Genomic DNA, 144179 nt, shown 5'->3' with positions numbered 1-144179 from the left:
TCAATTAAAATATGACTTGTGTCTCAATTGTATACGCTATATTATTTTTTCTTTATTTGCTATTTTTTTCTCCACAAAGGTAGAGTTACCCTTTAAAGTTACCGGCTCCCAATGTTTTTTCAATCCTCCATTTTTAGCAAAGGACTCAATCTTGAGGTGAATTGTTAGCCCAGCTTGTCCCTGGGGGTATCATTAGCCTTTGGGGCTCAAGGGGCACTACATTTGTATGGGAAAAAGTTGTCAAGGCTTTCCTAAAGTATATCTAAACCAAAAAAAAAAATGTTTTTATTTTGGATAGAGAAGGGTGGGGTTAAAGCTGCTCTCAAGTTCATTGGTCTAAAGCATTGCAGACTTGAAGGATACTTCTGATGACTTGCTTGAAAAAAAAATATTTAACACAGTCCTGCACTAATTACAGTGTATGCTTGTTGACGTTGATGTAAGGGGAATGGTAATAAGAACAGTGGGTTGCATACAAGGGGACTGCAGCTGACTGGTCGCAGTGCTCAGAAGATCATGGTACCATGTATTAAGAACAGGGGTACATATTAATGATCTTTTTGCCTTGTCCGGATAGTTTAAAATTGAAAAAGTTTAACACTGTGGCTAAAAGCCTAATGATGTGGATTTTCTAAAATTATTAGAGCAGCAAAACAATGTATAATCATCAGGAAGGAAAAAAATAGCCATAATGTAACATATGTATCTATGGGTCTGCATAGTAAACATGATATTTCTGCCCAGTTCGATTTTGCCAGATTTTTCACAGGAAACAATGATTTTTAAACAGAGGAGACAAAAACTTTCAGGATAATGCAACTTTTCCTTTTTTTAATTTATGGTCTGGGGATTTCATGTAAGTGAGTGGTGATGATGAATCAAACATATCTGGGTTTGATTTGAGACAGGTTCGTCAAATAATGGACTCTGCTTGCTGCCAGCCCTGGCCACTGCAAGCATGGTGGCCACCCATCCACTAATTCTGCTCACTCCTGCATACTACACCTACCTGGACCCATTCTCCATCTTGAAGTCATCTGAAACAGTAGGAGAACTCACTCTCCCTGGGTTTGCTGGGGACTTTCTGTCATTTACAAGCACATTTTTAATGTCACTATTGCTGGAGTACATCGTACAGATGCATCTCTTCACATGCAGGTTTAAGGCATCCGCCAAGCATGTTATTTAAAGGAATTGTGAATTTTTAATGTTGCTCTTTAAGCAATTGCCTATCCCAGTGTTTCCCAACCTTTTTTCAAACAAGGCACCCTTTAACCACTTCAATACAGGGCACTTTCACCCCCTTCCTGCCCAGGCCAATTTTCAGCTTTTAGCGCTGTTACGTTTTGAATGACAATTGCGCGGTCATGCAACACTGTACCTAAACCAAATTTTTGTCATTTTTTTCCAACAAATAGAGCTTTCTTTTGGTGTTTGATCACTGCAAGGTTTTTTCTTTTTTGCTACACAAATAAAAAAAAGTTTTTTTTGTTTTTTATAAAATTTTGTAAATAGACAAGTTTTTTTCCTGCACTGAGGAGGCACTGATGAGGAGGCACTGATGGGGTGGCACTAATATGCAGCACTGATGGGCGGCACTAATATGCAGCACTGATGGGCACTGATGGGTAGCACTGATATGAAACATTGGTGGGCACTGATAGGTGCCACTCATGGGCACTTATAGGCAGCACTGATGGGCACAGATGGGCATTGTGAATGGTAGACTCCGAGCTTATGGTAATGTATTTGGATAGAAATAATTAGTAGGCTGCTGCCCCACTAGACTATAGTCAAAGACTATATAAAGATGAAGGGAAATGAGAGAATGGTGCTGCCTAGTAGCAGTGTAGTGGATAAGGATATAGAATGGAATAGGATTTGATATAAGGTATATAAAATGTTGTGTCGAATGGTCAATAAAAAACCTCCAGGTGTTTTTTATTGACCATTCGACACAACATTTTATATACCATATATCAAATCCTACTCCATTCTATATCCTTATCCACTACACTGCTACTAGGCAGCGCCATTCCCTCATTTTCCTTCACAGATGGGCATTGATAGGTGGCACTGATGGGCACTAGTGAGCAATGATAGGTGGCACTGATGGGCGGCACTGAAGGGCACTGATAGGTGGCACTGGTGGGCATTAATGGGCACTGGTGGACGGCACTGATAGATGGTAATGATGGGCACTGGTGGGCAGCACTGCTAGATGGCAATGGTGGGCAGCACTGATGGGGCTGCAGGCTCCCTGAGCCCTGATTGCCATCCCTGGTGGCTATAGTGGGCATCCCTGGTGATCATGGGTGGGCACCCCTGTTGGCCATGGGTGGGCATCCCTGGTGGCTCTAGTGGCCCCCCCCCCTCAAGGGTCTGCGCTGGTAATCAATGCTCTGATTACCAGCAAAGACCCCCTCTGTCAGGAGAGCTGCAGATCGGCTCTCCTCTACTCGTGCCTGTCAGGCACGAACTGGGGAAAGCCGATCAATGGCTCTTCCTATTTACTATGTGACCAGCTGTGATTGGTCACAGCTGGTCACATGGTAAAGAGCCTACGTCACGACACACCGCAGCACCGATCGCCGCTCTGCGCGCCCCCTGGAAGCGCGCAGAGCGCATTATCCTGCCCGATGTCATATGATGGTGGGTCAGGATAATGCAACCACCTTCCCGCTGTCAATTGCCTATAGGGTGGGTGGGAAGTGGTTAAAAATTATGGACAGTCTCGAGGCACCCAATCCTAAAATGTAAAAGCTGTTTTAATAGTTTTACCTAAGGAAGCAACATCCACAAGTCCAAAAAGGACACCCAACATTAGAGGTGATTTATTCTTACAAAGCAAATAGACGTTTGCAAATTGGTTATGACTAGTATTCCAGTGTTTCCCTTCTCCCTCTGTTTTTCTCCATCACTCAGCTAATGTGACTCCAACGCTGATGGAGAGGGGCAGGGGAGGGTGAAACAAATATGCTATGCAGGCGACCAAAATCCTTTTTATCAACTGATGTTAGGACACCGGTAGCTACTTGCTAGAAGGTTGTAATGGTGCACAATGAACACCGGTGACTTAGTGTAACTAAAAAGGCAGGCTTCATCCACAAACCAGCTTGTATACAATTTTTTTGCCAATTTTTAGGCATTTTGCTAAGGTACTCCTGAAGAAACCTCAAGGCACACCAGGGTGCCTGCTGCTTGAAAAAAGTCTGGCCTATCCTGTTTTGTATTATATTAGAACAAAAGTGACAACCCCATGTGCTATGTGTCCTGCTGTTGTCCCCACCCTCTATTCCACTTCTTTCCAAAACAAAGGTGGCATCCCTAGGACAATTATAAAGGGTACATCTCCCTAACTGCAACACAAAACAATTATAAAAGCCTTCTGCGTTAAATCTGAAACTAGAAAGAAAAGGTTTTAGCTTCAGTTGCAGTAAAACACAACAATATGGTGTATATACCCTTGTTTCCCTTGTATACATTCTATACTGTTAATGGAGGGCTGCTGTGATAGGGTAGTGAGATGTACACATATCCAGAGTCATACCACGTAGGCATGTTACGTACACATATCCAGAGTCATACCATGTAGCATGTTATGTACATATATCCAGAGTCATACCACATAGGCATGTTATGTACACATATCCAGAGTCATACCACGTAGGCATGTTATGTACACATTTGCAGGCACTCCAGAGAATTCTTTCTGTTCTTATTGTACTGTGGCAATAACAGACTAATATTTCTGCCTTGTGACATTATGCTTCAGTGCCAAGCCTTGTGCAAATATTGAAAGCAATCTCTCTTGTGCAAAGGATGGAATCAATTGAGGCGTAGACATTAAATGACTCCTGAGCAAACATATCTGCAAGTTTGAGTGACAGATCTGGTGACACAAGTATGAAACAGACTGTGACTCAGGGACAAAACATGGCAAATACAAAGACGTAATATTGTTCCTTCTGATTGTCTTTTAATAGCAACCTCTGGCAGATTTATAGCACTTTTAGTTGCTGTACACCTAATAGTCTAGTGCTATTTGACTAAATCATTATATTATTTAGTGTTGGATTTGTTAATGTAAACTTTGCCTAAAGAAAAAAGAGTGGTTAGAGAGACCCCGTCACCATCTTGAAAAATTTCAGGTAAAACACAGGGCTTGTTCTTACCAGATGTGGTTGAGCTGCACTGGCAGCTATTCCCAGGGCAGCCCTAATGCATAGATAAGGCAAAATGCCTTGTTTTCTATGGTGTCAGTTCACACCACAGTATTGTTGCTGTGTGTGCTGAAAAAGTATGGCATGTTAAAAAGAATTGGTAATAGAACTCACATGTAACATTTCAACAAAGTAATGTGGAGAAAAAGTAAACTGCGATGCACCAGGATCAGCGCTTTAGAAGTGTGTCTCACAGAGCACACCAACGACCATGCGTTTAGTGCTACTCACTGGTGCTTTTTCCTTTGCATCATTTATTTGTATACTTGCAATGTGCCTCTTAGCTTGGACTTCTTCAGATAGAGCAAATTCCCTAACACAGCAGCCTCCATCTTTGTACATTATAGTCATGTCTTCTTCAGGAAATGTCTACTATCTGTGCTGGCCCAGCCCCTCTGGCCCTCCCTTCTCCTCCCCACATAATTTTTTATACTCCAAAAGAAATTTGTGATGCTTGGCACCTTGCTCCTGCGCTCAGAACCTGGTTCTCAAACAACCTCTGTCGCGGGACTCACACTTAGCATCCAAAAATGGCTAGACCTTGCAGCCCTCTATGACCGGGGTGGTCGACATGATACTATAAACATAAACACAAAAAAAGAGGGCACACCAGCCTATCGCATTATCCTCAGTTGGCTTTTATTGATAGATAATTAAAAAAATGTCTACTCACAAACAAGTGATGTAAACCAACATATCAAATCCGACTGACAACGTCCATAGTGTTGGAGTCCACTGTGTTAGTCAAGGAAATCGTCTGACGCATTTCGAGGCGTTACCTTTTCCTCAGAGCCTTTTTATGCAGCTGCCCAGAGAGGAGCGGAAGGAATATTATACAGTGTAAAAAGTGCTTTGGATGACTACACAAAGTAAGCTAAGGCTGGCAACAAATATATTCTCCCATCCCCACAAGATGGATGGAGGAATTTTCTTCACTGTGCCATTGTATGCTGACAGCAGGACTCATCAACTGTCTTGATACACTAATCAGTGGCTGCAGCTGATTGATGATAGTTTTCCAACATTCCCGTTCAAACAAAATTTGATTGTTAGAGGGAATGGTCATACATGGATCCAAATGATAACTTTTTAGGTTTTATATGTCTGTAACCCCACTGGGGAGAGTTTCCATTACTTTCTGTTCCTATGACACAAGAAAAGAAATGTGTGAAGGACAGAGATCCGTAGACCATAAAATAAAAATTATCAGAAGATCTAACCCTTCATAATAAAACACAGATTTTGTTTTGTGTGTGTGTGTCTCAGTAGGGGAGATTTCTCAACAAGTGAGGTAAAATCTCCCTAATAGGGACAATCTCTGGATTACAACATAAGTGACGGATCAAACAGCAACAGTTAGACCTCCTTAAAGTCATCACAGTGTAACGCTCCTGCGTTTTTAGTATAGGCTGGATTTGCAGCTGCAAAATCTCCACTCAGTAGTCATGTAGAGATGTGTTGAATACCAGATCCAACTCTCCAGGACTCATCACCGTGGGCCTGTCAGCTTCAATATACAGATATATACACACTCAATGAGATGTTCCTGGAGTGATAGGATGTATATGATAGTATGAAGGTGATGTGCTGAAGGGACAGGTGTGAACAGTGACAAGGATGGTAATCACTTGATAGGTTTGTATAGGGGAGTTCAAGATGGTATTTAGGAATGCAGATAGGTTAGTATCGAGTATGCTAACAGGTGGTGAGGACAGCAGATGACAAATACAGGATAGACTAACCCAGTGCAAGGATAGATAGTAGTAGACAGGAGAGCTAGCAATCTATGCAGCAGTGCAGATGATAGATGGTAGTAGGCTCAAGAGCTAGCAATCTATGTAACAGTGCAGATGATAGGATAGTATGGATAGGTAGTAACAGTCCTTAATTTGCATAGGTAGATAGTGCAATAAGGCTATGGAGGGTTCCCCTGCGGGGTACTTATCACTTGTAATGTTAGTAGTTTAGAGAGGTCCAGTAGATAAGGAATGATCCGGTAGCGAGATACAGGGATCAGTAGCGAGGTTCCGGTCTGCTCCAGGTAAAGGGAATAGCTGGAGGTTCCGATCGAGAGACAGGCTTGAAAGCATGTGAATAACAAGGCAGGAAAGCAGGGTGAGATAGCCATAAGTAGAAGCAGTATTCCAAGAGTGATCGGGTAGCGAGATACAAGATCAGTGAGTGAAACAAGTCCAGGTAGCGAGATACATGAGCAAGTAACATCAGGTATGGCTGCTTCAGGCATGGCTTGATCGAACCAACCATGCGGTTGAACGGACAATGTGAGTGAGACCGCCGGCGGTTGAAATAGCCGCTCTGCGGGGCTCAGCAGTGACATCATCGTTCTTAAAGGTATATGCGTACCACCTGAAGAGAAAGGTGGGACGCATTACAGAGAAAGTGGTGATTAACGGTACCGGAGGTACCAGAATCTTACAGTACCCCCCCCTTAAGGCCGGCTCCGGAAGGCCTATAGGACAGGTTTCTCTGGGTGTTTCGAGTGAAAGTTCCGTATAAGTCTAGGCGCATGAATATCAGAGGTATCTAGCCAGGTGTCGTCTTGGGGTCCATAGTTCTTCCATCTTATGAGATACTGGAGTCTTCCTCTATGGATGCGAGAATCCAAAATTTCCTTGATCTCATACTCTTCTCCGCCTTCAACTTGTATTGGAGGTGGAGGCAAGATGGTAGGCCTTATTCCTTGGTTAGGAACATGGGGCTTCAGTAGCGACACATGGAAGATGGGATGGATCTTGAGATCTACTGGTAGGGTGAGCTGTACTGCAGCTTTTCCGATAAGTTTTTTAATTGGGAAGGGTCCCAAAAATAAAGGTCCAAGCTTCTTGCTAGGGATTTTTAATCTTAAGTTCTTTGTCGATAGCCAAACAAGGTCCCCAATAGCATACTGAGGAGAAGGTCTTCTACGAAGGTCGTAGTACTTTTTTTGTTGACTGTGAGCGTGTGATATAGTGGTATTGAGTAAACCCAAAGAGTCTTTTATTTGGGTAAGGTAATCCGAGGCTACTGGGTTACTCGATGGCAGGATGCGTGGTGGAAGAAGAGTGGGATGAAACCCATAGTTCAAGTAGAACGGACTTTGCTTCGTAGTACTGTGGGTTGCGTTGTTGTAAGCAAATTCTGCTAGAGGAAGGAGATCCACCCAATCATCCTGCAAGTATGATGTGTAGCAACGTAGATCTTGCTCAATGCACTGGTTGACTCTTTCAGTCTGTCCGTTGGTCTGAGGATGGTAGGGAGAAGTGAGCTTTCGCTCAATGCGTAAAATTTGACAAAGTGCTTGCCAAAATTTAGAGATGAATTGTGAACCACGGTCGGACAAAAGAGTTTTTGGAATTCCATGCAACTTAAACACATGTTTCATCAGTAGTTCTGCTGTTTGTTTAGATGAAGGTAGTCTACGGATAGCAATGAAATGTGCCATCTTTGTCAAGTGGTCCACTGACACTAGGATGGTATTAAATCCTTTAGAGGGTGGTAGTTCTACTATGAAATCTAAGGACACAACTTCCCATGGAACCTGGGGTATTGGTAGACTACAAAGTAGTCCAGATGGTTTTGTAGTGTCAATTTTGGACCTTGCACAGATGTCACATGAAGAAACAAATTTTTGTACAGACGTCTTCATATCAGGCCACCAAAACTGCCTGGTGAGCAAATTAAAGGTTTTCGTTATACCCATATGTCCTGCCATGGGCACATCATGCGATAACTCCAAGATCTTGGTGCGCATAGTAGGGGGTATGTAGAGTTCGTCATTGTAATAGAGGAAGCCTTCTGCATCAGTACTTAGTTGTGGTGGAGGTGAATCCATTCTTATACTGTGCAAAATCTCTTCCTTCAAGGAACGGACAACACCAATAATGCGTTCATAGGGTATTATGGGAATGGAAGGGATTTCGGCGCAGTTATCTTCGGTTAATCGTGATAGCGCATCCGCTTTTTTATTTTTGTCTGCAGGCGTGTAAGTCACTAGGAAATTAAATCTTAAAAAGAATAATGACCATCGTACCTGCCGCTGGGAGAGAGTTTTGTTAGTCTGGAGGTATTGAAGGTTTTTATGATCTGTATATATGAGTATTGGTAACTGGGTACCTTCGAGCAGATGTCGCCAATTCTCCAGTGCCAGTTTTATGGCAAGCAACTCCTTTTCACCCACTGGGTAATTCACCTCTGGGCTGCTTAGTGATTTTGAAAAGAAAGCAACTGGGTGGAGTGATGAAGTGTTTGTTGGTCGTTGGGAGAGAACTGCTCCTACTACCATATTTGACGCATCTACCTCTAGAATATATTGGAGGGATGGGTCTGGATGGCGTAGTATGGGAGCAGAAGTAAAGCTTGATTTTAACAAGCAGAAAGCTTGATTTGCTTCTTCTGACCATTTGAATGTTTTTTTTATACTTGTCAGTTGTGTGAGAGGTCTCGCAAAAGCGGAAAAGTTCTTGATGAACTTCCTATAGATGTTCGAGAATCCAAGGAATCGCTGTAGGGCCTTACGAGTTGTTGGTATAGGCCAGTCTAGAATACAGGATATCTTACTCATATCCATCTTAATTCCAGTTTTGGATATGAAGTATCCTAGAAATAATATTTCTTCTTTATGAAATAGACATTTTTTTAATTTCACATATAGTCTGTGTGAGAGCAGTCTGGACAACACAAGTCTTACATGTTTTATGTGTTCAGGCATAGATCGAGAATAAATAAGTATATCGTCTAGGTATACTACAACACAGACATCAAGTAAGTCTCTAAAGATGTCGTTTATGAATCTTTGGAAAGCTGCGGGAGCATTACATAGCCCGAATGGCATCACAAGGTATTCGAATAGCCCCGTATCTGGTTCTGAATGCTGTTTTCCACTCATCCCCGTCACGGATTCGGATTAGGTTGTATGCCCCTTTCAGGTCTAATTTGGTGAAATAAGTAGCCCCACGCACCTGTTAAATAAGTTCAGGGATGAGCTGCAAAGGATAGCGATCCTTTATCGTAATCGTGTTTAATTGCCTATAATCGATAATAGGCCTGAGACTGGAATCCTTATTGCGGACAAAGAAAAGTCCTGCAGCAGTGGAAGAAGTAGAGGGTCTAATGAACCCTTTTGTCAAATTCTCATCCAAGTATTCCTTGAGATGAGAAAGTTCATCCTGTGAAAGGGGATAAACATGACCGAAAGGCAATTTGCTGTTAGGGAGTAGATCGATAGTGCAATCGTAATCCCTATGGGGAGGCAACACTTGAGCATTTTTCTCAAGGAACACTCCGGACAGATCCTGATAGCATAGTGGTGCAATTTCATCTGACACCACAGACAGAATCTTCCCATAAGATGGGAGGTTACACGTATTCTCACAATATTGAGAAGGGAAAACCAAAGTCAGTTTTTTCCAATCTATGATTGGTTGGTGTGTGTGTAACCAGGGAAGTCCCAAAATAATAGGAAAATGGGGTGAGGATAGTATGTCAAAGGTGATGGTCTCCACATGTGATTCGTTGGTAGTGGCAAGGAGTGCCTGTGTCTGATTGGTGATTGGACCAGAAGACAGTGGAATACCATTAATGAAACTAACAGAAACAGGCTTAGATTTTGAAATAATAGGTATTTTATTTAAGGTAACAAAGCGTGTATCAATATAGTTTCCACAAGATCCAGTGTCGACCATAGCCTTGGTGGTGATCCTAGTTTGGTCCCACTGTAATATTAAATGAACAAAAAGATAGGGGTTAGAAAAGGAAGTCGTTAATCCTCCCAGCAAGACATGTGAACACTCACCCTCTTTTTTGCGGACAAGGGGACAGGTGCTTATCAAATGATCCGAGGATGCGCAGTACATGCAGAGATTTCTGGATGTTCTTCTAGCTCGTTCAGTAGTCGTTAAAGGTGGGTTCCTACATCCATGGGAGTAGGGTCAACGGCCGAAATCTGAGAAGGACTAGACAATGGCATTCCCATCTTTTCAGCCCTTCTTTCTCGCAGTCGTCTGTCGATGTTGATGCTAAGTTGTATCAAGGCCTCCAAGGTGCCAGGTAAATCCGCTCGGGCGAGCTCGTCTTTAACAGCTTCCGATAACCCGAGTCTGAATTGAGTTCGCAAAGATGTGTCATTCCACCCTGAATCAAGGGTCCATCTTTTGAACTCAGATACAAAGTCTTCTACAGGTCTCCTTCCTTGTTTTAAGGCCCTCAACTGAATATCAGCAGTACTCTGCCTATTGGGGTCATCGTATAAACTAGCGAGTTCCACTAGGAATAAGGAATAGGTGTTGAGAATCTGATCATTATTCTCAAAGAGAGAGTCTGCCCAGGCCCGTGGATCACCCGTCAAGTATGAAATAACGGTACAGACTTTTATTTGATCAGTGGGGTATGTACGAGGTTTTAACAAAAAAAGCAATTGACATGCGTTTTTGAATTCACGAAATTTTTTCCGATCACCTGTAAACACTAGAGGAGGGTTTATTTTAGGTTCAGGAGGCTGAACAGTTGTAAGCCGTGAGAGCTGGGTTACCTGCTGTGTCAGAGTCTGATTCTTTTCTTGTACGTCAGTCAGAGCAAGTATTAACGCTTTTACTTGTTGTGTTAATTGTGTCACTTGAGTGGGTAATTCTGCTGAATCCATTTTTAAGGTTCGTTCAATCTGTAATGCTCCTGCGTTTTTAGTATAGGCTGGATTTGCAGCTGCAAAATCTCCACTCAGTAGTCATGTAGAGATGTGTTGAATACCAGATCCAACTCTCCAGGACTCATCACCGTGGGCCTGTCAGCTTCAACATACAGATATATCCACACTCAATGAGATGTTCCTGGAGTGATAGGATGTATATGATAGTATGAAGGTGATGTGCTGAAGGGACAGGTGTGAACAGTGACAAGGATGGTAATCACTTGATAGGTTTGTATAGGAGAGTTCAAGATGGTATTTAGGAATGCAGATAGGTTAGTATCGAGTATGCTAACAGGTGGTGAGGACAGCAGATGACAAATACAGGATAGACTAACCCAGTGCAAGGATAGATAGTAGTAGACAGGAGAGCTAGCAATCTATGCAGCAGTGCAGATGATAGATGGTAGTTGGCTCAAGAGCTAGCAATCTATGTAACAGTGCAGATGATAGGATAGTATGGATAGGTAGTAACAGTCCTTAATGTGCATAGGTAGATAGTGCAATAAGGTTATGGAGGGTTCCCCTGCGGGGTACTTATAACTTGTAATGTTAGTAGTTTAGAGAGGTCCAGTAGATAAGGAATGATCCGGTAGCGAGATACAGGGATCAGTAGCGAGGTTCCGGTCTGCTCCAGGTAAAGGGAATAGCTGGAGGTTCCGATCGAGAGACAGGCTTGAAAGCATGTGGATAACAAGGCAGGAAAGCAGGGTGAGATAGCCATAAGTAGAAGCAGTATTCCAAGAGTGATCGGGTAGCGAGATACAAGATCAGTGAGTGAAACAAGTCCAGGTAGCGAGATACATGAGCGAGTAACATCAGGTATGGCTGCTTCAGGCATGGCTTGATCGAACCAACCATGCGGTTGAACGAACAATGTGAGTGAGACCGCCAGCGGTTGAAATAGCCGCTCTGCGGCGCTCAGCAGTGACATCATCGTTCTTAAAGGTATATGCGTACCACCTGAAGAGAAAGGTGGGACGCATTACAGAGAAAGTGGTGATTAAGGGTACCGGAGGTACCAGAATCTTACACACAGCCAGTATGAAGATCGAAAAAACCCAAGTTCAAAAATTTCATTAAAGCAGTGTTGCAGTGTATCGCTCCGTGAGGACGTCAGGTGACAAAACTAATAGGGCAGGGCCAGGACGCCGACCAACACCGCAACTTAGTCATACTTCGCACACGCGGTTCAGAGACACAGCCGGAGTGTAGGAGTTATAGGTGAACGATCCCAGTGTCAGGTTGACACACTAACATGTGAGTGCAATATATTTATGTTTTAATTAACTACTGAAGTTGTTAAATGGAATTACACTATTTGGCATCCTTCCTTCTCTCATTTTTTCATCCTTCCCTTGTAATACCCTACAGGTAAGACTGATTTTACTTCCGCTTTAACATAGCTGCCACTTCAAAAAGTACAACACATGATATAGTGCTACTGTGCTCACATTTCAAAAGATAGACAATTCATACATCAACTAAGTTTCCTGTGTATACATAAACAGAATGAGAATTTTTGCCAACAATTCATACCATGATAAAGGACTGGGAAAGTTGCCAATCAAAAGAACTGAATGCAAAAAAAAAAAAAAAAAGGAAACAAGAAAACACAAGAATGAATAAAGGCTAGAGAATAGTAGGTTTAATCTGATGACCAGATACAACCCTAGTGTTCACCCTGTGGCCCTCTGGTTACTTACTGTGGGGCTCTTGGCCTGCAATCAGAGTTTTCCTTAAGGAGGCTGTAGCTGACTTGTGAGGGCATTGTAATGGCATGTCCGCACTCTCTGACAGTCTGCGCTGTATGCCCCCAGTCTCCAACCAACCTTTAGCAGGTCTGCAGTCTTTGACCATTTACTGTAGTATATCTATTCAATGACCAGTTTCTGTAGCATTAGTCACACTGAATAATATGTTCAGCCCTTTGGTAAGATCAGGATCTGCACCTGAGGCTCCCTATTTCTCTATTAAGTTGAACACCACTTATGCCAGCTCTGTACAGATGACTCTGCTGGACATCTTCCAATATCGAAAGGAAGTAAGCATGATGTGTCTTTCTTCTGCTGTATTATGTTTCCTTGGCTGGCCACTGCACCTACGGTCCTGGCCAAGGGGCTGAGGGGACAAACAATGGTGCCGTGTGTTGTCAAATCTTGAATGAGAACCTTCTTCCCTCAGCCAGAACATTGAAGATGGGTCATGAATGGGTTTTTCAGCATGACAATGACCCAAAAGATACCTCCAAGGCAACAAAAGAGTGGCTTAAGAAGAAGCACATTAAGGTCATGGAGTTGCTTAGCCAGTCTCCAGACCTTAATCCTCTAGAAAATGTATGGAGGGAGCTGAAACTTTGAGTTACCATGCGACAGCCAAGAAACCTTAAGTATTTAAAGCGGAGTTCCACCCTAAAATTATACTTACCTCCATCTTCTTGCTCTGGGTCACCTGAAAAACAAATGGATAATCACAATTTTCTATTTTTTTTTACTTACCTCGTTTAGAAGAAAATATACTTACTTCCTCTTCCTCCCCTCGGCGGCCACGGCGATTCGTCACTTCCTTGCAATGATTCCTGGGAGCTGAACGTAATCGCTCCTAGGAATCAATGCGCCTGCACCGGCCCCGACGTCAGTTCCGGTGGAGGCACCGTCATACCTTGCTAAACAGCTTCTGGGCATGCCCAGAAGCTGTGCAGGGATGACGCTGCGGCACTGGAAGTGACGGCGGGGCCGGTGCAGTGCATCGTGGGACCGAAGAAGACGGAAGAGGACACAGAAAAGGATCGCGCTGGCTTCAAGCTGCCCACACCTGAGATGGCAGCGCTGGACAATACTTTTTTTAAGGTAAGTATGTCTTCTAAAAGGTAAGTGCAACCCGGGACAGATCAGAGGCTAGCCATTGTGGAATGCACTAGCCCTGACTGTCCCGGGGGTATTTTTATTAAAAAAAAACTTTCCCAGGGTGGAACTCCGCTTTAAAGAAGATCTGTAAAGAAGAGTGGACCAAAACCCCTCCTGAGATGTGTGAAAACCTGGTAAACAACTACAAGAAAAGCTTAACAGTGCTTGCTAACAAGGATTTCACCACCAAGTACTAAGTCATGTTTTGCTTGGGGATCAAATATTTATTTTACTCACTGTACTGCAGAGTAATTTATAGCATTTGTTTTATGTGTTTTTTCTAGATTTTTGGTTGATATTCTGTCTCTATCATTTAAAATACATGTCTGATAAAAAATTATAGACCCTTCTTTCTTTGTAAGTGGGCAAACTACTTACTTTTATATATATATATATATATATATATATATATATATATATGTATCTCACAAAAGTGAGTACACTCCTCACATTTTTGTTTATTATTTTAATATATCTGCATGTGATAACACTGAAGAAATTACTCTTTTCTACAATGTAAAGTAGTGAGTGTACAGCTTGTATAACAGTGTACATTTGCTGTCCCCTCAAAATAACTCAACACACAGCCATTAATGTCAAACTGCTGAAAACAAAAGTGAGTACACCCCTAAGTTAAAATGTCCAAATTGGGCCCAAAGTGTCAATATTTTGAGTGCCCACCATTATTTCCCAGCACTGCCTTACCCTCTTGGGCATGGAGTTCACCAGTGCTTCACAGGTTACCACTTGAGTTTCCACTCCTCCATGACGACATCACGGAGCTGGTGGATGTTAGAGACCTTGCACTCCTCCACATTGTGTTCGAACATGCCCCACAGATACTCAATAGGGTTTAGGTCTGGAGACATGCTTGGCCAGTCTATCATCTTTACCCTCAGCTTCTTTAGCAAGGCAGTGGTCGTCTTGGAGGTGTGTTTGGGGTTGTTATCATGTTGGAATACTTCCCTGCGACTCAGTCTCCGAAGGGAGGGGATCATGCTTTGCTTCAGTATGTCACAGTACATGTTGGCATTCATGGTTCCCTCGATGACCCGTAGCTCCTCAGTACCAGCAGCACTCATACAGCCCCAAACCATGACATTCCCACCACCATGCTTAAATGTAGGCAGGACACACTTGTCTTTGCACCCCTCACCTGGTTGCCGCCACACACGCTTTACATAATCTGAACCAAATAAGTTTATCTTGGTCTCATCAGACCACAGGACGTGGTTCCAGTAATCCATGTCCTTAGTCTGCTTGTCCTCAGCAAACTGTTCGTGGGCTTTCTTGTGCTTCATCTTTAGAAGAGGCTTCCTTCTGGGATGACAGCCATGCAGACCAATTTGATGCAGTGTGTGGCTTATGGTCTGAGCACTGACAGGCTGACCCCCCCCCCCCCCACCCCTTCAACCTTTGCAGCAATGCTTGCAGCACTAATATTTTCTAAAGGCAACCTCTGGATATGATGCTGAGCACATGCACTCAACTTCTTTGGGTCAACCATGGCGAGACCTGTTCTGAGTGGAACCTGTCCTGTTAAACCACTGTATGGTCTTGGCCACCGTGCTGCAACTCATTTTTAGGGTCTTGGCAATCTTCTTAGAGTCTAGGCCATTTTTATGCAAAGCAACAATTTTTTTTTTCAGATTCTTAGAGAGTTCTTTGCCATGAGGTGCCATGTTGAACTTCCAGTAACCAGTATGAGAGAGTGAGAGTGATAACACCAAATTTAACACACCTGCTCCCCATTCACACCTGAGACCTTGTAAAACTAACAAGTCACATGACATCGGGGAGGGAAAATGGCTAATTTGGCCCACTTTGGACATTTTAATTTAGGGGTGTACTCACTTTTGTTGTCAGCAGTTAAGACATTAATGGATATGTGTTGAGTTTTTTGAGGGGATAGCAAATGTACACTGTTATACAAGCTGTACACTCACTACTTTACGTTGTAGCAAAGTGTAATTTCTTCAGTGTTGTCACATAAAAATATTCTATAAAATATTTACAAAAATGTGAGAAGTGTACTCACATCCGATCCTCTAGACGGATGGAAAATAGGATTTCACAGACAGGATCGGATAGCAGCGGGTGTCAGCGGACGTGTCTCCACTGACATCCGCTGCTGCAGAGGGCTGCATGGAGCATCCGATCCGGTCCACCTGAAAAACTTACAGGTGGATCAGATCGGAAAGCCCATGTGAAAGGGGCCAAAGGGGCCTAAAAGACATATTAACCACTTTACGACTGCTATATATATATATATATATATATATATATATATATATATATATATATAATGTATTTGTTTTTTTAACATACTGTAGCTCTAAGTGTCAGCAGCAATTTAAAAGCTAAAATTTTCAATGAGTTGTGTAACAGATGTATCTTGCATAACGAGGTTGCAAAACCAACAATGTTTGCGTGTGAAGCAATGCCAGCTAGACATTACAGGAAATAAAACTGTATTCTTATAGCAAAGTGGCCTCCAGGCGTATCTTTTTTTTGGCAGGTGGACAAAGAATTTGAAAAAGAAAGTATTTCCTTTTTTTGTGATGTAGCCAAATGCTGGCAGTGTTATTATCTTCACTCAGGTACACTCCTTCATGTGCTATATATACATTCATACAAGCAATTCACTGATAGCAAATGATTGTGGGGCATGTAGTCCGGTCACTTGAATGTACTCTTGACTTAATACTGTTTGAAACTACAAGTTGGCTTTGGCTGTTGCTGTCACAGCATCCACTGCATTGCAGATTGGGTTCTTATCCTCTGCACACCCACGCACTCGTCGCAGGATTTCTGGGACTACAGGTTGTCAGTCAGACACCACACAACTAGCAGCAGGTATTCAAGAGTCTGCATAAGGTAATCCTGCCTCAGAGGACCCATGTATCAGCCGCAGAGGTGAGCGTTTAGAAGATTATCTTATCGCTGACACTTTACCTAAAAGACACTGCATGCAGACACCTTTACACCTGACCAGCTGGGGAGCCTCTGCTGGGGAAAATAGAACATCTATTACATTCAGCCTCATTGGTTTGCTACTACACAGTAACATCCACCATAGGTATCTGAATATTAAGAACACCCAAACTTCAAGGACCTCCTTTCATCAAAAAGACTCTGCTCATGAACCTGCAACTTCATATTTCTTGTAGCATTAGGGCCTAGACAGAGTGGACTAACTTAGGCCAGGTTCACACATGTCCGGCCGCGGGTTCATGCCTGGGGTCCAGTGCATTCCTGTTCACCAGTTCAGGTCTGAATCAGGTCTGAATTTTATCCTGAATTTGCACCTGAATCGGACCAGAACACACACCGGACTCTTTTTTAATCCAGACCGTGGTCATTGAGAGCCGGTCACACTTGCCTGCCATGCGAAAAGGATGCGGGGAAGCCCGCATTCCAATTCGAATATGTGTGAACCCAGCCTTAAAGTCTTCTCTTCCCCATTTTGTTTCTGGGGTCATACATCTGTTACAGCCTGTTTACTTTTTTACATTGTGTGTTCTTATGATCTAAATTTACTGCAATGTCAGTCAAGCCAGGTTATACCTGTAACTTTTATAGTCCTGTTGACCTAACCTCCCAGTAAAGTGTTGACTTGCAAATCTTACTAATTATTGGTGTCTCTGCATTTTATGTTTGCTTGAAGTATGTCAGAACCTAGAGTGTCAGAGGTGTCGGGGGACTTGCAAGATCAAGGCAACCAATAGGGACAGGCAATATCCAATGGCCCTTGCTGGGGTAGCACTACACCAGGCATGTCCAACCTGCGGCCCGGAACCCCAGGCAATGCGGCCCAGTGCCCCCTGACAATTTTTTTTTTTTTTACTGGGGAGGAAGGAAGTCGAGTCGGGGGCACGGCCACAGAGGCAGCCTTGGAGGGGATCATCCACTAGTTGTGTTAAATTAGTGCTGGGGGGGGGGGGGTGGGCGTGGCAGCACGGGAAGGGCACAGCAGCGTTTTATTACTTATATACCTTAACTATAGTATATATTTTATATGCGGCCCGAGACAATTTCTCTATAATCAATGTGGCCCAGAGAAGCCAAAAGGTTGGACACCCATTCACTACACTATAAAACATCCTTTACGTCTGCTCGCGGTAATACTACTGCGGCAGAGTGGTTCGTTATCGTCTGACGACGTAGTATTAACGTCATCAGACACTCCCCCTTCTGGGCGGCGCTTGCGCGCCGCCGGAGACTCGCTCCCGCTGTTTTCATTCACAGCGGGAGTCGGGCCAGGGGAGGAGCAGCGGCGATCGCCGCTGCTCTGCCCCGATCGCCGGGGATCTAGTGTGGAGATCCGCCCGCCTGTGTAAACACAAGCGGACGGATCTCCATAGTGACAGGGAGTGACAGATCGGACTGTTCAGCATAGCTGGACATCCGATCTGTCCATGACTCACTCAGTCACCTCCCCCCCTACACGTCAGTAAGCACCAGGCATACATTAACCCCTCCCTCTCCAATAAAATTAACCCCTTCCCTGCCAGTGTCATTTTTACAGTAACAGTGCATATATATAGCACTGATTACTGCAGTAATGTCACTGGTACCCCCAAAAGTGTCAAAAATGTCAGTCAAGGGTCCGATCTGTCCGCCGCAATGTCGCAGTCCCACAAAAAAAATCGCAGATCGCCGCCATTACGCGTTAAAAAAAAAACACCAAAAATGACAGAAATCTTTCCCTTTGTTAGTAAACGCAATAACTTTTGCGCAAACCAATCAAAATACGCTTATTGCGATTTTTTTTACCAAACATAGGTAGCAGAAAACAAATTGGCCAAACATTTTTTAAAAAATTGGTTTTTACATCTTTTTTGGGGGGAATTTCATATAAAAAAATGTTAAAAATATTGTTATTTTTTCAAAATAAATGCTCTTTTTTTGTTTATAGCACAAAAAGTAAAAATCGCACAGGTGATCAAATACCACCAAAAGAAAGCTCTGTTTGTGGGAAAAAAAGGACGTAAATTTCGTTTGGGTACGGCGTCGCACGACCGCGCAATTGTCAGTTGAATTCGCACAGCGCCGAATCGCAAAAAGTGGCCTGGACGGAAGACAGCAAAATCCTCCGGTGGTAAAGTGGTTAATTAGAAAACTTTCCTGGTTGTAAACCTTTGACAAACAAAAAAGTATAAAATATACCTTATGTCACACTCCTCTAATGAATATTGTACAAACACACACACATGCTAAAACCAGATCAAGCTACATCACTGCATTATCATTTACTATTTAATTAAACAGGCTATAATAATTGTATACCCCATTATGTATTTGCTGTGTCAAATACCAATGTCCACATAACATTTGTCATCCAGCTCATTGGTACATTCCACCACCATGATAGGACCATCTTTCAACATAACAGTCCTCTCACCAAGAAGGCCTGCATAGGTATTTAGCATTACAATGGTGAACTAAATTCATGGAGCACCTGAGTCCTTGACCCAGACACTCTTATGACACATGGGGTTAGTTTACAGATTGAGTACATGTTTTAGTTGGGTGAAGCTGCACTCACTTCAATCATCCAATAAAGTTCAAAATTGTCTTTTAATTTCTTTGCTTTAGATTTGGTGTTCACTATGAATTTAGAATTCCTTGGTTAAGTTAAAACAGTACTGCTTTAGTAAATTACCCCCTAGAAGTGGCCTACAGCTCTATAAGGGTTTATTTATGCCTGTGTATTTCAATGTACAGCTATGCATGAACATGGAATAGGCATTGTTTTAAATGGTGCTAGTTCCCATCTGTGAGATGCATCAACACGTGGTGTCCATTTTTTTGATGCTTTGATAAGTCAGATTGGTTCTTTTGCCGACAGTGCATGATTGTTGATAATATTGTAAAACTACAATAAGAAACACATAGAAAGGTCCTAATTCAACTTGAAAGTTATGAGAAAAATACCGGTACTGCCAATGCAAAATTCCTTATGGAAATGTTATTTTATAGGAAATTTAAATTTTGCCTGAATAAACTATATTTTGACCTCTTGTCTAAATAGCAGGGCACTTGACTTTGCCAACAGCCATTTGTTGTATATCTGCTATGTGAGATTGCCTAAGTAACTGCTACCTGTAATTGCTATTCTCATCAAATTTGAATTAATATATTGTACTGTAACTACAGTTCTTGCTGGAGAGGAAGCTGTACCCGGGGTCCTGTAGTAAAAGGACTTCCCTGCTTCTGCGTCATCTGGTTCATGGATCTATCCTTTCTACACCTTTCTGGTGCTTCTGGGTAATTACCCTAGTCATCAAGATGCTTGCCTTTTTTTGGGGCCCAGCTTCCACAGTTCAGGTCCTCTTTAAGGCTCCGTTCACATGTAGGCGTTTTGGGGCGTTTTTGGGGCGTTTTTCTGCTCTAGGATCAGCTCTCAAAACGCCCAACAAGACAAATCCTATTCATTTCAATGGCCCCTGTTCACATCTGAGCGTTTTGAAGCTGTATACAAAACGCCCAACGCTCAAAAAAGTACATGAGCTTCTTTTTGGGCAGATTACAGGCGTTTTCCATTGATCTCTATTCAATCTAAAAACGCCTGCTCAAAAATCGCGGTAAAAATCGCGGTAAAATCGCGGTAAAAATCGCCGCAAAAATCGCGGTAAAAACGCGCGAAAAACGCTACGCTCAGGTGTGAATGTAGCCTAAAACTATGGCAGTCACCATGTTTCACTTGTGACAGGTATTGTTTAAAAAGAAAGATGTATGAAAAGAAGGAATAAAACAGATATACAGATACTGTACAGATACTCATACATAACTTCATACTTTCATAAGTGTGAGAGACGTACAATACATACAGATATGGAATACAAGATCCGTGGCTTTGACCATAAATATTTACTTTAACAATCTTGGAATCCAGACTGTTTTATACAATTGTAGGTTTACATCAATCAATCATATTATAATAAATACATCCTATATCATTATAACTTACATATGGCTGTGATATTAATGCATTTACATTATTTATAAAGTGGTCATATTTACAGTTGATTATATACAAAGTATAAACTGCATAAAGAATATTTTACCCTAGTATTTCATATTCCTGATTTGTGCCTGCTGTACCATGTACTTGTATAAAAAAGCAACCTGTTGTCTTTGCATTGCTTACTTTGTGTGAAATACCTGGTGTTCATGAGAGCACAGTGTGGTCAATTTTTGGCTATGCTGGGAGCTCAGCCTGCTCTCCTCCAATGATCAGACTTGTGCTGACCCCCCCCCCCCCCTTTACACAGTCGTTCACTTGGAAGAGCAGTGTACTGCTGTTTCTTCTCCCCTAGCTCTGATATCCTTATGCAGCTTAGAACAGAGGGAATGTGATCACTTATTAAAAAAATGGGGGAAGAAAGGTTTTTATATTGTTTTCTATATGTATACACAAATATTTTGCCTTGTTTTACAATGTGAGAGTTCACATATACTTTAAGTCCCCTTTCACATGGTCATTGCAATCATGCCCACCTGCCTGTTTTTTAGGCGAACCTGATTGGAAACTCCTCACAGCTGTATGGATAGGTAAATGTAAACGGGCGTGCCCATTTACACCCTTTCAGAGTCTATTCACATGATTTTCTGTGCGACTTTAGAGTGCGACTTTGATCCATCTTTACACTCAATGGACCTAAGTCGCACCAAAAAAGCGCAGACACCTTTTCAAAATTGCTGCGACTTTAGGAAGCACCAATTTGAATGGGTGACATTGAAAAGGATGTACTGGAACTTGTCATGTCTAAATTCACATGAAATGTCGCACAAGTGTGAATGAAACCTCGCCTCGGAGTCTGTCCAGGTCCAGAAAAAATACAAAAACAAAAGACTGTGACCTTTTCAATTTTCCAGTCTTAAACATGATGGATCGGAGGTAGCTTGATGTTAACAGACAACGGAGCTGTCACAGGTCCACCCGTGTCTGCCGTACACAAGCTGAAATGGCATTGATTTTCAAACACTGTATCCATCTTGTTCAGCTCCAATAAAGCAGGGGATTGGCTCCATCTGAGAGAGCCCTTGTATTGTGCAAAATCATCCTCACTGGAAGTACAAGCATAGGCAAGCGATTCTTCTATTCAAATTAATGATTGACTACATAGATTCCTGTGGGAGTCCTTCTTCTCTTTCTCAATAGACGTACAGCCTAGATATAAAGGAGACAACATTAATTAATTTATATCTCTATATCTGTTATCATAGATCAATTGTAAGCCAAATTACATGCCAAATATAACAAAAATCCCTACCTTGTTCCTTAATGCCCATTTAGGCTTTGCAAGTACTGTATAAAGGTTTTGTGTTAGGAAATAACGAAATCACCCAAGCGCTCACTCCGATGGGGATAATAGGCGTGCCGCTCTCCTCAGACGGGGAACACCAAAGACTACACACATGAAAGAAAAAAGGAGGCGCAAGCACCTAGTGCATTACCCTTGGACACCTCAGAGCTCTGAGGAAGGGAGCGTGCCTCCAGGAAATGCGTCAGCGGTCCAAATACAGGGGAATGTTCATTTCCACATGTGGTGGACTCATTCTATGCGATTTTTGCTCTTCGTGTCTGTGAGTATGTTTTTGGCATTTTAATAAACATTTTAAAGGTGTCCAAGGGTAATGCACTAGGTGCTTGTGCCTCCTTTTTTCTTTCATTGTGTTAGGAAACTTATGAGCTTTGCTTGTGGGTACTGTTGAAATTTTGACACCATGCATAGGGTCATGGACTTACTATGGCCACACTGCCGCTTAAAGAAATGTACATTTACCAAGTGCAGTTTATAAATGTTGTTAGCGCTCACCTAACTTCAGGACTGTGTGTAAGTTTCAGCTTGAGCTATTAAGCTCTGTAAACAATAGGGTTTGCTCTTCAACAGAAGAACAAAAGGATAGCATGAAAAATGTTAACAAATAGACCAAAGCTTCATTATATATATATATATATATATATATATATATATATATATACACAGTATTATATATATAATTGTTAATTTTGTTTTTTGGTCCTTCTCGGCATATTAAAAAAATGTGAACAAAACTAAAATATAATCCTTTAATATTGTGCTCGGTGTAATAAATGACAAGGAGATGCTTTAGATTTTGCATTAGGTCAAGATAAACTCATTTGGACCCTATTATCATAAGTTGTGGTTTGTTGGTAACTCTAGATTACAATAGAATTTTCAAACTGTTATACAAGTACAGCAAATCCCATGGAAGTCTAACCATAAATGTGCAGAAGTCCCCCCTCTGTCTGTTCTTGCTTTAAAAGGAACCTGCGCTAATCACTTTGCTCCTAGTCTGATAAGTAGTAGAGGCTTCATTTCTTTCTGTTTTGTTCAATACTTCCTTGTCCCTTTATAAGGGGAAGTGGAACTAACTGTCCCCGTGTTTCTGAGACTTTTTACACTTTAGAAAACCTCATTGCAAACGAGTTCCTCTGGTGATAAAAAAAAATGCTTGGAGGTTCACCCTCAAAAAATTTAAATTCCAAGGTGTCAATAAGCAAATGAAAAAAAGTGGGGGGGGGTACCTACGTCCTGATCTATATATAGAGAGAAAATAATTGGGAGGCAAATTGGACTTTGGTGGTACCATAGACACTCATTGAACACTGAAAGTATCAATAAAATACAAATGTATTGCATTGCCATAAAATCATTAAATAATTATCAAAAGAAAGGGGGGGAGGGAAGAAAGATATACATGAACATTTCATTTGTTAAAATACAACACATTGAGAATCTTAGTGGTGATACCACGAATGGAGGGGAAACCTGTCGGGCACTATCCACTAGGATGCTCTTCAGTAGTCCATTCGTGGCATCACCACTAAGATTCTCATTGTGTTGTATTTTAACAAATGAAATGTTCATGTATATCTTTCTTTCCTTCCCTCCAGTGGTGTATTTAGGTTTTGTGCTGCCCTAGGCCTGACTAAACTTGGGTGCCCCCAATTTAAATATGACCCACCCCTTCCTGTAAAGGCCATACACCTTCATGTTTATGACCCGTCCTGTTATCTATAAACCACAGACCACAACCAGTTTATCAGTGCAGCCTCATCAGTTTTCATACGTTCAGCCTCATCAGTGCAGCCTCATTACTGCCCATCAGTGGCCATCAGTACACCCCCATCAGTGGCCACCAGTGCAGCCTATCAGTGCCCATTAGTGCAGCCTATCAGTGCCCATTAGTGCAGCCTATCAGTGCATCATATCAGTGCCCATCAGTGATGCCTTATCAGTGCAGCCCCATCAGTTCAGCTTATCAGTGCAGTCTCATCAGTGGCAGTCATTGCAGCCTCATCAGTGGCCATCAGTGCAGCCCATTAGTGCAGCATATAAATGCAGCCCCATCAGTGAAGCTTATCAGTGCCCACTTTTTTGCTGCCCCCTGCAAAGTGCCGCCCTAGGCCTGGGCCTTGTTGGCCTAGGCCAAGATACAGCACTGCTTCCCTCCCCCCCCCTCTTTTGATAATTTTTTCATGATTTTGTGGCAATGCAATAAATTTGTATTTTATTGATACTTTCAGTGTACAATGAGTGTTTATGGTACCACCAAAGTCCAATTTGCCTCCCAATTCTTTTCTCACCCTCAAAAAAATGCCTACTGTTTACATTGCTGTCATCAGCCAGATCAGAACAAGATTTGAACCAGTCATGGATAGACAAGCTGTGTAAATTTTCAGCAGCTCCATATCTTGAGGATAAAAAGAAGCCAGGGTAGATAAAGCATTCACTTACCGCATAGAGGCAGCAGAGCAGAAGACTCGCAACCAGGATGACTGCCAAACAGATCAGAATGATGCCCCAGAATGGAAGGCCCAGGTCTACTGTAGATGTTGCTATAGCTGAAACAAAACAGATCATATTTGTAAATACGATTGAAATGATTGGTCCTTCTTTAAAGTCTTACATCCCAAATTCTGATCTCATGATCAAAATTGTAGCCTTGCATTTTAGGTCCACATCCTTAACTACTTCAGCTCCAGAAGATTTACCCCCCTTCATGACTAGGCCTTTCTTCCCCACAAATAGAACTTTCTTTTGGTGGTATTTGATTAGCTCTGTGTTTTTTTTTTTTTTTGGCGCTATAAACAAAAAACCGACAATTTTGAAAAAAAATATTTTTTACTTTCTGCATCAAAACATATTCAATAAAAATGTAAAAAATCTAATTTCTAATTAAATTTAGGCCAATATGCATTCTGCTACATGTTATTGTTAAAAAAAAAATCTCAATAAGCGTATATTGATTGGTTTGCGCCAAAGATGGTGTCTACAACTATAGGATATTTTTCCGGGATTTTTATTTACTTTTTTACTAGTAATGGCAGTGATCAGCAACTTATAGCTAGACTGTGATATTGCGGATAACAAATTGGACACTGACACTTTTAACACTTTTTTGGGAACCAGTGACATTATAACAGTGATCAGTACTAAAATTATGCACTGTCACTGTACTAATGACACTGGCAGGGAAGGGGTTAACAACAGGGGCGATCAAGGGGTTAACTGTGTGCCTAGCCGGTGTTTTAGTGTAGTGTGGGAGGTGCTTTCACTAGGTGAAGGCATGGATCCTAGTCCCTTCTTTGCAGGAAGACAGGATCCATGCTTTCCTTACTAAAAGAACGACAATGTGCCTTGTTTACATAGGCAGACTGCCATTCTGCCTGTGTACTTAACGATCTGTGGGTCCCGGCAGACATCGAGTCTGCGCAACCTACTGATCGACTCCCGCTATATAGAATCACAGAAACAGAAGAGGATGTGTTGGGCGCTTGTGCCAACAAGGTGGGGCCTGCACTGGGATGAGAATAGAGAAGAGGTGACTTCCAGGTAGTGCAAAGTTCCAATGTTGTCATGGAGGGCAGGGCTGTAGGTGATTTTAACCATGAAATCCCTTCCCTTTTTCCATTTCCTATGTACAGTACTTTTGTGCTATGTAATCAGTTCATTTTACATAATGATTGTAATAAGTTTTAATGTTGATTATGAATCATGAATATATTTAGTGTTTAGCATCGGTGAAGAAACTATGGCACCGGAACTCTTATTGAGTATAGAATGGTCCGCCCCTCCACTGTGATTAGCGCAGTTAGCCCATATATGACTGCATCCTGCGGGTCTTTTGCATCGTCTGAGGAAGGCGCTTAGTGCGCATGCTCCAAAACGCGTTGCGTCATCACCAGTGGACGAGCGGCTTACCGCCTTCCTCGGCTCTATCCGGCTCCCCCATTGGACTTCCCCTAGGTTTTGTCATCTCCCTGCTGCTGGCTCAGCCAGAGGGCGGAAGTACCACGCCATGGAAGGGATTTAGGAGCCATAAGGAGAAGCCTGTACCTTTGCCTTAATGTAAGTTTGTTATGTATGCCTTGCAATGAACTTTTATTGTTTCACTGAGTGGCGCCTGTCCTCTCTCCCGCTATATAGAATCACAGTGGGAGCGAGCCACCGGCGGCGCACACTCGTGCCCGCTACCCGGAAGTGCAGGATCATGTATACATATGTGATCCTGTGCAGTACAGCCTCACTGTAGCAGTAAAACTGCTATAGGGCGGTCGGCAAGTGGTTTTCAACAGTGCATAAAAAGGGTACATTTTGGAGGGAAAAATAGATAACAAAACATTATCCTACCGATTATCCCTGGGAATGCTGTGTAGCCCAAATCTCTCAAGAAGATGATGCAGCACAGTACAAGCTTCCCAGCATTCTTCGAGATCTGGCCAGAAGGGTGATGCTATCACCCTCACATATACATTACGGGAGGAAGCTGGGGAAAGCTAAGTCGTTTTTTTTTAAAAACCTTGTCACTGAAGTGCAGGGTCTTCTTTAATCCTTTAATCCATCCTTAAAACCTAATTCCAGGCTTTTTTTTAGTTTAGTTTTGGATAAAGTGGCAAAGAATAAAAGTGCACCTTTGCCCAGACTATGGACACTAAACCATTTGCATATTCTAAACAAGCAGTAAAAGATCCTTAAAACAAGCCACCCTTGGCCTACCTGGCTGTTTTTAGTCTGAAGTTATTTGTTCCTAAAGTTCCTCAAGGATCTTCAAAAGGAAAAAAAAAAGATCCTTCAGGATCACAACAAAGACTCTAGATTTGAGGTTTCAGTCAGTTTCGAACAGTTTAGAAATACTTTTTGTTTGTTTACTTCTGTGCTGCAGCTCCAAGAGAGCATACCAAGAGATATTGGACAATTTCATGTTACCAACTTTGTGGGAACAGTTTGGGGATCCGTTCCAACATGACTGCACACCAGTGCACAAAGCAAAGGCCATAAAGACGTGGATGAGCGAGTTTGGGATGGAGGAACTTGACTGGCCTGCACAGAGTTCTGACCTCAACCTGATAGAACACCTTTGGGATGAATTTGAGTAGAGAGTGTGAGCCAGGCCTTCTCACCAACATCAGTGCCTGATCTCACAAATGCGGTTCTGGAAGAATGGTCAAACATTCCCATAGACACACTCCTAAACCTTGTTGACAGCCTTCCCAGAAGAGTTGAAGCTGTTATAACTGTAAAGGGTGGGCCAACTCAATATTAAACCCTACGGACTAAGAATTGGATGCCATTAAAGTTCATGTGCTTGTAAAGGCAGGTGTTTCAATACTTTTGGTAATATAGTGTATATCTTTAGTGTTTACCTGTCTCTCTCCAAAGCTTTAAGTGTTGTTTCTCTATTGTGCTTCCTTCCTCTGTTAGCATAATTAGTCACTTCAGAGAAGTTTTCTTGACACATGAGATACATTTGTGACGGTGAGGGAGGTCAGAACACAGCTTGTCTATTCAGAACACAGCTTTGCATTTTCCTTCATTCCTGTGCAGTGTGTGGAAGGGGGTGTGTCCATTTCCTCCAGTCACCTCCCACACAGTGTATAAAAGCTGTAACTGCAGCTCTCCACCCCCCTTCTCTCTGCTCCTCACTGTTGCAGAAGGATTTTTATCACAATTCTGCACTTGTGAATGGATGTAGAGCAGATATTGCTGCAGATAAACAAGTAAAACTGATGTAGGAGTATTTGTTTCATCTCTGTGTCTCACCTGAGGCTAGTCACTTCACTGAGTATGTGGGAGAACTACAACCACTTGCCAACCAGCCGCTGCACTTTTACTACGGCAGGTAAGCTCTGTTGCGTGAAACAACGTACCTGTATGTGGGTTTGTGCAATAGCCAGTGGGGGCGCGCCAATCAGCGGGTCCGGCAGACACGATGTCCCCCAGTTACCTGCGATCACTCCATATAGAGACAAAATGGCGGTCTGCCTATGTAAACAAGGCCGACCACCGTTCTGTCACAGATAAACACAAGGATCCTGTGGTCCTGCTATTCAGAAACACAGATCTTTATGTTCATCTAGTGAGTCCACCCCCCCCACAGTTAGAAAGCACCCCCTAGGGACACACTTAATCCTTTGATCGCCCCTGGTGTTAACCCCTTCCCTGCCAGTGTCATTAGTACAGTCACAGTGCATATTTTTAGCACTAAATACTGTAGTAATGTCATTGGTCCCCTGAAAAGTGTCAAAATGTCAGTTAGGTGTCCGATCTGTCTGCGGCAATTTCGCAGTCCAGCTAAAGATCCCTGATCACCGCCGTTACTAGTAAAAAAAAATAAAAAAATAAAAATGCTATAAATCGATCCCCTAGTTTGTAGATGTGATAACTTTTGCGCAAACCAATCAATATACACCTATTGGGATTTTTTTTACCAAAAATATGTGGAAGAATATATATTGGCCTTAAATGATAAAAAAAAAATATTTTTAAAATTTTTTTTATTGGCTGTGTTTTATAGCAGAAATTAAAAAATATTGTTTTTTTTTTTCAGAATTGTCGCTATTTTTTTGTTTATAGCACAAAAAATAAAAAACACAGAGGTGATAAAATACCACCAAAAGAAAGCTCTATTTGTGGGGCAAAAAAGACATTGATTTTATTTGGGCACAGCATCGCACAACTGTGCAATTGTCAGTTACAATAACGCAGTGCCGTATCGCAAAAAATGGCATGCTCATTAAGGGAGTAAAACGTTCCAGTCCAGAAGTGGTTAAGTAGGCATGTTTACAGTGTTATTTTGTCAGCACTTTGCTAAACAGTAGAGCCCTGCTTGGCTCTATGTACTTAACCTCCCTCTACAAGTCTAAATTCTGTTGAACAGGTAAATACATTCACTAACATCAAAAAAATTTCAGGTTAATTTATGCTAGCTTAATGTAAATTCACATTGTTCTGTCTGCCAGGGGTTTGCTTTGAAGAGGCTTTCACCCTGTCACCAACTGATACCTTTCCTACACTCCTCCTCAGTGCATATTTAGGGTTAGCATCTTCTCTTCACTTGACAGTGTTCTGGCCTGATGCTTGGCCACTCAGGCCTGAGCACTGTATGGCGGGAGGTGGTCATACGTTCCTCCATATCCAGAAGGACTAGGTATTTACTGAGGGATATATTGGAGCAATGCAGGAGCTCAGCAAAGGTGAGCAACAGTGGACAGGGAGTTCTTATTATAAGAGAAAGAGAAGGATGGCGCTCAGGTGTGCACTTGTGATGAAAAAAGTACAAATGTGACCTCAGAGAATGGTCTTTGTGAAGGGCCTCAAAAGTTTAATAAACTCATACAATAAAAACTATTAAATCAATAGAAATACTTCCAAACCGGACTCTGAAGCCTCTGGAGCCTCTGGATCTCCTAGGGAGCTGTGGGAATCCCTGGTGGTAATCGTAGGACTCTCAATGACATCAGGTGACTCAGATGAAAAAAGATGCTTCCTGATAGAAGGCTGGAACTTCCGATGGTAGTGGCTCACACGGTTCTGTGTGCAACCGCTACACTGAACTGGGGCCAGTGCGTAGTTGGAAGCCGCGTCCTACGTGCGGACCGAAAGTGACACATGGATGACGTCACAGGAAGTAGCCGGAAATGATGCCGTGGGGATCTGAGTCACCAGATGTCATTGCGAGTCCTACGATTACCACCAGGGATTCCCACAGCTCCCTAGGAGATCCAGAGGCTCCAGAGGCTTCAGAGTCCGGTTTAGAAGTATTTCTATTGATTTAATATTTTTTATTGTATGAGTTTATTAAACTTTTGAGGCCCTTCACAAAGACCATTCTCTGAGGTCACATTTGTACTTTTTTCATCACAAGTGCACACCTGAGCGCCATCCTTCTCTTTCGTTTAACTGTCTGCATACAAGACAAGAGGGAAGACAGCGCAGCGCCTTCTAAGTGCAGCAAGACATTTATTGAAGTATGTGCAGCAGTATTAAACTCACATTTAGTCGGTGAATAAGATGCAGTTAGTCAAGTAATGTTGATCATCAGGAGCATCACTGGAGCGGGTCCTGGTGGTGGAGGCAGTGGATCCCGGTGAGAGCGGCAGGGGGGGTTCCTCCGTGTGTACAGGGACGGCCGCTCTCACCGGGATCCACTGCCTCCACCACCAGGACCCACTCCAGTGATGCTCGTGATGATCAACATTACTTAACTAACTGCATCTTATTCACCGACTAAATGTGAGTGTAATACTGCTGCACATACTTCAATAAATGTCTTGCTGCACTTAGAAGGTGCTGCGCTGTCTTCCCTCTTGTCTCCCCCCCAGAGATCTCTTCTGTCTCTTCCACCGGCAGCCGCTACAGTGGACAGCTACCCCCTGAACTGTTTGGGGGTCCCCCTACCCCTGGTGTTTCCCTTCTCCCTTCCCCCCCTCCCCCGGGTCCCCAGGACCAGACTTTTTTGAGACCTCTTCTTGCGCCAATTCACCACTAAACCATTGTCTGCATAAAAGATCCTGTGTTAAGGATCAAGCGACCGTGGCGCACTTGGAGCATAGTCTTCACCAGTTTATAACTTTGGGGATCAAGATACAACATGGATATTGCATATAGGACTGGCGCTTGAACTTTGTTTGGAGTTATTATAAGAGAAGCTGTTTTTTTTCCTATTCAGGTCTTTAACAGACCTCTAATAAATTGAGGAGATGGCTTCCTGGTGCAATGGAAGTGTCCCAGCTGCTGATTGCATTTGGGAGATAGGACTTTCCAGTGCACACTTGTATTCATTATGTGGTTACAATATCACAGCAAGTTTTGCATACCAAGGTCTTCTATCTTAGACACAGGGGCTCTTACTGAATGTTGTATATCTTTTTTATGTTGTTAAACAGCTTTATATTGTCTAAAAATTTACTTGAATTTGAAGTCGTCAGATCATTCTTGGGTGATGGTATATTGCTTGTTGAGCTTGCAGTAGTCTCAGTAGTCCTTAACGCTGTAGTTGTAATATTAGCTGTGGGTTTAGATGTCATTATATTGCTGGTCTGAGTCTCTCTGTGCTTGACGGTGGTTGCCTCAAGTGTAGTTGTTGAATTGTGGATAGCAGTCGTAATTGAGGTATTCGCAGTAGTAGTCACTGTTGCTTTAGATGTTGTTGATGATGTAGTAATTGTGCTGACAGATGTTTTTGCTGGTAGTGATGTGGTTTTACTACTGAACGATGTTTCTTTGAACTTTGTTGTACTTTTTGGTGTAGTGCTTATAATGCTAACAGTTGTCTCAGTAGCTTTAGAAGTTGCTGCTTGGATAGTAGTTGTGGGGACTGCTGATGTAACTTTGGTAGTAGTTGGTGCAGATGTTGATGATGGCTTAATTATAGCTTGTTGAGTGGTAGCTGCAGAAGTGGTAGTTGTCACTGATCGTTCAGGTATTGTTCCTTTGGTAGAAGAAGTCATGGAGGATGTGCTAGTGTTAGTTACTTTTAAATGAGTTGGTGGTTCAAGGATAGTAGTAGTCAAAGCGATAGTAGCAACTGAGGTTTGAAGTGTTGTTGCTGTAGTACTGACACTGGTTGTAGTTGGTGATTGCTGGATGGTTAGATGTGTAGTACTAGTAGTTGTTTTAGCAGTTGTCACTGGTAGTTGGAATGATGTTGTTTGGGCAGTTGTAGTACTGGTACTTGTAAGTGAGGTTGTTGTTTGAGGGCTGGTTATTTTTTCTGAAGTACTTGATGGTGTAGATCTTATTGGCTTGGTAAATATTGTCTTGTTTGTAGGAGTTCTAGTGATGGTTGTAGCTACTATTGGCAGAGTTGACGTTTGAACAGTAGTAGTTTTTGCAATAGTAGCAGCTGGGGATTTAGGTGTTGTTGTTGTCTTGATAGTTATAATGTTCGGTGTGGTAAACAAATGCTCACTTGTTGGTTGTTGGGTTGCAGTTGTTACTTTTGTCACAGGTGATTCAGTTATTGTTGCTGTAATAGTGGTTGTAAATCTGTCACTTATTGTTGCTTTGGTAGCCTTTCTACTAGTAGTTGGTGAGGTTCTACTTGTTGGTTGATGAATGATGGTTGTTTCTCCCAGTGGAGGATTGGATGTTGTTGAATGGGCGAAACCTGTCTTACTGCTAGAGATCAACAAAGGTGTTGAAGTAATGGTTGTAACTACTAATGGCAGACTTGGTGTTTCAACAGTTGTAGATGTCACTGGTGGGGAGGGAGTTGCAGTTTTGATTGTGATCAATGAATGCTTACTGGTTGGTTGTTGGGTAGTAGTTGTTGTAGCTATGACAGGTAGTTCAGTTATTGTTGCTGGAATCGTGGTAGCATTTGTCTCGGTTATTGTTACTTGAGTAGCAGTCTTGGTAGTAGTCAACCAGGTGCTACTAGTGGGTTGATTGGTGGGGGTTGTTTTCTCTACTGGAAAAGTAGATGTTGTTGGATGTGTAGAAGAATGTGTCATACTAACAGGGATTAACAAATGTGTTGACATTATGGTTGTATCTACTAATGGCAGCTTTGAAGATAGAGCAGTTGTAGATGTTATAGCGGTGGTAATGACTTCTGGAGCAGTAGTTGTGGTGTTGGTTGTTGGCAAAGAGTGGCCAGTTGTTCGTTGTTGGTTAGTGGTTTTAACAGTTGTTACTGCTGGTTGTTGGGTAGTAGTTACAGCAGCTGTTACAGTTGATACAGATATTTTTGCTTGAGCAGCAGTTGTAATTTGGTCAGTTGTTGTTTGGATTATTCGGTTGGTGGTTGTATTGATTCTAGAAGTTATTACTTCAGTAGTTGAGTATTTCGTTAGAAAGCGTGTTGGAACTTCAGTAGAAGGGACAAAGTTGGCCATGCTACTGGTTTGCTCAGTAGTTTTATTTGCATGAGATGAGGTCACTTCTTTTTTTTCAGTAGTGTCACTAGCACCACTTGTGGTTGCTGCTGTATCACTGGTAGTGTCACTTACACTAGACCTATTTGCTGCATCAGTGGTAATGCCACTTGTAGTAGATGTGATCACTGTATCTCTGGTAGTATAACTGGTCCTAGATGTGGTTGCTGTAACACTGGGTATGTTACTTGAGCTAGATATGATCACTGTACCACTGGTAGTGTCACTTGCAATATGTGTGGTTGCTGTATCACTGGTAGTGTCAATTGCACTAGATGTGATTGCTGTATCAATGGTAGTGTCACTTGCACTAGATGTGATTGCTGTATCAATGGTAGTGTCACTTGCACTAGATGTTATTGTTGTATCAATGGTAGTGTCACTTGCACTAGATGTGATTGCTGTATCAATGGTAGTGTCACTTGCACTAGATGTGATTGTTGTATCAATGGTAGTGTCACTTGCACTAGATGTGATTGCTGTATCAATGGTAGTGTCACTTGCACTAGATGTGATTGCTGTATCAATAGTAATGTCACTTGCACTAGATGTGATTGCTGTATCAATGGTAGTGTCACTTGCACTAGATGTGATTGCTGTATCAATAGTAATGTCACTTGCACTAGATGTGATTGCTGTATCAATGGTAGTGTCACTTGCACTAGATGTTATTGCTGTGTCAATGGTAGTGTCACTTGCACTAGATGTGATTTCTGTATCAATGGTAGTGTCACTTGCACTAGATGTGATTTCTGTATCAATGGTAGTGTCACTTGCACTAGATGTGATTGCTGTGTCAATGGTAGTGTCACTTGCACTAGATGTGGTTGCTGTGTCAATGTTAATGTCGTTTGCACTAGATGTGATTGCTGTATCAATGGTAGTGTCACTTGCACTAGATGTGATTGTTGTGTCAATGGTAGTGTCACTTGCACTAGATGTGATTGCTGTATCAATGGTATTGTCACTTGCACTAGATGTGATTGCTGTGTCAATGGTAGTTTCACTTGCACTAGATGTGGTTGTTGTATCAATGGTATTGTCACTTGCACTAGATGTGATTGCTGTGTCAATGGTAGTGTCACTTGCACTAGATGTGATTTCTGTATCAATGGTAGTGTCACTTGCACTAGCTGTGGTTGCTGTGTCAATGATAATGTCACTTGCACTAGATGTGATTGCTGTATCAATGGTAGTGTCACTTGCACTAGATGTGATTGCTGTATCAATTGTAGTGTCACTTGCACTAGATGTTATTTCTGTATCAATGGTAGTGTCACTTGCACTAGATGTTATTGCTGTGTCAATGGTAGTGTCACTTGCACTAGATGTGATTGCTGTATCAATGGTAGTGTCACTTGCACTAGATGTTATTGCTGTGTCAATGGTAGTGTCACTTGCACTAGATGTGATTTCTGTATCAATGGTAGTGTCACTTGCACTAGATGTGATTGCTGTGTCAATGGTAGTGTCACTTGCACTAGATGTGATTGCTGTGTCAATGGTAGTGTCACTTGCACTAGATGTGATTGCTGTATCAATGGTAGTGTCACTTGCACTAGATGTGATTGCTGTATCAATCGTAGTGTCACTTGCACTAGATGTGATTGCTGTACCAATGATAGTGTCACTTGCACTAGATGGTATTGCTGTGTCAATGGTAATAATGTCACTTGCACTAGATGTTATTGCTGTGTCAATGGTAGTGTCACTTGCACTAGATGTGATTGCTGTTTCAATGGTAGTGTCACTTGCACTAGATGTTATTGCTGTATCAATGGTAGTGTCACTTGCACTAGATGTGATTGCTGTATCAATGGTAGTGCCACTTGCACTAGATGTTATTGCTGTATCAATGGTAGTGTCACTTGCACTAGATGTTATTGCTGTGTCAATGGTAGTGTCACTTGCACTAGATGTTATTGCTGTATCAATGGTAGTGTCACTTGCACTAGATGTTATTGCTGTGTCAATGGTAGTGTCACTTGCGCTAGATGTTATTGCTGTATCAATGGTAGTGTCACTTGCACTAGATGTTATTGCTGTGTCAATGGTAGTGTCACTTGCACTAGATGTGATGGTTGTATCAATGGTAGTGTCACTTGCACTAGATGTTATTGCTGTATCAATGGTAGTGTCACTTGCACTAGATGTTATTGCTGTGTCAATGGTAGTGTCACTTGCACTAGATGTGATGGTTGTGTCAATGGTAGTGTCACTTGCACTGGATGTGATCACCGTCTCACTGGTGATGTCACGTTTACTAGATGTGGCTGCTGTATCAACGGTAGTGTCACTTGCACTAGGCATTGTTGCTGTTTTAGAAGTGATGGCACTTGCACTAAGCGATGTTGATTCATCAGTGCTGTTCCTTGTGTTTAGAGACACTTTGGTTATTGTCGTAGACCCCTGGGTAGTGCTAGTGTGATCTACAGTGCTATGAGTGGTGTCCATACTAGTACTTTCCAATGCTGTGCGCCGTTCTTCTGTCACAGTGCTCACATGAGGAGCAGATAACGTAATGCTGGTTTGTTTTTCCGTGTTGCTAGGAGTATGCATGGTTAGTGTAGAAGTGTGTTTTGTAGTGCTGACAGTAGAAGATGTGGTAGCACTGGATCCCATAGTAGTTGTACTTGAGGTAAATTCAGGACTAGAGGTGCTAGCCCTCAGAGTAGTTATGATAGTGGTGGTAATAGGAGTAGAAGCACTCGTTTTACGTGTGGTAGAGGTAGATGTATGAGTGCTACTGCCAGCAGTAGAAGTCTTTGTCGTGCTTTTTGTGCTTTTCCTACACGTGGTTTTTGATGTATGTGCCTTTGTCGTTGAACTGGGGGACAAAGTTTCTGAAAAACAGAAAGAAATTATTATACCATTTAAAGTCATATCTGGTTTGATTAAAACACATGAAAAAACCAATGTGGAAGAAATACCACCTAAGAAGTGAAAGCTGGGTCCCCAATAATTGTGAATTTTATCAATTGCTATTTTGTAATTCCCAAGAACATAGTAAATTGTGTGTATATATATATATATATATATATATATACATATATATATATATATATATATATATATATATATATATATATATATGTATATAGAAAATTAATTCCAAGGATTGCTGCACTTAAAAATTTTTTTGTAGGAAATTCACATACAAAATTGTAAATCGTGCCATGTACTACAGTTTCGGGCTATAAAGCTTGCATCCTTCTTCAGGTAGTAACAAACATGAAATAGCAATATCATTACATCCCTTCTTTTATATAGATACATTTCACACCAGGAATCAATTAGGTATCAATTAAGTAATTAAACAGAACAAAAAAAACATTTCTTTTCAAGTCCATCCTAAATCCCAGAGAGATAATTAAATGAGATGTAGTCACCCTCCAACATCCCATAGAAATGAATCCAGTAACAACCTATTACCAAAAGATAGACATATAACATATACTGTAGTTAATGTGCCATAATACCAAAGTTATATATATATATATATATATATATATATATATATATATATATATATATATATATATATATATATATATATATATTTTTTTTTTTTTTTTTTTTTTTAGGGGTATTATATAATAATATATACCTTTGGTATTATTGCATTATTGCATATTAACTATATGTCTATCTTTGGTAATAGGTTGTCACTGGAAAAATTTCTATGGGATGTTGGAGGGTGACTACTACATCTCATTTATTTATCTCTCTGGGATTTAGGATGGACTTCAAAAGAAATGTTTTTTTTTCATTCTGTTTAATTACTTAATTGATATCCAATTGATTCCTGGTGTGAAATGTATCTATATAAAAGAAAGGATGTAATGATATTTAAACATATTGGACTAGGTGGGACTTTAGATGAGACCCAAGCTGGTGTTGCCCGGCGTCTCCATCCCTATATCAAGAAAAAAAGAGGTTTAAGGATTGTAAGAGGTGCATGAAAGTCAGCCAGCCCCCAGTCTGATGTACTCACCCTCCAGTCTGTCACCAACCAAATAAAACCTGTCTCTTGGTACAAAGAACAGGAGTTTAGTTGACGCACATTTGCAAACGCATGTGAAAGCTGCAGAGCCACTTCACGGCACCCTGTTTAAATCTGCAGTTCCTAACACTCCTAATTTAGTGTCCTCACACTGGAGGCACATGGCCGCTAATGGGTGGATGGGGGAACAGGTGAGAGGGAGACAGCCCAACCTCCCCCAACCCATCCCCATACACGACTGGCTGTTGTCTCAAAGACTCAAATAATTCGGTTATAACCATGGTGCAAACTGGAAAAGACCAGCTGAAAAGCATTACTCCTCCATCCCCTTGGTGGATGCAGTATATAGATAGAAAGGGATTTTATGTATGGGGCATGGCCTGTAAAGCACACTGCCTTTGAAATCCCTAATTTCCTTTTTGGGACTTTATATGAGACAAGCAGGTCATGCTATTGGTCTCCATCCCTGTCTACGGAAAACACTAAGGTCAAATCAAAACTGCATCCACCAAAAACGCACGAAAATCGCACGGTGGGACTTTAATTGAGGCACCAAGCTGTGAGCAAGGCGTCTCCATCCCTGGTTGCTTAAACATATTGGACTAGGTGGGACTTTAGATGAGACCCAAGCTGGTGTTGCCCGGCGTCTCCATCCCTTTGTACCAAGAGACAGGTTTTATTTGGTTGGTGACAGACTGGAGGGTGAGTACATCAGACTGGGGGCTGGCTGACTTTCATGCACCTCTTACAATCCTTAAACCTCTTTTTTTCTGGATGTATTGATATTATTATAGTTACATAGTTATGCCCCGTACACACATGCAGATTGTCGGCCGAAAAGATTCGGCCGCTGAACGATCGGCCGATTTTCGGCTTGTTAGTATGATGCTTCCGACAGCCGACAGCGCACTTTCGGCCGAAAAGAATCTGTCGTGCAAGCATTAAAATTTTTGTATGCCGACACCAGAGCGGCCGATTGTTCGCCAGTCAATACAGAATTCGGCCGACAGACAACAGATTTGCAAGACTGGGCATGCTCAGAAAAGAAAAAACACACGGAAAGTTAACCATCACATGACATCACTTCTGCAGTCGGCTGTAGTCGGCGGACAAAATTTGTGTGCAGTCTTTTGCACTTTTCAGCGGACACGACAGCCCGGGGACAAAAGACGGCCGATCGGTCGGCCGACGATTGGTACGTGTGTACGAGGCATTAGTGAGGTTGAAAAAAGACATCAGTCCATCCAGTTCAACCTATGATGTGTGTGTGTGTGTCTACTGTTAACCACACATTGTATACTTCTGTACGTTGTGGTCTTTAAGGTGCCCATCTAATAGTTTTTTTAAACTATCGATGCTCCTTGCTGATACGACTGCTTGTGGAAGAGAATTCCACATCCTTACTGCTCTGACAGTGAAGAACCCCCTGCATATTTTAAGGTTAAACCGCCTTTCCTCTAGTTTTAGTAAGTGGCCACGTGTCTTATTGTATTTCCTTTCTCTAAATAGTTTGTTCCTTATGCTAGGGTCACCAGTACAGTATTTGTACATTGATATCATATCCCCCCTCAATCGTCTCTTCTCCAGAGAGAACAGGTTCAGTGCTTGTAGCCTCTCCTCATAGCCGATGTCCTCCATTCCCCTAATTATTTTTTGTTGCCCTTCTATGGACTCTTTCCAGTTCCAGCACATCCTTCCTGAGGACCGGTGCCCAGAACTGGACAGCATACTCCAGCTGTGGCCGGACCAGAGTCTTGTAGAGTGGAAGAATAATCTCTTTATTTCTGGAGTGAATCCCCTTTTTTATACATCCCAGTATTCTGTTGGCTTTGCTTGCAGCGGCTTGGCATTGCATGCCACTGCCAAGCCTGTTGTCTACCAGTACCCCCAGGTCCTTTTCCATCCTAGACTCACCCAGAGGTCCCCCCCCCCAGGGAGTAGCTTGCTTTTTATTATTTCATGTTTGTTCCTATCTGAGGAAGGGCGCAGGCTTTATAGCCCAAAACTGTAGTTCATGGAACGATATACGATTTTGTATGTGAATTTTCTTCAATAAATCTTTAAGTGCTGCAATCCTTGGATTCATTCTTCTATGTATGGCCTTTGGGATGGCCTGATTGCTTGCACTGAAAGAACACTGTGTGCTGTTCAACTCACCTGCGAAGCTATATATATAGTATCTCACAAAAGTGAGTACACCCCTCACATTTTTATTATATCTTTTCATGTGACAACACTGAAGAAATGACACTTTTCTACAATTTAAAGTGCAGGATTTGAAAAAATAAACAATCACACTCACCTACACTATATTGTCAAAGGTATTGGGACGCCTGCCTTTACGCGCACATGAACTTTAATGGCATCCCAGTCTTGGGTTCAATATTGAGTTGGCCCACCCTTTACAGCTATAACAGCTTCAACTCTTCTGGGAAGGCTGCCCACAAGGTTTAGGAGTGTTTCTTTGAGAATGTTTGACCATTCTTCCAGAAGCACATTTGTGAGGTCAGGCACTGATGCTGGATGAGAAGGCCTGGCTCGCACTCTCTACTCTGATTAATCCCAAAGGTATTCTATCGGGTTGAGGTCAGGACTCGGGTTGTGCAGGCTGGTCAAGTTCCTCCACCCCAAACTCTCCCATCCATGTCTTTATAGACCTTGCTTTGTGCACTAGTCCAAATCATTTGGTTGGGGGGGGGGGATTATGGTGTGGGGTTGTTTTTTAGTAGTTGGGCTTGGCCCCTTAGTTCCAGTGAAGGGAACTCTTAAGGTGTCAGCATACCAAGACATTTTGGACAATTTCATGCTCTCAACTTTGTGGTAACAGTTTGGGGATGGCCCCTTCCTGTTCCAACATGACTGCGCACCAATGCACAAAGCAAGGTCCATAAAGACATGAATGAGCGAGTTTGGGGTGGGGGAACTTGACTGGCCTGCATAGAGTCCTGACCTCAACCCGATAGAACATCTTTGGGATTAGAGCGGAGACTGCGAGCCAGGCCTTCTCATCCAACATCAGTGCCTGACTTCACAAATGCGCCTATGGAAGAATGGTCAAACCTTCCCATAGGCACTCTCCTAAACCTTGTGGAAAGCCTTCCCAGTAGAGTTGAAGCTGTTATAGTTGCAAAGAGTGGGCCAATTCAATATTTAACCCTACGGACTAAGACTGGGATGCCATTAAAGTTCATTGGCGTGTAAAGGTAGGCGTCCCAATACTTTTGTCAATATAGTGTATGTAGATGCAGCATCGATCCAATGCTGCATCTGTCCCCTGCACGCTCTACACTAAGAACTGATTACTTAGTTCTTGGGTCTGCTCTGAGCACAGAGCCGTGACTATCAGTCACAACATGGTGCTCTGCCCCTCCAGCTCTCACTGGGGGCAGAAGCGTATGGCTCAGGCTCTCAGTGACATGCTAAAAGGCTGAGCCAGCTTCCGGTTAAGAATCTGGGTAGATTCCAACAATATTGATGGGATCCCTGCAGAGCCTGGACTGGCTCGGAGACTAACTGCTCTCCTGCGATCTACATGTAACGCCCTCCTAGGTAGGTGCTAGCAAAAGTATATGGGTGGCCCTGCTTGCTTATCAGGGGGGCCTTGATTGTTCAGCTAGGCTGTCATGTGTTCCCAGGTGTGCCTGTTGAACTTGGGGAGTCTTTCCACTGTGTCCAATGGGGGCTCTCATTGGACAGTGGAGGAAACCTGGCCAATAGCACACCAGGGCTTGTATCTATCCCAGAGGGCAGAATATGCCGCAGTGCATCCTGGGAGGAGGTATAAGTCTGAGGGGAGCACATGACAGAGCGTCTTTGGCGGGAAGCAGAGTCCCAGGAGGAGGGTGACAGCTGTCTCTCCTCCTGTCAGTGTCAGGAAAGGTGTCCTTGGCGGTCGGCCTAGAGGACCGAAGGTTGAGCTGAGCTGCAGAGAGGGATTCAGTGTGCTGAGGACCGAGTGGAGCTGCTGGGGCAGAAGTTTCCAGGAAAGCAGTGTTGTGAGTACTGTAAACTGCCTAGGGGTCTGCCTAGGATAGGGGACCACTCCAGAAGGTCAGGGGGATCCAGGAGCCAGCTAACCAGGAGATCATGACCCTTGAAAACGACGGCCAAGCGTGCCGACGAAACCGGTCGGGAATTTTGGGATACAATCACCCTGCTATCACTGCCATCTCTGAGACCGTCTGGATAGGACCAGTGAACGCGGAAGAGGTACCGTCCTGAGTCCAATCTCGGATCCTGAGTCTTAATGCCCGTTTTTATGTCTTTGATGTAAGTGTATCCACTTTATTTTACAATAAACTGCTTAAACGTACTTCACTATCCTGGCCATTCCTTTGTTTACATATCGCTGAGGAGCGTAAGGAGAAGGAGGAGTATGAAGTTCTATGGTTTACAGGCAGTTGTGAAGTGGATTACTTTAGAGGGCCTGGTCTTTTACGTTTGGATTCTGGTCGCATTGATTTATCCTGCTTGCATTGACCCCCTGTAATAAGGGGTCTGTGCTCTCTGGTAAGCACACTCACACATTGGGTGCCTATATGGTGAAGGGTTTGAAGATTTTATCATGTGAAGAGTTTTTATCCCTTGGAGAGTGTACTATTTATCCATTTATCCGTTTATTGGGACTAATCACTATGAACTTTTGATGCACTTTATTATGCACTGTTTTCAGGACTATTTATTTCAATTTAAAATTTTTGTACTACTATGCACTTTATATGGTAATTTCATTATCATTATTTATTACACATTTGCACTTCTAAGGTGTGCGTAGTGATGTCGCGAACATAAAATTCGCCGTTCGCGAACAGCGAACGCGAACATCGGCGAATGTTCGCGAACCGGCAGGCGAATTTTAAAACCCACAGGGACTCTTTCTGGCCACAATAGTGATGGAAAAGTTGTTTCAAGGGGACAAACACCTGGACTGTGGCATGCCGGAGGGGGATCCATGGCAAAACTCCCATGGAAAATTACATAGTTGACGCAGAGTCGGGTTTTATTCCATAAAGGGCATAAATCACCTAACATTCCTAAATTGTTTGGAATAACGTGCTTTAAAACATCCAGTGTGTGTATACGATCAGGTATGATGTTGTATTGATCAGGTAGTGTAAGGGTTACGCCCGCTTCACAGTGACAGACCAAACTCCCCATTTAACGCACCGCAAACAACCGCAAACAGACCAGAACCGACCAAAATGGGACAGGAACTGGGCTTTAAGGGTTAGGGTTAGGTTTAGTGTTAGGGGCTAGGGTTAGGGTTACGGTGAGATACTTAGGGTTAGAGTTAGTAACCCTACCCCTACGCCTCTAACCCTAACCGTCTAACCCTAAGCACTAAAAATAACCCTAACCCTAGCCCTAACCCTAACCCTAATTCTATTTTTTTTTTCTGGTTCTGGACATGCTACAGAGCTGAAACTTCACAGGTACACTTTTTTAGACCCCCAGACACTGAATCACACAAAAAAAAGTTCTTTAAAATTGTAATTTTTTGTTAGAGAGCCAATTATTGGAAAAATTAAAAAAAATAAAAATAAAAAATTTTGGATTTAGCATCTGGGGGGTCTAAAAAGTGTACCTGTGAAGTTTCTGCTCTGTAGCATGTCCAGAACAAGAAAAAAATACGAATTAGGGTTAGGGCTAGGCTTAGGGCTAGGGTTAGGGCTAGGGTTAGGGTTAGGGCTAGGGTTAGGTTTAGGGTTAGGGTTATTTTTATGGCTAGGCTTAGAGGGTTAGGGTTAAGGTTAGAGGGTTAGGGTTATGGTTAGAGGGTTAGGGTTAGGTTTAGTGTTAGGGGCTAGGGTTAGGGTTACGGTGAGATACTTAGGGTTAGAGTTAGTAGCCCTACCCCTACCCCTCTAACTCTAACCCTCTAACCCTAAGCACTAAAAATAACCCTAACCTTAGCCCTGACCCTAACCCTAACCCTAGCCCTAACCCTAATTCTATTTTTTTTTCTGGTTCTGGACATGCTACAGAGCTGAAACTTCACAGGTACACTTTTTAGACCCCCCCCCCCCCCCCAGACACTAAATCACACAAAAAAAAGTTATTAAAAATTGTCCTTTTTGATAGAGAGCCAACGATTGGAAAAATTAAAAAAAAAAAAAAAAAAAAATTTCTTTGGATTTAGCATCTGGGGGGTCTAAAAAGTGTACCTGTGAAGTTTCAGCTCTGTAGCATGTCCGGAACCAGAAAAAAATTACGAATTAGGGTTAGGGCTAGGGTTAGGCTTAGGGCTAGGACTAGGGTTAGGGTTAGGGCTAGGGCTAGGGTTAGGGTTAGGGTTATTTTTATGGCTAGGCTTAGAGGGTTAGGGTTAAGGTTAGAGGGTTAGGGTTATGGTTAGAGGGTTAGGGTTAGGTTTAGTGTTAGGGGCTAGGGTTAGGGTTACGGTGAGATACTTAGGGTTAGAGTTAGTAGCCCTACCCCTCTAACTCTAACCCTCTAACCCTAAGCACTAAAAATAACCCTAACCTTAGCCCTGACCCTAACCCCAGCCCTAACCCTAACCCTAACCCTAGCCCTAACCCTAATTCTATTTTTTTTCTGGTTCTGGACATGCTACAGAGCTGAAACTTCACAGGTACACTTTTTAGACCACCCAGACAATAAATCCAAAGACATTTTTTTTAAGTTTTTTTTTTTTAAGTTTTCCAATAATTGGCTCTCTATCAAAAATGACAATTTTTAAGAACTTTTTTTGTGTGATTTAGTGTCTAGGGGGTCTAAAAAGTGTACCTGTGAAGTTTCAGCTCTGTAGCATGTCCAGAACCAGAAAAAAGATCATTTTTCAGTAGAGCAGGGATGGTGGGAACCCATTTTACACCTATATGATCTTTTTTTCTGGTTCTGGACATGCTACAGAGCTGAAACTTCACAGGTACGCTTTTTAGACCCCCCCAGACAATAAATACAAAGAATTTTTTTTTTTTTTTTTTTTAATTTTTCCAATAATTGGCTCTCTATCAAAAATGACAATTTTTAAGAAATTTTTTGTGTGATTTAGTGTCTAGGGGGTCTAAAAAGTGTACCTGTGAAGAGTGTACCTGTGAAGTTTCAGCTCTGTAGCATGTCCAGAACCAGAAAAAAAGATCATTTTTCAGTAGAGCAGGGATGGTGGGAACCCCTTTTACACCTATATGATCTTTTTTTCTAGTTCTGGACATGCTACAGAGCTGAAACTTCACAGGTACGCTTTTTAGACCCCCCAGACAATAAATACAAAGACATTTTTTTTTTAAGTTTTTTTTTTTTTTTTTTTAATTTTTTCAATAATTGGCTCTCTATCAAAAATGACAATTTTTAAGAACTTTTTTGTGTGATTTAGTGTCTAGGGGGTCTAAAAAGTGTACCTGTGAAGAGTGTACCTGTGAAGTTTCAGCTCTGTAGCATGTCAAGAACCAGAAAAAAAGATCATTTTTCAGTAGAGCAGGGGTGGTGGGAACCCCTTTTACACCTATATGATCTTTTTTTCTAGTTCTGGACATGCTACAGAGCTGAAACTTCACAGGTACGCTTTTTAGACCCCCCAGACAATAAATACAAAGACATTTTTTTTTTAAGTTTTTTTTTTTTTTAATTTTTTCAATAATTGGCTCTCTATCAAAAATGACAATTTTTAAGAACTTTTTTGTGTGATTTAGTGTCTAGGGGGTCTAAAAAGTGTACCTGTGAAGAGTGTACCTGTGAAGTTTCAGCTCTGTAGCATGTCCAGAACCAGAAAAAAAGATCATTTTTCAGTAGAGCAGGGATGGTGGGAACCCCTTTTACACCTATATGATCTTTTTTTTCTGGTTCTGGGCATGCTACAGAGCTGAAACTTCACAGGTACGCTTTTTAGACTCCCCCAGACACTAATCCAAAAAAAGTCATGCCTGCCACCGCATATATCAGTGGTGGGTGGGCAGTGGCACTGCAGTGGGCACAGTACACTCTGTGGACCTGACAGTCACTGGCACCCAGGCAACTGCAATTATAAAAAAAATATATATATTTTTACTTTGCAAGCTGCTGTGCCACCGTATATATATCAGTGGTTGGTGGGCATGCAGTGGCACTACAGTGGGCACAGTACACTCTGTGGACCTGACAGCCCAGGCAACTGCAATAATAAAAAATATTTTTTTTTTTCAATTTGCAACAAGATGCTGTGCCACCGTATATATATCAGTGGTGGGCAGTGCACTGCAGTGGGTACAGTGCACTCTGTGGACCTGACACAGCACTCACTGCAATTATGACAGAGGAAAAAAAATATATATTTTTTAAAATGCAAGGTACTGTGCCTGTGCCACCCGAAATGAGTGTGGTGTGCACACAGTACAGTCTGTGGTGGGTCTGTGGCCTCTCACACACAGCGGGCAGGCAACTGCAGTGTACAATAGATATATATATATATAAAAAAAAAATACTCAATTACCAGCCCTAAAAAGGGCTTTTGGGGACACTAGATATATATATATATATATATATATATATATATATATATATATATAAATAAATAAAAATACTCAATTACCAGCCCTTAAAAGGGCTTTTGGGGACACTATATATATATATATATATATATATATATATATATATATATAAAAATTACACAAATACCAGCCCTTAGAAGGGCTTTTTGGGGTGCTGTCAGGATGCTGTCCTTACAGCAGTAGTGGACCAAGAACACTGACTAGCAAGACCAGGAACACTGACTAACAACTGTCCCTAGCTATTAACAGCAGCAGCAGCAGCAGCAGCAGCAACACTCTCCCTGCTCTCACTAACACACTGCTTCAGAATGATCTAAGATGGATGCTGCCCTTGCTTATTTATAGGAGGTGGGAGGGTGTGGGAGGGAGGTATGCTGATTGGCTGGAAATGTGCCTGCTGACTGTGAAGTTCAGGGTCAAAGTTTGCCTCAATGATGTATTATAGGGGGCGGACCGAACATCGCATATGTTCGCCCGCAGCGGCGAACGCGAACATGCTAAGTTCGCCGGGAACTGTCCGCCGGCGAACAGTTCGGTACACCTCTAGGTGTGCGCAGCTTAGTACACCTTAGGTGTATCATCTACCATTCTAACCAGGAGGAAGCTTAGAAAGGGGGTGCCAGAGTCCAAGCCCTGAAGAGAAGTATTTGTGTAAAGAGGTTGCCAGTGCGGGCCCTGAAGTGTTAAGCGTTGCAGCAGATGTACAAGTAGCTACCTCACAGGAAAGTGTTAAGGGAGCTTCTACAAGGACTTTGTGCCACAAGAAAGTGACAGGAGTCAGTTCAGTGATAACAGATCGAAAGTCAGCGTTCATTAGTGCCAACCGGCCTTGACCGGCATTCAGCCAGCGTCAAGTCAGCGTCAGCGGGCATTTTTCAGTTGTCCCCCTAATATTGTGCATAATTGAGCCAGAAAGAGTATCCCACTCATCCCTTCTCCCATCCAAGTTCTCAATAAACCTAAAAACCCGAAGATACTGGACTGATCCTTGTCTCAGTGCTCACACTTGGAGAATATGCCTAAATGTGCTGCTGTTGCTAGCGGTAACCTTGGCGGACTCATAACCAGCAAAACGGATACATACAGGAGAAGTATGGTTAAAAGAACTTTGCCTATAAATATACTAAAATAAATAGTAAAAATTCTTTAACTATAACTAAAGGCAAAACTATTTTTTTTAGTTTTGGATAGCGTGTAGAGGGACCAGAGCGCTTGTCATTTTGCATTGCTCTATGTGTCCCAGTTAAGGAGATTCTCCCTCTCTATTTGTCCTGTTTACCGTTATCATTAAAAATGAAAGTAAAAGAAAATCCCAAATTTTGGGTTGTCCCCAGAAAAATAATCGAAGGGAAATATTTCAATTGGGGACATTCGTTTTGATGACCTGGGGGGCCCCAAGGAATTTGTTAATTTGCAGGGATTTCCTCTCACTTCCTGTTTGACTATTGGACAGAAGCTGAAGGAAAATCTCTGCAATGGGACAAAGATGGCAAAAAAAAAATCTGACAGGAGTTATAACCTTCTATTCAAAATGAAAAAAGTTTTGGTTTTAGTTCTACTTTAACCGCTTGCCGACCACCGCACGACTATTTACTGCTGCGGTCAGCCCCTCACAGGCAGAGCAACGTAGGTCTACGTCGCTAGCCTGTGAGGGTCTCGGGAGCGAGTGCGCGCCGCTGGAGGCACTTTTATTATCTATATAATAAAAGAATAGAACCATTCCCTGATTATATAGATCATTTATAGCTCCTTCATTAGTTCTCATAGTTAACTAATTTTACCAGCATAAGGACTTGTTTTAGCATATGTAAACGGCGTTCAAACCACAATGGTGAGGTATCGCCGCGAGCGATAGAGCGAGAGCAATAATTCTAGCACTAGACCTCCTCTTTAACTCTAAACATGTAACGTGTAAACATTTTTAAAGCGTAGCCTATGGGGATTTTAAAATACTGAAGTTTGGCACCATTCCACAAGTGTGCGCAATTTTTAAACGTGACATGTTAGGTATCTATTTACTCAGCATAACATCATCTTTCACATTATACAAAAAAAATCAGGCTAACCTTAGTCTTTTTTTTTTTAATTAATGAAACAGTTTTTTTTTTTAAATGTTTTTGAAAAATGACTGTGCAAATACCGTGTGACATAAAAAGTTGCAATGACCACCATTGTATTCCCCAGGGTGTCTACTAAAATATATATATATATATATATATATATATATATATATATATATAATGTTTGGGGATTCTGAAAATTTTCTAGCAAAAAAATTAGGATTTAGAAGAGAAGTGGTTAATTACCATAAGTAAGCAATATACAAATAATTATTATATATTGTTTTTAGGGTCATTTACTATTTAAAAAAAAAAAAAAAACTGTACTCAAGCAGGTAGCTTAACAGACAAATTACTGAAGTTTGAAGTTATAACTTCAAACCAGTAATTTCACAGTAAATAGATAAATAATAAATTATTATGTTATAACTAGAGTTCAGCGAACACCTGGATGTCTGGGTTCGGCGGGTTCGACCAAACTTGAAAAATGGGTGTATGTCACTGTAACATATGCAGACAGGGCCGCAATCAACTTTTTTTGCCCCTAAATGAATTTTTTTTTATTGCAAAGCGTGTCACTGGTGAGTGAGGGAGCGGCCGGGCGCGCTTGCTCCCTAGAGCCTCACAGGCTAGTGATGTACCCCTACGTCACTTTGCCTGTGAGGAGCTGACTGCCGCCGTATATAGTCGTGCGGCAGTCGGCAAGTGGTTAAGGAACATATTTTGATTACGTGTATCTATAGCCATTTTTTTTTTTTTTACTTTTGGATACAGTTGGGAAAGATAATGTGCCTTGTCAGGGTTTTACTGTTGTTTTGAGATTCATTAGAGAGATTTCCCCTGACTTCCTGTCATGGGACAACCTTTTTCACTAGACAAGCAATAGCAACACAGGTGAATCTCTATTAGAAGTAAAACCTGAAAGGGAGTCTAACGCTTCCCTGTTCTGTCCAAATATAAGAAAAAATGTTTTGGCTATAGAAACCCTTTAGGCTTGATCAAAAGCTTCATACCTTTACATCACCACTAGTGATATAATGAACGTACCTGGGTTTGGTTTGAGCAGGGATCAGCACATAAGAGAAGTTCGAATACCGAATCTGAACCCCACTGAAATCAATGTGAGCTGAATCTTCAAAATCAATATTATTATTGTTATGCTTATTATTATACAGGATTTATACAGTGCCAACAGTTTGTGCAGCGTTTTACAACATGAGGGCACACAGTACAGTTACAATACAATTCAATACAGGAGGAATCAGAGGGCCCTGCTCATTAGAGCTTACAATCTAAGAGGGAGGGTTTAAGTCAGGGGTCCTCAAACTACGGCCCGCCAGGGTCCTGAACCCAGCCCGCCGGCCGGGATCGGCACAGGGCTGACTGCCTGTCAGTCACTGAAGCTCATATGCTTCAGAAAAGGGTGGACCCGGGGCTCAGAGCACTGCACCCTAGCCCACTCATCTGTGTGACAATATCGAATGAAAATTCGCTATTGTCACATGGATTCTCCTCCTGGCCAATCAGGAAGCGGGTCCGAGACCCGCTTGTGATTGGCCGAAAGGCAAACCCCATGCCATTGGCCGAGGAGGAGGCGGGAGGACTCGAGGAGACGCCGCTGCAGGTAATTGCACTGGTCTCTGCACGCTGGTCACTTTGCATTGAAAGGGGACACGCTGTGGTCAGTCTGCATTGAAAGGGGGCCCGCTGTGGTCACTCTGGCATTGAATGGGGGCACGCTGTGGTCACTCTGGCATTGAAAGGGGGTACGCTGTTGTCACTCTGGCATTGAAAGGGGGCCCGCTGTGGTCACTTTGGCATTGAAAGGGGGCACGCTGTGGTCACTCTGGCATTGAAAGGGGGCACGCTGTGGTCACTCTGGCATTGAATGGGGACACGCTGTGGTCACTCTGGCATTGAATGGGGGCACGCTGTTGTCACTCTGGCATTGAAAGGGGGCACGCTGTGGTCACTCTGGCATTGAAAGGGGGCACGCTGTGGTCACTCTGGCATTGAAAGGGGGCATGCTGTGGTCAGTCTGCATTGAAAGGGGGCACGCTTTGGTCAGTCTGCATTGAAAGGGGGCACGCTGTGGTCACTCTGGCATTGAAAGGGGGCACGCTGTGGTCACTCTGGCATTGAAAGGGGGCACGCTGTGGTCACTCTGGCATTGAATGGGGACACGCTGTGGTCACTCTGGCATTGAATGGGGACACGCTGTTGTCACTCTGGCATTGAAAGGGGGCACGCTGTTGTCACTCTGGCATTGAAAGGGGGCACGCTGTGGTCAGTCTGCATTGAAAGGGGGCACGCTGTGGTCAGTCTGCATTGAAAGGGGGCACGCTGTGGTCACTCTGGCATTGAAAGGGGGCACGCTGTGGTCACTCTGGCATTGAAAGGGGGCACGCTGTGGTCACTCTGGCATTGAATGGGGACACGCTGTGGTCACTCTGGCATTGAATGGGGGCACGCTGTTGTCACTCTGGCATTGAAAGGGGGCACGCTGTTGTCACTCTGGCATTGAAAGGGGGCACGCTGTGGTCACTCTGGCATTGAAAGGGGGCACGCTGTGGTAAGTCTGCATTGAAAGGGGGCACGCTGTGGTCAGTCTGCATTGAAAGGGGGCACGCTGTGGTCACTCTGCATTGAAAGGAGGCACGCTGTGGTCACTCTGACATTGAAAGGGGGCACGCTGTGGTCACTCTGGCATTGAAAGGGGACACGCTGTGGTCACTCTGGCATTGAAAAGGGGCATGCTGTGGTCACTCTGGCATTGAAAGGGGGCACGCTGTGGTCACTCTGGCATTGAAAGGGGGCATGCTGTGGTCACTCTGGCATTGAAAGGGGGCACGCTGTGGTCACTCTGGCATTGAAAGGGGGCACGCTGTGGTCACTCTGGCATTAAAAGGGGGCACGCTGCGGTCACTCTGCATTGAAAGGGGGGCACGCTGTGGTCACTCTGATTGAAAGGGGGCATGCTGTGGTCACTCTGCATTGAAAGGGGGGCACGCTGCGGTCACTCTGCATTGAAAGGGGGCACACTGTGGTCATATATATATATATATATATATATATATATATATATATATATATATATATATATATATATATATATATATATATATATATATATATATATATATATATAAATAAAACAATAAATATTGTATTGTTTCTCCTGTTTTTTTGTGCACTACAAATAAAATATGCGCATTGGAATTCGTTCATATTTTTTTTCAAACTATAGTCTGGCCCCCAACAGTGTCTGAGGGACCGTGAACTGGCCCCCTGTTTAAAAAGTTTGAGGACCCCTGGTTTAAGTGATACAAAAGGTAATAACTGTGGGGGATGAGCTGATGGAGAAAAAAAAAGTACAGTTGTTAGGTGTGGGCAGGATAGGCTTCCCCTGAAGAGGAGAGTTTTCAGGGATTGTCTAAAGCCAAACAGATTAGGAGATAATTGGACAGATTGGAGTAGGGAGTTCCATAGGAAGGAAACTGGAAAAGTCCTGGAGGCGAACATGGGATGATGTGACGAGGGAGCTAGAGAGCAGGAGATCTTGGGAGAAACAAATAAAACGATTAGGTTGATATTTTGAGACTAGGCTAGTGATGTAACTGGGGGCTGAGCTCTGGGTGGCTTTGTAAGTTATTTTTAGTATTTTGAATTTAATTTGTTGAGCGGAAGCCAATGGAGGGATTGACAGAGAGGAGTATCAGACATGGAGTGGTTGGTAAGGTGGATGAGCCTGGCAGCAGCATTCATGATGGACTAAAGGGGGGATATCCTATGTAAAGGTAAGCCAATAGGAAGGGAGTTGCAGTTGTGGAAGCGAGAGAAGACCAGGGAGTGAACTAGGAGCTTTGTGGTGTTATTGGTTAAAAAGGGGCATTTTTTGGAAATGTCGCAAAGGTTGAGACGGCAAGATTTGGACAGTGATTGAACGTGGGGCCTAAAGGATAGATCAGAGTCCAGGATTACACCTAGAACCTTGGCATGGGGGGATAGGCTAATAGTTGAATCACTGATCTTGACAGAGAGATCAGAAGAAGGGGCACATGGGAGAGGAAATATTATAAGCTCGGTTTTGAATAGATTGAGTTTGAGGAAATTGTTTGACATCCAGACTGATATGTCTGCTATTAAATTAGTGATATATGAGGAGAGGGAGGGAGTTAGCTGAGGTGTAGAGAGATAAATGTGTCATCGTCGAGGACATGGTATTGCAAGTCATGGGAGGCTATCAGCTGACACAGGGAGGAGGTGTGGATTGAGAATAGGAGAGGTCGAAGAACAGAGCCCTAGAGGAGCCCAACATAGATAGCAAGAGGAGAGGAGGATGTAGAATTGTAAGTAACACTAAAGGTGCTGTTGGATGAGTAGGAAGAGAACCAATGGAGAGTACAGTCACAAAGACCAAAGACGTGGAGTTTTTTGAGGAGAGGGTGGTCAACCATATCAAAGGCAACAGAAAGGTCAGGAGTAGGAGTACAGAATAGTGTCCATTGGTTTTGGTGGTTAGTAGATCGTTTGTTGGTTTTAGGAGGGCAGTTTCTGTGGAATGTTGAGGGCGAAATTCAGACTGAAGGGAATCAAGAAGGTTATTCTCAGTGAGGTGGTTGTTCAGTCAGTTGAAGACCAGATGTTCAAGGAGTTTGGATAAAAAGGGGAGCAAAGAGATAGTGGGTAGGTTGTTAAGAATGGTGGGGTCCAGTGAGGGCTTTTTAAGTATAGGGGTGACTAGTGTATGTTTTAGAGAGTTGGGGAAGATGCCAGAAGAGAGAGATTGAAGATATGAGTTAGAGAGTGTAGAATAGAGCCAGAGAGTGAACATAGCATTTGCGAGAGAACAGGATCTAGAAAACAGGTGGTTAGCTGGATGTTAGCAAAAAGTTTAGCAACCTTGTCTATAGTGGTGGGGTAAGGGGTTGAATGAGGGAGGTAATGATTGTACCTGTGGGCATGGAGTGTTAGGTAAAGAAGGTATCTGTACAGCAGAGATCTCCTCACGAATAGGGATGATCAAACTTTTGAAAAGTTTGGTTCGACCAGAACACCCGAACTTCCCGAAAGTTCGGGTCCGGATTCCAGAACTCCATTGAAATCAATGGGACCCGAACTTCGGTAATCAAAAAACACCATTTTGAAGCCCTAAAACCCAATAAATGCCCCTAAAAAGTGCCTAGGGTTCTGGGTCATGCCCCAGGGACTATTAATCACACAAAAAAAAAGTTCTTAAAAATTGTCGTTTTTGATAGAGAGCCAATTATTGAAAAAAATTATTGAAAAAAAAAAAAATGAGATTTTTTTGGATTTAGTGTCTGGGGGGTCTAAAAAGTGTACCTGTGAAGTTTCAGCTCTGTAGCATGTCCAGAACCAGAAAAAAAAGATAAATTTTCTTAGAATTTTTAGTAGAGCAGGGATGTGGCTCCGCTATTTTCACACTTGGGCGTTTTTGTTTCAGGCGTTTATTGGGCATTTTTTGGGCGTCTTTGGAGGCAGGCATGACATCTGAACTTCTGTGTAGGGGTATATAGGTGTGAAAGGAGCGAAATCCTATCCATGCGCTAATTAAATAATTTGCATGGATAGGGTTCCACTCCTTTCACACCTATATGTGTGTATGTGTGTATATATATATATATATATATATATATATATATATATATATATATATATATGTGTGTGTATATATACCCCTATACAGAAGTTCAGATTCATGCCTGCCTCCAAAGACGCCCAAAAAATGCCCAATAAACACCTGAAAAAACACACCTGGGCGTTTTTGTTGCAGGCATTTATTGGGCATTTTTTGGGCGTCTTTGGAGGCAGGTATGACATCTGAACTTCTATGTAGGGGTATATATACACACACACATATATGTATATATACACATACACACATATAGGTGTGAAAGTAGCGGAACCCCATCCATGCGCTAATGAAATTATTTGCAGGAATGTGGCTTGCTCCTATTACACCTATATGTGTGTATGTTTATATATACATATATGTGTGTGTGTATATATACCCCTATACAGAAGTTCAGATGTTATGCCTGCCTCCAAAGACGCCCAAAAAATGCCCAATAAACGCCTGCAACAACACACCTGGGCATATTAGCGCATGGATAGGATTTCGCTCCTTTCACACCTATATGTGTGTATGTGTATATATACATATATGTGTGTGTGTATATATACCCCTACCCAGAAGTTCAGATGTCATGCCTGCCTCCAAAGACATCCACAAAAAAGCCCAATAAACGCCTGAAACAAAAACGCCCAGGTGTGACAGGAGCAGTCACCCTGACATGGATGAATTCCATAGCAGTCAGAGTCAGTTCACCCTAAACTACATTACGGTCACCCTGACACTTAACACTTTTTCTACAGAAACTAGATTTTTGAATCTAGCTATAGTGGCATATAGTACCCTAACTACACTAGATATCCCTTTCCTCACACTAATAATTGCTAAATGACACTTTTGCAGCAGGAGTAACAGAACTGCTTCCACTCTCTTCCACAGCCCCTGTATTACAGTGCTAGAGATTTGGCGGGGCTATGTTATATACTGGGGGACGTATTCACTGCTGATTGGCCTCTGGACCCCCTAGTCACTCCAATCACATTCCTAGCATCCTCCTGCCCCCTCAATTGGCTTTTACTGATGTTTCTGGTCCAATCACGGGCTTTTAAAGCCCAGTTCCTGTCCCATTGCGTTTTGGTTGCCGAATTCCGAACTTTTTCCGCAAAAAGTTCGGAATTCGGCCAAATTTCGAACAGTCAATGTTCGGGTCGAACTGATGGTCGACCCGAACCGTTCGATCATCCCTACTCACGAATTGTATCAGTCATATGTTTGAAGTGAAATAGTACGAGTTTTCTTGGCTATTAGGCTAGGGATTGTTAAACAAATGGTAGGGGGAATTGGGTACAGACATGAAGGACATGTACCAATGCAAAATACATTTTTAAAATGTAATTCAAACCGGAGCAGCTATTTTAATAATGCTTAAGTAGCAAGATTAAAAATGAGCAATTTCTGTAAATAGCCTGCCTGGGATGCACCCTAAACCTGCCTGTGAAGTGGTGCATCTGTACAATATATATAACATTCTACAGCAACACTGACATTTACAAAGAAAACAAATGACAGCTCCCTGGCAGTTTGCTGTTCTTTGTAAAAAAAACAACATGACCCCCCCCCCCTTCCAAAATACACACATGACCGGTAACATTCCACTAAAAAAGGATCCGGCAGTGAAATTTTATTTATCAGCAGTTTAAGGCTGGGTTCACACTGATGTGTATTGGATGCAGGTTTCCCCAAATCCAATTCGCATGACAGGAGAGAGTGAGCAGCTATCAATGGAGCTGATTTACACAGCTCTGGGGCGACCGCAGTCCGCATTAGAAAAGGGTCCTGTGCGTCTTTGGCTTCATTTTAGATGCAAGTTCAGGCAAAAATTCGGACCTGATTCGCACCTGAATCCGTGAACAGGGAATGCACCGGACCCCCTGCTGTGCCCCCTGGCTGCATCAGTGTGAACCTAGTCTAAAAGTGTTTGTTTTGATTTGTTTATAAATGTGGCATTTGCTGTAGTACATCCTACAGCAAGAAGGAAAAAGAGAAAAAAAACACCATATTCCCCCCCATAATCCTTATCAGACCTTTATCTGAGCATGGGGTTTGGCTCTCCAAGAAAGTAAAGAATGAGCGTGCACCCCCTTTCTCCTAAACCATTTTGGACCACATGTCCTCAACATGGGGAGTGCACCTTGCCAGCTTTTCCATAACAGAAACATGGACATTTCATAGTTTGGGTAAAACAGCATAACAAACACTGATATAAACACAGTTTTAAAGATAAAAGTCAGCCCGATGTACCAATGGGTTGTGTACATCCAAAGGCAACATTTCACACTTATTCAAATCACAAAACTACTTTAGCTGGCTCCCTTATCAACCATTACCCTACCACAGAGCAAAGGTAGCCATGCAATTAGGAGAGCTGGGTTAGGCTTTTTGTCTAACAGCTAAAAACTACACCACAACCAAAATCACGCAAATCTATTGATGTTGCCTAAATGGCAGATCAATCACCAAAATGATGACCAAGTCTCCATAAAACCCAGATAATTGTGTTTAACTTTGAAGGATGTACAGTTTCCTGCTGCCCACAATCATGCTTCCAAACTATCAAAACTGGTAACCACCATCCACTTAGATACATATAGGCTCACACACCAGTCACACATGTGATTAAGCTACATTAGAGAACCGGATCACTTGGAAGCTTGAGCTTAAGGGCTCATTCACACAGGCATTAAAAACGCTGGATACAGATGAGTGCAGTCTTTTACAGTTTTGTACAAATCTGTATCCCTCACTATGTAAATCTATTGACCCATTCACCCAACTATTTCTCAAGACATAATATTGTGCTGCATTCAGCAGTACAAAAAAGCAAGACACAACTGCGTCTGGGGCTGTACATTTTAGCGTTATTTACACTGTATGCATGTAAAGGTTTGTGTAATGTTTACATGCGTATAAGCATACAGCATTATTGCAGTCTATTGGCTGCTGCTGGCCAACAGCAACCTAGAATGGTACACAGCAGGTGCCGCCTGCATCCTAGCAATATAGGACACTAGGTGACAGGGCAGCCTGTATCCTAGCAATCTAATACGGTAGGTTGCAGAAGCCACCTGTATCCTAGAAATCAAGCAATTGCCTGTGGCCTAGCAACCAAGGATGCTTGGCAGCAGAGGCCGCCTTTGTCCTAGCAACCTTGGACCCTATGCAGCAGGAGCTGCTTGCTTCCTAACAACCATGGACACTGAGTGACAGGGGCCTATCAACAGTGTATAATAAGTGGCTCAGGAGCCTCTGGCTACACATTGTTGATATTTTCGGGTAGAATACATTCATTATTTTCTTTAACATTCTACAAACAATACCCCATAATGAAGATTTGAAAGATGTTTGTTTGAAATCTTTGCAAATTTATTAAAAAGAAAAAAAGAAAAAACTCCAATGTAACTTAAGTATTCACAGTCTTTGCTCAATACTTTGTTGAAGCACCTTGGGCACCAATTACAGCCTCAAGTCTTTTTTTATTATGACTCTACAAGCTTGGCACATCTATTTTTGGCATTTTCTCCCATTCTTCTTTACAGGACCTCTCAAGCTCTATCAGGTTGGATGGGGAGTGTCGGTGCACAGCCATTTTCAGATCTCTCCAGAGATGTCCAATCAGATTCAAGTCTGGGCTCTGGCTGGGCCACTCAAGGACATTCACAGAGTTGTCCCTTAGCCACTCCTTTGTTATCTTGGCTGTGTGCTTAGGGTCGCTGTCCTGTTGTAAGTTGAACCTTCACCCTAACCTAAGGTCCAGTGTGCTCTGGAGCAGGTTTTCATCAGGAATATCCATATACATTGCTGCATTCATCTTTCCCTCGATCCTGACTAGTCTCCCAGTTCCTTCCACTGAAAAACGTATCCACAGCATGATGCTGCCTCCACCATGTTTCACTGTAGGGATGGCATTGGCCAGGTGATGAGCAGTGCATGGTCTTCTCCAGACATGACACTTGCCATTCAGGCCAAAGAGTTCAATCCTTGTTTCATCAGACTAGAGAATTTTGTTTCTCATGGTCTGAGAGTCCTTAAGGTGCCTTTTGGCAAATTTCAGGTGGGCTGTCATGTGCCTTTTACTGAGGAGTGGCTTCCATCTGGCCACTCTACAGTACGGGCCTTATTGGTGGAGTGCTGCAGAGATGGTTGTTTTTCTGGAAGGTTCTCATCTCTTCACAGAGAAATGCTGGAGCTCTGTGAGAGTGACCATCGGGTTCTTGGTCACCTCCCTAAATAAGGCCCTTCTCCCCTGTTCGCTCAGTTTGGCCAGGCGGTCTGCTCTAGGAAGAGTCCTGGTGGTTCCGAACTTCTTCCATTTACAGATGATGGAGGCCACTGTGCTCATTGGGACCTTCAATGCTGCAGAATTTTTTTCTGTACCCTTCCCCAGATATATGCTGCGATACAATCCTGTCTCAGAGGTCTACAGACAGCTCCTTGGACTTCATGGCTTGGTTTGTGCTCTGACATGCGCTGTTAACTGTAGGACCTTATATAGACAGGTGTGTGCCTTTCTAAATCACATCCAATCAACTGAATTTACCACAGGTGGACTTCAATCAAGTTGTAGAAAAATATCAAGAATAATCAGTGGGAAAAGGATGCATCTGGGCTCAATTTTGAGTGTCATAGCAAAGGCTGTGAATACTTATGTACGTGGGATTTTTTTTATTTTTTTTTATTTTTAATAAATTTTAAAAGATTTCAAACAAACTTCTTTCACACTGTCATTATAAGGTATTGTTTGTAGAATTATAAAGAAAATAATGGATTTAATCACTTTTGGACAAAGGCTGGAACATAACAAATTGTGGAGAAAGTGAAGCGCTGTGAATACTTTCTGGATGCACTGTAACAGACCAAAATGGGGCAGATTACAGAAGTTGGTTGTTAGGATTTACTTACACTTTAAGCCTTAAAGCTGAATTCCAGGAATTCAACAACGTTAAAAAATGTGTAGGCATGCTACAGGGTTGAATTACTAAAACTGGAGACTGCAAAATCTGATTCAGCTCCGTATAGAAACCAATCAACTTGCATTTTTTTTGTCAACGCTTAATTGAATGAGCTAAAGTTAGAAGCTGATTGGCTACCATACACAGCTGCACCAGATTTTGCACTCTCCAGTTTTAGTAAACCAACCCCTATGAGTTAAGTCCGATTAGGTGTGTGTCACCTCCAGGACATATTCTATTACTTATATGTGACTGTAGAGCACATTGCGGCTGTGAGAGGAGAAAAACCCACACAACAGCTATGCTCATCTCTCCCCTCTGCTGCCCATTAACAGAAGCCTTTGAATTTTTTGAGTTCACATAATACAAAGGATTCTGTGAATGGGCAGAAGGAGGGGAGGAGTGGACATAGATATTCCAGTGGCTTTGCTGTTGCAGAAACTGAGACCACAGTGAGCAGCATTGGAGCTATGGAAGTAATTTTCCCCAAGCACCATAAACCTGCCAGATGTGAATAATAGAGATACAGTGGGGTTTGTTTACTAAAACTTGAGAGTGTAAAATGTGATGCAGCTGTAAATGGTAGCCAATCAGCTTCTAATTTTAGCTATAAAGCTTTGACAAAAAAATAACTGCAAGCTGATTGGTTTCTATGCAGAGCTGCACCAGATTTTGTACTCTCCAGTTTTAGTAAATCAACCCCATGTAAGTCTACAAGGCGGCAGGCACCACGTTAGTCTTAACACTCGGAATTAAACCATAGCACTTAACCCCAAAAAGCTTAAGCTTAACTTAAATATCATTGTCTTTGCCTTACTTTTCCTAACTCTAACCTGTGCTTAACCCCTATCCTTAAACCAATATTAACCGCTTGCCGCCCGCCCGCCGTCATATGACGGCGGAGCGGAGCGACCATTATCCTGGGCCGCCGTCATATGACGGCGGCACTTTAAGCAGGGCAGGCGCGCGATCGCGTGCGCGCCGCCCTGCACTGCCGGTGTCGGGGTGTCCCCGGGACACCCCCCGTCACCAGCAGGGGGGAAACAGCCAAAGGGCGTGGCTGTTTCCCACGTGATCGGCTGTGTTCCAATGACACAGCCGATCACAATGAAGGCGCCCACTAGATGACCGCGCATGCGCGATCGGGAGCGCGCAGCGCGGTCATGTCGGTGGCACTGTGTTCCGTAGGAACACAGCTGTCACCGGCGGTAGTAAACAGTCACTGACAGTGACTGTTTACTATGTGATCGGCTGTGAATCCATTCACAGCCGATCACAAAATGTAAACAAAGAGCAGTAACTCAGTGTTATTAGCTCTTCTCTCCTCATACAGTTTCCAGTGTGAGGGGAGAAGAGCTAGAAATAGTGAGTTACTGCTCTGTACACATGTCACAAAGTAAAAATCACACAAATAAAGGTCCCCACACAGTCCTCAGCCCCCCCCCAATGTCACCTGTCACCCAACAGTCACCTCATCAGTGCCCAGAAATTGACACCCATAACGTTCACATGTGAGCGCAGCGATCGCGGGCAGAATCACTGCGATTCTGCCCGCGATCCGGAAATCATTGCATATCGCGGGACGCCTGTGCGTTGCCCCTGATTTGCAATAGCACCCCAAACGCTGTGCGATGTTGCTGCCATTTCCGCCTGCCGAATCGCGGTAACATCGCGCAAACATCGCATGACGCCCAAAAAAGGTACAAGAGTTTCTTTGGAGCGTCATGCGTTGTTTGCGCGATGTTACCGCGATTCGGCAGGCGGAAATCGCAGCAACATCGCACAGCATTTGGGGTGCTATTGCAAATCACAGGCATTGCACAGGCGCCCCGCAATTTGCAATGATTTCTGGATCACGGGCGGAATCGCAGTGATTCTGACCGTGATCGCTACGCTCACATGTGAACATAGCCTAAAGTTCACCGGTCACCAGAGACTGCCATCAGTACCGCCGTGCACCATCGCCCGTCACCTGTCACCCATCAGTGACCATCGCCCGTCACCTGTCACCCCATCAATCACCGTCACCTGTCACCCCATCAGTCATCGTCACCTGTCACCCCATCAGTCATCGTCACTTGACACCCCTTCAGTGATCGTCACTTGTCACCCCATCAATCATCGTCACATGTCACCCCGTCAGTGACTGTAATCTGTCACCCCATCAATCATCGTCATCTGTCACCCCATCAATCATCATCACCTGTCACCTCATCAATCATCGTCACCTGTCACCCCATCAATCATCGTCACCTGTCACCTCATCAATCATCATCACCTGTCACCTCATCAATCATCGTCACCTGTCACCCCATCAGTCATCGTCACCTGTCACCCCGTCAGTCATCGTCACCTGTCATCCCGTCAGTCATCGTCACCTGTTTGCCATATACATGCAATCACTTACTGACCGCCTAACGACTATATGTGTCGGCCATTACAAGCTAAATACTGGGGTTATGGCAGCAGATAGCCCCCATAACCCCGGTATTTTTTGAAACGGCGGGCGGTCGGCTTTCAGATAAGGGTGGTCCCAGTGGCGGATTCGCCGCGGAATTACCCTTACGGTGCAGGGGAAGAGGTGCCCCCCCCCTCCTGCCGCGTCCCAGACGTTTTCCCAGCTTACCGGACCCGCCGGAAGCGGGGAAAACTATCCGGTCCCGGATCCTCAGAGACAGGAAGTCGAGTGAGGGCAAGATGGCCCTCACTCAACTCTATGGTCTTGGAGGACCGGAGCTACGTCAAAAGACGTTGCCTAGCAACCGGTTTAAAGGGCCGCTTTTTTTTTTTGCTTTTTTTTTTTCCCTCTTTCAACAATTTTTTTTTTTTTTTCTTTTTTAGTGTAGTTGTGAGGTGTGAGGTCTTTTTGACCCCAGATCTCACAATAAAGAGGACCTGTCATGCCTATTTCTATTACAAGGGATGTTTACATTCCTTGTAATAGGAATAAAAATGATCAAAACATTTTTTTTTTTTAAACTGTGTAAAAATAAAAAAATAATAAATAAAATAAATAGGAAAAAAAAAAAAAAAAAAAATTAAAGCGCCCTGTCCCCGTTAGCTCGCGCGCAGAAGCAAACGCATGCGCAAGTCCCGCCCACATATGTAAACGGTGTTCAAACCATACATGTGAGGTATCGCAGCGATCGTTAGAGCGAGTGCAATAATTTGAGCCCTAGACCTCCTCTGTAACTCTAAGCTAGTAACCTGCAGAAATTTTTAAAATGTTGCCTATGGGGATTTTTAAGTACCAATGTTTGGCGCCATTCTGTGAGCATGCGCAATTTTGAAGCATGACATGTTGGGTATCTAATTACTCGGCGTAACATTATCTTTCATATTATGGAAAAAAATTGGGCTAAATTTACTGTTTTCTTATTTTTTAGTTCAAAAAAGTGAATTTTTTTCAAAAAAATCGCATTTGGAAGACTGCTGCGCAAATATGGTGTGATAAAAAATATTGCAACGATCTCCATTTTATTCTCTAGGGTCTCTGCTAAAAAAAAATATATAATGTTTGGGGGTTCAAAGTAGTTTTCTAGCAAAAAATTATTTTAGCTTGTAAACACCAAGTGTCAAAAATAGGCTCAGTCTTAAAGTGGATAAATGGACAACTTTGTGTAAAGCGCTACTTGGATGTGAGGCCTATGTATGTGGCCAGGCTGTGAAAAAGTGTTACACATGTGGTATCGCCATACTCAGGAGGAATAGCAGAATGTATTTTGGGGTGCAATTTTTGCTATGTACATGCGATGTGTTAGAAATATTGCATAAATGGACAGCTTTGTGTAAAAAAAATGTGTTTTCATTTTCTTTCCACATTTTCCAAAAACTTGTGGAAAAAAATGACATATTCAAAAGACTCATTATGCCTCAAAAATTATACGTTGGGCTGTTTGCTTTCCAAAATGGGGTCATTTTATGGGGGTTTCCATTGTCCTGGTGCTCCAGGGCCTTCAAAAGTGCGATAGGTTGTCAGGAAATGATATGTGTAATTTGTGCTCCTAGAATGCCGGACGCTGCTACTCGGAAGTTAGGCCTCTGTATGTGGCCAGGCTGTGAAAAAGTCTCACACATGTGGTATCGCCATACTCAGGCGGAGTAGTAGAATGTGTTTTGGGGTGTAGTTGCAAGTATACATGTGCTGTGTGAGAGAAATAACCTGTTAATATGGCAATTTGTAAAAAAAAAAAAAATAAAAAAAAATAAATCTTCATTTTGCAAAGCATTGTGGGAAAAAATTACAACTTCAAAAAACTCATCATGCCCCTTATTAAATACCTTGGAATGTCTACTTTCCAAAAAGGGGTCATTTGGGGGGTATTTGTACTTTCCTGACCTTTTAGTGTCTCAAGAAATGAGATAGGCCTTCAGTACATCAGGTGTGATCAAGTGTGATCAATTTTCAATGAATAGCACCATAACTTGTGGACTCTATAACTTTCACAAAGACCAAATAATATACACTTATTTGGTTTTTTTTTACCAAAGATAAGTAGCAGTATAAATTTTGGCCAAAATTTGTGAAGAAAAATGACTAATTTGCAAAATTTTATGACAGAAACAAAGAAAAATGCGTTTTTTCACGATATTTTCAGTCTTTTTTTATTTATAGCACAAAAAATAAAAAACCCAGTATTGATCAAATACCATCAAAAGAAAGCTCTATTTGTGTGAAAAAAAGGACACAATTTTTGTATGGGTACAGTGTTGCATGACTGAGTAATTCTCAGTCAAAGTGTGAGAGCGCTGAAAGCTGAAAATCGGTCTGGGCAGGAAGGGGGTGAAAGTGCACTGTAGGCAAGTGGTTAAAGTCTCTTTTTTTTTTTTTTTTAATAACAAACATGTTATACTTACCTGCTTTGTGAAGTGGTTTTGCACAGAGCAGCCCTGGTCCTCCTCTTCTCGGGTCCCACACCGGCGCTCCTGACAACTTCCTTTCTCCCTCTGGGGACACCCAAGCAGGTGCGCTCCTGAGCCACGGCTCTGTGTGTCCATTCACACATGGAGCTGCGGCTCAGCCAGGCCCCCACTGTCTCCTGATCGGCTCACTGACTGTGATTGACAGCAGTGAAAGCCAATGGCTCTCGCTGCTGCCAAATGCCAATTAGGAGTACGAGTCCTCGGAGAGGCAAGGCTCTTGTGGACATCACTGGATTGAAAGGATGCTCAGGGAAGTATCGGGGGGGGGGGGGGGGGCTGAACCTTGTGCCTTTACAACCACTTTAAACTCTAAAATGCCAAACTTACACTAAACATACGTGGTTATTTTTTATTTAATTGAATGCCTAAATGAAAAGGAACTAACAGAACATAATTGATGTGGATGAAGATATTGCCCCTGCTGACATTATTCTGACAGTGTCATCTGGTGCTGGTCAGAGGCTGCAGATGATTGATTGTCAGCTGCAGTCACCGATCATCTGAAATTTTTCAGCCATGTCCCTTTGACAGAAATCAAATAAATAATTGACTTCTCTCTGACCTTTACATACTGATCAAAATGTGGACAGCCTCTGCTGGATCAGCCAAATTTCAATCAACAATATATGGCCAGCTTTAGCCTTCTGTTACCAGAAGATTTTTTTGTCATCTAATCCTTATCTTCTATCCAAAATTTTGTCTAGCTGCTATTTATCTTATCTATTCATAATTCATACTTGAATTCACATTGTTTTTGTGAATTTGTTGCACATTTTCTTACCTGGAGATCTTGCCAGTAACAGAACTTCTTGTTTCAGACTGACAACACTTAATTGCTGCCACATAATTGGCAGCAGCATTGTCAGCCTGCCATGTGCACCCCTTCAGTTTGCTTTTGGGCTGCCTGTCAGGTCTTTCATATAAGAAGCCCAATTGCCAAATTAAAGGAGCTAAGATTAATTTTAAAGCATTGGCTTAGCGGTGTTAGCCTGAAACAGAGAGTAGTAATGGATGTGTGGATTTTAGGACATTTTAAGTAGCAGTATATTACATTTAAATAAGATTAAAAATCCCCATGGCTAATATTCAATAAAGCAAACTAACTTAAATCAGACAAAAGGGAGAATTAATAGTCGAATAGATTAAAAGTTATCATATACACATACTTAATAATCTAATACAAATCAAGATATGCTTTATTATTGCAAAAGTTTAAAATGCCATCATAAAGCCAAAAAAAACCCCAAAAATTCACAATACAAAAAAAGGTCTCCTGGACCAGACATGCATGTATAGAACCAGAGGTCTCCTTCATATATAGTTTTAGGGAGACTTTTAGGTAACTCTGTGAAAAGTGTACTTTTATCTATGAACCATGTAGCATGTCTACTGATCAGAAGAATCAGGTTTCAGTCAATTTCTAACCGCTTCGAAATATTTGCTGTGTGTTTACATCACAGGTATAGCAGGTTGCCAAAATCTAAAAATTCAGTTGAAAAGTATTTTCTCCACAATGCATGTTCTGTAGATGCATAGATGAATGAGGGCTTGTTTTAATGTCCACTTGTTCAGAATATTTTAGTGTCCATGCTCTGGGCAAAGGTTAATGTTAAACACAAGTTTAGAGGTGCACCGAATGGAAATGTTGGTGCCGAAAATGCAGGATGCACTTGGCCAAAAACCGAAAATGACAGTTTTTTTTGTAAAATATATATATTTTAATATATAATTGTGTTATATTTAACTTTTTAATAATATTTATGAATTGAAATAATATTTATTTATTGTCAGCCATTATTGGCACCTTTAGCGCAAGAAAAACTCAACAAGATTGTATCCCTTCAAATTCTATGTATGTCTTTTCACTGGTCCATTGCGCTTCTGTTGTGGTCTTAAAAATCTTGCTTGCTGCATTTTTGGTCTCCCTGTAAAAATGCATTTAAAATGCAGCAAGAACGCATCAATAACGCACCCGTTTTACGTTTTTGATGCGGTTTTTGGGTCACATGACTTTCCATAAGCACAGTATAGTCATGGTAAAATTGCAGTAAAATTGTGGCAAAATCGTGTGTGTTTTTGGCGCCATTATCGGCACCTTTTTCTATTATTGGCAAAATGCTGATAACACCATTTTTGGCCAATATAATTCAGGGACTTATATTTTAATGCATCTGTACAAATAATGTAATTTATTTATAAGAAGGATATAGATAGTACTCATTACATTTTTATTATAATTTTTATACAATACAGAATCAAAGTAAAATGTGTGTGTCAGGCATAATTCTTTCAAAGTATTTGTCAATTGTGTAATTAGTGCTCCAACTATAAATTAGATCCACAAAACCAAATATGTCAATGTGGTGCTTTTTGGGGCCATAGATCATCCTTTGACATTTTCCTCTTGCAATATAAGAATTGAATTGAATTGTCTTTTCTTTTCTGATATTAATTTAAACACCACGCCTAACAGAATCAATGTGCCAATTTCCTAGTTATCTCACCAAAATCCATAATGTCTCCCTAATGAATTCCTTCAAAGACTTTGTATCCATTTTCCTTTTTTTTTCTAAAAAGTGGCTATCTATAGGCAGGTAAATAACAAAGCAATATTTTAAAAGGGTAAATGCAATTTAGCAGAATATGAAATGAGCAAAAAATTGAAAATGAACTGGTAAAGCAGATGAACATATATCCATACCATAATGGAAATAAAAATTGGATTCAATACTTAAATACTCTTGTACACACATTTAATAAAATTATTTTAAAGAAATGAATGATAAAAAAAGCTTTTATCATCAGTCCCGGTTCACCCTACCGTGACTTGTCAGGCGACTTGGCCGCCTGACAAGTTGCGGTCCATTCAGTGCAATCGGAACCGTTCTAATAGAAGCGACTCAAGTTGCTCCAACTTAGATAATAGTTCCTGCACTACTTTTGACCGAAGTCGGAGCGACTTGCATTGACCTCCATTATGTGAAGTCCGTGCAAGTCGTGCCGAAGTCGCGGTGCAAGGCGACTTCACTAGTCGCCCCCGAAAAATAGTTAAAGCAACAGAGAAACAAAGTGACCATATCACGTTTGTATAAGTACATGGTGCTAGCTGTGTAAACAGTAATTTTACATCAATATTAAAAAATTGTATTTCATTTCATCAACCATATTTATTTATGGTTTCCAAGAATGGTGTCATATGTTTTTTTTCCCATTTATACAAAATGATGTTAGAACTTTTTAAGTTTTGAAAAAATGTAATTAAAAAAAAAAAAAGGTGAATTAATAACACGTATGCTACAACCCCACAAAAATCATTTGACATTTTTATAACCCAACTTATCCCCCTGATTTTCAATGTTACAGCAAAAAAAAAATCAAAGTTATTGAAAAATATCCCAGAATGATTTTTTCTATATCTAATTGGCTAAGCAAACAGCATAATTAAAATGTGCATGAGATCCTTCAGTCTTTTTTCCTAAATCAAGCAGAAATGTGTGTCATGCAGTAACCCCTAACAACTGGCCATCAAATGCCTTTAATTGGTTTTATGTTCTAGCTACTTTTTATGACTGAACATGAAATCTTGTTGGTAGATGTGAGCTACTTTACTTTTTACATTATCATCATTGCTCCTCTCTACTCATCTGTCGATCTTTGAAAAACACCAATATTCCCCATGGAGTTCCTAAGGCTGCCTCTAAAATTATATTGAAATGTCTATCCTATCTATTAATCTAAGTAACATTTTCTCTAATAAATCCATGTTTTCACATTTTAATTCTCTAAAATAATAATAATCTTACCAGCAGTGATTATGAAGATTAGTCCCACAAATGTTATGTAGTAAATTCCAAATGCTTTCATTTTGATTGATAAAATAAATAGAAAAATCCACAGATAAATAGAATTCCAGCCAGCTAACTGGGTATTAAGAAAAGAGTTACAGATTTTTCTTATTGCTATATATATATAGGTCCCTACAGGGGGTGTGATGTAGGTGACAGGACAAGATGATAATATAATATTTCTTAAAGTTCGTAGAGGTCAGAGGTCCAAGCTACTCTCAGCACGGGATAGCTAAATATAGTGATGTGAGTAATTTGTTGAGGCAAGGTGTGCTGAATTTGATTACAAAGGAGGACTCTGCCTGCCTATATTTATTTTATATCAGATATCAAGGCAGTAATCTCAAAAATTAACAAGAGGATGTTCGTCACCAGATGAATTTTCCAAGAAAACTTCTGTCCCTCCTCAGCTAAACAGATGCTTCATGAAAATTAAGAAGACATGTTTCTCTTTCTTTTTTAATGATGCATAGGACATTGTTGAAAGCTGAAATCAAGGCGAATATAAAAGACACAAACTAATGCATCTCTGTATTCAATATTATTTTATTACATTTATTTAAAAACATGCAAGCAGTAAGTTCCCAAAGGCCCCGTACACACGATAAGAAATTCGGAAGGGAAATTTCGTCCGACGACCGATCTGCCGATTTTCGGATTGTTAGTATGGTGCTTTTCGACAGCCGACTCCGACTTTTCGGCTGACAAGATCCTTATATGCAGGCTATAAAATTTTTGTTGTCCGTAATACAACGTCCAATTTTCGTCTCATTAGTACAGATTTCGACGGAAAAAAATCTTAAGTGCAAGACTAGGCATGCTCAGAAACGAAAGAACACATACAAAGCAATCCAACACATGACATCACTTCTGAAGTAGAATTCTGTCGTATGGGAAAATTTGTATGAAAAAAACCTCTTCACTTTCCACATCAGACTAGCATGCCACAAAAAACGGACGACAGATCGTTCGATAATCTGATCGTGTATACGGGGCTTAAGTCTCTTGCAATAAGCTTTGCAGAAGAGCTCATACTGCAGGAGGGAGAAGCAGCACATGTAGCTTATCCATTCATATGTTAACAAAGAGCATACTGATATGAGAGAGCAGAGTGATGGGGAGATGAGCTCATCAGTCTGCTATTTTTCCTTCCTGTCAAAGGACAAGACAGGAGACCTATGAGTGTTACTTAACTGTAGAGCCCTCTTAGAAGAAGCCCTAGGCTTCTTTCACACGGTCCGCCTCCGCAGGCGGATCCGTGTTGCTCAGCGGGCATCGATCCGCGATCCCCGCTGAGCCGGGCGGATGACAGCTCCGTCTCCGCTTGCAGAGCGGAGAGGGAGGTGTCTCAGCACCCGCTGCCCTCTATGGGGGATCGGAGGAGAGCGGACCGCTTGTCCGCTCTCATCAGATCCGCTCCGCTCCGATTACTGAACGGATGGAAAAATAGGGTTTCCATCCGTCCAGATTTCAGTACAGGATCGGATGCGGATGGCAGCGGGTGTCAGGGGAGGTGAACTCCGCTGACACCCGCTGCCCCATAGAGCTGCATGGAGGATCCGATCAGATCCGCCTAAAAAACTGACAGGCGGATCTGATCGGACCGCCCGTGTGAAAGAGCCCTTACTGTGTAGAAGAACTATGTAAGTCTCAGGACTGCATAGACAGAAATACAAATTTGTAAGCAGGTAAGACATAAATGTGTAATGAAAAATAATATTATCAACAAATATTAATAGTTTAAATACCTGCTTTCAGTGTATGCTCTGTGATTCTCTAGGCATGAAGACAAGATTTATTTTCCCATAAATTAATGACAGATGGCTATTTATGGGAGACTTTTAACCACTTAAGCACCGGAAGATTTTACCCCCTTCCTGACCAGGCTTTTTTTTGCGATTTGGCACTGTGTGACTTTAACGGACAATTGCGCGGTCGTGCGACGCTGTACCTAAACGAATTTGACGTCCTTTTTTTCCCACAAACAGAGCTTTATTTTGGTGGTATTTGATCACCTGTGCAATTTTTACTTTTTGCACTATAAACAAAAAAACAGCGTAAATTTTTCAAAAATAACAATATTTTTCAAATTTTTTTATATGAAATTAGCCCCCAAAAAATGTAAAAATCTAAATTTTTTAACATTTTTCGCCAATTTGTTTTATGCTACATACGTTTGGTAAAAAAAATCGCAAAAAGCGTATTTCGATTGGTTTGCGCAAAAGTTATTGCATTTACTAACTAAGGGAAAGATTTCTGTCATTTTTGGTGTTTTTTTTTAACGCGTAATAGCCGCGATCTGCGATTTTTTTTGCGGTACTGCGACATTGCGGCGGACAGATCGGACCCTTGACTGACATTTTTGACACTTTTGGGGTTACTAGTGACATTACTGCAGTAATCAGTGCTATACATATGCACTGTTACTGCAAAATGACACTGGTAGTGAAGGGGTTAACTTTATTTGAGAGGGAGGGGTGGTGTGTGTCCCTAGGGGCGTGATTCTAACTGTGATTGGCTGTGGCTTGAAGTGTAGAAACAGTGATCAACGGTCCTACATAGTAGAACCGTATGATCACTGTTTCTACACAGGGGAGAATGACAGGCGGCTTGTTTACATCAGCCGCCTGACTTTCTCCCTCTGCACTCACGATCAGCGAGTGACCGGCGGACATCGGGTCCACCGGTCACACGCACGGTCTTGCTGGGGAACGAGCCCGGGCGTTAGCGCGCCTCCGCGGGCGCGCGCTCGCCCGCTATTGGCTCCCAAGCAAGCGACAGGCTAGTGACGTATATATACGTCACTTTGCCTGGACGGGGCTGACTGCCGACGTATATCGTCGTGCGGCGGTCAGCAACCAGTTAAAGAGGAAGTAAACCCTCCTCTGACACTTTTACCTATAGGTAAGCCTATGATAAGGCTTACCTATAGGTACTGTAAACATCTCCTAAACATGTACCGTTAAGGAGATATTTACCTTACATGCAGCCAGTGACGCCGCTGGTGCCGTTCCTTCAGAGGCCCGTGCCGTGACCGTCGGCTCCCGCGCACGTGCGCGGGAGTGATGTCACAGTGGCTCCGGCCAATCAGATGGCCGGATGCCGGGATCCCGGAAGACGGGCGACTGGACATGTCGCCCGTCATAGACGTAAGCGGGCGGCACGGCGGGGGCTCGTTCTGAGGTAAATATTTCATAATGAGCTAGTATGCGATGCATACTAGCTCATTATGTGTTTCTCTTGCAGGTTGAAAAAATAAATAAAATGTGGGGTTTACAACCTCTTTAACCAGAGATGTTCTAAAACCTGTTGTTAGTTGGCAAAGGAATATGTAATTGGGGAATTCCAAATTTCATTATTCATTAAAGTATTGGCGTACTTTGAAAAGTCCCACATGCGATTATTGATAAAATGATATAATACTAGTGTTTAAATAAAGTGTACTTAATGATGAGAGCATGTTGACATTTGATATAGTCAAGACAATTGTGAAAGCTTTAATAGAAAAGTCTAATTTATCTATGTTATGAGATCATGGCTTAACATGCCAACAAAATGTGTATAAAAGTACGAGTGGAGAATCTGTATGGTACCATTTCGCTCTTTGTATCTGGTGGTACAATGATCATTGTATACTCTGAATAAATCATATACAGATGAAGAAAACTGACTGGCGTTGATGTCCTTCCTTGAAAGACCTACTTAACAACGGGAGTAAGGATGGATGTGTGAAAAATCCCATAGTGACTGTCTGCAAGTAATCAGAGGGAGACCCAAGAAGTCAAAAAGTCACCACACAGCAAGCCCTATGGGGACAGTGCTACGTTTACATAGTAACAACAGCAAGGTGTCCCAAGTGCTAAACCTTATTTAGATTCACACTGTCCCTATGACAGGACCCACCCAGTGCAGCTATCACAGTTAGTATATGGAGGTACTGGAATAGGCAGGCAACAGAAAGGACAACGCTATCTGGAGGGATAGTGACCACTATTTCCATATGAATGGTGAAAGTCAATGGAAAGTCTCAATACAGTTTATTGGTAAAAAATGGCGTTAAAACCTTTAGTCATTAAAAGCAAATGCAGTACCAGGCAGGGTGGGCCAACTCAGTAATGAACCCTGTGGACTAAGACGGGGATGCCATTAAAGTTGATGTGCGTGTAAAGGCAGGTGTCCCAATACTTTTGACAATATAGTCTATCTATCTATCTATCTATCTATCTATCTATCTATCTATCTATCTATCTATCTATCTATCTATCTATCTATCTATCTATCTATCTATCTATCTATCTATCTATCTATCTATCTATCTATCTATCTATCTATCTATCTATCTATCTATCTATCTATCTATCTATCTATCTATCTATCTATCCATCTATCTCTTTCTCTCTCTCTCTCCATATATAGTGTGTGTGTGTGTGTGTGTGTGTATATATATATATATACTGTATATATTAGATAGATAGATAGATAGATAGATAGATAGATAGATAGATAGATAGATAGATAGATAGATAGATAGATAGATAGATAGATAGATAGATAGATAGATAGATAGATAGATAGATAGATAGATAGATAGATAGATAGATAGATAGATAGATAGATAGATAGATAGATAGATAGATAGATAGATAGATAGATAGGCAAAGCATTTAAACACTATCCTAGACTGATAACATCAAGCTGATCTCTTGTTTTACATGCATATATATATATAAAAAAATTAAAATATTAAATTATAATTTTTGAAAAGGTTAAGGTGAGCCCAACAGCAGTCATCATTTTTCTTACACAATGCATGCATGTAAATTAATGTGTAAGTAAAACACTTGCAGATACTTATCTCTCATGCTTCCTGACAATTCCTATATCTTTCTTTCTCTGCAGATGTATATAAACTTCTTATCCAGGCATCATCTAGAGCAGTGGTTTTCCACTTTTTTGAGTCATGGTCCACTTTAAGAATCTCATGAAATCTATGGACCCCTTATCTAGATATATATATATATATATATATATATATATATATATATATATATATACATAAACATAACTTTGCATGCAATATATATGTATGAATATTTTTACTTTATTTTATTGAAATCGGATTGCCTCACAGATATATGACATATGTAGGCAGGCTGTGTTAATGCTGATTTAGTAGGTTAGTGGCTGGCCTTGGCTGGGGGAAAGGGTTATGTGATCTCAGTTCCCGGGCTTGTTGCCCCAGTCAGCCCATCTGTGGTATAAAAATGGGGAAAGCCCCCCTTCCCACTCTCACCTCGACTCGTGGTTCTGGGACATCCAAGCGACTGAAAATACCAGCATGGGCTACCACTTCATAGAGGTATGCCTGGGCAGCCACACAACTGTAGTTTGGATCAGGGATTGAACTTGTTCATATTGGAGTGTAATGTTGAAATCTCTCCAGTAAAGTTACATTAACTTTTCTTAGCCTGGCCTCAAGTTATTCAAAGTTGTGCATGTGGGTTCTGGCTTATCTAAAGAACCAGGGTCTGTAAGGCACCAAAGGGATATGAAGTGATATCGTTACACAGGAAGAGAGGAAGAGAAAAGCTGTTGCTAAGATTAACCAAGTACAAGTTCATGACACCAAGCAACCAGTTGTTAGGTGTGCTACCTGCTTGTCTGGCTCCCTACTTAGTAGTCCGTATTGACATGGAACAGTACTTTTCAGATAAACTTTGTAATTTACTGCGTACATTGTGAAAGGTCATCTCTAAGTTGGGGAACTGCATGAATTAGGGATGCACCGAATGTTCGGCGGCCGAACATTATTCGGCCGAAAATAGAAAAAATAGCACTTTCGGTGTTCGGCCGAATAAGTCAAAAGGCCGAATAATTTTGTGCCGAATAATAGGGCTGAACGATAGTCGATATGATATCGACTATCGTTCTGTGGCCGTAGGCGATATTCATATCGCCGAGGTCACAATATTTACAGGGGGAAGGGACTCGGAGGAGGACAGGAGGACTCTCAGACTTCCGTGAAGCCGGGACACTTCAGCGGTGAGCATACATTACATTACTCACTCGTGCACTGCAGCCCGCCCCACACATTCAGTGAGTCTTACTCTCCTCCCTAGTTTTTTCAATGGCACATTCAGGAAGCCAATCACGCCGTGATTAGCTGCACAGCGAACCAATCACGCGTGCCTGCACACCTGATTGGTTGCGCTGTGCCGCTACTCACGGCGTGATTGGCTTCCTGAATGTGCCATTGAAAAAACTAGGGAGGAGAGTGAGACTCACTGAACATGTGGGGCGGGCTGCAGTGCACGAGTGAGTAATGTATGTATGCGGCTGTGCTCCTTTCCAGGCTCCTACTAGTCCACCTCCAGCCTCCTACTACCACCACTATGAGAGACTGTCTGTCACTGTATAATCTGATCGAGTCCACACTGACACTGACTGACTGTCACTGAGTAATTGATGTTACCACATTAACCCTGACCTGCCCAGTGCCCTGTATCTGCAATTAAAATCTACAAGGCTGCCTGCATGCTTCCTGATTTCCATTCCCAGCATCCTTCCCAATCCCTACAGTGTCACTAACATTAACCCTATGGTACAAGGCTACAGTGTGCACTGAATCCCATTCCCTACAGTAACATTTAGGGAGAGAGAGAGACATGAGAGGACAAGAGAGAGAGAGGACAAGAGAGAGAGAGAGAGAGAGACATGAGAGGACAAGAGAGACAGAGTGAGAGGACAAGAGAGAGAGAGAGAGAGAGACATGAGAGGACAAGAGAGAGAGAGTGAGAGGACAAGAGAGAGAGAGAGCGAGAGAGAGAGAGACACGAGAGGACAAGAGAGAGGACAAAAAATTGGCAAAATAAATGGAAAAAATGCGAAACACCGCGTTCGGTATTCGGCCTTCGGCCTTCGGTCAAACATTTTATTATTATTCGGCTTCGGCCAAGAATTTCATTTCGGTGCATCCCTAGCATGAATGTTAGATTTTTCACATGACCATAGTCTCCACCTGGTCCCAGGCATTAATGAGCACACCCTGCAAGAAAGGTACCCCTGCGTGCAAGGCGAATAGGCCCCTCCCACAACTTGTCATAGTTGGCAGGATACGCCTACCTCACGCACCCAAAAACCACCACTAAAGAGACCAAAGCTGTTGTTAGTTAGATAGAACTTGTCCTGGCTTGCTCAGAGACCTGGAACGGGGCTGTTGTGCTATGCTTTGGATTGGTCTTTGCTCTGGCAATGTCGTTAGATTGGCTGGAATCCTAATGGGAAATCCTAAGGGGAGTATATAACATCCAAAACCCAAATGCCTCCCACAGCTCCACATGGTTTACAACGTGTCTGCCATTGCCATGTCATGCAAGGTGCCATGGAAGAAGCCTATCCCAGGCCTCGTGTACCCGCCAATCTTAGGTTTTGCCCACTGTCGGGTACATGACTGAGCCATCTGCCACAGGAGATATGCCCATTCGGGATGATGATGCTGTGACCACCTGTTCCCTGGACTCTACAGATCCACCTGTCACAGCACTGCTAGAACCTACAGTGGTGTCAATACCCTCCTGGACAACACCAGCCTCTTGGATTCTCCTGTTCTGGAACCTGCAGAGCCACTGCCCCTGCTTTCAGAAGCCCTATCTTTAACTGTTTCTCTAGGACCACCAGAGTCGCCGCAGCCTTCTACCTCTTGTTCTGAGAAATTCATCCAGGTGTCCTGGAGAATGTTGATGTTTGACAGCAGCGAGGAGAAACACCCGTCTTTTTATCTACTTATCATTTTTGAGTCCACTTTATGGTTTTCCAGCAGTCACTGTTGACATAATTCCAGCTGTATTGATGCCGACTGGGAAGGCAGCATCAACGGTGCCTTTAGGGAGATCTCATACCTAATCTGAAAGACCTCATGAGATCTCGTAGGACCATCAGAATGGTGAACACTGTCGCTTAGTCGAAGTAGGCAAAGATAAACATAGCATACCCAGACGCTTTGCTGAGCATCATAGCAAATCTTCCGCTGGACTCTATCTTTGGGTAATTGAGTCTATCCCAGATTCTCTTCCACAGGCAGAGCGATTCAAACTACTCTGTCACAGAGAAATCTTCTGGATATACACTCTGGACACCCTCACGCCTGGAGGCCTCAATGAAGAGTTCGAAGTTAACACCCTTTTATAACTCACCAGTCACCACCTTCAACATTGCCTATAGCCCCTTCCCTCCTTCCCCTCTTTCTCACCCCCCTTCCATTCCCCCTCCTTCTCTCCCCCCCTCCATTCCCCCTCCTTCTCCCCCCATAGGGACTCTGTCATGTTCTACATCGACTAACACATTTTTACCATATTTACTTAAGTTGTACAAATTAAGTACCCTATCCATAGCATAAGAATTTATATATGACTAGATCCATTGAATTACTTGATAGCACCTCTCTGAATATATTTACCTATAGTAGTATAACCTATAGACTTTCTATGGTTACTGCTTGTAGGACCAATTGCGGCATATTACACAAACATACACATATGCCAGATATATAAATATATATACAGTGCCTTGCGAAAGTATTCGGCCCCCTTGAACTTTGCAACCTTTTGCCACATTTCAGGCTTCAAACATAAAGATATAAAACTGTAATTTTTTGTGAAGAATCAACAACAGGTGGGACACAATCATGAAGTGGAACAAAATTTATTGGATATTTCAAACTTTGTTAACAAATAAAAAACTGAAAAATTGAGCGTGCAAAATTATTCAGCCCCCTTAACTTAATACTTTGTAGCACCACCTTTTGCTGCGATTACAGCTGTAAGTCGCTTGGGGTATGTCTCTATCAGTTTTGCACATCGAGAAACTGAAATTTTTGCCCATTCCTCCTTGCAAAACAGCTCGAGCTCAGTGAGGTTGGATGGAGAGCGTTTGTGAACAGCAGTTTTCAGTTCTTTCCACAGATTCTCGATTGGATTCAGGTCTGGACTTTGACTTGGCCATTCTAACACCTGGATATGTTTATTTGTGAACCATCCATTGTAGATTTTGCTTTATGTTTTGGATTATTGTCTTGTTGGAAGACAAATCTCCGTCCCAGTCTCAGGTCTTTTGCAGACTCCATCGAGTTTTCTTCCAGAATGGTCCTGTATTTGGCTCCATCCATCTTCCCATCAATTTTAACCATCTTCCCTGTCCCTGCTGAAGAAAAGCAGGCCCAAACCATGATGCTGCCACCACCATGTTTGACAGTGGGGATGGTGTGTTCAGGGTGATGAGCTGTGTTGCTTTTACGCTAAACACAACATTTTGCATTGTTGCCAAAAAGTTCGATTTTGGTTTCATCTGACCAGAGCACCTTCTTCCACATGTTTGGTGTGTCTCCCAGGTGGCTTGTGGCAAACTTTAAACAACACTTTTTATGGATATCTTTAAGAAATGGCTTTTTTCTTGCCACTCTTCCATAAAGGCCATATTTGTGCAGTATACGACTGATTGTTGTCCTATGGACAGAGTCTCCCACCTCAGCTGTAGATCTCTGCAGTTCATCCAGAGTGATCATGGGTAGGGATGATCGAACGGTTCGGGTCGACCATCGGTTCGGCCCGAACATTGGGTGTTCGAGGTTCGGCCGAATTTAGAACTTTTTGTCCAAAAAGTTCGGAATTCAGCAACCAGAACCGCCCAAAATGCAATGCTTCAGGAAATGGGCTTTACCAGAACCATTAGCAAAAGCCAATTGAGGGGGCAGGAGAATGCTAGGAATGTGATTGGAGTGACTAGGGGGTCCCTAGACCAATCATTAGTGAATACGCCCCCCAGTATATAAGATCGCCCCTGCCATATTCCTAGCATTGTTATACTGGACATGGAAGAGAGTGGAAGCAGTTCTGTTAATTTTACTTTAAAAGTGTCATTTAGCTATTTATTAGTGCGAGGAAAGGGATATCTAGTGTAGTTAGAGTGCTCCTTTACACTTAAGTTAGCTTCAAAAATTTAGTTTCTGTAGGGAAAGTGTTAAGTGTAAGGGGACCGTAGTGTAGTGTAGGGTTAACTGGCAGTGACTGCTATGGCAGGGTGACAAAACCCTTCCATAGCAGGGTGACCGCTATAGAGAAATGATCATTTCTCTGAATTGCTTCGGCACACCCATATGGCTTCTCACCAGCCAAGCATTTTTTATGCTGCAGGGGCTGCCACTGCCAGTGCTTTTTTGAGGACATGTTTGATGTCAGACATGACATCTGAACATGTGTAAAGGGGGTATATATACACATATATGTCTGTATATATACCCCTAGACATATATAGGTGTGATAGTAGCAGAAATAAATGCTTGCGCTAATGAAATCATTTACAGTAATATATTTCTGCTACTATCACAACTATATATGGCTAGGTGTCTATATACATATAATTATGTGTGTATATATACCACTATACACAAGTTCAGATGTTTTGCCTGCCTCAAAAGAACCCAAAAAAATGCCAAAAAAACGCTAGCGTCAAAAAAAAAAAATGCCCAGGTGTGTTTTTGCTGGCATTTTTTGGGGGGTTTTGGAGGCAGGCAAAACATCTGAACTTGTGTATAGTGGTGTATATACACACATCCATATATTTATATACACACCTAGACATATATAGGTGTGATAGTAGCAGAAATATATGCTTGCGCTAATGAAATCATTTACAGTAATATATTTCTGCTACTATCACACCTATATATGGCTAGGTGTCTATATACATATAATTATGTGTATATATATACCACTATACACAAGTTCAGATGTTTTGCCTGCCTCAAAAGAACCCCAAAAAATGCCAAAAAAACGCTAGCCTAAAAAAAAAAAAATGCCCAGGTGTGTTTTTTGTTGGCATTTTTTGGGGGTTTTTGGAGGCAGGCAAAACATCAGAACTTGTGCACAGTACCACTATACACAAGTTCAGATGTTTTTCCTGACTGCAAAGAACCCAAAAAAATGCCTGCTATTAAACCGGCAAGGTGTTACAGCAGCGAAGCCAACCTCCTGTGCTGAAAGTTTTCTAATACAAACAATCTTTTTTTATGGTTCTGGACATGCTACAGAGCTGAAACTTCACATGTACACTTTTTAGACCCCCCAGATACTAAATCCAAAGTCAAAATAAAAAAATCTCTCTTTTTTTTTTTTTTCAATAATTGGCTTTTTATCAAAAATGACAATTTTTAAGAACTTTTTTTGTGTGATTAATAGTTAATGGGGCATGACCCAGAACCCTAGGCAATTTTTAGGGGCATTTATTGGGTTTTAGGGCTTAAAAAGGGTGTTTTTTGATTACCGAAGTTCGGGTCCCATTGATTTCAATGGGGTTCTGAAATCCAAACTTTTGGGAAATTCGGGTGTTCTGGTCGAACCGACCTTTTCAAAAGTTTGATCATCCCTAATCATGGGCCTCTTGGCTGCATCTCTGATCAGTCTTCTCCTTGTATAAGCTGAAAATTAAGAGGGACGGCCAGGTCTTCGTAGATTTGCAGTGGTCTGATACTCCTTCCATTTTAATATTATCGCTTACACAGTGCTCCTTGGGATGTTTAAAGCTTGAGAAATCTTTTTGTATCCAAATCCGGCTTAAAACTTCTCCACAACAGTATCTCAGACCTGCCTGGTGTGTTCTTTGTTCTTCATGATGCTCTCTGCACTTTAAACAGACCTCTGAGACTATCACAGTGCAGGTGCATTTATACGGAGACTTGATTACACACATATGGATTCTATTTATCATCATTAGTCATTTAGGTCAACATTGGATCATTCAAAGATCCTCACTGAACTTCTGCAGAGAGTTTGCTGCACTGAAAGTAAAGAGGCTGAATAATTTTGCACGCCCAATTTTTCAGTTTTTTACTTGTTAACAAAGTTTGAAATATCCAATAAATTTCGTTCCACTTCATGATTGTGTCCCACTTGTTTATGATTCTTCACAAAAAATTACAGTTTTATATCTTTATGTTTGAAGCCTGAAATGTGGCAAAAGGTTGCAAAGTTCAAGGGGGTTGAATACTTTCGCAAGGCACTGTATATATATATATATATATATATATATATATATACACACACACATATGGTTTCATTGAAATGTACCATGCATATAGCTCTTCCGCTACTACTTTGGAGTAATGGAAGGCAGTCACCCCCTGTCACCCCATGCGACCAGATACTATTGTCATTTTTAAACTGCATTTTTTCATATTTACTGTATATCCACTAGAGATTTCCCCCCTCTTTATAGTTTTATATTTGTTTATATTTTCCTATTCATCCTCCTAATCTACTGTCATACCTCCATATGATTTATTAGAAGATTCCTTCCATTGTTACAGCGCCATTCCTATTCATATTCGTATTATTATTTTGATTTTAATAATATTTTTATCATTCATTTTTACTTTTATTTTTATTTTCATATTTTTTTATAGCCGCCCACCTCTCCAAATTTCCCACTCACCAAGTTGTTCCTTTTACAAAGAGCTTGTCCCAGATGCTTAATTGACAGCAAACCTATGGTCCCCTAGGCTAGCCCAGTCTCAAGCACCATTACAACCACTTTCCTTATCATTACACACATCAACCGTGCATCTTTGTTTGTTGTCTTGTATTTCCTTTCCCCCCACAGTCGAACTAGTGATTCAGTGGACTCTTTTTGCGCCAATCACCTTGAGTTTTGTTGTATATTGTGATAAGCCAAGAACACATTCAGTAGACTTTTTAAATTAAGCTGAATTGCTGATGTCTCCCTGCCTCTGTCCAACCCATCCCCCCACACAGTCAGTAAGCTTTATTAGGCATAGACCTAACCCCTTGATCACCCCCAGTGTTAACCCCTTCCCTGCCAGTGTCATTTATACAGAAACAGTGAATATTATTTAGCACTGATTACTGTATTAATGTCACTGTTCCCCAAAAAGTGTAAAAAATGTCAGTTAGGTGTCCGATCTGTCTGCCGCAATGTCGCAGCCCTGCTACAAATTTGCTGATCGCCACCATTACTAATAAAAAAAATAAAAATAAATAAAAAGTCCAAAAATCTATCCCGTAGTTTGTAAACGCTATAACCTTTGCACAAACCAATTAAAATGCGCTTTTTGGGATTTTTTTATACCAGAAATATGAAGCAGAATACAAATTGGCCTAAACTGATAAAAAAATTAGATTTTTTCTATTTTTTTTATTGGGAATATCTTATAGCAGAAAGTAAAAAATATTGCGTTTTTTTTTTCTAAATCGTCACCCTTTTTTGGTTATAGCGCAAAATCTAAAAAGCACAGAGGTGATCAAATACCACCAAAAGAAAGCTCTATTTGTGGGGAAAAAAAGGACATCAATTGTATTTGGGTACAGCGTTACAAACCATGCGGTTGTCAGTTAAAGCAATGTAGTGCCGAATTGCAAAAAATGGCCTGGTCATTAAGGGGGTAAAACCTTCCAGAGCTGAAGTGGTTAAAGAGTAAACATTTCTAACATAACCATCCTTATACTGTCTGGACTCCTCCCTTTGATACCAGAGTGTTTATATATAACTTACTGTTACTTAGTTTAAATCAGTTCAAATATTTATTTTATTCTAAATCCGCCATACATTTCCTGTGATGAACTTTGCACGTACACGGTTTAAGAATTATTTACTGCAATAACTCATGGCAACCAATGTAGTTCTCTCACAGTTTCCAGTGACATATGATGTGTGATTGGGGGACATTGATTTATTGAAAACTTTGATTTATTCTATAAAACAAAGAGCAAAAAAATCACAGCAGACAGAAATAGTCCTTCACTGGTGTAACTATAATAAGCTGAAATCTCATTGGTTGGTATATGTTATTCTACTTTGCATATGATCATTGCTTCTTGATCTTAAAGAAGTGTAGCACTTACTCCTGCAGGAGCCACTGGATAAGGTGGGTCCTCTATTCTGCCGTTAAACTGCTTAGCCCCCATCGACACACCTGGTTATGTGTTGTAAGCTGTTCATACCCACCTGCTCTGTGCAGTGATTTTGCGCAGAACAGCCCCGATTCTTCTACCCCCCCCCACCAGCGCTCCTGGCTCCTCCCTTCTACCAAGTGCCCCCAGAGCAAACTGCTTGCTGTGGGGGCACCCAAGCAGGCTCGCTCCAGAACTGTTGCTCGGCGTCTCCATTCAGTCCATTCAGATAACTGAGCCACTGCTCAGACCAGTTCCCTCTCCCTTCTCATTGGATCACTAGCTGGGAATGATAACAGTGGGAGCCAATGGCTCCTGCTGCTGTCTCAGCCAATGAGAATGGATAGTTCGCAGAGAGCCTTTGCTCTCGTGTACATTGCTGGATCGCAATGGGGCTCAGGTAAGAATCAGGGGGGGCAAAAAATTAACAAAGGTAAAAAAACTTGAGCCTTTAGAATCACTTTAAACGTTAGTATATTACCACACCATACCAGTTTTCAGGAATAGGTCACAGACTCCTGAATGTTAGATAAGGTAAGTATATTGTAATAAAGCACAAGACATAAACACAAGACATAAGCCAGTAGGCAGGCAACTAAGTATATTTGAAGATACTGAATTAAATACAGGCCTATATTATGGCAATCATTATACTGCAGTAGTGCAAACCAACTTTAATCAATGCAAACAGGATCAAAAGTATCTGCTTGAGCTAGCCCAAAAAAGTAAAGGTCCTCGTGTGCACACAGTGCATACAGCCCAAATAGCGGGTGGGCGTATGCATTCCTTGAGGGGTACCCCTGGAGGTGGTACACCTGGAGGTGACTGCAAAGTACCTAGTGCCTAAATGTCAGTGTTGGCTGGCTTTCCTTGGGGTTCTTCTGTATGGTGGTGCGCGTGAAGCAGTACCTTTTAAGAATATATATAAGAAAAGAGTGGGCACAGAAAGCACAGCCCATTCCCCTAGCCGCTCTGTCTCAGCATAGCAGTGGAAAGGACGGGGAATGCCCGCAGCACTCGACTACAGAAGAGTTATTGTTCCTTGTCTTATCTAGGCAATACCATTTGTAAATGGTAAGATAATGTACGTGCAAAACCATGGGTTTCTTTTTCCATTCTCATTGTTTAGATCTGACACACCCACTTCTGAGTCAGATCTGCAGCTCTGCAATCCACAAAGTTCAGTCTTTCTGCTTAGTGGATAGCTCTTACTCAGCAGGTGGTGTGTTGGACCTCTGCAAAGAGACCACTGCTTCCACCCAGATAGCAAATTTGAATCATTCTGGTAAAGTACAAGCTTTTATACTCAAACTGGTGCTAATTTTTTTAAGAAAACAAACTATAAAATGTTGCATGATGTTTGTGTTGATGCACCTCAAATGTATTTAGTTGATTTAAACTGAAAATTATATAGGGCATTAAGAGTGCAATGAACTTTGAATGGCTCTTGAGGCTTAGGGACTCTATTATCAACTATCCTTGACCTTTTTTGCACCAAAAAACAGCCCCTTAATATTATTTTTAATATGTTTTTCTCCTCAGAAGCAAAAACAATAAAATAAAAATAAAATAAATAGAAAATGCCCCTAAGCAGCTCAAGGAGACAAAGGTGAGCTTAAAGTGGGCGTAAAGGGTAAAGGTTTTTTCTTACCCAAGCCAGATCTCAATTCATTGATTTGCACAAGAGCCGAGGCTCTCCCTCTTCTTTGACTGAGACATAGATTGCTATTAACCACAGGCAGTGAGGAGGAAGTGGGGGGCAGGACTGAGCCACGCTCTGTGTGTCCCATAGACACACAGAGGCAGCTCGAGAGCTAGCACATACGAGTGCCCCAAGAGTAAGCAGCTTGAGAGGGGCCAGAAGCACCTGCGGGGGGGGACCTGAGAGAAGGATTGGGGCTGCTCTGTGCAAAACCATTGCACATAGCAGGTAAGAAGGATGTGTTTATTATTTAAAAGATAAAAAAGGAGCCTTTAGAACCACTTTAACCACTTCCCGCCCGCCCTATAGCAGATTGACAGCGGGAATGTGGTTTTATTATCCTGACCGGACGTCATATGACGCCTGCATTTTCCATAATACATTCAATTAATTTACCTCCAAGTTCCTTGTGGCCTAATTCCTGTGCATTATCATAGAGAGGAAGCTTATTAACTCTTAAGTCACACAGGTGTAAATGGCTTTTTAAATTACAACCAAATGTTTCAGAGAGCAGTTAGGAGAATTGTGGTAGAACAGAGAATCCGTCATCACCAGTGCCTCCTGCAGGGGTGTGCTACATAGTGATAAGATTCAGGTTCGGTTCAGATATAGGTTTGAGGCAAACTCTGCCTGTTCTTGGTTTGGGGACCCAGCAAACAGTTAAGGATTTTTCACCATAGTAGCCAACTTAACATAACGCACTTCAAGTGCTTAGGTAAAGTGGCTTAGAAAGGCAACTAAGTTATTTGGGCGCTGCAGTGAAATAAGCTTAGACAAAGTGGGTCTCGGACCACAGGACATTGGGGTTTATAGTTGTTTTTAGCAGTGCCAGATGGCAGCTCAGGCCTGCTGTTGTTGGAGCTGCACTTTCCTGCCACTGTACAATATTTTTGGCTATGGTCTCTCAAATAACACATTCTAATGTATATTTCAAGATAAAACCTGCCAAAAAATAAATAAAACCTGCCCCATCTCTCCTTCCTATATTGCAGCCTAAGCAAGCTGCTTACATACAGTCTAGCACCTAAACAATAATTGTATTTATTGTTGCTCAGATAATACACTTTAATTTGTATTGCTGCCTATTCAAGTAGTCACATATTTCAGAATATTTCAAGAATAATTAAGGATACAGGGATGACAGGAGTTTGAGGAAGGTGGGGTTGTGGTTTTGAAATGTTGTTGTGCATTCTGTTTTGATGTTTTATTACAATTTTAAAGGTCACAGTGTATACTATTAAACTGTTTTGCCACTGACCAATTTCTAAATAGTTGAGGGCTTTGGTGTTATTTTATTTAGAGTAAACTTTCCTACAGATTTTTGAACTCTGGCTGCTATTTCCGCCATTTAATTTTGGCAAAATATTGGTGGATAATAAAACCAGGAGTTGCAGCTACAACTACCTAAAAAGCATTTTTTTCATATTGTAATGCATTAGATTGGTGTGCTGCTGCTGTATTTAGGCCAAGTTAAAGAAAAAAAAAGTCACGGCCAAATATATGCTGCCAGTGTATGCTATCACTGGGGATGTCTGTGAAAATCAAACTGTTCTGTAATGCCAAGTACAGCCTAAAGGCATCCCCCAAACATGTTATTTGAACGTTTTGTATATTTTCAATGTTACCATTTAAGCTTCATGAAAAAACCCATTCCCTGCAGTGCAGTATTTTTCTAAATTTATTTTTGCATTGGTACATGCTCCCCATGGCAGTTTTCAGCATCTTATGTCATTTTTTTTTAAACAATACATTGCCTATTATTGGCTTTAAAAATGGTCAGACTGTAGTATCAATTTTTGCCCCTACAGACTTCAAAAGGGTTAAATTCCAAGCGTGTAAACTTCAAACAGGGCTCAATTGAACCCCTATGAATCAAACCTGGGCAGATTCACTCATCCTTAAAGCAGAGATCTGCCCCCCTTCAAAAAATAAATGTCAGCAGCTACACATACTGTAGCTGCTGACTTTTAATACTGGGACACTTAACTGTCCTGGAATCCAACAATCCCAGCACCCCAGCCAATGTTTCCATTGGCTGTTGGGTGCTGCTGCTGCCATTGCCAGTATTGGAACCTGGCAGTGAAGCCTCGCAGCTTCACAGCCCCTTCCCTACTGCGCATGCGCAAAGCGTGCTGCGCTCTCTTACTGGGCTCTCCAACTCGCCAAAATCTCCAACCACGTCACTTCTGGTGACACTACAGCAGGAGTAATTGGAGATTCAACAAGTTGCTGTTTTCACAGACCAACGGCAGCATGTACACTCAGTTAATGACTGCACATTGTTAGTAGTGCTTACTACTAACCAACAACATGACCGCCTCCAAGGCAGTAACAACTTTTTTCCTCCTAACTCAGGGTTCTGTGAAAAGAGACAACTGGTCATGTGCCGGAGTGTACACGCTGCCAATGGTCAGTGAAAACACCAACTGGTTTAAATCTACAATTATTTCTGCTGTAGAGTCACCTGGAAGTGACGTGGTTGGAGATTTTGGAGAGTTGGAGCAGAACACCAGCAGCAGGGGAAGGAGGTGGAGGGGGGCTGAACTGGTGACGTACCTCACTGAGTTGAGGTCCGACGGAAGTGGGGACAAGGAACCTGTCAAAAACAGGTACCAGCTCCCTCCTCCCTGCGGAAAGGTGCCAAATGTGGCACCGAAGGGAGGGAAGGAATCAGATAAGCGGAGGTTCCATTTTTGGGTGGAACTCCACTTTAATTACATACTCTAGACATATTTGTTTCAGATTGAATACTATGTGTGTCCAGTTTTAGAGCAGCAGCCATGTTAAACTGCAAAGCAACCCCTAAAACTTTGACAATCATTGATACTGTGTAGTGTTAAAAGCTGACATAATCTTTAGTAAACACTGATCTGTTTTCAGGACAATCTATTTTCATTTTCAAGATACAAGATACACCTTTTTCTGTATTATTGGGACTTTGGACCAGAGATATCAAGGGCTAAAAATGAATTGTTTCTGAGACACAAAGATTTGTGTTTATATATTGCGAGACACTGGCTGGCAAGATTGTGAATTATGTCTACTGTACATGTAACCCTGTCCTATGAGTATTTGTCCCGTCAAAAAAGCTCAGGGACCAAAATTTGTCCCTGAGTCAAGCGCAACAAATCTGTTCACGATTTCAGTCACCTAAAATGAAAGGGGCCTGAAATACACTTCAGTGAAATTTTGTGAAGCGAAAAATCTGTTTTGCTCCTTAGGCTGCCTAGATAAAATTTACTTGAGGAAAAAGATTCTTCTCTTTTTTTCATGAGGGTAGGGGTGTATTTAGAATAGTTTAATTGATTTAATTGAAAGTGATACTAAACATAAATTGTTTATTTGCCATTATCCCTTTTATTTACAGTATGTATAAAGATCATGCCACTGTATTTAATTTAATATAAAATCATATGAGTACCTTATTTAATCATTGCTGTTATGAGGTCACATAACATTTCCCAGGTCTTTCCTATCTTCAGGGAACGTTCTGAGGGAAGATTTTTTAGTACTTTATTGATGTATGAATCTGTGTCTGCACAGCATTGATTGGTGCTGTGCTGGTTGCATGATATAAAAAAGTCTTTAACCACTTGCCGACCGCCGCACGACTATCTACGTCGGCGATCAGCCCCTCACAGGCAAAGTGACGTAGGGCTACGTCACTAGCTTGTGAGGGTCTAGGGAGTGAGCGCGCGCCCCCGGAGGCACGCTCCCGCGTGGTCAAGGACCCCCCCGCGCGTGTGACCAGCGGACCCGATGTCCGCCGGCCACTCGGCGATCGGCGGGGGAGAGGGAGAAAGGCAGGCAGCTTGTGTAAACAAGCTGCCTGTCATTCTCCCCTGTGTAAAGACACTGATCACACGGATCTAGTATGTAGATCCGTTGATCAGTGTCCTTACAGCTAAAGCCACAGCCAATCACAGTAGAAAGCACGCCCCTAGGGACACACACAGCCCCTCCCTCCCAAATAAAGTTAACCCCTTCACTACCAGTGTATTTTTACAGTAACAGTGCATATATATAGCACTGATTACTGTAGAAATGTCACTGGTAACCCCAAAAGTGTCAAAAATGTCAGTCAAGGGTCCGATCTGTCCGCCCCAATGTCGCAGTACCGCAAAAAAAATCGCAGATCGCCGCCATTACGCGTTAAAAAAAAAAAAACAACAAAAATGACAAAAATCTTTCCCCTTGTTAGTAAACGCGATAACTTTTGCGCAAACCAATCAAAATACGCTTTTTGCGATTTTTTTTACCAAACATAGGTAGCATAAAACAAATTGGCCGAAAATGTTAAAAAATTTTGATTTTTACATTTTTTTTGGGGGGAATTTCATATAAAAAAATGTGAAAAATATTGCTATTTTTGCAAAATTGACGCTCTTTTTTTGTTTATAGCGCGTGATCAAAAAATCGCACAGGTGATCAAATACCACCAGTGTATGAGGGTAGGGAATATGGTGCTGCCTATGGATTATTAGGTAGATCAAAGAGGTGGTGGTGTTAGTGTAGTCTATACCTGTAAAGCTATAGTCACATATAGGTAAAAAGGGGGGGGGGAGGCAAGGTATGTCACATCAATATATGATAAAAGAAATTTGCACAAATTTTCATAACAGCATAAATAAAACCAGAATGTAAATAAACATCAGTGTAAGGTGTTAGGTGATTTCAAATAGAACAAATCCCAGTAAGGTGATTGGTGATATATAGTGCCTGTTAGTGTGTAATAAATTAATATAATACACAGACAGATGTATATAAAAAATATATATATACAAAATTAAAACTTATATATATATATATATATGTGACTCACGTGAGTGGTGAAATGTATACGCATATATAGGAAATAGTAGATGTATAATCCTGTGATAAAAAAATTAATAAATAGAGTGGAAAAATATATATAAAGGGCAAAGTAAAAATGGTGAGTATAAATATTGAAATTAAGGTGCAATCCTTAACTATAAGGCAAACTGGTGCTTTGAACGGTTAAAAAGATTTAATCCTCTCATAAAAGTGCCAGTGAAAATATGCACACAGCTTCAGGGTGGCTGGTCTCGTGTATCCTTATCTGCTACTCCTGCATCCGTACATCTTAACACCAGGAAGGGGATAGGGGAACAGTTGTTGCTTCCACAGTAATACACTTCTGGGTGTGTACTCCAGCAGTTTGGTATATAAAGAAATGAGGAAGGGGACATATAGTGTGATACCGTTTTGATAGGTTTTATTGGTAGAATATAGATTAGGTACTCACATTTGGATCAAAGTACAAATCTCTCTAAGTATCCGAAATAACGAAGGGCACCGTGGGGGTAGACTGTCGGTGTGTGCAGCTCCGGAATGCAGATGCGTCCACAACGGTCCCGGATCAGGAAGTGACGCGACTACGCTACACGTTATGCTGTTATGAAAATTTGTGCAAATTTCTTTTATCATATATTGATGTGATATACCTTGCCTCCCCCCCTTTTTACCTATATGTGACTATAGCTTTACAGGTATAGACTACACTAACACCACCACCTCTTTGATCTACCTAATACTCCATAGGCAGCGTCATATTCCCTACCCTCATCAAACCTTACTCTTGATATAGTCCTTAAATATATTTTAGGGAGGCTGCAGCCCCTCATACGTTCTTTCCCCTCTATTTCCATAGCGCGTTATTTTCTCATATAATGAAGTTTACAGAAAACAAATTCTCTAGTGAATGAGTAAGTATGAACACAATGTTATATAGGATGTATTAACAGTTTTTGATTATTTGGGTTCAATGACACTTTAATGTTCTTTGTGTTTTTTTGTGCATTTGATTGTTCTTTTCCTATCTTCCTTTTTGCACTTTTTATTTTACGTTTATCTTTATTGTCTAATCATGCAGTACTAAGAGGCTGATGCTAGTTCTGTGTGAACATAAATTTGACCATCAGGTTTAAATATAAAGGGGAATTTTTATATACAGTGGGATGTATCGAGGATATTGAGATTACTGCTTGCCAGGGTGACAGTGGAGCCCCACTGTAGCTCAAATGTTTTAAGTTGTGTAAATACATTGGATACTACTTTAAATCATATTAATTTATTTATTTCTACCAGATTTAGTGGATTTAACCCACTTTAAACTATGAGTTATTTTAAACCCTATTCTCCCACAATCCAATAAAACCTGTGAGCTGCTATAAATAAAGATACTGTATGTGCTACACCCTAAGCTGCCAGTACCTTTCCATTCTTAAACCCTATGCTATATCCACAAATGGTTAGGATCCACTACATGAGAGATCTATCTATCTATCTATCTATCTATCTATCTATCTATCTATCTATCTATCTATCTATCTATCTATCTATCTATCTATCTATCTATCTATCTATCTATCTATCTATCTATCTATCTATCTATCTATCTATCTATCTATCTATCTATCTATCTATCTATCTATCTATCTATCTATCTATCTATCTATCTATCGTCAGGTGTATTGGGGTGATTAAAAATTAGAAAAAAATGGATTTAAAAAGCCATGTATATTCCATCTTATGCATATACGATTCTGAACAGTGCAGCTTTCATCTTGTTTGGAGGTGAATGAAAGTTCATATGTACTTGTTAAACAAAATTTCTCTTACAATAGGGTCTTATAATTTCAGCAGATGTTTCTGTTTTCTTTTGGGTATAAATAAGTGGTGCATGGACATTTCATCAGATAAGAATCAATTAGCGAAACACCATACTAGTCACTATGGCTAGTCTAGCTTGTATTCTTATCTGTATGTAACAATGAACAATGAGTTCAGTATATTTAATAGGTTCATTTAAAATATATTTTAGAAAGCATATTCATGTGTAAGATGTATGTTAACAATAATACATTGTATTTTTTTTTATTATTAATATAGAAGTGTGAACTTGGAACTTATATAATGTTAGATAAATATATATACACATCAGTATACATTTCTTTTAAGTGTAAGGACATACGTATCTGGTAACTAATTACCTCATTATAGAGAAATTTGTGTTTAAGTGTTTAAGGTATTATAAATACTACAAACCAGGCGCTATGTTTGACAGCATATGGCATGGTCAAATAATTAATGGATCTTCACTAGCCAAGAGGTCAAAGGGTTATTTTGAATAGCGTGCTATTGTCTGTTATGACGTATTTTAAATACTGAATCTAATAAGTAATACAACACTGTCCCTAGTGGTTGTTTAATTTTAATTTTCAATAATTGATTATAGTAATTAGATGCTTTTAGTGACGTGGAGATTATATGGTAATGAGATCCCCGCCCACACTTCAGAGGGGCTTAAAAGTTCTAGTCAGCTAGAGAGAGGGGGAGTGCAGAGGATTGCAAAGATCGTGAGGGAGTTCTGAAACTCATGGGTGACCATTGATCCTGTAACCAAGACAACGTGACAATAAGTTTTGGCTGGTAAAGTATGTTCCTATTCTTCCTATAGATATTTGATCTGCCTTATTTGGATGCACCTAATTGATCCATCACCTAATCTTTTAGCATCAAGATTTGAAGTTAAATCATTCTAACTGCAGTATGATTGGTTTAATTCTTTTATCTTGGGATTTTAAGCTGATTCTGGCTTTTAGTAAAATGGTTCAGTTATGATGTATTCTTTATGGTAGGTTAACTAAATAGAAACATATTTTATCAAAACAATCTGGACTTTTTAAGGCATGGTCCAACAATGTTGATCCCTGTAACTGTATTTAAAACATAGAAATTGAATATCTGTTGGATGAGAAAAGTCACATGTCAAATCTGTCATATTGGTTGCCATCTTTTATGTAGACTGTCACTCATATTTAAAAGTCTTTGGTTATGATCATTTTATTATTCTGAGATAATATTCTTTGTTTTTATTCTCATATTACCTTTGTGATATATTTTATTGCATTTTATTGAAACTTTGTGTTTATCACAAATTATATTTTTGACATTTATTCTGCACTGAAGTATTAAATAAATATATATATTTTTGCACAGAATTGTATCCTCTATCTTCAGTTTAGTGTCACTTAAAACGATCTTGCATTTTGTATGATTTATGGAAATAAGTGGAGATTCTCCTAATTTACAGATCTTTGCTTATTTGCATAAATAGACACTGTTATATCAGAGCAGTATAAATATTCTGACTCTATCTATCTATCTATCTATCTATCTATCTATCTATCTATCTATCTATCTATCTATCTATCTATCTATCTATCTATCTATCTATCTATCTATCTATCTATCTATCTATCTATCTATCTATCTATCTATCTATCTATCTATCTATCTCTACCTCTAAAGGTATGTTTTTCTATTTTGGATAGTGTAGAAAGGATTAAAACAACTGTCATTTTTTCATGCCATCCATGTCTCCTTAGAAAGATTTCCTCTCACTTCCTGTACTGTAGACTCAACAAGAAGTAAGGCTCCATTCACACCAATGCGCTTTTTCATGTTTTTTGCTTTTGGCAGAAATGCAGGACATTTTTTTAAAATAGGATTCTACGGAACATGTTCACATCAATGCTTTTTTGTGCCTCTCCCTCTTGCTTTTTTGGTTCAATAGACTTCAATGGAGAATCTGCAGAAAAGCATGTAGTGCGTTTTTATCTCGATTTTGCCACGTTTTGTGTTTTTAAATCTACCCAACAACAAATTTCCCAAAAATAAATAAAAAAAGCCTAAAAAATGCAAAATGGAAATCGCGGGGAAAAAAAACATGGAAATCACAGCAAAACGTACTACAGAAAGCTCAAAAGCAACATGCATAGGTGTGAATCGAGCCTTAGAGAATAACATTGTTATCTGAGGAATATCCTCTCTTAGGCAATTGTTTCAGGACCAAGTGTCCCCATTGGAAGATTTCCCCTGTTTCTCTGTTCTGGTGGCAACTCAGACATTTTGTATTTACCCTCACTTTCATTCCAGGTGACAAGTAAGACTGAGTGAATCTTCTTAACGGGGACACAGACATCAACCACAACCTGGTAGGGCTTCTAACCTCTTCACCACTTCACCAAAATCTAATTTATAATCCAACCTAATCTAGCTATACTTTTAGGATAATGCTCATCCCTATATAAATACAGTATATGTATATATATATATATATATATATATATATATATATATATATATATATATATATATACTTACTAATACTTTACTGGTAAAGTAATTCTAGATCATAAAATGACCTTGGACAGTTTGGGGTTGTTATACTGTAGTGATGTGGTAATAAAATTGTTGTTTTATTTGTTTTTTTACAGCTGTTCTTGAAACAATTTTTGGCAACTCCGATACTGACTACAGTAAATATACAGATGAAAGGAAAAATTTTACTAAAAGGAAAATGGAAAAATAAAGGTTTCTAAATGTACCTGTTCTCGTTGTTCACTTATCTGTTATCTAACTTGCTGGATGACTCAATCCCCTTCCAGCTATCAAAAACTAAAATAATTACGTGGGCTGATCTGCGATATGTTTAGCATTGCCTATTGATAAGAGCTATGACAAAGCTAAGGTTAATTATTTTGGTTGCCCTGTGATTTTTCCTAAGGTGGTTGGCATTTGAATGATTGAGTGGAGGCCTTATCTGTTTTGTGAATAAGTAATCAAACATGGTGCCCTCGCAGAATAGTAACCAAGATCAACCCAACAGGTATACACGTGTGTGTTTGGTGGGGTGACAGTTCTGAACTCAAAAGACACTAACACAGACATACTAGATTTCCAATGGTATAATGTGCCAGACTCCTAAAAAATGTAGATAGATATACAATAGCAACATTTTCAATATCTATTGTCTTTTAAATAGGAATATATGTTTTTTATTATTTTTTTTAAATACATTTTATTTTTTATGTTCATTGCAACATGATTTTAAAAGCATATATAATTTAAGTAATATTTTTCTTATGTTCAATACAATTTTTTTGTTTTTCAACAGGTATGAAATATATCAGTATTCCAATTTATTTCATTTATTTATTAACTGCATCTATTAGCTATTGGGGTTCCAACCGTTTTTTGTGTTTCTTAAAAGTCATCATACAAAAGTGTAGCTGCTGACTTTTAATAAACACACACTCACCTGTCCCAGGATTCAGCGGTGTGGCCGTCCGAACCCTCAGATCTCCTCCTCTTCTCCCCAGTGCCAGTGTGCCGCAAGCTGTCACAGCCGGGTGCGCATTGTGCATGCATGAGTGGCGCTGCGCCTCCTCAATGGTTGGGCAATGTTCTGGAACCTGTGACGTGTCCCAGAAGATTGCAGGGAGGGAGGGGGAGAGGAGAACTTCCGTTCAAGTCGACTAGATGGCCCGCTCGGAAGTGGGAGCGGGTACCTGTCATAACTAGGTAGCCGCTCCCCCCCAAAAAGGAAGAACATGCCAAATGTGGCATAGGAAAGGGGGAGGAATGCTTAAAGCAAAACTGACCCCTTTTGGGTGGAACTCCGCTTTAAGCTCAACAGCAACTCTAAAATATTTATAAACGAATGTTGTCCTGGAATAGACCTTAAAGCAGACTTTCACCCTAAACTAACTTCAATGTTGCCCTACCTCTCTCTCTCACATTTGGTTTGGATATTGATTTCATTTTTTATTATTATTGAAAAGATTTTTGTGCTGCAAAGCAGCACTTCAGCAGTTTTTGCCTAGGTGAGAATGATGTTTGCTTCCCCCTGCCCCCCACTCCTGGTTCTGTTCACGTGAAAATGTGTGGCAGGCTTCGGATCCTGGCGCAGTCCTACAGCACATCTGCGCACAAATGGGCTTTCTGCACATCTGTGCATGCGCTGCTTTCCCCGCACATGTAGATAGTCAGCTGTTATGGAAGTTTTAAGACCAGGGAATCTCCTACGCATGCGGAGATGTGCCGAAGGGCTTTGCCAGGACATGAAGGCCGGGCAAATCCTGTCGGATTATCTGCGCATATGACAAAAAAATATAAATGGTGATGCTGAAGGCAGAAAAGGAGCCAAACAAAAGGGGACTGAGGTTTCTCTTTAACCACTTGCCCACTGGGCCCTTTTCCCCTCTTCCTGACCAGACCAATTTTTAGCTTCCAGTGCTTTTACATTTTGAATGACATGCAACACTGTACCCATCCCTTTCAGTCATGCAACACTGTACCCATCTGAAACTTTTGTCCTTTTTTTCACACAAATAGAGCTTTCTTTTGGTGGCATTTAATCATCACTGAGTTTTTTTATTTTTTGTGCTATAAATGAAAAAAATACTGAAAATATTGTAAAAAATGCATTTTCTTCATTTCAGTTTTAAAAAATAGTACATTTAGTACTTTTTCTTCATAAATTTTGGCCAAAAATTATACTGCTACATATCTTTGGTAAATATAACCCAAAAAAAGTATATATTATTTGGTATTTGTGTAGGTTATAGAGTCAACACGCTATGGTGCCAATCATTGAAAATTGATCATATCTGATGTGTTGAGACACTAACAAGCCAGTAAAGTACAAATACCCCCAAATGACCCCTCTTTGGAAAGTAGACAAAGTATTGGTGAGTTTTTTGTAGTTGTAATTTTTGTCCCACAATTCTTTACAAAATAAAGATTTTTTATTTATTTTTTAATTTTTCTATAAAATGTTCATATTACCAGGTTATTTCTCACACACTGTATAGGCATACTTGCAACTACACCACAAAATACATTCTGCTACTCCACCTGAGTATGATGATTCCACATGCATAATCTTTTACACATACAGAGGCCCAACATCCAAGTAGCACCTCCAGGTGTTCTAGGAGCATAAATTACACATATAATTTCCCGACAACCTATCATACTTTTGAAGGCCCTGGAGCACAAGGACAATGAAAATGCCCACAAAATGACCCCATTTTGGAAAGCAAACACCTCAACGCATAATCTAGGAAGCATAATGAGTTTTTTGAACCTGTAATTTTTTTTCCACAAGTTTTTGGAAAATGTGAAAAGAAAATTAAAACACATTTTTTTGTTTTTTTTTTACACAAAGTTGTCCATTTATAAGCTATTTCTAACACATAGCATGTACATAGCAAAAACTACACCCCAAAATACATTCTGCTACTCCTCCTGAGTATGGCAATACCACATACGTTAGACTTTTACACAGCCTGGCCACATACAGAGGCCCAAAATTGGGGGAGCACTGTCAGGTGCTCTAGGGACATAAAATGTATCTAATTTCCTGACTACCCATTACACTTTTGTGAGGCACTGTAGGGCACTGATAAGCACTATAGTGGCATGGATGAGCACTCATGTGGCATTGATGAGCACTCATTTGGCATTGATGAACACTCATGTGGCATAGATGTGGCACAGATGAGCATTGATGTGGCACGGGTGAGCACTGATTTGGCAAAGATGAGCATTGATTTGGCACGGATGTTCACTGACTTGGTATGGATGTGGCACAGATGAGTACTGATGTGGCACAGGTAAGCACTGATGTGGCATAGATGTGGCACTGATGAGCATTTATGTGGCATGGATGAGCACTGATGTGGCATGGATGAGAACAGATGTGGCATGGATTAGCACTGATGTGGCATGGGTGAGGCATGGATGAGCACTGATGTGGCATGGATGCGGCACGGATGAGCACTGATGTGGCATGGTTGTGGCACAGATAAGCACTGATGTGGCATGGATGAGGCATGGATGTACACTGATGTGGTATGGATGTGGCACGGATGAGCACTGATGTGGCATGGATGAGCACTGATGTGGCATGGATGTGGCACAGATGAGCACTGATGTGGCATGGGTGGGCACAGATGAGGCATGGATGTGGCACAGATGGGCATGAATGAGGAACAGATTGGCATTAATGAGGCATGATTGAGGCTTGGATGATCATGATTGAGGCATGGATGAGGCAAAGATTGGCATGATTGAGGCACGGATGAGGTATTATTGAGGCACATATGGGCATGATTGAGACACGGTTGAGGCATGATTAAGGCATGGCTGAGGCATGATTGGGGCATGGCTGAGGCATGATTGAGGCATGAATTAGGCAGGGGCGAGAGGTGCTGCAGTTTCTCTCCTCTCCTCACACGCTGTACCAATCGCTGTGTACAGCGTGCGAGGAGAGGGAGAACTGAACCGGACATGCGTGGTTTGTTGACAACTTATAACTTCATCATTGGACAGAGCGATCATGTGGTAAAGGGCTGCTGTCATTGGCCCTTTATGATGATTCGTGATCCTGTGGACCTAGCGAGCACGGACACTTCCGTGTGCGCACCCCATGGGAAGCGCGGGAAGGCTGATTCTGGGATTACGTACTCCCAGAACTAGCTGACCGCGCAAAACACCCCCCAGAGCTAAACCAGACAGGACCTGGCTTAAGCAGACTATAGATTAGACATGTTTTTTCATTCAGTCAACAGGTTGAATGAAAAAAAAATGCCTCGATTCCCCCCATCCACACATACAAGGTCGATGGGGGAATCCTCCTGGCTGTGTCTTTGTGTCCTGAGAGCCGGGAGAATCCGACCTAGGGCTGATTGGGGGAAATCTGACAGGCTGGTTGTACAGAAGTCGATCGGTAGTTAAAAGTATCTTCAACCACACAGGTTTTGCTGGGCTTTCCAATCAGAAAGCCCAACATACTTTGAAAGTATCTTGGACACATCTATAATAAATGTTTACTAAAAAAAAAAAAAAAGATAAGCAATAATAATAAAAAAAAAAAATGTGTGTGTTATTTTTTTTTTTCTCCTTTTAGTTCACTTAATGATTTCTTGTTGTTGCTGCTCTAAAATCCCAGCCAGTCAGCCCCACCCAGTTCTTTTCTACTGGACTACAAAACACCACCTCTTTATATAACATAATATATAGGGATGGGGTTCAGTAGTCCATCAGGACTGAACTCTCGATGTCATTGCAGAAAAGGCACTGCCTTGTGAGCCAACATAAGGAAGTTAAAGTGATACTAAAGTCTTGTTTATTTTTGTTTAAAAATAACAAACATGTTATAATTACCTGCACTGTGAAGTTGGTTTTGCACAGAACAGCCCAGATCCTCCTCTTCTCAGGTTCCTCGCCTGCAATCCTGTCCCTTTCCTCCTGAGTGCCCCCACAGCAAGTAGATTGCTGTCAGGACACCCAAGCTGAGCAGCTGCTCTGTGTGTCCATTCAGACATGGAGCCATGGCTTGGCCCTGCCCCCTCTCTCCTCATTGGCTCACTGACTTGACAGCAGCGGAAGCCAATGGCACCCGCAGTGTGTTTCAGCCAATTAGGAGGAAGAGTCCCAAACAGCCGAGTCACTCATGCAACATCGCTGGTTTTGAGATGGGGCTCAAGTAAGTATCAGGGGGGCTGAGGGGAGATCTGCTGCACACAGACATTTTTTTTATCTTAGTGCATAGAATGCATTAAGATAAAAAAACATTCTGCCTTTAGAACCACTTTAACCACTTGCCGATCAGCCGCCGTAGTTTTATGGCGGCAGGTCGGCTCTGTTACGCAAAACGACTTACATGTACGTTGCAGTTAGTGTGGGTGCGCACGCACGCGCCGATTGGCTTGAGGGGAATCATTCAGCGGGTCGGCCGGCCGCGATGTCTGCCAGGCACCTACGATTTCTCCCCATGGAGACAGAACGGCAGTCTGCCAATGTAAACAAGGCAGACCGCTGTTCTGTGAGTGATGAACACAGGGATTCTCTGCTTCTCCTATTTAGGAACTCAGGTCTCTGTGTTCATCCAGTGAGCCAGTAGGCACACATTTACCCTTTGATCGCCCCTAGTGTTAACCCCTTCCCTGCCAGTGTCATTAGTACAGTAACAGTGTATATTTTTAGCACTGATTACTGTAGTAATGTCACTGGTCCCCCAAAAGTGTCAAAAATGTCAGTTAGGCGCCTGATCTGTCCGCGGCATTGTCACAGTCCCGCTAAAAATCGCTGATCACCGCCATTACTAGTAAAATAAATAAATAAATAAAATGACATACATCTTTCCCCTAGTTTGTAGACACAATAACTTTTGCGCAAACCAATCAATATACATTTATTGCATTTTTTTTTTTACCAAAAAATATGTAGCAGAATACAAATTGGCCTAAAATTATAAAAAAAATAGATTTTTTTTTGGGAATGTTTTATAGCAGAAAGTAAAAAATATTGTTTTTATTTTTCTGAACTGTCGTTCTTTTTTTGTTTATAGCACAAAAAATAAAAATCGCAGAGGTGATCGAATACCACCAAAAGAAAGCTCTATTTGTGGGAAAAAAAGGACATCAATGTTATTTTGGTACAGCATCGCATGAACGCGCAATTGTCAGTTAAAATAACGCAGTGCCCTATCGCAGAAATGGCCTGTTCATTAAGGGGGTAAAACCTACCAGTCCTTAAGTGGTTAAAGAATATGTAAACCCAACATTTCATACTACTGATATGTTCCTGCTGTACCATGTACTTGTATGAAAAAATATCCTGTTCTCTTTCTATTGCTTCCTTTGTGTGAAATCCTTGGTGTTCCTGACAGTCCCTCTGCTTTTCTATTTTAAACAGACCACACTAGGCAGGAGAGCACATAGTGGTCTCCTCTCTAGCTATGCTGGGAGCTCAGTGTGATCTCCTCTAATGATCAGTCCTGACACGACCCCCCCCCCCCCCCCTGCACAGCCATTCACTGGGAAGTTCAGTTGAATGCTACTTTTCCTCCCCCAGCTCTTATGCAGCTGAGAACAGAGGGAATGTGACCACTTAGGGCTAGTTTACACTTGCTTCAAAACAAGGTTTTGTTAACCACTTAAGCCCCGGAAGATTTTACCCCCTTCTTGACCAGGCCCTATTTTGCGATTCGGCACTGCGTGATTTTAACGGACAATTGCGCGGTCGTGCGATGCTGTACCCAAATGAAATTGACATCCTTTTTTTCCCACAAACAGAGCTTTCTTTTGGTGGTATTTGATCACCTGTGCGATTTTTTGATCATGCGCTATAAACAAAAAAAGAGCGACAATTTTGCAAAAATAACAATATTTTTCACATTTTTTATATGAAATTCCCCCAAAAAAATGTAAAAATCAAATTTTTTTAACATTTTAGGCCAATTTGTTTTCTGCTACATATGTTTGGTAAAAAAAAATCGCAATAAACTATTTTGATTGGTTTGCGCACAAGTTATTGCGTTTACTAACTAAGGGAAAGATTTTTGTAATGGCGGCGATCTGCGATTTTTTTTGCGGGACTGCGACATTGCAGCGGACAGATCGGACCCCTGACTGACATTTTTGACACTTTTGGGGGTACCAGTGACATTACTACAGTAATCAGTTCTATACATATGCACTGTTACTGTAAAAGTGACACTGGCAGGGAAGGGGTTAACTTTATTGGAGAAGGAGGGGTTAAGTGTGTCCCTAGGGGCGTGCTTCTAACCGTAAAGGGATGTGGCTGTTTGTGTAACTACAGAGATATACGACCCTACATAGCAGGACCTTATGAGCTCTGCACTTACACAGGGGAGAATGACAGGCGGCTTTGTTTACATTAGCTGCCTGCCTTTCTCCCTCTGTACCGGACGATCGCGAGTGACCGGCGGACATCGGGTCCACCGGTCACACGCACGAACATGTTAGGGAGCGAGCGGGGGCAGGAGCGCGCCTCCGGCGGCGCGCGCTCGCCCCCTAGAGGGGCTGACTGCCGCCGTAAATAGTCGTGCGGCAGTTGACAAGTGGTTAAAGCTCTCTGAATGCCTGTCAAAGCCCCTGTCACTAAGCAAAATGGTTAGCTTACAGTCCTGTTTACACCTTGCTTTTGCTTTGCTTTGCTTCAAAAAATATACCCCATGGCGCTTTAGTGGTGCTTTAAAGCGTCTTTAAAGCCTCCATAGAAGTCTATGACAAAGCTCGCTCGAAGCATCATCGAAGCACCACTGAAACATCATCAAAGCACCATTAAAGCATCATCAAAGCATCATTGAAGCACCAAAAACACAAAAAAACCATGTTGAAGCAGTAGGCACTTTATTGTGTGTTGAAGCCGAAGCAAGTCTAAGTGAGCCCTTATAATAATCTATATATATATATATATGTTTTTGCCATTTATTTCTATTTTAAACTGAATAGGTTGTATTACCAGGTGATCGTTTACAAATACTTTAAAAGCTTACTGCAATCCTTGCAGGATGAACTGGTGTGTTTAATTAAATGTTATTAATTAACACACATTGAAACATTGTCATATTATTAATTAACCTTGTTTTTCAGTACAATAGTTACTTTATTCTTCCAACTATTAACCCCCCTGGCGGTAATCCCGAGCGTGACTCGGGGTGGATTTTTTAGTCCAGGATCGGTATCCCCGAGTCACGCTCGGGGTAGATGTGCAGAGAGCGCAGCGGAGTGTCTTACCTTATCCTGGCGATCCAGCGGTGAGCTCTCATTGCTGTGACCGCCAGCCGAGATCCCCGCCGCTTGTCTGTCGGTAGGAGGACTTCCTAGTTCTGTTCCCTGCAGCAGCCATGCTGCATGGGAGCGGAACTAGGGAGGGAAATTAAAAAAAAAAAAAAAAAAACGTTGCACAAAACACAAACACATAACACATTTTATTTTATATATATATATATATATATATATATATATATATATATATACATATATATATATATATATATATATATGCATATATATATATATATATATATATATATATATATGCATATATATATATATATATATATATACAATATATGCATATATATATATATATATATATATATATATATATATATATATATATGCATATATGCATATATGCATATATATATATATATATATATATATATATATATATATATATACCGGTATATGTGTGTATATATATATATAAAATTTTATTATTGATTCAATTATAATTCATGCGTTTTATATATATATATATATATATGTGTGTGTGTGTGTGTATATATATATATATATATATATATATACACACACACACACATATATATATATATATATATATATATAATGCATGAATTATAATCTAATCAATAATATAATTTTATTATATATATTATATATTAAATAATAAAACTATATTATTGATTCGATTATAATTAATGCGTTTGTGTTTCAAATTTATCACATCTGGGATGTCTACTAGACTCTTGTTTTGGTCAGGTTTAAGTCAGTAATTACTAAGAATTGTAGGCCTATAATACATAACGCCAAATTTCCATGAAAAAAATTGTACCGCTTTTGGTATGTAATTCCTGACATAATCATACCGCCAGGGAGGTTAAGTCAAACGTATTATTATTATTATTTTTTTTAAATGTTTAAAATATATACAATACTTATATAAGTTGAAATAAGAAAAGGAAGGGCCAGGATAAACTCTCTCTTGAATATTTATAAAGATGTCTGTACCTGACATTCAGCTTTAATTTCTACAGATTTTCTCCATTGGCCCATCATTTCTATGATACACAAACGTTTTTATCTGCTTCTATTTTTGTATGTTGAGTTGATAGAGCTTTCAAAGTTCAATGTACTGTACATAATGAAAGGGAATCAAAGAGTTGTTGATCACCACCTACTGGATGATCAACAGAATTGGCTAAACAGTGAGGTCTGTATCTTTGTAACTTATCAAGAGTCAGAACAAAGATAACAGTACACCTGCTACCTTTAGATATTCTGTGTGTGTATATATATATTTATTTATGAATCTTGGAAGTATTTCTTGTCATACTTAGGAATTTGCTGCTGCCCACATTGGTGTGTTCCACTCTTGTTAATACAGTAAGGGATTTATTTACCATGCCATTTGTGTTTCAAGTCTGAGGGAAACAGAGTTATAAGGGACAAAATAAAGCCTTAAAATGTACAACTTTAATACAACGGTACTAGTGAGCTATAGGCAGAACTTTTTTTTTTCTTTCCCCATTTTGGATAGACCAGGGGAGGGTTATAACCCCTGTTGGATTCCTTTTTGCCATCTGTTATCCCTTTGCGGAGATTTCCCTTCACTTCCTGTCCCATAGCCAAACAGGAAGTAAAAAGAAACCCCTGCAAATAATGGGAATTCCTTGGGAACCCCCTGGTCACCAGAACTAGTGTCCCCATTGGACGATTTCCCCTTTATTACTTTTCTGGGGACAACCCAAAATTTGGGATTTCTTTTACTTTTACTTTCAATGATAATGGCAAATAGGGAGGGTAAACAGGGGCAAAGACAGCAATAAAAACTGACAGGTGTTCTAGTCCATCTCCGCTCTATCCAAAACAAAAAAAAACATTTTGCCTTTAGTTATACTTTAACTGTTTTTTTCTATTTTGCTTCTGAGCACCTAAACAGGACATTTGAGGGTAAACTGAGAAACAGAGGGAATGCTGAGGTAAGGGGGTACAAGGGGTGTTAAGAAGGGTCAGTACACTCACTATAGTTTATGAAATTTCTTTCATTTTTTTTCTTGATTTTTAGTCATTAAAGTTTGAAAGTACCTATTATTTTATTATTCTGCATGTGAAAGGGCTTATCTCTGTGATTTACAGAAAGTGCTGCAGCAGCACTGACATTTGATAATGAAGAAAATTTTTAAAATTGCTGGCAAATTACATTTCCCATTAGCCTGCCACGTCTTGCTGACACAAAAAACCTGACAACCTAGTGCACACGTCCAATCCATATGGTACCAGTAGGCGAATGACAGCTCCAAGAGCTGTCATTAGCTATGTAGGGGAAGGGGCCAGCATAGTGGTGACATCTTTGCCCAAATATGGCCTGTTTCCATATTTGGGCAGTGATTTTGTGCCCCAGGAATCCCAGCCATGGAAGGTAATGTGCCGTGATGTCAGTGGTTCCTGGGGACATAGTGGGTGCAAGCACCTGTTGCTTCCTTAGGAACTCTGACAATAGAAAGCTGTCATATAAGGAAGTGGAAGAACCAAAGTTCTGTTCAAACCTAGGTTTGGATTGGGTGGCTGGCTCATCCCTAGTGATCATCTATACCATGATCTGAATAATAAGAACCTTCACAGACATGGTGACTATTAGACAGCATGCTTCCTCCAATAGCACATTTTAGTAATATCTTTTTTCAAACATTAACTGCATGTTACACAAGCTTATACAGAAGGATGTCATGATTCCTGTGTACCTTGAACCCCCGATATAGTGATCTTGCCTCTCAGAGACTTTCAAAAAAACTTTTAACTATTCAGAATCACTGATATCCACATTGCACACATATGTTCATAAGTTCATATTAAGAAAAGCATGTCAGTACTTACTAAAGTTTGTAGACCCCCTAACATCACACCTACTATGTGACCTAGAACATGGGGAAATCCCTTCAAATTATTGAGTTTAGGCATTGTCAGTGAAGGGTACTGTTAATGCTACAACATAAAAATACAGTTTAGAAAATCATACACTTCCAACCTTGTGGAAACAGTTTGTGAAGGATTTTTATCTTCCAGCATGACTGTACCCCTGTGCAGAAGGCCAGCTCCATTAAGACATGGTTACGGCATGGTTTAATGAGTTTGAGTGTTGTACACAGAGCCTCGACCTTAACCTCCCTGGCGGTATGATTGTTTCCGATTTTAGGTGCTGAAAGTGGTACCATTATTTTGCATGTAATTCTTAAGGACGAGCAGCCCAAACCAACTATTTACATATGATTTTTTTTTACTGTGCGTTCTTCTTTATAACATCTCAGGTATGATGAAGTTTTTATAATCAAAAATTATAATATAATAAATAACTATAAAAAAGTTAAAAGTATACATGCACATGTATACATATATATATATATATATATATATATATATATATATATATATATATATATACACACACACACACACATATATATATATATATAGTACAGTAAAACTGCAGGCAAGGGCACTGGGGGGCAAACTAATGTCAATTTATTTTATTTAGTAATATAATCCAATAGGATTACAATATATCATTGTGTTTGTGTTTTTTACTTTTCAAATTTGCTACCAGTTCCACCCCCCTGCGACGTGACGCTTGCAGGGAACGGAATTCGGGGCACAGAGCATCAGGCGGAAGATCCGTCCACCGTATGCTGCAGGAACACATCGCGGGATCCCAGGGACAAGGTAAGTAACCTCTCTTACAGGATCCAGCGATTTCTCCCTGGCGGTACTCCGAGTGTGGTTCGGGGTTACCGCTAATGGCACTGGAATTCCTCCCCGAGCCACACTCGGGAATACCGCTAAGGAGGTTAAACCTACAGAACTCTAAAGCCCCGTACACACGTACCGATGGTCGGCTTACAAATGTTCCTCTTTTCTCCCCGGGATGTCGGTGTCTGCTGAAAAGTGCAAAGACAGCACAAGGACAGCACAAGAATTTTGTCCGCCGACTGCAGAAGTGATGTCATGTAATGGTTAACTTTCCCTGTGTTTTCTATTTTCTGAGCATGCCCAGTCTTGCAAATCTGCGGTCTGTCGGCCGAATTGTGTACTGACAGGCGAACAATCGTCCGTTCTGGTGTCGGCATACAAAAATTTTCATGTTTGCAAGAAAGACTTTTGTCCGCGGATTGTGCGCAGACATCTGTCGGAGGCACCATACTAACACGCGTACAATCGGCAGATCCTTCGTCCACCGACGTTTGTATGCCGACGATCGGTACGTGTGTACGGGCCTTTAGATCCAGGTCTGTATTGTCAACATCAGTGACTGACCTCCCAAATGCTCTTTTTAGCAAAAAGGACCAAAATTCCCACAATCACACTACAAAATCTTGTGAAAAGTCTTCACGGAATAGTGGAGGTTGTTATACCCGCAAGAGAGGAACAAAGAGGGGCAACACCACATTGAAGCCCAGAGTTTTGAAATAGCATATCCAACAAGCTTATATCGCTGTGACGAATATGTGTCCACAAATGTTTTCCTGTGTAGTGTAACTTGTAAGTGCACTATGGTAAATATGTAAAAGTACAGATGTTCTTTGGTGCAGTGTGAGTTTGTGGGTGTGTATCCTTTTATAAAGAGCCACAACCATCTGAGCCCCTACCTAACTGACAACAACCTTCTGGATCTCTTACAGTCTGGTTTTAATCTGCAAAAAGCATTCCTTCAGTGTGACATACATCTCTGTCTCCTTCTCTCCATTTCCTCTCTTTGTAAGGGTCCCCCAAGGCTCTGCCATCAGACCCCTTCTCTTTTCTATTCTCACCTACTCCTACTCTTTTTTTGCACTTTTTTCACAGCAGTCTACACGAATATACAGGTCATATTTTTGGCATCCCCTGCAACAAAAATGTAATCTTTGATAAGATACTCACAATAGGAAATAACGTCTAAAAGAATGCAGACCTTGCAATTTTCCTCATTAGAGCCCTGATTCTGCAGCAGCTGATTGATAATTATGAAACCACTCCCATTAGACTCACTCGGCACTGGGGCACAAAGGAACAAACAATGATTTCTTCAGAATAACAAAAGGTAGGAATCTGCACCAAAGTTTGTAAAAAACTCTGCAATGTACATAGCTCACCCAGAGGGTAATGTTTTTTCTCAACAAAAGTGAAGTTATGCTTTAAAGCAGAGACACAAAGACTAATGGATACAAAGCATAGAGAGACACCATAGACTTAAATATGAAACCACCAAGATAGCCTATATGGGGTGGCCGGCCACCCATTGATGAAGAAATGATAAATAGGGAAAAGATAAAGAATTCATTTTCTCTAGCTATCATAAAAATGCAAATGCATAGTATTTCTAATTCTATTCTTTTTTCTTTACTATAATGTCAAAGGGTTCAGCCTGATGCAAATAATATTAACAATTCGAGTTAACAGAAGAAAAAAAAAATGTTTCTATGCATAGTTTGTGATTCTTTATATATATATATATATATATATATATATATATATATATATATATATATATATTATAGTATAGTTTGTGATTATATAGGCATCCACATTTGTTCATTACATACTGGAAGATTTACTAAAGGTAAAATCCGGTTCAGCTATGCATGGTAGCCAATCAGCTTCTAACTTCAGCTTGTTCAGCTAAGCTTTAACAATAAAACCTGGAAGCTGATTGGTTTCTCTGCAGAGCTGCACCAGATTTTGCATTCTCCAGCTTTAGTAAATCAATCACATTGGAAAGTATATAAACATTGCAATATTAACTTAAAATCTCTGCTTGGTGAAAAGAAACTTTCCTGTTCCTATAATATAATTATGGCAATACTTACTAAGATCATTACTGTTTGGTTCTTCTTTATTCACTGGTGTTCTCTTTAATGATCTTGTAGACTTGTCCTCTTCGTAAAATGTTGAGCTTGTTGACATTTCTTCATCCCTGAGGTCTTTTTCACTGGTTATTGGTAACTTGGTATCTTTTACTGGGCTAGCTCTGCTTAAAGTGTGATCAGAAGATGGAAGTAGACTGATATTTTCTATATTAAATGAAGTTGTTGCATGACTAGATGGTTGTGGCCGAGTAATGCTGCTTTTATAGGCTATTGTAGTGGTCATGGAGTGTTGAGAAATTGGTTTGCTCTCAATTTTCATAATACTGGTTACCAGATGCTGAGATGTTGGCTGACTCTTGGGCCTAACACCTATAGACAAGGATTGGATGACATTGTCACTTGTTTTCTCCAGCTCACTAGACACTGTGCTGTATTTATGTTGGGTAGATACAACATTTGCGGTTTTTGGTGTGATAACATTTTGATTGGATGATGTTAGCTGAGTCAGATTTCCATTACTAATGGTGGTCATCAATGGCTTGTCTGATGTTGGCTCTGTTCTGATTTCAGTGTGGATGGTTCTAGAAGTACTTATTAAATAAGTTGGTAATTGTGGTTGACTCTCAGTCAACACTTGTTGCTGATTTGTTTGCTGCCTGCTAATAGTGATATCAGTGGGTGAAACATGAACAGTGGTCTCATTTGTTTGCCATTGCTCTGTACTGTATATAGGTTGAGTGGGTGTGATATTTCTATCAGTAATTGCATTATTGGTATGTGATGGTGGTAAAGTGAAGTCTTCAGATTTAGGTGTCACTGTCTTATGGCTGTCCATTGGTGGTTGCGTACAGGTTTTAGTCTTGATAGTATTAAGAATGCTTACTGTAGGTTTGGGTGATTGTGACTCACTCATGTTGGTTACTATTTGTTGGGATGTTAACCATGTGTTAATGACATTGATGTCATTAGATGTTGTTTGTATAGTTTTATTTTTTGTTTTGCATTTATTAGGCATTGTGCTATATAAATGTTGTGTGAGTTTGTTCTTCCCATCATTAGGGGTGATTGCATTGTGGTTCCCTGGAGTAGTATGTCCATTTTTAGGTTTGATGAGGATATTATGGGCCATTCTCGACCGTTTGCTATTTTTATGTGCTCTCTGACATTTACTAGGTATTGTGCTATACACATGTTGTGTAGGATTTATGTTTTGGATTTTATTATTATCCTCCGTTCTGGAAGAAACACCAGAATGATCATTATTTGGACTTGTTTGCCTTTTCTTGCACACTTTTGAACACAAATGTCGTGTCTTTTTCGTGCCCAGTGTGACCAGTTGATCAGGGAACACTGGAAAAAATGATAGAAAAAAAGGAAAATTATCAGTTACCAATGGCTAACCACATACTGGGGGTCACTTAACTGTTCAAAGAATTATGTTGTCAAATTTTGCCTTTTATTCTCCCACACTGCATGGACTGTATGTGAAAATCCTGTCTTGTCATGCTTTGATCAATGAGGCCCACTAGAATTTACATTTTTGTAAAAGTTTGCATAGTTGTTTTGTATGTATTTTCTTTATTTATTATGGTCAGCACTAAAAATATTTTAAAAATATGATATATTGCAATTACATTTTTAATAACTCTCAAACTGGAGCTACTGTTTCTTTTTCACATTACGTCTCTCTTTTTCTATTTTACTAAAATAAGCCTTTTTTGTTTACAGAGCTTAGTAGCTCAAACTGAAATTTATACAAATTATATGAAGTGAAATATTAACAGCAGTGACTCCTACCCCTTCTCACTTTACTGCTCATTACCAAGCTTTACTGAACCACAGAGTATCTGAAAGGGAACCACTTTTGTTCTGCTCCCAATGTAGAGAGCCCATGGTGCTCTGGTAATCCTGTCTGATTGGGGTGGCTAGGCAAGCTTCTCAAATACATAAAAATTAAAAGGAAAAAAAAAAAAATATATATATATATATATATATATATATACACACACACACTATATTTCCAAAAGTATTGGGATGCCTGCTGTTATACACACATGAACTTTAATGGTATCCAAGTCTTAGTCTGTAGGGTTCAATATTGAGTTGGCCCACCCTTTGCAGCTACAACAACTTTAACTCTTCTGGGAAGGCTGTCAACAAGGTTTAGGAGTGTGTTTATGGGAATGTTTGACCATTCTTCCAGAAGCAAATTTGTGAGGTCAGGCACTGATGTGGATGAGAAGGCCTGGCTCGCAGTCTCTGCCCTAATTCTTGCCAAAGGTGTTCTATCAGGTTGAGATCAAGACTCTGTGTAGGCCGTTCAAGTTCCTCCACCCCAGACTCGCTCATCCATGTTTTATGGACCTTAATTTGTGTACTGGTGCACAGTCATGTTGGAGCAGAAAGGGGCCATCCCCAGACTTTTCCTACAAAGTTGAGAGCATGAATAGTTCAAAATGTCTTGGTATACTGATGCCTTAAGAGTTCCCTTCACTGGAACTAAGAGGCCAAGCCCAACCCCTGGGAAAAAAAAAAAACCCACAATATAATCCCCCTCCACCAAATAATTTGGACCAGTGCACAAACCAAGGTCCATAAAGACATGGATGAGCAAATTTGGGGTGGGGGGACTTTACTGGCCTGCACAGAAACCTGACCTCAATCCAATAGAACATGGGATGAATTAGAGCAGAGACTGCGAGCCAGACCTTCTCATCCTCATCAGTGCCTGACCTCACAAATGTGCTTATGGAAGCATGGTCGAACATTCCCATAGAAACGCTCCTAAACCTTGTTGATAGCTTTCCTAGAAGAGTTGAATCTGTTATAGCTGCAAAAGGTGGGCCAGCTCAATATTGAACCCTATGGACTAAAGTTCATGTGCATGGTGTCCCAATACTTTTGGTAATATAGTGTGTGTGTGTGTATAAATATATATATATATATATATATATATGTATATATACATATACTGTATATGTATATATATATATATATATATATATATATATATATATATATATATACATACAGTATACATATTTGACGCAATAAAATAAAATAAAACATGCGACATTACAAGACATTTTGTAATTAATTATTGAAAAATATTTTCAAATTGCCATACTCAATAGAACAGAAATTTTGCTTTGACCCTCGTGCTAAGTGTAAATTTATATAAAAAAAAAATTGCCAAAAGTAAGCTATTAGTGTTTTTTTTTCTATTTTGGATAGATTAGGAGAGGGTTAAACTGATGTAATTGTTTTGTGAGATTTAAGTCCTATTAGGGACATTTTCCTTCACTTCCCATTCTGTAGACAACAGGAAGTGAGAGAATATCTTTCCAATATGAGGGAAATCCCCTCTTAGGCAGTAGTCACAGGAACACGTGTCCCCATTGGAATATTTTCCCCTCTATTTCTGTTCTGGTGGCAACTCACAATTTTATATTTCCCCTCACTTTCTTTCTGGGTGATCAGAACAGTTAAGTGGAGTACACACTATAAGAAAATCGGACGAACGATCGTCCAATTTTCTTCGTTGTTTCACAGCAAATCGGAACCGATGAACGAAAATTCGTACACAAATTCTCGTACGACAAAAGCTTTTTGTTTTTTATTGTTTCTGATCATGCGCAGTCTTTCTTTTCTGATTTTTCTTGTACAAAAATCGTATAAAAACAGTACACATTAAACGTAAATTGTTAAATTTTTTTCCGTACAAGAAAAATTTTGGAGTTTGTCCCTTCGAGAATTTTCGTACGAAAATTCAGAATAGGCTTTGAAAGTTGTGTACACACTACATGAAAATCGTATGAAAATTCTTGGGACGAAAATGTTCGCCCGATTTTCTTATAGTGTGTACGAGTCTTTAGAGAGTAAATCTCCCTCATGTGTCGGACACAAGCAGCAAAAAAAACCCCGATATTGCTTCCAACCCGAATACCTAAATCTTAAAATGAAAACAATTTTTCTTTTAGCTACCAAGTAACACTGTAACTTTTCAAGTTTTCCAATTAAGGCCCACTGAAAAAAATATTTTTTCAACCGACCAAGAGGTAAAGGATACAAAAAATGTAATGAACTCCACAAAGACTTCATATAAACCAAGCATTTCAACACAATTCTTTACATGTTAATATATTTCTTACCTGCTAGAAAGAGAAGCATTGCCAGGAAAGTTACATTGCTGGTTCCAAAAATTTTCATACTTGCTAACGAAGTGTATAGGATATAGTCAAATCCAAAAGGAAGGATTTGGATGTTTTTCTCTCTTTATACATTTGGGCTGGGTGTGAAGATGTGTTATCAATGATCTCTTTAAATCATTGATAATATTTTAGTATTATAGTAAACATTCACCAGGCTCCTGATTCCAATCCAAGTGCTGGTGAATTTTAAATACAATAGGTGTGTGGTTGTGTTGGAGAAAGGTGTGTGTTACTTTTTATAGCAGATATTAAAAGTGATAAGTGATCATAAGTAATATAGGCAACACGAGTTAATGACCGGGGATGCCAGAAAGATCTGCAATGTTATCATGAGGTAGGAAGCTGGAATGCTTATAGAGGGGTGGCTGTGGATGCTTGGACTTTGTTAAAACATTTTATACAGAACTCACAGAACCTAATGTGGAAGTTAAGGCAAAAAAAAAAAGATCAAAATTAATAGCCAAGTATTTTTGCTGCCAGAGTGGTTCTTGCAATTTTTTTTTTTCATTTGCACACATGTTAAAATGTACATTTTAGGCCTCAAGATTAGTTAAAACCTCCAAAACATTATATATTTTCCAAAAACAGAGACCCTGGATCAAGGCCGGGAGAAGGGGTGGGCAGGAGGGACGGTTGCCCTGGGCGCAAGGATTTATTGCAGGGATGGAGGGGCGTCTTGACCCTAACCCTAAGAGAAGGAGGTGCGCAGTTCGGTACCCTTGCCCTGGGCGCTTAATGACCTTGTCTCTGCACTGCCCCGGAGATACTACCTGGAGAAACTACCTGGTGGTAGTTGGAATTGTTTATGCTGCATAATATTAGTGCAACTATTTACTGTATTAAACAAATATTTTTAGTAATACACTAGAATTTATTTTAGTGCACACAAACAGTATTTTACCCGATTTTTATTTTTGCAAAATATAAAACATGAGTTTGCATTGAGTAAACAGATACCAAACATTCAATTCTTAAAACCTCATGCACCCATGAAATGACAACCAACTTTGGTCACAATTTCAAAGTCTTTACAGGTCAACAATTTAGAGCAGGGGATCTCAAACTGGTGGCCTTCCGGTTGCTGCAGAACTACAATTCCCATGAGGCATTGCAAGGCTGACAGTTACAAGCATGAGGCAGAGTCATGATGGGACTTGTAGTTCCACAACAGCTGGGGGGCCGCCAGTTTGAGACCCCTGATTTAGAGTTACCCATGAATAATGGTCAAATAAGCTATTGGGAGGAAGGAATCCAATAGGAGACTTTTTCTATTTATTGGATATTTGGTGTCTTGCACCACATCCTTTGAAAATGTAAGCGTACATAAAAAAAACTAGCTATAGAAAAAGAGGACTTTAAAGGTACCACTTATTTGTATAAAAAGGTCAATATTTTATTCTACAAATTGTTAAAAAACACATATGACATGTTAAGAAGACAACAGTATTAAACATAAAAATTGCAAGTACATGGAAAGCTACTATGGAAGAGACTCAGCCTCCCTTCCACCACCACCTCCTCACTGGAATAAAGAGAGACTCCTAAAGTAACAGGATGGCACTTAAGTATCTTTACACATGAAACATTAAATCCCATTGAGGGTTTCCCTCTTATGTCTTTATGTGGACTCAAAGTGGATTAACCTTGGAGGAGCTGCCCTGTCTGTTCCAGAAACTTATAATTGGTGGTTGTGTGCATCACTTTGTGTGTGGTTGTTTTACATGCAAAATACTGAGCTTCACTGTTGTTATCTTCCTGATGAAGTGGGCATGGCATGGACCTGTGAAATGCGTTGAGGTCACAGCAAGCTTTTTATCATCCAAGCTTGATGGGGATTATGAGTGATAATATATATTAGCTTTCCATTTACTTTCAATGTTAATGTTTAATACTGTTGTCTTCCTAAAATGTCTTTTAACATTTTCTAGAATACATTTTTGACCTTTTTATACAAATATGTGATTCCTTTAACCACTTCAGCTACAGAAGGTTTTACCCCCTTTCTGATCAGGTAATTTTTTGTGATATGTCACTGTGTTGCTTTAATTTTTCTTTTTTTCCCACAAATAAAGCTTTCTTTTTGTAGAATTTGATCACCTCTGCGGTTTTTATTTTTTGCGCTATTGTGACGGTACTCACCGCCACTGGAAGTGGGATGTGTATTGTGTTAAGTCTGCCTGTCCATTGTTAAATGTTAATGACCTCACATTGTTCTGTCCAGGTGACTAGATAATTAGTTCAGGTTAATTCTGTTTCTGTATATAATGTCATCTGCATATGATAATGTAATCAGGCAGAGGGGAGGGATTCTTTACACTGTATGGGAGTGTAAAACTCTGCTTTTATTGGATTGTGAATTTCATGTCCTGTTCCCCATAAGGTCCACCTGGGCGGTAACCTTGTGGGGGAAAACTGTATAAAACAGCAGCTGTACCATTAAACCTTGAGTTCTACTTCACCCTCAATCTAGAGTCCTGTCTCTTATTGGGGGAATTTGCTACAAGGGATTGCTATGCTCTTCATACTCCCTTAAATAAATACTAAGCTCTTGTAAGAGCTTGTTCCGGTTTCTGCTTCACTCTCTGGGGAAAGAGAGGTTCACCCACTGGAACCTGGAGCCTTGTCGTAAGTCCAGGGTGGGTAGGAGACAGCAAAACCCCAACCAAGCTGCGGTGGTTCGTGGGGTCTGCGATGGTTATGTGTCAGGTGGAGTGCTTGGAGCCCTCGGGAAGCACTGGGAGCATCTGTCAACGGAGGTACCCAGTCGGGGTGAAAGTTGATCCGTTACATTGGTGGAAAGCGGTGGGATGGCATCCTAGTGCGAGGAGAAGCAGCTCTCGGAGACACCGGTAATGTTATGGAGTGAGCTAAAACCCGTGCAGCATCCCCATATGAGGAGGAGTTTCTCTGGAGGTTGCAGCAACACTTGACCCAACAGGATGGGCCTGTATCAGAGGAAGGCATACTGGACTAGAGAGATGCCACTCAAAAAGAACTGTGGTACGAGGCCTTAGAGGATGTGCAGCGGAGGCGGAGAGAGAGAAGAAGGTAGATGATCCCTCCACTCTACAGCAGACCCACAACCAGGTCCTGGGGATAGTATTCGCCGACCCCAACCCAGCAGAAGAGCTGGCAACAGAGAGTTCTACGAGAGAGGCAGAGGTTGGCTGGGTGAGCAACGCTGTTTTCCAGACAATTTGTTTGGGGTACTGGGTGGGTGCAGACATTGGGAGGGCCCGTGGAACACAACCTACCTTACAGAAGTTGGAAAATTTCTCTCTTAGCCCCCTGGGCCCCTCTTATGTCTAAGTCACCCTGTGTCTATTAGGGACACAGGGTGACCAAGTGTAACGCTCCTGCGTTTTTATATGGTGTGGATTTTCAGCTGCAGAAATAGTTCCACGTCAGTAGTCATGTAAGAGATATGCTGAGATACCATTCCCAACCTCAATGACTCATCATGTGTGGAAGGTCTTATTTCAGCCAGTAAATACACACAATTAGCAAGCTGGTTCTTAGAGTGACTTTATGCATGTGGTAACACAATGATGAAGGTTGAGGGATAGGTTGAGTGGAGGTGGTAGGTGATAGACACTTGAAGGTGAGACAGTAGCAGATGGATGCAGGAAGGTTTAGCAATGTTGTATGATAGCAGATGATAGAATAGCAGGTGGACATACAAAAGAGATCAACCCAGTGCAGAAAAGTAGCAGTAGTCTCAAGAGCTAGCAATCTAGTTTATGCAGATGTGATAAACAGTCTCTACTATGCAGAGCTAGATAGTGTAAGCTTAGTATAAGTTTATAGAGAATTCCCCTGCGGGGTACTTAGCACTATTAGCGATACAGCCGAAGGGTGGTTCAGGAGAGGCGGATGATCCAGTAGCGGGATACAGGGATCAGCGCAGCAAGGTTCCGTCAGCGAAGTAAGCTTGCAAGCATGGAAGCTTCAAGCAAGGTTAGCATCCAGATAAGGGTGTTTGAACGAACACATGTGAGTGAGAACCGACGCCTTAAATAGCCATCTAGTCCGGCGCTGAGTGATGACAGCTCCAGTCTTAAAGGTGTATGCGCACCTTTCCAAAAGTAAATGGTAGGGCGCATACACTTGTGGAAAGTGTAATTTAGGGTACCAAAGGTACCGGAACATTACAATACCCCCCCCTTAAGGCCTGCTCCTGAAGGCCTCTGGAGCTGGTTTGTCTGGGTATCTCGCATGAAAATTGCGGATTAATCTAGGGGCATGTATGTCAGAGGTGTTTAGCCAGGTGTCGTCTTGGGGCCCATAGTTCTTCCATCTAACCAAGTACTGAAGTCTTCTTCTGTAGATACGAGAATCCAGAATCTCTTTTATCTCGTATTCTTCTCCACCTTCAACTTGTACAGGAGGGGGAGGTGGAATATTAGGCCTTATTCCTTGGTCCGGAACATGGGGTTTTAGTAGCGACACATGGAAAATGGGATGGATTTTTAGGTCCATTGGCAATGTAAGCTGCACTGCAGCTTTTCCAATAAGTTTCTTGATTGGGAAAGGTCCCAAGAACAGAGGTCCAAGCTTTTTGCTAGGGATCTTCAGTCTCAAGTTTTTTGTTGAGAGCCAAACGAGGTCCCCGATAGTATACTGTGGAGAAGGTCTTCTACGAAGATCATAGTACTTCTTTTGTTGACTGTGAGCGTGTGCAATGGTAGTATTTAGTAAACCCAGAGAATCCTTTATTTGGGAAAGATAGTCTGAGGCTACTGGGTTATTTGAAGGAAGGATGCGTGGAGGGAGAATAGAGGGATGGAACCCATAGTTCAAGTAGAACGGACTCTGCTTGGTTGTACTGTGAGTTGCGTTGTTGTAGGCAAATTCTGCCAGGGGGAGAAGATCCAACCAATCATCCTGTTGGTAAGAAGTGTAACAACGTAAATACTGCTCGATGCATTGGTTGACTCTTTCAGTCTGTCCGTTGGTCTGCGGATGGTAAGGAGAAGTGAGCTTCCGCTCAATCCGTAGTATGTGACATAGTTCTTGCCAGAATTTAGAAATAAATTGGGATCCACGGTCAGACAAAAGAGTTTTTGGGATACCATGTAATCTGAAGACATGTTTCATCAGGAGTTCTGCCGTTTGTTTGGATGAAGGTAGTCTGCGAATAGCAATGAAATGTGCCATCTTTGTCAGATGGTCCACTGACACCAAGATGGTATTAAATCCTTTGGAAGGAGGCAATTCTACGATGAAGTCCAATGACAGAACCTGCCATGGAGTTTGGGGTATTGGTAGACTGCATAGTAGACCGGATGGTCTCGTCGTGTCAATTTTGGACCTGGCACAGACATTGCATGAAGAGACGAATTTTTGTATAGATGTTTTCATGTCAGGCCACCAGAATTGCCGAGAAATCAAATTGAAAGTCTTTGTCATACCCATATGTCCTGCCATAGGCACATCATGCGATAATTCCAAGATCTTGGTGCGTAGGGTAGGTGGTATGTAAAGTTTGTCGTTGTAGTAGAGGAAGCCTTCTGCATCGGTAGTTAGTTGTGGTGGGGGTGAATCCAACCTTATACCATGCAGAACCTCTTCCTTCAAGGAACGGACAACTCCAATAATGCGTTTGTGAGGTATTATAGGAACGGAAGGAATTTCAAAGTAGTTTTCTTCAGTTAGTCGTGATAGTGCATCCGCCTTTTTGTTCTTATCTGCAGGTGTGTAGGTCACTAGGAAGTTAAACCTTAGAAAGAATAGTGACCATCGTACCTGTCGATGCGAGAGAGTTTTGCTAGTCTGAAGATATTGGAGGTTTTTATGGTCCGTGTATATAATTATTGGTAATTGGGTGCCTTCGAGTAAATGTCGCCAATTCTCCAGAGCCAATTTTATAGCAAGCAGTTCCTTCTCACCCACGGGGTAATTTATCTCGGGACTGCTCAGGGATTTAAAAAAAAAGGCGACTGGATGAAGTGGTGAAGTGGGGGTAGGTCGTTGGGAGAGTATTGCTCCTACTGCCAGGTTTGACGCATCTACCTCCAGAATGTATTGGAGGGATGGGTCTGGATGGCGTAATATGGGAGCGGAAGTAAACCTTGTCTTTAACAAGTGGAAAGCCTTATTTGCTTCTTCTGACCATTTAAATTGTATTTTTATGCTAGTGAGCTGTGTGAGGGGTCTCACAATAGCAGAAAAGTTTTTTATGAACTTCCTGTAGAAATTTGAAAATCCCAGGAATCGCTGTAGCGCCTTGCGTGTAGTTGGTGTAGGCCAATCCTGAATGCAGGATATTTTACTCATGTCCATCTCGATTCCTGTTTTGGATATGATGTAGCCTAGAAAGAGTACCTCATCTTTATGGAACAAGCATTTCTTCAGCTTCACATAAAGATTATGTGCAAGCAATCTCGATAATACAAGTCTTACATGTCTTATGTGTTCAGACAGGGTCCGTGAATATATAAGTATATCGTCCAGATATACCACAACACAGACATCTAGTAAGTCTTTAAAAATATCGTTTATAAATCGTTGGAAAACTGCAGGGGCATTGCATAGGCCGAATGGCATCACAAGATATTCGAACAATCCGTATCTAGTTCTGAACGCAGTCTTCCACTCGTGTCCATCACGGATTCGAATGAGATTGTATGCTCCTTTCAGGTCTAATTTTGAAAAATAGGTAGCTCCACGCACCTGCTCAATGATCTCAGGGATAAGCGGTAGAGGATAGCGATCTTTTATTGTGATAGCATTCAATTTCCTGTAGTCGATGATAGGTCTGAGACTTGAATCTTTATTGCGAACAAAAAAGAGTCCTGCTGCTGTGGAAGAAGTGGAAGGTCTAATAAAACCTTTTTCCAAGTTCTCATCCAAATAGGTTTTGAGATGGGCAAGTTCATCCTGTGAAAGAGGATAAACATGACCGAACGGCAATTTGCTATTTGGGAGTAGATCAATGCTACAATCATAGTCTCGATGAGGAGGTAATGCTTGAGCATTTTTCTCAAGAAAAACCTCAGAAAGATCCTGATAACATAGTGGTGCAATCTCATCTGTCACCACAGACAGAATCTTCCCGGAAAACGGGAGGTTACACGTTTCCTCGCAATAACAAGAAGGGAAGGTCAAGGACCGTTTCTTCCAATCTATGGTTGGTTGGTGTATGTGCAACCAGGGAAGTCCCAACACAATGGGAAAGTGGGGTGATGGTATTAAATCGAAGGTAGAAGTCTCCCTATGAGACTCGTTAATAGTGACTAGAAGTGCTTGTGTCTGATCGGTGATCGGACCAGAGGATAATGGAACACCGGTAATAAGACTTACTGAGACAGGTTTGAGTTTAGAAATAATAGGAATTTTATTTAAAGCAGCAAAACATATATCCATATAATTTCCACAAGATCCTGTGTCAATCATGGCCTTAGTAGTAATCCTGTTCTGGTCCCACTGTAATGTCAAAAAAACAGAAATGTAGGGGTTAGTGAATGAAGTTGTCAATCCTCCTAGAGAGACATGTGAACACCCTTCTTTTTGTTGACTAGGGGACAGACGTTTATCTTGTGATCCGAGGATGCACAGTACAAGCAGAGATTTTCATTTCGTCTTTTGGCTTTTTCCATAGTTGATAGCGGTGGGCGTATGGTTCCTACCTCCATAGGAACGGCCAGACTCCGAGAGGAAACGGATAATGGCATTCCCATCTTTTCAGCCTTTCTTTCTCGTAGTCTTCTATCTATGGTAATACTGAGTTGTATTAATGCATCCAGGGTTTTTGGCAGATCCGCTCGGGCGAGCTCGTCCTTAACGGCTTCTGATAGGCCAAGCCTAAATTGGGTTTTCAGAGATGCATCATTCCATTCTGAATCAAGGGTCCATCTCTTGAACTCTGCGACAAAGTCTTCCACAGGCCTCCTTCCTTGTTTCAAGGATCTTAACTGAAGATCAGCAGTACTCTGCCTATTGGGGTCATCATATAGGCTAGTGAGCTCTGCCAGGAACAAGGCATAGGAGTTGAGAAGCTGGTCGTTTTTCTCAAAAAGAGAATCTGCCCAGGCTCGAGGATCGCTTGATAGGTAAGAAATAATAGTACAAACCTTAATGTGATCAGTAAGGTAGGTACGAGGTTTTAGCAAAAAAAGTAACTCACATGCGTTTTTAAATTCGCGAAATTTTTTGCTATCGCCTGTAAATACCAAAGGGGGATTTATCTTGGGTTCAGGGGACTGAGCAGAGGTAAGTTGTGTCAGTCTAATTACCTGCTGCGACAGAGCCTGATTGTCTTCTTTTAATTCAGCAAGTGCGTGTATTAACGCAGATACTTGCTGTTTTAATTGTGTCACCTGAGTGGTTATTTCTGGAACTATTTCTGCTGAATCCATTTTTAGGTTCGTTCAATCTGTAACGCTCCTGCGTTTTTATATGGTGTGGATTTTCAGCTGCAGAAATAGTTCCACGTCAGTAGTCATGTAAGAGATATGCTGAGATACCATTCCCAACCTCAATGACTCATCATGTGTGGAAGGTCTTATTTCAGCCAGTAAATACACACAATTAGCAAGCTGGTTCTTAGAGTGACTTTATGCATGTGGTAACACAATGATGAAGGTTGAGGGATAGGTTGAGTGGAGGTGGTAGGTGATAGACACTTGAAGGTGAGACAGTAGCAGATGGATGCAGTAAGGTTTAGCAATGTTGTATGATAGCAGATGATAGAATAGCAGGTGGACATACAAAAGAGATCAACCCAGTGCAGAAAAGTAGCAGTAGTCTCAAGAGCTAGCAATCTAGTTTATGCAGATGTGATAAACAGTCTCTACTATGCAGAGCTAGATAGTGTAAGCTTAGTATAAGTTTATAGAGAATTCCCCTGCGGGGTACTTAGCACTATTAGCGATACAGCCGAAGGGTGGTTCAGGAGAGGCGGATGATCCAGTAGCGGGATACAGGGATCAGCGCAGCGAGGTTCCGTCAGCGAAGTAAGCTTGCAAGCATGGAAGCTTCAAGCAAGGTTAGCATCCAGATAAGGGTGTTTGAACGAACACATGTGAGTGAGAACCGACGCCTTAAATAGCCATCTAGTCCGGCGCTGAGTGATGACAGCTCCAGTCTTAAAGGTGTATGTGCACCTTTCCAAAAGTAAATGGTAGGGCGCATACACTTGTGGAAAGTGTAATTTAGGGTACCAAAGGTACCGGAACATTACACCAAGAAGCCCAGTCTGGCCTGCCCAAAGCAGACTTCCACAGACTGATCAGCTATGAGAGCTCCATGCGCCTTGAAAGGACAAACTTACAAACTATGTGGAACTTTGTCATGGAAGCTGCCATGATGGATTGACTCACTGGGACTTGTTACCCGACTAACTCAGGCACAGACTGATTGGAGGTCTGGTACCTGGTTAGTCTAACTTTGGGGGGAAGATATGTGTCGGGTGCCAGTTGATCTGTTACAGCTATAAAAAAAAAAAGAACCACGATTTTGAAAAAAAAAAAAAACAATATTTTTTACTTTCTGCTATAAAACATACCCAATAAAAGAATTTAACAAATCTAATTTTTCATCAATTTTGGACAATATGTATTCTGCTACATATTTTTGGTAAAAAAAAGTGTATATTGATGTGTTTGCGCAAAGGTTATTATCTACAAACTATAGGATACATTTATGGACTTTTTATTTTTTTATTGTTTTTACTAGTATTGGCGGCGATCAGCTTTTGGGGACCAGTGACACCAATACTGTGATCAGTGCTAAACAATTTGCACTGTTACTGTATAAATGACACTAGCAGGGAAGGGGTTAACACCAGGGGCGATCAAGGGTTAAGTGTGCTCCTAGGGAGTGCTTTCTAACTGTGGGGGAGCAGATGCACTAGAGGAAAAGAGAGATCTGTGTTTTAGCTCAGCTGAAACACAAGATCTCTCTTTTACTCCCTGACAGAACAGCTGTCTGCCTTGTCTATATAGGCAAACCCCCGTTCTGTCATTCCACCGAATGTTCAGCGGATCCCGGTGGCCATCGCAGCCGCTGGACCCGCTGATTGTCTCCCGCTGTGTCCAATCACAGCAGATAACTTCCTTTGCTACCTGCCTGTAAAGGTTGGTATGAGTTAGCATTGTGCTTAGCTGTTTTTGTTATGGGGAAGGTGAGAGGGGGAGGGATTCTGTAGTCCCAACATACTTCTTATCGTGCTATATATATATATATATATATATATATATATACTGTATATACACACTTTACACATATAACTGTACTGCTAATCTGGCATCACTTTCTAATAAACTGAAACCCAGAGAAGTTTTAAACTTATGATTACATTACATATCTATCGGTTTCTGTTTGTTTTTCTTTTTGGAAGTCACCTAGTAGATACAGATTTCACCTGAAATACATCAACATACCATATCTCTTACTTTTTTATCTTATCTTAATGCAATAAAAATTGAAAGCTATTACTGCATTACACCCAGTAAAAAAACATTGAAGTTTGTGGACGGAACTGCTGCCCAAAAGTGGAATTCCAAAAAAAGTTTGCATATTCTTTGTCCACCAACAGGATTCTCTCCCTTATAGTCCAGTATTGCTCTTGGAGAAGGAGAGTTTGATGCAGCAATTCTTATGTAACGCTACTTACGAAGGAGCCTTTGGATTTGTTGGGTTCCTCTGCCTTCCACACCTGTACCTGGACCTTAGAACACAGTTTAATAGTTTTAAATTGACTTTATTAAGGAAGGAAAAGCTCTGTAAAGAAAAGAATGCATTAGACAAATGTGATGCAACAGTTTCCAAATAAACAACCAATAAAGTAATAATAGCTGTAGACTTGTGCTCTTGAAACAATCTGGAACACCTCTATCCTATGCTAGGAGTTCGTAGGTGTAAGAGATGTATGTTCACATGTCTAAAGCTGCTCACTATATGGATCATAATTCAACTGTTTCAAAAGGGACTGGCTGAATTTCCATTAATCTATGGCCATTCGCTTTTGTGAGAAGTCAATCTAGTGATCAACTTCTCACCAATGGGCTTGTTGGAAAATATTTGGTCGAATTCCCCACTGTCAGAATACAATAATGCAATGGATGTCAGGATTCGGATCTGAACCTGGAACCTCTGCGGTGTCCTGATGTGTTTCTTCTTGCTGTGCCTGAGATGCTGTATAGCTCCCTGCTTGAATCCTTGGACAACCTTGATTTGTGTCTTGTTTCTGGTGAACCTTGAACCCTTTGTTCCTCCCGTGAACTTCCTGATTTAAGCCTAAATATTGCGCTTCAGTCCAGCCAATATCTTGCTGCTTTTTCTCCTGCTGCCATCTGCATCATCTCTACGGATGCATTATCTCATTACGGACCTATGGCTTGTTCCACTACTACACTTTCACTTGATCCCAACCTGCAACCATTGACTTGTTTACTGACTAAGCGTCTGCCTAGATACCTACCTGCTACAGCTACTGGACCCCAGATTACTCTCCTCCTGGTGGGGCGATCCTAGTGACTGCGACAGTGGCGGCCGGTGTGTTGGGGTGCAGGGGCACCGCCCCCCTATCCATGCACCCAGCCCCCTAATCTACATGCGGGGCGCTGGACGCATGGAGTTCAATGGGCTTTTTTTGCCAGCATGCCCCCTTTCAATGCAGCGTCGGACCCCCCCGGTTCCCAGACACACTGCGGGCACTCACCGCTCCATTGGCGGGTTGGTGTCATCATGCTCAGACAGGGCAGGTGACGGTCCATTGACGGAGCTCCGTCTCCTCAGGCTCAGGCCGCTCCTCAGCAGGGCCGGTAGTTCCCTCAGCTTGTGCTTCAGCTGCGCTTGTTGTTCGCGAACACTGCGGCTCTGGCATAGGGCAGGGACGGCGGCTCTGGCGGGGGGGACACTGACTCCGGCTCTCCCGCCTCCTCCCCAGCCAATGGCATGGGGTTTGCCTTACGGCCAATCAGGAAGCACGTATCGGACCCGCTTCCTGATTGGCCAGGAGGAGGATCCGTGTGACAATAGCAAATTTTCATTCGCTATTGTCATACAATGGGTGGGCTCGGGGCGCACTGCTCTGCGCCCCGGGTCCACCCATTGCTGAAGCCTATTAGAGCCACTTCCCATTACCATGGCATCCCAGTCTTAGTCCATAGGGTTCAATATTGAAGCTATAACAGCTTCAACTCTTCTGGGAAGGCTTTTCACAAGGTTTGGGAGTGTCAATAGGAATTTTGACCATTCTTCAAGAAGCGTATTTTTGAGGTCAGGCACCGATGTGGATGAGAAGGCCTGGCTCACAGTTTCCACTCAAATTCATCCCAAAGGTGTTCTATTGGGTTGAGGCCAGTCAAGTTCCTCCACCCCAAACTCGCTCATATATGTCTTTATGGACCATGCTATGTACACTGGTCCAAATCATTTGGTGGAGGGGGAATTATGGTGTAGGGTTGTTTTTCAGGGGTTGGGCTTGGCCCCTTAGTTCCAGTGAAGGGAACTCTTAAGGCATCAGCATACCAAGACATTTTGGACAATTTCATGCTCCCAACTGTCTGTGAACAGTTTGGGGACAGCCCCTTCCTGTTCCAACATGACTACGCACCAGTGCACAGACAAGATCCATAAAGACATGAATGAGCAAGTATGGGGTGGAGGAAGTTGACTGGCCTGCACAGATTCCTGACCTCAACCCAATAGGATACCTTTGGGATGAATTAGAACAGAGAGTGTGAGCCAGGCCTTCACATCCAACATCAGTGCATGAGCTCACAAATGCGCTTCTGGAAGAAAGGTCAGACATTCCCATAGACACACTCTTAAACCTAGTGGACAACCTTCCCAGAAGCTGTTATAGCTGCAAAGGGTGGGCTAACTCAATATTGAACCCTACGGACTAAGACTGGGATGCCATTAAAGTTCATATAGGTGTAAAGGCAGGTATCCCAATACTTTTGGTAATAGAGTGCATCATGAGCAGTAGATAAACCAATTTTTAGCAGGGGTTCCCTGAGACTGAAAAGTCGTTTTAAGGGTTTCTCTTGGACCCTGGGCAAACATTTTCTGTTTACTGCAGCAGATCAGGCAGAGATTGCAATTGGCAAAAATGGGGTACCCCTTGTGGGACTTTGTAGGCACATAAAATATAATGTATATGAAATTATATGAAAAAGGTATTTGAAAAAATATAAATTTTATTATAAACACAAATATGTATTAATAATTAAAAACAGTACAGGCAAAGAAAAGAAACAGATAAATCAACCGTAGTAGTCTGAACTGAAACCCAACATGTTTCGAAGCCAAAGAGAAAATTTGCTTCTTCTTCAGGGGAGGGGTTCAAACGGTACTCTAGTAAATAAGAGAATATAAACAATACAAAAACCATGAATTTTTGAAGGTTTTTTGAGGAAGAAAATATTCCAACATGACTCTTTAGAGTTTTACATAGTGGTTATGATGGCAATGACGAGTACTTACAGGGTTGAAAAATAACTGTACTTAGGTAGCCTGCACGGTTAAAAGCATCTGGTGGGTACAAGTGTCCTTGCGATCAAAGTGCAATAAGTAAGATGGTAGGTGGGTATACTGGTCAGTAAACCAACAGCTGTTGACATCAGGTGTGTAGCCCCCAATCAATGGACGTCTGAAGTCCTTAATTAGGAGAAGCCAGGAGCAGCCTTTGAGCATAGGTGAATGGCAAGGATGTAGGTAGCGCCGGTCTGAAAGGTGAACAGATCAGGGCTAAGTACATTGATATGTATAATGAAATGAGCAAAAAGGAAAATACATACACTAATAAATGTCGGCATGTAAAGTAGCCACATATCTATAAATGATATAGTAGATATATAGGAAGCATTATAGCAAAATGTATGCCAGAAAGTAGCCCAACATAAAGCGGGCAATAAGGCCGCAATAGGGTATGACTAGAAATGCAAAGCCGATCAGAAAGAAAGGGGGTTTTTTTTTTTTTTTTTTTTTTTTTTTTTTTGGGAAGGACTAGGTAAAAAATATATAGAGTCAATACCTGAATGTAAATGATGGTGAAGCAACCAGCGTCCTCTCAGCACCACAGCCAGCAAACAAATGCGCTGGCTGTGTATTGTGAGAGGTGCACTATAAGAGTGCTAATTGATTAATGCAAGACGTAAAACAGCTGGCTTCAGAGGAAGGGCTTCCCGGAACGCCGGTGCCGAGCCCGCCCTCAAACAGCGTGCGTCACACATGACGCAACGTGGGCGGGATCGGCATCTGCGCTCCACCGACACGGGGGTCAGAGCCGGAAGTGCAGATGCACTAAGGCTGCCGATTGGTCCGGGCTGAACCGCAAAGGGCACAGAGGATGGAAAATGGGACCAAGCTACCGCCATGACGCGGTATATGTCTCCCCGTGTCGGGACGCACACTGGAGGAGGGGCAACACCCGGAGTCAACATGGATTGCTGAAAGAATTTACAAAAACCAAATTAATTGAAAAAAATGCAAAAAGGATACAAAAAAGAGTATATCATAATTGTATCGATTAAACATGATTAGAAATTATGGCTTTATGTGTAAATGTCAGCAAGGACACGACCCACAGATGTAAACGAGTTGCAGACACTGGAATACAAAATGACAAGGTCAACATACAGGGAAGAGGAACATACATGCAATTTATGTTAATAACAATAAGCAAACATTAAAGCATGTACATATAGTTATGCATAACAATATCAAAAGAAAATAATTTTATTATATAATTTTTTTTGTAATAAAGAAGATTTGCATATTAACACAATATAGTACAATACAAAACATACTTGAGACCAGGACAGTAGAGCATGTAGATATGTGGATACTGGGACTAGTGTGATGTTATAAAGAAGCCCTGAAGTGTGATTAGGGGTGGATGGCCATCTGGTTAGGGCAGAGGGAATTAAATCTATATTCCTCCAGAGTTAAAACCCTCAAGAAAGGGCTTGAATGATAAAGATCCATTAAGTCCTGGGGGCTCAGTGGCCCTGAGCCAATATATCCATTTTAGTTCAAGTTGGAGGAGGGACTTGTTCCAGTCCCCTCCTCTAGGGGCGGGATGAACTCGGTCAAGGATCAAAAACTTAACCTTAGGCATTTTGCCGGCATGTACAGTAGCCACGTGTCTACCCAAAGGTAGCTCAGGGTCTGCTTTCCTCATGCTTAAAAGATGGCGGTATGCGCGTTGCCAAAACTCCTGCTTGGTCTTACCAATGTAAAAACATTGGCAAGAACAAAGCAGGAGATAAACAACGCCTATCGTGCGGCAATTGGCAAAATGCTTAGGTCGATGAACATCTCCATTCGGCAATATGGGGGATTTTTGTGTAAACATGTAGCCACAGTATTTGCAACTGCCGCACATGTATGTCCCTCTATATTTGCAACAAGTGGACGTGACAGTGTCGCGGAACTCGCTGCGGACTATTCTGTCTCTTAATGCTGGGGCCCTTTTGTAGGTAAAGTTAGGTGTATCTGACACATATTGGCCCAGTATAGGATCCGAGGCCAGTAGGTGCCAGTGTTTAGAGACAATACGTCTAATTTTTTGATGTTGTTGATTATAAGGTGTTATAATCCTTATAATGTCTTCCTTATTAGAACCCACTGATGTTTTTGGGGCTAATAGTGTATCTCTGTCACTTTTAAGGGCACGTTGGTAAGCTTGTTTAAGCGATTTCTTAGAATAACCCCTACGTAATAGACGTTTTTGGAGGGCGTCAGCAGCCGCTTGGAATAGTTTGAGGTCTGAACAATTTCGTCTTAGCCTCAAGTACTGACTAGTGAGAATTGATCTGAGTAGAGGGGTAGGATAGAAGCTTGATCCGTGCAATATTGTGTTTCCCGCGGTGGGTTTGAGGTAGAGGTTACTCTGTAGGGTTTCATTTTCACTACGCATAATCTCGACATCGAGGAAGGTAATCCGATCGGGGTCCATGTTCATTGTAAATGAAAGGTTAAAGTCATTCTTGTTCAAATGAACTAAGAAGGCTTGGAGGGATTCCGTGGGACCGTCCCAGATGAGGAACACGTCGTCGATGTACCTGGTCCAGAAAAAGATGTGACCAGTGTACATCGACAACGCGTCACCATCCAAGAGAAAATGTTCCCACTCCCCCAGGTACAGGTTGGCATACGATGGAGCACAACAAGTGCCCATCGCTACCCCCTGCACCTGGAGGTAGTGGGAACCATTAAAAGTAAACACATTATGCGTAAGGATATACAACAATAGATCTAGCATAAACTCGCCATAGGCGTCCACTGTGTCCTGACCGGATATAATATGCTTTACAGCTGCAATACCCCTAGAGTGGGGGATTGAGCTGTAAAGAGCCTCCACATCGATGGTGACTAAACTCGCGGTAGGGGGTATCCAGAGGTCTTTAATTTTGTTGATAAAATGAATAGTGTCCTTAGTAAAAGAAGGTAACTTATGGACAAGGGGTTGGAGATATGCATCAACTAACTTACTTGCGTTGTCTGTAATAGATCCGCATCCCGAGATAATCGGTCTGCCGGGAGGGTCTGTGGTACTTTTGTGTACCTTTGGGAGGCCGTAAAATGTGGGGGTGACAGGGAATTTAGTGCGGACAAAATTCCAGGTATCTTTAGAAACAACATTATTGAGGTAGGCCGTGTCTACCAACTGATAAAATTCCAAGTTAACTATATCTGGTGTGATACGCCTGTACCAGTTGGTGTTATTTAAAATGTTGGTGCACATTTTGATGTATTGGGAATTGTCCATTATCACAATGTTCCCTCCTTTATCAGCCTGCTTGATGGTAATGGATTTATTAGTTGCCAAATTGTTAATTGCCTCTCTTTGGGCTTGAGAGATGTTAGGTTGGGATAGCGGACGTGTATTGAGTTTTTCAACTTCCTTTGACACTATTTTTAAGAAGGCGTTGATATTCGCATTCTGGATGGGAGGGTAGGCATCAGATTTTTTACGAAAATCAGTGCCTACTGTCTTTTGTTCTCTGGATTCAGGCGAAATACCAGCGAGTAAAGAGGGGAGGTCCACACGATCTATAAGGTCCTCGTTTTCTTCGAGGAGAGTAATTAGCGTGTCTAAAATTAGGTCCTGTTCATGTGGTTTTTGTTTGCCTTTGTGATAAATGCATTTGAAATTTAATTTACGGGCAAATAAATGGAGATCCTTGACAAAATCAAATTTGTTGATGTTATTCGTGGGGCAAAAATTAAGGCCTTTTTGTAATATAGATAATTCAGATTCGGATAACTTGTAGCTGGATAAATTAATAATAGAGAAGTCCACATTATCTTGTGCCAAATTAGTGGGAGAAAGGGGGGTGGCAGTAGGGGAGGTTAAGTGAGGGGGAGAGGTGATGGGAGTGCAAGTGTAAGTTGTGAAGCTCGTTGGTGAACCACATCTAAAAAAGTTTGGTCATCTAAATGAGTGATAGAAGAGTGATGTGTAGGTAGGTTAGATAAATTGGTAGGGAGTGGTGTTTGTTGTGAGGGAGGGATATTGGACAGTGAAGGTATTGATGATGTAGGAAAAAGGGATAAACCCTCCTTGTGTTGGGGTTGAGTGTTGGACTTTTTAGATACTGGGTCTGGGCCAAAGGCATGGGGACGTTTGGTGCGTTCCATTGGTGTCTTGTGGTTCTTCACAAGGGGTGGTAACTTAGTAGTTTGTTTGGGTGCTGGGGCATTGGAGTCCCTATTAAGTGGTCGAATATAGTGTTGGTTATTTGTCCAATGAAAAGCCTTCCCTTGTATATAGGTGTTTTTATCTTTGTTAAGAATTTTTTGTTTCTTCACAAGGGTATTTTTATTGAAGGTGTCTAGTTGTTGTTTTAATTTGGCTTCCCGATGGGAAAAAGTAATGTGACTTTTATATCTTTTTAGTTTTTCACATGTAGAAGCTATATGTTTATCCAGCTCTGTGGTTCTTAAAGAGTATTCCTCAATGAGCAGGTTCATAAGAGCCACAGAGCATTGTTGTAGGGCTTGTTCCCATTTGATTTTAAAACCAGGAGTTGGATTCTCCAGTATCGGAAAAACTTGGGCTCTTAGGCCAAACGGCTGACATTTTCTTTTATGTGTTCCTGGAAGGATCTTATGTTCCAAAAGAACATCGATTTTTTCTCTAACATTTTGGACAACTGAAAAAACATAGATGACAATTCTGTCTCTATAAATTCGTTGTCCTCAAAATCTTGTTGATATTGTTGCATGAGGTTATTCCAACTATCCCCAATGAGACCTGACAACATGGATTGCAATTGGTTACCAGAAGTTACAGGATATCATTACCACTCACTGACTGGATGCTAGATGTTACAGCACACATTAGGGCTCACTGATTAGTTGCTAGAGGTAACAGCACATAATTTCTGCTTGCTGATTGGTTGATAGAGGTTACCGAACATCATTACCACTCGCTGATTGGTTGCTAGAGGTTACTGCTTATCATTACTGCTCACTGATTGGTTGCTAGACGTTACTGCTTATCATTACTGCTCACTGATTGCTTGCTAGAGGTTACTGCACTTAATTACTGCTCACTGAGCAGTAGAGCAATCCTAGATAATTGAGCAAGTAAAGCGGCACATTAATCAAACAATTCGTCCACATGTATTGCTTTTTTTACGCAGAAAGCAGGCAAGTAAAGGAGGAGCAGATAGAGCTCAACAAAAATGCAGTGATTACTCCAGAATAAATAAAAATGCTGCTCTTGTTGTGTATAAGTCTACTCACCATCTCCAAGTAATGGGACCCCACGTACAAAGCACACAGCTCTTCACTACAGGGAGCACCAGTCTTGATGAAACTCATAAATCGAGTTGTCTGGTCTTAATGCCCACTGAGCGCTCCATGATTCCTCCAGGTGCCTGCTAGCATACCACTGCACACCGCTGCTGTCACTGGATAACAGGGTTGCTAACCTTTCACAACTTTTTTTACTGACATAACCTGGGAAATTTTGGCCCCTTTCACACTTATGCGACCCAATTTTACCACATTTTTTTTGCCACAATGTTACGATGTCACGATGTTACCATGATTTTGACGTGGGTTTTGACTGGACTTGAACCAATGCCTATGTCTATGGACCTCAAAACGCATTAAAATCGTCCCAAAGTAGTGCAGGGACTGCTGAAGTCTCTGTGACTTGAAGTCGTAAAGATATGAATGGTATTCATTGGAAATCATGGAGTATGACTTGTCATGCAAGTTTGCAGTCCCAAGTCGCAGGACAAGTTGCACAAGTGTGAAAGGAGCCTTACTGAGAATTGATACGTAAACAGTATAAACACAATACATAAACACTGACAAGACCCAGAACAAGCAATTTGTCTGGTATACACATATATAGTCAATATAGTCGTGTTGATTTACAAAAGTGTTGTACACACTATAAGAAAATTGGGTGAACGATTGTCTGATTTTCCTTATTTTACAGCAAATCGAAACCGATAAATGAAATTTCATATGAAAATTCTCGTATGACAAAGGCTTTTATTTTGTTGTTTATGTTTCTAATCATGCGCAGTCTTTCTGTTTTGATTCTTCTTGTACGAAATCAGTACACATTCAATTAAAATAGTTTGTCCCATCGGGAATTTTCATACCAAAAGATGTAATCAGCTTTTGAAAGTTGTGTACACACTATACTAAAATCATATGAAAGTTCTTTGGACAAAATTTTTCGCCCGATTTTCTTATAGTGTGTCTGAGTCCTAAAATTGGAGAGTGCAAAATCTGGTGCAGATGTACATGGTAGCCAATCGCCTTCTAACTACTGCTTGTTCAGTTTAGCTTTGACAATAAAAGCTGATTGGTTTCTGTGCAGAGCTGCACCAGATTTTGCGCTCTCCAGTTTTAGTAAATCAACCCCAATGTGGCAAATTACCAGCCCTCCGAGATACAGCTGAAAAACAAGTTCTGCTAAGCATGAGTAGTGGACATGACCAGATTGTGTATAAGAGTGGCTTAACCAGCTCACATCCGCGCTACAGCCTATATACGGCTGCAGCGCGGACTTGAATTTTCGGGAGGCCGTTTTTAAACGGCCTCCCATAAACACGCCCTCCGCGCGCTCCCGCGAGCGCGCATCGGGCAGAAGCTGTGTTGGCCGTGTCCCTTGGACACAGCCAATCACAGATCGAGACGAATGGCCAATCACAGCGGGCATTCGTCACGATCGAGGCATCCAATGAGAGATGATCTCATATGTAAACATATGAGATCATCTGTCATTGCCTCGGTAGTAACAGACTCCCCGCGCGCTCCCGCGAGCGCGCACCGGGGATAATCTGTGTTGGCCGTGTCCCTTGGACACAGCCAATCACAGATCGTGACGAATGGCCAATCACAGCGGCCATTCGTCACGATCGAGGCATCCAATGAGAGATGATCTCAAATGTAAACATTTGAGATCATCACTCATTGCCAGCTCTCCCTCCTCACACACAGACTGCAGTGTGAGGAGAGGAGAGACCGTAAGTGTAAAAAAAAGTGCCCACCAGTGATCACCAGTGCCCACCAGTGTGCCCACGAGTGTGCCATCAGTGTGCCAAGTGATCAGTGTGCCCAGTGCTCATCAGTGCCCACCAGTGCCCACCAGTGTGCCCACCAGTGTGCCCATCAGTGCCCGCCCAGTGCTCATCAGTGCCGCCCAGTGCTCATCAGTGCCGTCCAGTGCTCATCAGTGCCGCCCAGTGCACATCAGTGCCACCCAGTGCTCATCAGTGTGCCCAGTGCCCACCAGTGCCCACCAGTGTGCCCATCAGTGCCCGCCCAGTGCTCATCAGTGCCGTCCAGTGCTCATCAGTGCCGCCCAGTGCTCATCAGTGCCGCCCAGTGCTCATCAGTGTGCCCAGTGCCCACCAGTGCCCACCAGTGTGCCCATCAGTGCCCGCCCAGTGCTCATCAGTGCCGCCCAGTGCTCATCAGTGCCGCCCAGTGCTCATCTGTGCCGCCCAGTGCTCATCAGTGTGCCCAGTGCCCACCAGTGTGCCCATCAGTGCCCGCCCAGTGCTCATCAGTGCCGCCCAGTGCTCATCAGTGCCGCCCAGTGCTCATCAGTGCCACCCAGTGCTCATCAGTGTGCCCAGTGCTCAGTGTGCCCACAGCGCTCATCAGCGTGCTCATCAGTGCTCATAAGTGTGCTCATCAGTGTGCCCACAGAGCCCATCACAGTGCCCATCAGTGAGCCAGTTTAACCGTGCCCATCAGTCTCACCGTGCCCATCAGTGTCACCGTGCCCATCAGTGTCACCAACGATGGCAAAAAAAATTTTCTCAGCCGAGGAGGCCTTCAATATCATCAGTGAGGACATGGACAGGGAGCTTTCTGCTTCGGAATCTTCAGAGTCAGAGTCTGACTCCGAAGTAAATTACGAGCCGGTCATTAGCAGCGAGACGCAGACAGACTCCGACGAGGAGGAATACTGCCCGCCTGCCAAACAAAGGCGTTCTGGTGAGGAGGAGGCAGTGCCATCCACCAGCTTCGCAGTGCCATCCACCAGCTCCGCAGTGCCATCCACCAGCTCCGCAGTGCCATCCACCAGCACCACAGTGCCTCGGCAAGAAAGGCCAAGCTCAAGTGGGGTGTCACCTCGCCCCCAAAGGGTTAGGACCAACGCCAGCCTTCCCTATGCCCTTCTGAACCCCCTGTGGCTTCCTCCCAACTCAGGAGAAGCCATCATCCCCCCTTTGCCCCAATTGACTACTTCCGTTTAATTTTTACGGAGGACCTGCTGACGTTCATTGTGGCCCAGTGCAACCTGTATGCACAACAATTTATCCAGAGTAACCCCACATCTTTTTATTCCCGTCCCTTTGAGTGGAGAGACCTACCGGTGGAGGAGTTCAAGATATTTTTAGGCCTCACCTTCAACATGGGACTCAATAAAAAAAACGAACTGCAAGCATATTGGTCAACCAAACCAATCTACCATATGCCCATCTACTCTGCAGTAATGCCCAGGGCCAGGTATTTGATGATCATGAGGTTCCTCCATTTCAACGACAATACCCAGTGCCCTCCCCGAAATTCCCCAGCATTTGACAAGCTGTTCAAAATTCGGCCACTTCTAAATTATTTTTCAGAAATATTCCCTCAATTATTTACCCCAGACCAAAATATATGTGTGGATGAGTCCCTTGTGAAATTTACCGGGAGGCTGAGCATCAAACAATTCATTCCCAGCAAATGGGCCCGCTATGGGGTGAAGCTTTACAAACTATGTGACCGAGCCACAGGGTACACCTATGCCTTCAGGGTGTACGAAGGGAAGGACACCCAGCTGCATCCCCCTGAATGTCCAGACTACATGGGATCAAGCGGGAAAGTTGTTTGGGACCTCATTTACCCTCTCCTTGAAAAAGGCTACCACCTGTACGTAGACAATTTCTACATCAGTTTGCCCCTGTTCCGAAACCTTCACAGAAAGAAGACTCCTGCATGTGGCACGGTCAGAAAAAACCGGAAAGGCTTTCCTCAAAGGCTAGTAAACACCAAGCTGAGAAGATGGGAGACGGCGAGTCTGAGAAATGAGGAAGTTCTGGTTGTGAAGTGGAGGGACAGAAGAGACGTCTACATGTTGTCTTCGACCCACAATGACAACTATGTGGAATCCCGACGAAGGAATGGCCCAGTCCGAAAGCCAACATGTGTACATGAGTACAACTTATTCATGGGGGGAGTGGATTTCAACGACCAAATGATGGAACCCTATCTACCCACAAGACGTACCTATCATTGGTACAAAAAAGTAGCAATTTATATTTTTCATTTGGCCATATACAATTCCTACATTTTATACTGCAAATCCACCGAAAGCCCCCAACCCTTCCTTTATTACCTGGAGGAAATCTTCACAACCCTCATATTTCCAAACGGCCCACCAGAAAACATTAGATCTGACGTGATAAGCAGACTATCTGAACGCCATTTTCCAAGTAAAATCCCTCCCACACAAAGAGACCAAAAACGGCAGAAAAAATGTAGGGTGTGTACCAAGGCAGGAATTCGAAAAGACACCCGCTATTATTGTCCCCAGTGTCCTTCCCAACCAGGCCTCTGTGTAGATGACTGTTTCCGCCGTTACCATACTTGTCTAAATTATTAGTATGGTAAACGTAGTCCTCCGCTTTCACCCCTTATGCCACTGTATGCTCCTGAAATGACCCTGGACTGTTATTCAACAACGCCTTTGCCTGCTGATTTTGTACCTATGTCTGCCTGCTCCGGAACTGACCCTGGCCTGTTTTTTGACCATGCTTCTGCCTGCTGATTCTGTTCATACCTCTGCCTGATCTGGAACTGACCCTGGACTGTTATTTGACCATGCCTTTGCCTGCTGATTTTGTACCTACCTCTGCTTGCTCTGGAACTGACCCGGGACTGTTTGACCACGATTTTTGCCTGCCTCTTGAAGTAGTGGGATTCATACCACAGGGGTCTCACATATGTGAGGGGACCAGAATTGTTTTTCTGGATGAAGAAAACAATTTTTTTTGTTGTTCTTCTTCTCAGATTAGGGTCTGGATCCCGGAGGCTTCAAAGCGATTTGGGTGGGAGAAGCCTCTACCCCTGTCCCCATTCTATCCCGACAGAGGCCCTACTTCTGCCTGCAGGACTACCATCATGCCTCTGCCTGCCGCATGCACTGACACTGGACTGGTATCCTTGCCTGGAGAATTGCATGCACTGGTGCTGACCAAGTCCCTGCCTGCTGCCTGGACTCAACTCCTGTGGATAACTGCGCTTCTAAAACTACAGGTAAGCTTTTGTTTACCCTTTGCTCAGCAGAATGTATTGTGGGGTGTAATTCATGGTAATTCATGGTATGTGCATGCTATGTGTCTTTGCATGTTGGGCCTCTGTATGTGACCTGACTGCGTAAAAGTCTCACACATGTGGTATCGCCATACTCAGGAGGAGTAGCAGAATGTATTTTGGGGTGTCATTTTTGCTATGTACATGCTATGTGTTGGAAATATCTTATAAATGGACAACTTTGTGTAAAAAAAATGCGTTTTCATTTTTTTTCCACATTTTCCGAAAGATTCTGGAAAAAAATGACATGTTCAAAAGACTCATTATGCCTCATAGATTATATGTTGGGGTGTTTGCTTTCCAAAATGGGGTCATTTAGTGGGCTTTTTCATTGTGCTGGTGCTCCAGGGCCTTCATAAGTGTAATAGGTGGTTGAGAAATGAAAAGTGTATTTTATGCTCCGAGAACGCCTGGAGGTGCTACTTCAATGTTGGACTTCTGTATGTGGCCTGGCTGTAAAAAAGTCTCACACATGTGGTATCGCCATACTCAGGAGGAGTAGCAGAATGTATTTTGGGGTGTCATTTTTGCTATGTACATGCTATGTGTTGGAAATATCTTATAAATGGACAACTTTGTGTAAAAAAAATGCGTTTTCATTTTTTTTCCACAATTTCTCGAAAGATTCTGGAAAAAAAATGACATGTTCAAAAGACTCATTATGCCTCATAGATTATACGTTGGGGTGTTTGCTTTCCAAAATGGGGTCATTTAGTGGGCTTTTTCATTGTGCTGGTGCTCCAGGGCCTTCAAAAGTGTAATAGGTGGTTGAGAAATGAAAAGTGTATTTTATGCTCCGAGAACGCCTGGAGGTGCTACTTCAATGTTGGACTTCTGTATGTGGCCTGGCTATAAAAAAGTGTCACACATGTGGTATCGCCATACTCAGGAGGAGTAGCAGAATGTATTTTGGGGTGTAGTTGTAAGTATGCATATGCCATGTGAGAGAAATAACCTGTTGAATATGACAATTTTGTAAAAAAAAAAAAAATAATAATTTTGCAAAGAATTGTGGGAAAAAATGACAACTTCAAAAAACTCACCATGCCTCTTATTAAATACATTGGAATGTCTACTTTCCAAAAAGGGGTCATTTGGGGGGGATTTGTACTTTCCTGGCTTGTTAGGGTCTCAAGAAGTGAGATAGGCTGTCAGTACATTAGGCGTGATCAATTTTCAATGATTAGCACCATAACTTGTAGACTCTCTAACTTTCACGCAGACCAAATAATGTACACTTATTTGGGTTATTTTTACCAAAGATATGTAGAAGTATACATTTTGGCCAAAATTTATGAAGAAAAATTACTAATTTGCAAAATTTTATAACAGAAACTAAAAAAAAAAAACATTTTTTTTTAAAATTTGCGGTCTTTTTTCATTTATAGCGCACAAAATGAAAAGCCCAGTGGTGAATAAATACCATCAAAAGAAAGCTCTATTTCTATAGAAAAAAAGGATGAAAAATTTATATGGGTTGAGTGTTGCATGACTGCGCAATTGTCATTCAAAGTGTGAGAGCACTGAAAGCTAAAAATTGGTCTGGATGGGAAGGGGGTTTAAGTGCAAAGTAGGCAAGTGGTTAAAAAAGAATGATTAAACAGAACCACCCTTGACCACCTACCTCTAAATAAACATAGAAGCTGCTTCACTGACATTCATGATGCAGCAAGTTTAACTCGACATGTCAGGTTTCATAGGCAGTGTTGCCTATCAAACTTGCCCATTGAAGTCACAGTCGCTGCAGCCACAAGCCAAATGCAGTATCTTCTACTGAATGCCTGCAAACTGCCTCTTCAAAGCGATCCACCGTGAATCACTTTATAGAGGGGCAGAAGGCACTGCAGCACATGCAAAAGAGGCCTTTGTGGTGAAACGTTCACTTTAAGTCACAAAGGTCCTGAGCTGATTTTCATATACTCCATTTATTTTGTGGACATACAGTCAGGACCACTGATAAGCCAGTACAACTGGCCCTGTTGTACCGTGCCTGGAGTCCTCAGCTCATCAGGGGGGCCCTGGCAATCCAAAATCAAACACACAGTGCAGAATAAAAAAAAGGTATTTCTAAATAAACACCAGGCAGCACCCCCCCCCCCCACACACACTGGCTTAGCTGAGTGTATTTTTCCTTTTTCTGGGCCCCTCTGCAATGATTTGCTGGTGGGTGTGTGGGAGGGACTACTTCTCCTATTTCAGGCACATGTCAATTCCGTGCCCGCTCCGCATAGGATTCTCTGCATATTGCCTTCCCTGCCCTGGCGGAGTGATCTATCTTCCTCTGCTCATGGTGCTCAGTGCTGCTCCCCACTCGGCCTGGAAGCTGTGAGGCGGCTGAGGAAGCAGCTGCTCAGCCGACATTTGTCCAGGCAGTAGCACTGCTGGAACTGAGGGGAAGAAGAGGTAACTGAGGAGAAGAAGAGGTAACTGAGGAGAAGAAGAGGTAACTGAGGAGAAGAAGAGGTAACTGAGGGGAAGAAGAGGTAATTGAGGAGAAGAAGAGGTAACTGAGGAGAAGAAGAGGTCATTTTGGAGAAGAAGAGGTAACTGAGGGGAAGAAGAGGTAACTGAGGAGAAGAAGAGGTAACTGAGGAGAAGAAGGGGTAACTGGGAAGAAGAAGAGGTAACTGAGGGGAAGAAGAGGTAACTGAGGAGAAGAAGAGGTAACTGAAGAGAAGAAGAGGTAACTGAGGGGAAGAAGAGGTAACTGAGGAGAAGAAGAGGTAACTGAGGAGAAGAAGAGGTAACTGAGGGGAAGAAGAGGTAACTGAGGGGAAGAAGAGGTAACTGAGGAGAAGAAGAGGTAACTGAGGGGAAGAAGAGGTAACTGAGGAGAAGAAGAGGTAACTGAGGAGAAGAGGTAACTGAGGAGAAGAAGAGGTAACTGAGGGGAAGAAGAGGTAACTGAGGGGAAGAAGAGGTAACTGAGGAGAAGAAGAGGTAACTGAGGAGGAGAAGAAGAGGTAACTGAGGGGAAGAAGAGGTAACTGAGGAGAAGAAGAGGTAACTGAGGGGAAGAAGAGGTAACTGAGGACAAGAAGAGGTAACCGAGGAGAAGAAGAGGTAACTGAGGGGAAGAAGAGGTAACTGAGGAGAAGAAGAGGTAACTGAGGAGAAGAAGAGGTAACTGAGGGGAAGAAGAGGTAACTGAGGGGAAGAAGAGGTAACTGAGGAGAAGAAGAGGTAACTGAGGGGAAGAAGAGGTAACTGAGGAGAAGAAGAGGTAACTGAGGAGAAGAGGTAACTGAGGAGAAGAAGAGGTAACTGAGGGGAAGAAGAGGTAACTGAGGGGAAGAAGAGGTAACTGAGGAGAAGAAGAGGTAACTGAGGGGAAGAAGAGGTAACTGAGGAGAAGAAGAGGTAACTGAGGAGAAGAAGAGGTAACTGAGGAGGAGAAGAAGTAACTGAGGAGGAGAAGAGGTAACTGCGGAGAAGAAGAGGTAACTGAGGAGAAGAAGAGGTAATTGAGGAGAAGAAGAGGTAACTGAGGAGAAGAAGAGGTTCGTGATCGTGGGGCTGCCAGTGCCTTACACAGCAGAACAGGTGTGTCTGACTGTCTGAAGACACATTTATTTCACATAAAGTCAGGCAGGGCTATAAATTCAAGGAAAGACCAGAAAGTCCAGATTGTCTATGTATTTGACTTTGTGAACGTTTGCAGGATTGATGTAGCCAAATATGTGCTTGCCTGGTATTATTTCCCAAGTCAGCCTAAAGGCTTCTATAGTAAATAGAAAAAAAAGTTATGCTTTGACATGTGTGCTTTTCAATCAAGCTGTCTAAGAACAGAAATCAGGTTGGAAATAAAATGCTAACTAACCATATAGCAGTGTCATTGAAGGAATCCTGTCACTTCTGTTACAAGGGAAAGTATCAGGAATTCGATACATGATGAATGAACAAAGAGGGTTCTCTCTTAGGGATGATCGAACGGTTCGGGTCCACCATCGGTTCGGCCCAAACATTGGGTGTTCGAGGTTCGGCCGAATTTAGAACTTTTTGCCCAAAAAGTTCGGAATTCGGCAACCAGAACCGACCAAAATGCAATGCTTCAGGAAATGGGCTTTAAAAGCACGTGATTGGACCAGAACCATTAGCAAAAGCCAATTGAGGGGGCAGGAGAATGCTAGGAATGTGATTGGAGTGACTAGGGGGTCCCTAGACCAATCATTAGTGAATACGCCCCCCAGTATATAAGATCGCCCCCGCCATATTCCTAGCATTGTTATACTGGACATGGAAGAGAGTGGAAGCAGTTCTGTTAATTTTACTTTAAAAGTGTCATTTAGCTATTTATTAGTGTGAGGAAAGGGATATCTAGTGTAGTTAGAGTGCTCCTTTACACTTAAGTTAGCTTCAAAAATTTAGTTTCTGTAGGGAAAGTGTTAAGTGTCAGGGGACCGTAGTGTAGTGTAGGGTTAACTGGCAGTGACTGCTATGGCAGGGTGACAAAACCCTTCCATAGCAGGGTGACCGCTATAGAGAAATGATCATTTCTCTGAATTGCTTCGGCACACCCATATGGCTTCTCACCAGCCAAGCATTTTTTATGCTGCAGGGGCTGCCACTGCCAGTGCTTTTTTGAGGACATGTTTGATGTCAGACATGACATCTGAACATGTGTATAGGGGGTATATATACACATATATGTCTGTATATATACCCCTAGACATATATAGGTGTGATAGTAGCAGAAATAAATGCTTGCGCTAATGAAATCATTTACAGTAATATATTTCTGCTACTATCACACCTATATATGGCTAGGTGTCTATATACATATAATTATGTGTGTATATATACCACTATACACAAGTTCAGATGTTTTGCCTGCCTCAAAAGAACCCCAAAAAATGCCAAAAAAACGCTAGCATCAAAAAAAAAAAATGCCCAGGTGTGTTTTTGCTGGCATTTTTTGGGGGGTTTTGGAGGCAGGCAAAACATCTGAACTTGTGTATAGTGGTGTATATACACACATCCATATATTTGTATACACACCTAGACATATATAGGTGTGATAGTAGCAGAAATATATGCTTGCGCTAATGAAATCATTTACAGTAATATATTTCTGCTACTATCACACCTATATATGTCTAGGTGTGTATATAAATATATGGATGTGTGTATATACACCACTATACACAAGTTCAGATGTTTTGCCTGCCTCAAAAAAAACCCAAAAAATGCCAAAAAAAACGCTAGTGTCAAAAAAAAAAAATGCCCAGGTGTGTTTTTGCTGGCATTTTTTGGGGGGTTTTGGAGGCAGGCAAAACATCTGATTTTGTGCACAGTACCACTATACACAAGTTCAGATGTTTTTCCGGACTGCAAAGAACCCAAAAAAATGCCTGCTTTGAAACCGGCAAGGTGTGAAAACCGAGGAGAGAAGCCAACCCCCTGAGCTGAAAGTTTTCTAATACAAACAATCCTTTTTTTTTCTGGTTCTGGACATGCTACAGAGCTGAAACTTCACAGGTACACCTTTTAGACCCCCCAGACACAAAATCACACAAAAAAGTTCTTAAAAATTGTAATTTTTGATAAAAAAGCCAATTATTGAAAAAAATTAAAAAAAAAAGAGATTTTTTTTTTATTTTGACTTTGGATTTCAGATCTGGGGGGTCTAAAAAGTGTACATGTGAAGTTTCAGCTCTGTAGCATGTCCAGAACCATAAAAAAAAAGATCGTTTGTATTAGAAAACTTTCAGCTCAGGGGGTTGGCTTCGCTGCTGTAACACCTTGCCGGTTTAATAGAAGGTATTTTTTGGGTTCTTTGCAGTCAGGAAAAACATCTGAACTTGTGTATAGTGGTACTGTGCACAAGTTCTGATGTTTTGCCTGCCTCCAAAAACCCCCAAAAAATGCCAGCAAAAACACACCTGGGCATTTTTTTTTTGACGCTAGCGTTTTTTTGGCATTTTTTGGGGTTCTTTTGAGGCAGGCAAAACATCTGAACTTGTGTATAGTGGTATATATACACACATAATTATATGTATATAGAAACCTAGCCATATATAGGTGTGATAGTAGCAGAAATATATGCTTGCGCTAATGAAATCATTTACACTAATATATTTCTGCTACTATCACACCTATATATGGCTAGGTTTCTATATACATATAATTATGTGTGTATATATACCACTATACACAAGTTCAGTAGTAGCAGAAATATATTAGTGTAAATGATTTCATTAGCGCAAGCATATATTTCTGCTACTATCACACCTATATATGTCTAGGTGTGTATATAAATATATGGATGTGTGTATATACACCACTATACACAAGTTCAGATGTTTTGCCTGCCTCAAAAGAACCCCAAAAAATGCCAAAAAAAACGCTAGCGTCAAAAAAAAAAATGCCCAGGTGTGTTTTTGCTGGCATTTTTTGGGGGTTTTTGGAGGCAGGCAAAACATCAGAACTTGTGCACAGTACCACTATACACAAGTTCAGATGTTTTTCCTGACTGCAAAGAACCCAAAAAAATGCCTTCTATTAAACCGGCAAGGTGTTACAGCAGCGAAGCCAACCCCCTGAGCTGAAAGTTTTCTAATACAAACAATCTTTTTTTTTTATGGTTCTGGACATGCTACAGAGCTGAAACTTCACATGTACACTTTTTAGACCCCCCAGATACTAAATCTAAAGTAAAAATCAAAAAAACCTCTCTCTTTTTTTTTTAATTTTTCAATAATTGGCTTTTTTTATCAAAAATGACAATTTGTAAGAACTTTTTTTGTGTGATTTTGTGTCTGGGGGGTCTAAAAGGTGTACCTGTGAAGTTTCAGCTCTGTAGCATGTCCAGAACCAGAAAAAAAGATCATATAGGTGTTAAAGGAGGGTCCCACATCCCTGTTCTACTGGAAAAAATATATATATTTTTTCATGGTTCTGGACATGCTACAGAGCTGAAACTTCACATGCACACCTTTTAGACCCCCCAGATACTAAATCCAAAGTCAAAATAAAAAAATCTCTCTTTTTTTTTTCAATAATTGGCTTTTTTATCAAAAATTACAATTTTTAAGAACTTTTTTTTGTGTGATTAATAGTTAATGGGGCATCACCCAGAACCCTAGGCACTTTTTTGGGGCATTTATTGGGTTTTAGGGCTTAAAAATGGTGTTTTTTGATTACCGAAGTTCGGGTCCCATTGATTTCAATGGGGTTCTGAAATCTGGGCCTAACTTTCGGGAAGTTCGGATGTTCTGGCCGAACCGAACTTTTCAAAAGTTCGATCATCCTTATTCTCTCTTCCAGAGGTGGGAAGCATTGTGACACTGCCCTAAAAATCACTGCTTTCACTTTATCTAAAAACTCCCAGACAGAGAGAAAGAAAGAGAGAGAGACTGAGAGAAAAAAAGAGAGATATATAGATTAGGAGAGAGATGGAGAGAAAGAGAGATAGAAAGAAAGAGATGGAGAGAAAGAGAGAGAGAATGGAGAAAGAGGCAGAGAGAGAGAGGGAGAGGGAGAGGGAGAGGAAGAGGGAGAGAGAGAGAGAGAGAGAGAGAGACGGAGAAAGAGAGATAGAAAGGGGAAAGAGACCGAAAGACAGAGATGGAGAAAACGAGAAAAAGAGACTGATAAATATTATATAGTTTAAGATACAGAGAGAGAGAGAGATATGGAGAAAGAGAGAGACAGAGAGAGGGGTGGAGAGAGAGAAATAAAGAGAGAGAGATAGAGAGAGAAAAAGAGAAAGCAAGAGATAAAGAGAGAAAGAAAGAGAAGTAGAGAGTAAGATGAAGAAAGAGACCAAGATAAAGATCATATAATACAGAATAAAGATATATAGAGAGAGAAACTGATAAGAAAGAGATACAGCAGAGAGAGATAGAATGTGTATATATATCATAGATAGATAAAGAGAGAGAAATGGACAGAGAGTGAGAAAGAGAGAGCAGGAAGATATATGGAGAAAGAGGAAAGAATGAGATAAAAAAAAAGAAAGAAAGAGAAACAGAGTGAACGAATGAGGGAGGGAAGAGAGAAAGAGGAACAAAGTGAACGAATGAGGGACGGAAGAGAGAAAGAGAGAGACAGAGAACAGAAGAGAGTACAGAGAGGAGCAGTGAGATGAACTGGAAGATCAATATACAGTATCTGAAGCATCATCTTATATCAAGCGAACATGAACATATAACCAGAAACTGCAGATGTACTACAGCAGTGGTTCTCAAATCCGGTCCTCGGGACCCACTAACAGGCCAGATTTTAAGTATTACCTTGGGGGATGCAGACTAGAATACTGCAATCACTGAGAAGCAAATTAGATCACCTGTGATGTAATTTAGTTATCTTGCAAACCTGGCCTGTTGGTGGGTCCCGAGGACCGGATTTGAGAACCACTGTACTACAGGAGATGATCAGAGACTGCAGATCTACTACAGGCAGGGCAGCCATCAGAAATTGTGGGGCCCCTTACACAGCTTTAGGCACACACACACACACACAGACACAGATATGTGTACACACAGACACACACACACACACACACATGTACATACAGAGACACACAGACACACATGTACATACAGAGACACACAGACACACATGTACATACAGAGACACACATGTACACAACCACCCCCCCTTCAGTTGTACATAGCCCTTACTTGTAAGGTGGTCTTCCCATCCCCCGATCTTGTTTCCCCTATGTGTCTGACACAGAGGAGCTGCAGTCCAGGATACAGTACAGGCAGCACAGACGAGGAGTGCAAATGCAGAAAGTAGCCAGAGGTGGCAGCAAAGAGCCTGATGTGAGCTCAATGACACAGAGACGCAGCAGCTTCCGACTCACACTCAAACCCAGGGCAGTCACGGAGCACCGCTGCATCCACCCCCGCCTTTTCCCATCCTCGCTGGGCCCGTCCAGAGGCTCGGGCCCCTTACAAGCGTACGGGCTGTACCCCCCTGATGGCGGCCCTGACTACAGGAGATAATCAGAGGCTGTGGGTGTACTACTGGAGATTAGCAGAGACTGTGGATGTACTATAGGAGATAACCAGAAACAGCAGATGTACTACAGTAGATAGCCAGAGACTGCAGATATACGTTTCCTTTTACACTCCCTGTGACTGAATAGCTTTTTTTTCCTTTGCCAGGATCACCATTGAGGTATTTGTTATTTGCTATCATGTCCCCTCTCAAGCATCTCTTCTCCAAATAAATTTAGTGCTTGTAGTCGCTCCTTGTAATTAAGGTCCCCCAAGCCCCTAATTTGTTTTGTTGCCCTTCTTTGGACTCTCTCCAGCTCCAGCGCATTCCTTCTGAGGACTGGTGACCAGAACTGCACAGAATATTCCAGATGTGGCCGGAGCACAGTTTTATAAAGTGGCAGGATTATAGTTTTATACTAATAATAAATTATTTTTGGACTTTATACTGACTTTTGGTTCAAGGCCTCATGCACACAGGGAGTTTTAGGAGCGTCAGACATTTTTTTTCTGCAGCTTAAAAACAACCATCTATGTTATTCTATGGCCTTGGATAAGGGCCATGTTGAGGGCGTGTTGCCTGGTATGTTTAAGGAGGGGGTGGGGCCGCTCACTCGTCCCCTCTCCTTTATTGACCTACTGGGCTGCATGCTTGGATAAGGGTCTGGTATGGATTTTGGGGTTTTTTGGCGTGGGTCTCCCCTCAAGATCCAGGCATAGGGCCTGGTTTGGAACCTGACACCTCCCCCCCCCCCCCCCCGGCGTTTTCCCGCTGTTTTTTTTTCCATTTTGGCATGGAGTTCCCCCTCAAGATCCTCAGAGCGCAAGTCACACCACAAGTCAGATCATCCTGATCCGACTTGTAAAGCAACTTCCATTCAAATCAATGGGCTGACGGCCCATACACAACCATTGATTTTGAATGGAGGCAGAAAAACACTGCTAAAAGCCAACGTGGCCAAACGTGCAATAATGCCAATGGAAAAAGCTACTAAAAGCACAATTTTATAGCTGCTTTTTCCTGGCGTTAGAAGTGGTTTTGCAGCTCGTTTTTTTTTTTTTTTTTTTTTACGCCCTGTGTGCATGGGACCTAAAGCTGAACTTCTGGCAAATAAAAAAGTTACAAAATAATAGAGCTTTGCTGTAATTAATACAGTCGATATACGTAAGGGCTGCCCTAACACAATACGCATTAATGTAAGTGTGCTGAACAAACTGCAGCAGACAGCGCCAGTGTGAATGCCAATTAAATACCAATGGCTAAATGATGCAGCAGGGGAGGTATGTGCTTTTGCACAGACAAAGCATGGATTTGCAATAACATTTTTACCTTTGATGATAATCATTACTTATATACGGTATCTGTTCAGGGCTGGCCAGAG

The sequence above is a fragment of the Pelophylax lessonae genome (genome assembly GCF_965119305.1).
Source record: "Pelophylax lessonae genome assembly, chromosome: 7".
NCBI classification, from domain to species: Eukaryota; Metazoa; Chordata; class Amphibia; order Anura; family Ranidae; genus Pelophylax; species Pelophylax lessonae.
Note: the sequence above shows the minus strand (reverse complement) of the source record.